This window comes from Malaclemys terrapin, chromosome 13 (genome assembly GCF_027887155.1).
Source record: "Malaclemys terrapin pileata isolate rMalTer1 chromosome 13, rMalTer1.hap1, whole genome shotgun sequence".
In the NCBI taxonomy this organism is placed as follows: domain Eukaryota; kingdom Metazoa; phylum Chordata; order Testudines; family Emydidae; genus Malaclemys; species Malaclemys terrapin.
Genome location: NC_071517.1, coordinates 40,354,689 through 40,496,553, shown reverse-complemented (window position 1 = coordinate 40,496,553; position 141,865 = coordinate 40,354,689). Strand labels below are relative to the sequence as shown.

Below are 141,865 nucleotides of genomic sequence, written 5' to 3'. Positions count from 1 at the left end.
GGGATGGAGTTGGGGTGCAGGAGGGTTGCAGGCTATGGGGAGTTTGAGTGAGGGGTGCAGGCTCTGACCTGGGGCAGGGGATTGGGATACAGGAGGGGGTGCGGATATAGACTCATAGACTCTAAGATCAGAAGGGACCATTATGATCATCTAGTCTGACCTCCCGCATGATGCAGGCCACAAAACCTGACCCACCCACTCCTGGAAGAATTCTCTCCCTTCACTTAGCTGTTGAACTCCCCAAATCATTATTTAAAGACTTCAAGTCACTCAGAATCCTCCAGCAAGTGACCCCTGCCCCATGCTGCGGAGGAAGGCGAAAAACCTCCAGGGCCTCTGCCAATCTACCCTGGAGGAAAATTCCTTCCCAAACCCAAATATGACTATCAGCTGAACCCCGAGCATACGGGCAAGATTCTCTAGCCAGACCTTCTGGAAAAGTTCTCTGTAGTAACTTTTAATATCCCATCATTGACCATTGTTATCGACCTATTCACTAAAATCACTGTATCCCATCAAACCATCCCCTCCATAAACTTATCAAGCTTGATCTTAAAGCCAGAAAGGTCTTTCGCCCCCACTGTTTCCCTCGGAAGGGTGTTCCAAAACTTCACCTCTCTGATGGTTAGAAACCTTCGTCTAATTTCAAGCCTAAACTTCCCGACGGCCAGTTTATATCCATTCGTTCTAGTGTCCACATTAATACTGAGCTGAAATAATTCCTCTCCCTCCCTGATACTTATCCCTCAGATATATTTAAAGAGAGCAATCCTATCCCCCCTCAGCCTTTTTTTGGTTAAGGTAAACAAACCGAGCTCCTCGAGTCTTCTTTCATACGACAGATTTTCCATTCCTCGGATCATCCTAGTGGCCCTTCTCTGTATCCAGTTTGATTTCATCCTTTTAAACATGGGAGACCAGAACTGCACACAGTACTCCAAATGAGGTCTCACCAGTGCCTTGTATAACGGAACCAGCACCTCCCTATCCCTACTAGAAATGCCTCGCCTAATGCATCCCAAGACCGCATTAGCTTTTTTCACGGCCACGTCACATTGCCAACTCATAGTCATCCTGCGATCAACCAGGACTCCGAGGGCCTTCTCCTCTTCCGTTACTTCCAACCGATGAGTCCCCAGCTTATAACTAAAATTCTTGTTAGTTATCCCTAAATGCATAACCTTACACTTCTCACTATTAAATTTCATCTTATTACTATTACTCCAGTTTACAAGGTCATCAAAATCTCTCTGCAGGATATCCCGATCCCTCTCCGAATTAGCAATACCTCCCAACTTTGTGTCATCCACAAACTTTATCAGCCCACTCCTACATTCGGTTCTGAGGTCAGTAATGAATAGATTAAATAAAATCGGACCCAAAACTGAACCTTGAGGAACTCTACTGGTAACCTCCCTCCAACCTGACAGTTCACCTTTTAGTACGACCCGCTGCAGTCTCCCCTTTAACCAGTTCCTTATCCACCTCTGGATTTTCATATCAATCCCCATCTTTTCCAATTTAACCAATAATTCCTCATGCGGTACCGTATCAAACGCTTTGCTGAAATCGAGGTATATTAGATCCACCGCATTTCCTTTATCTAAAAAATCTGTTACTTTGTCAAAGAAGAAGATCAGGTTGGTTTGGCACGATCTACCTTTCATAAAACCGTGTTGTAATTTGTCCCAATTGGCATTGACCTCAAGGTCCTTAACTACTTTCTCCTTCAAAATTTTTTCCAAGACCTTGCATATTACAGATGTTAGATTAACAGGCCTGTAGTTACCCAGGTCACTTTTTTTCCCCTTCTTGAAAATAGGAACCACATTAGCTATTCTCCAGTCAAACGGTACCATCCCCGAGTTTACGGATTCATTAAAAATTATCGCTAACGGGCTTGCGATTTCCCACGCCAGTTCTTTTAATATTCTTGGATGAAGATCATCCGGTCTGCCTGATTTAGTCCCATTAAGCTGTTTGAGTTTGGCTTCTACCTCTGATTTGGTAATGTCAATCTCCACTCCTTTATTCCCATCCGTCTCGCTTCTACTATTCCTCGGCCTTTCATTAGCCTCATTCAATACCGATGCAAAATATTCATTTAGATATTGTGCCATATGTAGATTATCCTTAATCTCCACTCCATCTACAGTCTTAAGTGGTCCCACTTCTTCTTTCTTTGTTTTCTTCCTATTTATATGGCTATAAAAGCTCTTACTATTGGTTTTAATTCTCCTCGCAAGGTCCAACTCTACTTGGCTTTTGGCTTTTCTCACTCCATCTCTACATGCTCTGACCTCAATAAGGTAGGTTTCTTTGCTGATCCCCCCCTCTTCCACTCCCTGTACGCTTTCTGTTTTTTCTTAATGACCCCTCTGAGATGCTTGATATGTCGGCTCTGGGAGGGAGTTAGCAACTCAGCATGTTATATAAGAGAAATGAGCCGCAGTGAGTGATTTCATACAGACATAGAAACTGATAGAAGACACTTTTACATATTCAAAATGTGAGAGGCAGAGTTTGAGGGAGGGAGGGGGTGTCTGTACAATATTTCACCGCATTCAGTCTCCTGGCTGGAGCAGTAATGTAGCCCTGCGCAGGACTGCCCAGAGGATTCAGCGTCCAGGAGTGATCTCGGACAGCGTTGGAGCCACGGCTGTGTAGCGCACCAGGGCCGCTCCTGGACACGGCATGCTGAGACACAGGGGCTTGGGGGAAGACGGTGGCGGGGGCAGCCTCCGATATTCTCGTGGGGGCCCCTGTGGAAAACTGCCCCTCTTGCCCCCCCGGGCAGCCCTGGCCCTGGCCCTGCAACACTTGTATAGGATAGAGAGGAGCTGCGATGATGAAGCTTTGACAGGCTAGGAATTGGAGACCTGTGCCTTTAAGACCCCAGTCCCAGGAACTCACCCTCTGCTCCGGGGCTGACATGCAGCCTCCTGTGAGCAGAAAGAAAACCTCCTCTGCACCCCCGACACCCCTAGATTAGCGAGCACAGTTGGTGCCTCATCCCACGGGGTCACTGTTCCCCTCCCCTCCCCTCCCCTCCCCATCCCACCCCACCCCACCCTAAACAGGGGTTTTGTCCCTGCACGGGGTCTGGCAGCATCTCCCCCCGGGCTTAACCCCCGGCTCCCACGAGTTTTCCCCTTCAGCCCTTCTTCTGCCACTAGCTACAGTAGCTTGAGCCCCCCCGGCCAATAAATTTCTGCCCCCTGCTCAGACCCTGACAACCCCACCCCCGCTGCGATTTGCCCCCTTAATCCTTTTAAACCCCTCCAAAGAGGAGGCAGCAAATCGTAAGCAGAAGTAAGGGCAGAGAGAGGGCAGCGGCTACAGCGAAGGGTACTGGGCATGCTCAGTTCGGTGCGCATGCTCAGTACAGCCAAAATAGGGAAACAGGAGCAGGGTCGGTTTGCGTCGCTGGGAGCCCGGAGCCCGGGCTGCAGCCGGGAGAGGGGAATCTCCAGCAGGGCCCTTCCCGCTGCTCCCCAGGAGCCTCTCCCAGGGCAGAGCCCCCAGCCCGGCCAGGCCCCTTCCCGGCCCGGCCCCTGCCCCAGGGGGCCCCGCTCGGAGGGAAGGTGAGAGAGACCCGCCCCCCCCCCGTCACCCCCGGGCTGCAGGGGGAGGAGGATAAAGAGGGGCAGGGGGTGAGGGCAGGCGGGGGGAGCGGGGTGGGGGCAGGAGGCGGGTGCTGGGGATGCGGGGGGCAGGCTGGGATGGGGGCGGGGATGCACTGAAGGGAAGATGGGGCGATGCGGGGGGATTGTGGGGCTGAGGGGAGCGAGGCTGGAATTGGGGAAGATGTGAGTGGGGGGCACTGCGAGGAAAGGGGTGGTGTGGGGAGACTGGCGGGGGACAGAGGCAAAAACCCAGCCCCCCACACCCTGCTCCCAGTGTGTTACTGTCAGACACACCCGTGCTGGTGGGGTCTGTGTCTCATGAGTTTTGGGGTCGCCCAGGGCCCTGGTCTGATTTCTGGGCAGGATTCACATCTCAGCCACACCGGAGTCACTGCTGCTTTGGGAGGCAGGGAGTGTGGATGGGCCAATGGGATCAGCCTCTGCCTGCCTGTCCCTGGGGGCTGCTGGGGGAGTCCAGGGCGGCTCATTCTTTTTAGGTGATGCCATCAGAGGGCTCCTGCTGTTCCTAAGGGAGAGGGGTTTAAACGGCAGTGTGGAGAAATCCACCAAAGTGGCCCCTTTAGTTCTGCTTTTTTCCCAGGGAAGGGTAGAAGAGTTGTCCTGGAGGCCAAATTTAGGCTGCTAGGGAAGAGACTGAAATCCAGAACCTCTATGGTGGCATTCTCAGAAATGCTCTCAGTTCCACGCGCAGGGCCAGGTAGGCAGGAAGTCAAATCCTAGTGAGGCAAATAGAAAGGAGCATAAACGCTGCCAAATTAAGTGTAAGAATGTAATAAGAAAAGCCAAAGAGGAGTTTGAAGAATGGCTAGCCAAAAACTCCAAAGGTAATAACAAAATGTTTTTTAAATACATCAGAAGCAGGAAGCCTGCTAAACAACCAGTGGGGCCCCTTGATGATCGAGGTACAAAAGGAGCGCTTAAAGATGATAAAGTCATTGCGGAGAAACTAAATGGATTCTTTGCTTCAGTCTTCACGGCTGAGGATGTTAGGGAGATTCCCAAACCTGAGCCGGCTTTTGTAGGTGACAAATCTGAGGAACTGTCACGGATTGAAGTGTCATGAGAGGAGGTTTTGGAATTAATTGATAAACTTAACATTAACAAGTCACCGGGACCAGATGGCATTTACCCAAGAGTTCTGAAAGAACTCAAATGTGAAGTTGCGGAACTGTTAACGAAGGTTTGTAACCTGTCCTTTAAATCGGCTTCTGTACCCAATGACTGGAAGTTAGCTAATGTAACGCCAATATTTAAAAAGGGCTCTAGAGGTGATCCCAGGAATTACAGACTGGTAAGTCTAATGTCTGTACCGGGCAAATTAGTCAAAACAATAGTTAAGAATAAAATTGTCTGACACATAGAAAAACATAAACTGTTGAGCAATAGTCAACATGCTTTCTGTAAAGGGAAATCGTGTCTTACTAATCTATTAGAATTCTTTGAAGGGGTCAACAAACATGTGGACAAGGGGGATCCAGTGGACATAGTGTACTTAGATTTCCAGGAAGCCTTTGACAAGGTCCCTCACCAAAGGCTCTTATGTAAATTAAGCTGCCATGGGAGAAAAGGGAAGGTCCTTTCGTGGATTGAGAACTGGTTAAAAGACAGGGAACAAAGGGAAGGAATTAATGGTAAATTCTCAGAATGGAGAGGGGTAACTAGTGGTGTTCCCCAAGGGTCAGTCCTCGGACCGATCCTATTCAACTTATTCATAAATGATCTGGAGAAAGGGGTAAACAGTGAGGTGGCAGTTTGCAGATGATACTAAACTGCTAAAGATAGTTAAGTCCAAAGCAGACTGTTAAGAACTTGAAAAAGATCTCACAAAACTAAGTGATTGGGCAACAAAATGGCAAATAAAATTTAATATGGATAAATGTAAAGTAATGCACATTGGAAAAAATAACCCCAGCTATACATACAATACGATGGGGGCTAATTTAGCTACAACAAGTCAGGAAAAAGATCTTAGAGTCATCGTGGATAGTTCTCTGAAAATGTCCACATAGTGTGGAGAGGTGGTCAAAAAAGCAAACAGGATGTTAGGAATCCTTAAAAAGGGGATAGAGAATAAGACTGAGAATATATTATTGCCCTTATATAAATCGATGGTACGCCCACATCTCAAATACTGCGTACAGATGTGGTCTCCTTATCTCAAAAAAGATATATTAGCACTAGAAAAGGTTCAGAAAAGGGCAACTAAAATGATTAAGGGTTTGGACCGGTCCCATATGAGGAGAGATTAAAGAGGCTAGGACTCTTCAGCTTGGAAAAGAGGAGACTAAGGGGGGATATGATAGAGGTATATAAAATCATGAATGGTGTGGAGAAAGTGGATAAGGAAAAGTTATTTACTTATTCCCATAATACAAGAACTAGGGGTCATCAAATGAAATTAATAGGCAGCAGGTTTAAAACAAATAAAAGGAAGTTCTTCTTCACGCAGCACACAGTCAACTTGTGGAACTCCTTACCTGAGGAGGTTGTGAAGGCTAGGACTATAACAGAGTTCAAAAGAGAACTGGATAAATTCATGGTGGTTAAGTCCATTAATGGCTATTAACCAGGATGGGTAAGGAATGGGGTCCCTAGCCACTGACTGTCAGAGGGTGGAGAAGGATGGCAGGAGAGAGATCACTTGATCATTGCCTGTTAGGTTCACTCCCTCTTGGGCACCTGGTATTGGCCACTGTCGGGAGACAGGATACTGGGCTAGATGGACCTTTGGTCTGACCCTGTACTGCTGTTCTTATGTTCTAGCATTTGGATCAGAGATACTGTTACTGGGAGGGTCTGAAGAGTCTGGGGGGCAATCGGGGTGTGACATGGACTGAAGCCCCTTCTGTAACGTTCCCAATCACCCCGACAGGCTGAAGAATCACATCCACATTTTGTTCCAGATAGGCCCGTCTTCCAGGAGACAGGGAAGGGAAATGTCTGTGATGGAGCCAGCTCAGGTAGGGGATTTTCAGGGAGCTCCTGGGCAGGGGCAGGGAGGAGACAGGGTGTGATAAACCTGCCGATTTTCGGTGTGGGGCCATTGGTGACGGGGAGGGGAGACGGGACATTCCCCCATTTCTCAAACAGGATATAACACCATTGCACAGGTCTGGGAACATTTTCAAGGCTCTCAGTGCTGGAGTGACACCCCACTAGCCTGAGGCTGCTGTGAAATATGAAGGGCAGTGTTGGGATTCCTGTCCGTGTCCCCGGCTCAGAGCTCTGCTTACCGTCTTAGCCTGTGACTGGCAGGTGTGTGGGAAATGAGAAGACCATGCCCTGCTCCGTCTGCTGGGGGGACAAGGAGCTCTCACTTTCTCCCCACCTCCTGAAGCCTCCTGGCTCCTCTGAGCAGGGTGGGGGTGGGATTCTGCTACTCTAGCGCTCCCAGAGCTTCCATTTCTCTATCCTTCTTCCTGTGTGACAAGTGGGATTATGGCTGGAGCAGAAGGTAATGAATGGGGGCTTTTGGTGTTCCAGATGCCGGTGACCTTCGAGGAAGTGGCTGTGTATTTCACCCAGAGGCAGGGGGCTCTGCTGGACCCCGCTCAGAGAGCCTTCTACAGGGATGTCATGCAGGAGAACTATGAGATGGTGACCTCGTTGGGTAAGGGATTCCCATACCCTCAGATACTAGAAGCCGTGGGGTCTGCGTGTCTGAATCTGGACAGGTTCTTCCCAAGTCAGTTAGATCAGAGGCGAGTGAATTCCATAATGTGCAGCTGCCATGTGAGAGAGATTTGCATTTCTGTGCCGTCTCCAGTGTCACATGTGTGTGAAAACCCAATGGACAAGCTCAACCATCCCCACCCCTCCAGCTTTCAAAGGGGCGTAAATCCAGCATTGTCCTGTCTGTGTTGTTTCTTGCTGCACACACAATCCCTGTTAACCTTCCTCCTTGCTAATAGCTCCAGCCATGGAGAGGTCTCTGGCCTTTGCAGGTTTAGAAAGAGGCATGGGTTTAAGTCCAGAGCTGTGTGTGAGTCAGCAAGGCCCCCAGAGTGCACAGATCTTGGGAACGCCTAGTGAGGGTGTAATAATAATTCAACTCACCTCCCCAAACAAGTTCCTTTGCGCAAGCAGGCTCAGTGACCATTTTCCCATCCTCTTGGATTCCACGTTCCTCCACCAGAGCACAGGGACAGGTTCCACTCACGGCATGTCCTTTCTGACAAATACTCCACCAATGCTCCATGCACCCTGATCTTGTCTGATTTCACCCTCTGCACAGGATTCCCCCTTCCCAAACCTGAGCTGATCACCCAGCTGGAACGAGGGGAAGAGCCATGGGTGCCCGATCTCCAACCCTGCAAAGAAAGGCTTCCAAGATGCACCCTTACAGGTGAGGACTGACACAGAAACCATCTAGGGAATGAAGGAAGAAGTTGAGAATCCCAAAATATGGTGTGAGTAAGCACCCTCAGTTCTTCCTAATCTCAGCCAGGACAGGGCTGCAGTAATCAGATATAGCTCACGCCATTCTACCCAGCCTCTTCCCTGCAGGATCACAGGTATCAGAGTAGCAGCCATGTTAGTCTGTATCCGCAAAATAACAGGACTACTTGTGGCACTTTAGAGACTAACAAATTTTTGAGAGCATAAGCATTCATGGGCTACAGCCCACATCTTAGGATGCATAGAACATTTCATTCTATATGTTCCATTCTATATGCATCCAGAGAAGTGGGCTGTAGCCCACGAAAGCTTATGCTCTAATAAATTGGTTAGTCTCTAAGGTGCCACAAGTACTCCTGTTCTTTTCTCTGCAGGAGTTTGCTTCCCAGCTTTCCTTCCCTGTGAGTGTTTGGGTGGGATGTGGAGGCGGAGTCCAATTGCTCAGTCTTTCTGTTGGGTTTTCCCTTTGTGCTATTCCTCTTTCTCCCCAGCACAATGACTCCTGTCCGGATTCTGTCTCTCCCAGCAGGTGCTGAGCGAGGGAGTGAGAATGAGGAGGGGAATCATCATGAGGAAGTTCCCGGGGAAGTGGAACCACAGGGGACCATCATGGGAAGAGCTGAAGGGAATTTCTCCCAGTGCTTGGAGCAGGCAGAAACCTGTGGAAGTTCACACACATCAGACAGGCTTCTGGGAAACCACCGAGGGAAGAAAGTGGATGAATCTATTAATGGTGAGGGAAGAGAGGAGTATCCCAGAGCACGGCAGACAAATCCCAAGGAAGAGACACTCTGGCACTACCCACAATGTGGGAAAGGATTCAATATGAGCTCACAGCTTGTGACACATCAGACAATCTGTACTGGAGAGAAACCCCTTCAATGCTTGGATGAAGGGGAAAGCTTCAATAAGCTTTCAGATCTTAATAACCATGGGAGCAGCCACACTGGAGAGGGAACCTGTCAATCCCTCGAGTGTGGGAAATGTTTCATTTCGAAGACACAAATAATTAGACATCAGTTAAGCCACACAACGGAGAGACCCCATAGGTGCTTGGACTGTGGGAAAAGTTTCATACAAAGGTCACACCTTGTTCAACATCAGGCATTCCACACAGGAGAGAGACCCCACAAGTGCTTGGACTGTGGAAAAAGTTTCATACAAAGGTCAGACCTTGTTAGACATCAGGCCATCCACACAGGAAAGAAACCCCACGAGTGCTTGGACTGTGGGAAAAGTTTCACAGACAGGTCAACCCTTGTTAAACATCAGGCAATCCACACAGGAGAGAGACTCCACAAGTGCTTTGACTGTGGGAAAAGTTTCATAAGAAGGTCAGATCTTGTTAGACATGAGGCAATCCACATAGGAAAGAAACCCCACGAGTGCTTGGACTGTGGGAAATGTTTCACGGACAGGTCAGACCTTGTTAAACATCAGACAATCCACACAGGAGAAAGACCCCACAAGTTGTTGTACTCTGGGAAAAGGTTCATACAGAGGTCACACCTAGTTAGTCATCAGGCAATCCACCCAGGAGAGAGACACCACAAGTGCTTGGACTGTGTGAAAAGTTTCATAACAAAGTCAAACCTTGTTAAACATCAAGCAATCCACACAGGAGAGAGACCCCACAAGTGCTTGGACTGTGGGAAAAGTTTCATACAGAAGTCACACCTAGTTCGTCATCAGGCAATCCACACAGGAGAGAGACCCCACATGTGCTTGGACTGTGGGAAAAGTTTCATAAGAAGGTCACACCTTGTTAAACATCAGGCAATCCACACTGGAGAGAGACCCCACAAGTGCTTGGACTGTGGGAAAAGTTTCATACAGAGGTCACACCTTGTTAAACATCAGGCAATCCACACAGGAGAGAGACCCCACAAGTGCTTGGACTGTGGGAAAAATTTCATACAGAGGTCACACCTAGTTCGTCATCAGGCAATCCACACAGGAGAGAGACCCCACAAGTGCTTAGACTGTGGGAAAAGTTTCATAAGAAGATCACACCTTGTTCAACATCAGGCAATCCACACAGGAGAGACTCCAGAGGTGCTTGGACTGCTGGAAAAGTTTCATATGGAGGTCTGACCTCATTAAACATGGAACAATCCCCACAGGATCTAAATTTCTGTAACACGTGGCATGAAAGGGTTAAGCAACTTGCATGTAATTGACTCAGATTCAACTTTTAGAGAGAGATATAACAGTGTCCCCACCTTAGATAAAGTAGAGTTTGAAATGTAAATGTGTATTTTTAAAGACTTAGAAGAAGAGGGCAAGTCACGTCTGCGTAACCTAATTGCCTTCTATGAGAAGATAACTGGCTCTGTGGATGAGGGAAAAGCAGTGGATGTGTTATGCCTTGATTTTTAGCAAAGCTTTTGATATGATCTCCTACAGTATTCTTGCCAGCAAGTTTAAGACGTATGGGCTGGATGAATGGACCATAAAGTGGATAGAAAGCTGGCTAGATCATCGGGCTCAATGCGTAGTGATCAATGGCTCCATGTCTAGTTGGCACCCGCTATCAAGTGGAGTGCCCCAGGGGTCGGTCCTGGGGCCGGTTTTGTTCAGTATCTTCATTAATGATCTGGAGAATGAAGTGGACTGCACCCTCAGCAAGTTTGCAGATGACACTAAACTGGGAGGAGTGGTAGAGACGCTGGAGTGCAGTGATAGGATACAGAGGGACCTAGACAAATTAGAGGATTGGGTGAAAATAAATCTGATGAGGTTCAGCAAGAATAAGTGCAGAGTCCTGAATTTAGGATGAAAGAATCCCATTCACTGCTACAGACTAGGGACGGAATGGCTAGGCAGTAGTTCTGCAGAAAAGGACCTGGGGTTACAGTGGATGAGAAGCTGGATATAAGTCAACAGTGTGCCCTTGTTGCCAAGAAGGCTAACGGCATTTTGGGCTGTACAAGTAGGGGCATTGCCAGCAGATCGAGGGACGTGATCGTTCCCCTCTATTCAACATTGGTGAGCCCTCATCTGGAGTATTGTGTCCAGTTTTGGGCCCCACACTACAAGAAGGAAGTGGAAAAATTGGAAAGAGTCCAGGAGAGGGCAACAAAAATTACTAGGGGGCTGGAGCACATAATTTATGAGGAGAGGCTGAGAGAACGGGGATTGTTTAGTCTACAGAAGAGAAGAATGATGGGGGATTTGGTAGCTACTTTCAACTACCTGAAAGGGGGTTCAAAGAGGATGGATCTAGACTGTTCTCAGTGGTACCAGATGACAGAACAAGGAGTAATGGTCTCCAGTTGCAGTGGGGAAAGTTTAGGTTGGATATCAGGAAAAACTTTTTCACTAGGAGGGTGGTGAAGCACTGGAATGGGTTTCCTAGGGAGGTGGTGGAATCTCCTTCTTTAGAGGTTTTTAAGGTCAGGCTTGACAAATAGCTGGCTGGGATGATTTAGTTGGGGATTAGTCCTGCTTTTAGCAGGGGGTTCGACTAGATGACCTCCTGTGGTCCCTTCCAACCCTGATATTCTATGATCCTAAGAGGGGTAACTCTAGTAATCTATGTTTAGCTAACCAAAGGGTTCTTGTATTCTCTTAAAATGGGATCAATAATTCAGCGATTATACCTGTCGCCCATGTCACCTGCCCAATTCCAGCTCAGTCTCATTGAATTCGCTGGGGGTGGGGGCTGAAGGATGGAGGGAATGTTTATAGCTGAAATCACCAAAATGTGTTTTGCAAGGTTAGTGTTAATCGGAGCTCTTCTGCTCTGCTGCTCGGTCATTTTCTCTGGGGATCCCTGAGATGGAAAGGAGCAGGTGTTACCATCTTGGCTACCAATCCCCACGGTGACTCTCTACACTAGCAATTCTCAAAGTGTGCCCAGAGCTTCCCAAAGGGGCACAGGAATGTGTCAAGGGAGGCATGATTCATAGATTATAGGACTGGAAGGGACCTCGAGAGGTCATCGAGTCCAGTCCCCTGCCCGCATGGCAGGACCAAATACTGTCTAGACCATCCCTGATAGACATTTATCTAACCTACTCTTAAATATCTCCAGAGACGGAGATTCCACAACCTCCCTAGGCAATTTGTTCCAGTGTTTAACCACCCTGACAGTTAGGAACTTTTTCCTAATGTCCAACCTAGACCTCCCTTGCTGCAGTTTAAACCCATTGTTTCTGGTTCTATCCTTAGAGGCTAAGGTGAACAAGTTCTCTCCCTCCTCCTTATGACACCCTTTTAGATACCTGAAAACTGCTATCATGTCCCCTCTCAGTCGTCTCTTTTCCAAACTAAACAAACCCAGTTCTTTCAGCCTTCCTTCATAGGTCATGTTCTCAAGACCTTTAATCATTCTTGTTGCTCTTCTTTGGACCCTTTCCAATTTCTCGACATCTTTTTTAAAATGCGGCGCCCAGAACTGGACACAATACTCCAGCTGAGGCCTAACCAGAGCAGAGTAGAGCGGAAGAATGACTTCTCGTGTCTTGCTCACAACACACCTGTTAATGCATCCCAGAATCATGTTTGCTTTTTTTGCAACAGCATCACACTGTTGACTCATATTTAGCTTGTGGTCCACTATAACCCCTAGATTCCTTTCTGCCATACTCCTTCCTAGACAGTCTTTTCCCATTCTCTATGTGTGAAATTGATTTTTCCTTCCTAAGTGGAGCACTTTGCATTTGTCTTTGTTAAACTTCATCCTGTTTACCTCAGACCATTTCTCCAATTTGTCCAGATCATTTTGAATTATGACGCTGTCCTCCAAAGTAGTTGCAATCCCTCCCAGTTTGGTATCATCCGCAAACTTAATAAGCGTACTTTCTATGCCAATATCTAAGTCGTTGATGAAGATATTGAACAGAGCCGGTCCCAAAACAGACCCCTGCGGAACCCCACTCGTTACGCCTTCCCAGCAGGATTGGGAACCATTAATAACAACTCTCTGAGTACGGTTATCCAGCCAGTTATGCACCCACCTTATAGTAGCCCCATCTAATTTGTATTTGCCTAGTTTATCGATAAGAATATCATGCGAGACCGTATCAAATGCCTTACTAAAGTCTAGGTATACCACATCCACCGCTTCACCCTTATCCACAAGGCTCGTTATCCTATCAAAGAAAGCTATCAGATTGGTTTGACATGATTTGTTCTTCACAAATCCATGCTGGCTGTTCCCTATCACCTTACCACCTTCCAAGTGTTTGCAGATGATTTCCTTAATTACTTGCTCCATTATCTTCCCTGGCACAGAAGTTAAACTAACTGGTCTGTAGTTACCTGGGTTGTTTTTATTTCCCTTTTTATAGATGGGCACTATATTTGCCCTTTTCCAGTCTTCTGGAATCTCTCCCGTCTCCCATGACTTTCCAAAGATAATAGCTAGAGGCTCAGATACCTCCTCTATTAGCTCCTTGAGTATTCTAGGATGCATTTCATCAGGCCCGGGTGACTTGCAGGCATCTAACTTTTCTAAGTGATTTTTAACTTGTTCTTTTTTTATTTTATCCGCTAAACCTACCCCCTTCCCATTAGCATTCACTATGTTAGGCATTCCTTCAGACTTCTCGGTGAAGACCGAAACAAAGAAGTCATTAAGCATCTCTGCCATTTCCAAGTTTCCTGTTACTGTTTCTCCCTCTTCACTAAGGTGTGGACCTACCCTGTCTTTGGTCTTCCTCTTGCTTCTAATGTATTGATAAAAAGTCTTCTTGTTTCCTTTTATTCCCGTAGCTAGTTTGAGCTCATTTTGTGCCTTTGCCTTTCTAATCTTGCCCCTGCATTCCTGTGTTGTTTGCCTATATTCATCCTTTGTAATCTGTCCTAGTTTCCATTTTTTATATGACTCCTTTTTATTTTTTAGATCGTGCAAGATCTCGTGGTTAAGCCAAGGTGGTCTTTTGCCACTTTTTCTATCTTTCCTAACCAGCGGAATAGCTTGCTTTTGGGCCCTTAATAGTGTCCCTTTGAAAAACTGCCAACTCTCCTCAGTTGTTTTTCCCCTCAGTCTTGATTCCCATGGGACTTTATCCATCAGCTCTCTGAGCTTCCCAAAATCTGCCTTCCTGAAATCCATTGTCTCTATTTTGCTGTTCTCCCTTCTACCCTTCCTTAGAATTGCAAACTCTATGATTTCATGATCACTTTCACCCAGGCTGCCTTCTACTTTCACATTCTCAACGAGTTCCTCCCTATTTGTTAAAATCAAGTCTAGAACAGCTTCCCCCCTAGTAGCTTTTTCAACCTTCTGAAATAAAAAGTTGTCCCCAATGCAGTCCAAGAATTTGTTGGATAGTCTGTGCCCCGCTGTGTTATTCTCCCAACATATATCCGGATAGTTGAAGTCCCCCATCACCACCAAATCTTGGGCTTTGGATGATTTTGTTAGTTGCTTGAAAAAAGCCTCATCCACTTCTTCCACCTGGTTAGGTGGCCTGTAGTAGACTCCTAGCAGGACATCTCCCTTGTTTTTTGCCCCTTTTAAGCCTAACCCAGAGACTCTCAACACTTCCGTCTCCTATGTCCATCTCTACCTCAGTCCAAGTGTGTACATTTTTAATAAATAAGGCAACACCTCCTCCCTTTTTCCCCTGTCTATCCTTCCTGAGCAAGCTGTACCCATCCACACCAACATTCCAATCATGTGTATTATCCCACCAAGTTTCAGTGATGCCAACAATGTCATAGTTGTATTTATTTTTTAGCACTTCCAGTTCTTCTTGCTTATTCCCTATACTTCTCGCATTTGTATATACGCATCTAAGATACTGGTTTGATCTTTCCTCCCGGTTTTGTCCTGACTCTCCTTTCTCTCTGCCAATATAGCCCACACTCCCTCTCGTTTCCGACCCATCTCCCCGGTCTCCATGTTCCCCACTTACCTGTGGGCTTTGCTCACCTGTCCCCGTCGAACCTAGTTTAAAGCCCTCCTCAGTAGGTTAGCCAGTCTGTGTCCGAATAGGGTCTTTCCTCTCCTCGAAAGGTGAACGCCATCTCTGCCTAGCAGTCCTTCCTCGAATAGCATCCCGTGGTCTAGGAAGCCAAAGCCCTCCTGGCGACACCATCTTCGCAGCCAGGCATTCACCTCCATGATGCATCTGTCTCTGCCCGGGCCCCTACCTTTGACAGGAAGAATTGAAGAGAATACCACCTGCGCTCCAAACTCCTTCACCCGTACTCCCAGAGCCCTGTAGTCACTCTTGATCCGCTCAGTGTCACACCGCGCAGTATCATTTGTGCCCACATGGATGAGTAGCATGGGGTAGTAGTCAGAGGGCTGGATAATCCTCGACAATGCCTCCGTAACGTCTCGGATACGAGCCCCCGGCAGGCAGCATATCTCCCGAGATGAGATGTCAGGGCGACAGATGGGCGCCTCCGTCCCCCTCAGCAGAGAGTCTCCGACCACCACTACCCTACGTTTCCTATTTGCAGTGGTGGCAGCAGACTTTCCAGCCTTAGGGGTACGAGGCTTCTCCTCCTTTACTGTAGGGAGTGATTCCTTCTTTCCTGTGTCAAGAAGAGCATAACGGTTACCTATAACCACGGCAGGAGGGTTCGGAGCAAGGGTGGAGCACTGCCTGCTGCCAGAAGTAACCAGCTGCCAGTGTCCACCCTGAGCCATCTCCTCCTCCACCAGTGGTGTATCAGCAGTCCTGTGTACTGGGACAGCTACCTCAGCTGTCTCCACATGGACACTGTCGAGGAATTGCTCATGGATACGGATGCTCCTCAACCTAGCCACCTCCTCCTGTAGCTCTCCCACCTGCTGCCTGAGAGATTCCACCAGCAGGCACCTCTCACATTGGACGGTCCCCCCAGCCTGGATATCAGTAAGTGGAAATTGCAAGTTACAGTCTTTGCAAAACCACACCAGGATCTGGGTAGAGGCATCCATGCTTAGGCACTCTGTCTGGCTATGATCAGTGTGGGTTGTTTGTTTGTTATTTAAAGAGCACTGGCTGTTGGCCCCAGCTGGCTGGGGCTCATGAAGAAGGAAAAGGCCTAGCTGCGATGTGGGGATAAATGCTCAGGCTCTCATACCCAGGTGGAGCAGCAGCACAGAAGTAGGGGAGGCAATGGGGTGATAAGTCTGCTGTGAACAGTGATATTGAGGAATATCACTTTTCACGTGGCCACCCTAACTTTGGTGCTGCTATTTGAGGCCTTCAGAGCTGGTCACATCGCCAGCGACTACTCTGCCTTTAGAGCTGGGTGGTGATATATGTGCTTTTGAGGGTGAGGGCGTAAATGACCACAGACACCAAGAACCGGGGGGCAATGAAACACATATGAGAACCACTGGTCTACACTCCTATAGGCACTACGTTTACAAAGTGATAAAACTTCCCCAAAGTATGTCTTGTGAGCTATCATAGGAAAAGTCATCACCTGCTGAATATTAGTGTCCCATTAAAATGTGTCTATCAGCACTGTCCATGGAGCTCTGAGAGTTTGCTGTATGTTTGTTACATGCTGTAAAGCTGGAAAACGCCCACAGATGAACTCCTTAGAGACAATGGCACCTGCACACCAGCTAGGTGCCTAGTGGTCAGTAATTGCTTAGCCGGCCATTCACCAGCTGTGAACCTGTGAACAAAAGAGTTACAATTCACCAGGAGGATGGCTGGACACTCACTTAGTGCACAGACTGATTGTCGCCTGCCCCTGGCAGCAGGATGAACCTCAAAGAGGAGAGTGGTATAAAAGCACAAGGGAGAATTGTCTCCATTTTTATTTCTCCTCTCCCATCTTTACAGAAGGCAACAAGATCTCTTGAAAGGCAACAGGGCCCCTGGACTGGGCAGGACGGACCAAGGCTGGAAGGAAATCCTGCCTGGGTACTAAGAACTGTGAACTGCCTGCAACAGCAGGTGGGGTGCGAAAACCTGCTTGCTTCGCATTTTCCTTAGACTGGTATAATTTAGCATTTAAAATGCTTGTTTTAATGTTATCGTTTTAACCCATTCTGACCTTATACATCTTTCTCCCTTGTAATACCTGAAAACCCCTTTGCTCTATTTAATAAACTGGTTTTAGTGTTTTGTCTGGACCTGTGTGTTTTCATTGAAGTGTTTGGGGGATTTGACTGGAGAGAACAAGGCTGTGGCCTAATCTGGCCCTTTTGTGGGGGCGACCCACTAATTATTGAGTTTGTCCATCACAGTGAACAGACTGAGCAGTCCAAAAAAAGAAGAACAGGAGTACTTGTGGCACCTTAGAGACTAACAAATTTATTAGAGCAGAAACTTTCGTGGACTACAGCCCACTTCTTCGGACGCATATAGAATGGAACATATATTGAGGAGCTATAGTCCAAGATGCACATTCCCGGGGTGCAAGGCTGGGAGCAGAAAACTGGTTGATGTTGCTGTGTTGTTTGGTAAGTTCCTGAGTGTCTGGCTAGTCACATCCAGGAAAGTGTAGCCAGGAGTGACTTTGAAGGCTGGTGGCTGTGTGGGAGCACAGCGTGGAGGGGTTTGTTGTTCACACAGGGAAGCAGCAGGGTGGATTTCATTTAAATCACTAGTCAGGAAGACTCAATTTAATCATGGTTTTCTACATAAAAATGTATTCTTGTTAGTTTTTATAACCTTTAATACATATTCTTCACAACTCAGAGATAGATGTAGGTTTCGTTTTTAGAAGGTCCACACTATACATTTTTAAACAGTGTGACAAAGTTCCTCCTCTATCTTGGTGGGTCCTGTGCTTTTTGGCGGATTTTCTTGCCTCAGAGATTCCCCAGGTGGGTTGTAGAACAGCCCAGAGACCTTCCCCTCTGGAAGAACTCACCGTCCAGGTCAATTGGGAGGTTTGGGGGGAACCCGAGCCCGCCATCTACTCCGGGTTCCAGCATAGGGCCCTGTGGACTGCAGCTGTCTATAGTGCCTCCTGTAACAGCTGCATGACAGCTACAACTCCCTGGGCTACTTTCCCATGGACTCCTCCAAACACCTTCCTTATTCTCACCACAGGACCTTCCTCCTGGTGTCTGATAATGCTTGTGCTCCTCAGTCCTCCAGCAGCACACCCTCTCACTCTCAGCTCCTTGCGCCTCTTGCTCCCAGCTCCTCACACTTGCACCACAAACTGAAGTCAGCTCCTTTTAAAACCCAGGTGCCCTGATTAGCCTGCCTTAATTGATTCTAGCAGCTTCTTCTTAATTGGCTCCAAGTGTCCTAATTATCCTGCCTGCCTTAACGGGATCTAGCAGGTTCCTGATTACTCTAGTGCAGCCCCTGCTCTGGTCACTCAGGGAACAGAAAACTACTCATCCAGTGACCAGTATATTTGCCCTCTACCAGACTCATGTACCCCACTGGTCTGGGTCTGTCACAACAGTGATTTATTTTGAAAACTTTTCAGATGAGTTTCACAGCTATATCAGACAATGAATGTTTGTTTGGTTATTTCATTACCAAAGGTAATTGAAGCAGATATTTATGAAGTCATTAGGAGGTGAACTATCTCCAATTCAACAGGTTAATCATTAACAGTTGGAGGATTTTCTTGCCATGCTGTATTAGGAGGAAATCATCACCACACAGACATTTAAATTGTTTTATTTAACTAAAACAACAACGTTCAGTATTCTGGATTTTTTTCTTCAACAGTAAACATACAATATTTTAACAGAAAAGCGCATTTCCCTCTCTTCTCACATTTGTCTCCAGACTTCTCCTTGTCCAGATCTATTCCGCCTTCAACGGTCTTGTATTCATTCAACTTTTTGAAACTTTGCACTTTTGGAGAGCGGTAAGGGATTGACTCTTTGTACCCAAATGTGCAGAGGGAGAATAGAGGTGAGGTCTGTTATTTCTCACCTCTATATATTAAAACAGTTTTGCTGTTAACAAGCATGTTACCTTTGGAGACACAAAGCCACAGTTTGAGAACTGGCAAACTAAGCATCTCTAATGGTATCTTCTAGACTGAGCACTGAGTCCCATTAGGTAGATAGAAAGATTAACCTAAGTAATCTATACAGAAGCCTGTGGAACCCAATACGACTGGGTCCTTAATGCATGAACTATAGGAACTCATTTACAAAACAGTATTTAAACATCACATGACTATATTGTCTCATACTATAGAATTGGAATTTATAATTCCTATTCCATGATGAGAGATCTTTGATCTATAATGTATCTTAATTAAAACTATCTTTAGATAAAATGGTTTTTGAGGGAAAAAATTATCAAAAAAATCCAATTTAAATAACAAAAATCTGACTTTCTTGTTTTTTCTTTTTTTTTTTCTTTTTAAATCATGGATTTTTATTCACCCTGGGAAACATTGTAGAACATGCCCTGGGATGGAGAATTAAGCAGTTCAACAGTCCAGATTGTACCCTGGGGTACGTCTCACACCCACTGTCTCCTGGGACCCAGCATGGCATCATTGGGCTTTCATCATCCTGATCCTGAAAGGCAAGCTAAGCAGGGCAAACCAGAGAAGAGGAACCAGCCAACTCAACTCCACTGACTTTGATTTTGGCTAAATCCTGAACTCCCCCTGGCATGGGAGACTTGAGGTTCTGCTGCCAGCCTTCCCCTCATGCATCTGTTTCCTTCCCAATGGTCAGGGGTGAAAGTAACTTAAAGGACTTAGCACAGGGGTGAGAAAAGTTTTTGGCCCGAGGGCCACATCGGGGTGTAAAATTGTATGGAGGGCCAGATAGGGGAGGCTGTGCCTCTCCAAACAGCCTGTCCCTGCTCCCTATCTCTTCCCTTCCACTTCCCACTCCCTGACTGCCCCCCTCAGAATCCCCAGGAGCCTCTCCCAGGGCAGAGCCCCCAGCCTGGCCAGGGCCCCTTCCCAGCCCTGCCCAAGGGGGGGCTTACTCGGAGGGAAGGTAAGAGAGACCCCCCCATGCCCTGTCACACCTGGGCTGCAGCGGGAGGAGGATAAAGAGGTGTAGGGGGTCAGGGCAGGTGGGGGGCAGAAGGCGGGTGCTGGGGATGCGGGGGCAGACTGGGATGTGGGCGGGGGTGCACTGAAGGGAAGATGGGGCAATGCAGGGGGATCGCGGGGATTGTGGGACTGAGGGGAGTGAGTCTGGAATGGGAGAAGATGTGAATTTGGACCACTGCAATGGAAGGGGGGATGTGGGGAGTCTGTCGGGGGAAGGGGGAGAGATGTGATATAAAATTATTCTACTTAACTGCTAGGGGGCAAATTTGTCACGTACACACAGGGTCAGCTATAGGTTGTCTTAACTCAGGAAGTTCCTTTGAGAGGAAATGTAGCCAAACTCCAAACCTACAGACAGTGGAACTCCCTGTACCTGTGTCCTGTTGATAACTAACTGCTTGTTTTTCAAAATAAGCAAGGAGGAAGGGGCAAGTAGATTAACAATAAGGGGTCACAAGAGGGGCAGATATATGTAACTTGCTAATTATGTATGGTGATGATAGGAAATTTTGGCCAATCATAGAGCGATGGATTATCATAGTCAACTGCATATAATGCTTTGGTGTAAGTCTTTTCTTTGTTCTTGCTGACTTATGAGCTCGAAACCAATTGCAATTGAAATAAATGGATCACCCCTCCCGGGGCTCCTTGCTTGGCTAGCTGTGTCCGTCTCTCCTTATTCCTCAGCTGGAATGGACAGAGATTTCTACCACAGTTTTGGTGACTTCGGCGGGACTTCTCCAGCTTGGAACCGCTCCGGGGCCCCTCCCTTGAGAAGGACCAGCGCGTGCCGAGGTGAGTTTACCTTGGGTTGTATTGTCTTGGGAGTTGGCCCCCGGCGGGGACGATAAGGAGGACTCTGAGAGACGGACCACAAGCAACAAGACAGATCGCATTGGAAGAACGTAAGGCCTCTGCAGGAGATGGGTAAATTGTCTCTGTTTTATGTTATGTGTACATGGGGGTCTTAGATCCGACGGTTTCCTTGGGACAGCCTCAGTGAAATTACTGGGACATCTGTCTGGCAGTTAAACAGTCTTAGAGTGCCAGCCCGGTATAAAAACAATTTTTGGATGACAGGAGATTACCCAGGCAGGAACAGAGGCTGACTGGATAGGCTGGGTGGTCTCCCCGGGACATAAAGGAAACAGTCACTGACTCCAGGGCTTTGTTCTCGGTAACACTGAGGATGGTGGAGAAACGAAGCAGGGAATTTAGGAGTCAGTCAGACCTGACATGGGAAATAGTCAGGGGAAATTCGATGCCAGCACACTTCTGGGATGTGTTCTCAGGAATTGGTGAAGGCTCGGCGGCACCGCTGGCTTGTCAAATCGGTGACTTAAAACCCTTTATATAACCGCTTGGACCTCTCACACTTTTAATCAGCCTCCAGAGAATCAGTGGCCAGAAAATGGCTCATTTAATGAGGTTCACCTCAAAACCTTGAGAACCATCCTGGAAGATTTAAGACCAGAACAAATGAATTATTTGTATTTGTTTTATAGCGCTGCTCCAATTTGCAAAGATAAAGAGTGCACTCTCATGTTACAACAAACTAAACCTCCTCCCTACCCGCAGTGTAGAGTAGAGGAAGATGATTACAGGACTGTTCCCCCACTAGCTGTGTCCCCTCAATCCCTTCCCGTTCAGGTAAATCAGGTGGTCCCAGGGACCGCCTCTGCACCGGTGCAGGATCTGCCTCCAACCCCATCCCGACCCCGAGCCACATTGTATCCTGATCTGCCAGTGGCCTATAATACCCAAAGCCACGTTCACAGGTGAAGTCTGCCCGACTCCTAGACCGGCTCATGGGGTTAGTCTCCCGAGTGTGTTCCTGGAGATGTCAATTTCAAGCTCATTAAACAAAAAGGACAGGACTCTCTGGTAATCCAATTGCCCTTAAGACAGTACCTTGTTCATATCGGAGAGGGTCAGGTTGTTGACCGCTATGTCCACACTCCCTTCTCTATCAGTGACCTATTGAATTGGAAGAATACCACCCAAAGGTCAGGGACGACCCAGAATCTGTACAGAGGACATTTGTAACTATTTTTGCCACTCATAACCCTACGTGGCAAGATATCCAAGTTCTTTTAAAAACCCAACTTTCCGAGAAAGAAAGGAAACAAGTGCTCAGTCGAGTTCAGGATTCTATAGGTGATTTACCCCCTCCGCCACCAGGACGGAATGCCCTGACAGCAGGAGATGTAACCGGGGGTGATCCTAACTGAGATTACAACAATGCTGGAGATCAATGTAAATTAACCTCTTTCAAGACTGTAATTTTAGACGGAATCAAGAAGGCTGGGCAAAGAACTACTAATTGGAGGAAAGTAACTTCTGTCCATCAAGGCCCAGATGAACACCCCTCAGATTATTATGAAAGACTAATGAAAACTGCTAGGTTGTTTGGGGGTTTAGATCCTGAGGCAGAAGCAAACGTGCCAGTGATAAGGGGATTGTTTAAAGACCAGGCTGTGGAAGATATAAGGAGGAGATTAAATGATGTGGAAGGATTTGCAGGGATGCCTCTCTCTCAGATAGTGACTATTGCCACCAGAGTAGGGTGACCAGATGTCCCGATTTTATAGGGACAGTCCTGATATTTGGGAATTTTTCTTATATAGGTACCTATTACCCCCCACCCCCATCCCGATTTTTCACACTTTCTATCTGGTCACCCTACACCAGAGTGTTTAATGGGCGAGAAGCCCGAGGAAAGGCTGAGAGGGTGAAGGAAGAAAAGGGGAATATAAGAATGTTCGTGTCTGTATTGAAGAGAGCAGAGCCTGGCGTCGGCAGAGGCTGAGGAAGAGGACAAGGGTTCATTGGTAGAGCGGACCCAGTAAAGGGGGGTCCAGAGGACTTTTAATTTGTTTTTACTGTCATGAAGAAGGGCACATGAAGAGAGATTGTAGACTGAGAGACCAGGAACAACCTAAACCTCCTCAAGATGTCAATATGGGCCAAAGTCCAGCTTCGACACCGCCCAATCAAGCCTTCCAGGGCGTGATGCAGGATGGGAGACTTTATGACTGACTGGATGAAGGGGGTTCCACTTGTTCTGTTGCCCAGTGCTTTCCTTATCCCACAATAATCCCCTAATTCCTTTGATGATTGGAGGAAAACAGTATGATTGCTTATTAGATACAGGAGCCACCCTCTCCACCCTTACTGATTTGGATCTTCCGAAGAGTGACAAAATCGAACGTGTTATGGGACTCGAAGGATAGAACAGGGCATTTTACTTCCCTGCCACGTGCCCTGTAACAAGCCCATCTTCCCAGTAAAAAAAGCTTAAACCTGATGCCCAAAGGAACACTGTTTGGAGATTTATACAGGACCTCAAAGCTATAAACAATTACATAATCCCTAGACATCCTGTAGTTCCTAATCCCCTGCTATATTTTCAGCTGCCTTGCATAAAGATTTGTAAGATATAATTCTCCCAGGACAGTCCATGTTGCCTTTGTACGTGGATGATCTTTTATTATGCTCAGAAACACAAGAGCCTAATAAGCAGGACTCGATAGAGATTTATGTGCCTTAGCAATGAAAGGACACAAGGTGTCACCCTCAAAGACTCAATATTGCTCAGAGGAGGTGAAATATTTAGGGCACATGCTAAACCAGGAAAGAGAAGCCTTGCTCAGGAAAGTATAAGTGCCATTTTAAATGTACCCCAGCCCAAGACAAAGAGACAGTTAAGAGGGTTCCTCGGCATGGCAGGATTCTGTAGGTCCTGGATTCCTGGGTATGGGGAAATGTCAAAACCACTAGTGCAGATAACAACCAAGGATAAACCTCACCCAGTGAAATGGACTAAAGATACTACCAAATCCTTTGAGAGCATCAAGACAGCCCTTCCATCGGCACCTGCCATGGGACTCCTGGATTATAGGAAATCTTTTACCTTATTCGTTCATGAAAGGGCGGGGGTGGCCTCTGGTGTTCTTACACAAGCTTTAGGATCACAGCAACGGCCTGTGGCCTATTTTTTAGCACTACTGGATCCCTTTGCAAGAGAAGCAGTAGAAGGTCTTAAAGCTCTAGCTGCTGCAGCTTTGTTAGTTGAGAAAGCTCAAGAGTGGGTACAAAGAAACCACCTAGTGGGAAAAGTTCCACGTGCTGTTACTGTCCTTTTAAATCAACCAAATACCCAACATTTCACTAATGAAAGATTGACTAGAGGATTAGTGGATGGTGCAGACCTTGCCTGGACTGAAACTTACATTCACTCGGAAGGGACCCCTAGATAAGGTCCCCAACGAGGGAGTGACGCTTGTTGGCCGACCGGCAAGGCCAACCCGAAGTAGATGACTACGGGGCAGCCAAGGCCCTAAACAACTGATATCAGAGTTTTCAACGGATATAGAAGATTGGACTGTATTATTTGGATTAGAATTTATTGCTTTTTTTTTCTTTTATTTGTTGGTATTTTAACCTATTGTGAAAATGTTTCCTCTGTTAATTTTGTTGTTTTCCCTTCCCTTTCTTATGAGCATAATAATTTCATTAGATTTAGCCATGTAGTGAGGAATAGAATCCCAGGGTATGTCTACACTACGAAATTAGTTCGAATTTATAGAAGCAGGTTTTATTGAAATCGGTTGTATACAGCCGATTGTGTGTGTCCACACATAAAATGCTCTAGGTGCTCTAGTCGGCGGACCGCGTCCACAGTACGAGGCTAGCGTCGACTTCCGGAGCATTGCACTATGGGTAGATATCCCACAGCTATCCCACAGTTCCCGCAGTCTCTGCCGCCTCTTGGGATTCTGGGTTGAGATCCCAATGCCTGGATGATGCAAAACAGTGTCGCGGGCGGTTCTGGGTACATGTCGTCAGGCCCCTCCCCCCTCGTCACAGCAACGGCAGGCAATAGATTCGCGCCTTTTTACCTGGGTTACCTGTGCAGACAACATACCACGGCAAGCATGGAGCCCGCTCAGCTCAGCTGAGCTCACCGTCACCATATGTCCTCTGGGTGCCGGCAGACGTGGGACTGCATTGCTACACAGCAGCAGCTGCTAACTGCCTTTTGGCGGTAGACAGTGCAGTAGACTGGTAGCCTTCATCGGCGATCTGGGTGCTGGCAGCCGTGGGGCTGCATTGCACCAGCCCCTTGCCTTTTGGCAGTAGATGGTGTATTACGACTGTTAACCGTCCTATTACAAGTCGGGTCATCGCACATTAGCAGAGTCTTCCCCGAGCAGCCGATCGTGCAATAGGCCTGAAGACCATCGTCATACACCGCCCCGTATTTGCTGCCAAGCACCCAGAAAGATGCCGAGGGCTATCAGTCACGCTGCACCGTCGTCTAAAGATGTAAAAAATAGATTTGCTCTGTATTCATTTGCTTCCCCCTCCCTCCATCAAATCAACGGCCTGCTAAACCCAGGGTTTTCAGTTTAATCTTTGGGGGGACCATTTTGTGTGACAGTTGTTTGTGTTTCTCCCTGATGCACAGCCACCGTTCTTGATTTTAATTCCCTGTACCTGTACGCCATGTCGTCACTCGGCCCGCCCTCCCTCCTTCCCCTAGTCCGTCAGATACTACTTTCGCGCCTTTTCTTTGAATTCTGGGTTGAGATCCCAATGCCCGGATGATGCAAAACAGTGTCGTGGGCGGTTCTGGGTACATGTCGTCAGGCCCCTCCCCCCTCGTCACAGCAACGGCAGGCAATAGATTCGCGCCTTTTTACCTGGGTTACCTGTGCAGACAACATACCATGGCAAGCATGGAGCCCGCTCAGCTCAGCTGAGCTCACCGTCACCATATGTCCTCTGGGTGCCGGCAGACGTGGGACTGCATTGCTACACAGCAGCAGCTGCTAACTGCCTTTTGGCGGTAGACGGTGTATCATGAGTGATAGTCGTGGGGCTGGCAGCCGTAGGGCTGCATTGCACCAGCCCCTTGCCCTTTGGTAGGCGATGGTATATTATGATTGGTACCCATCGTCATCGTACTGGAGTGGCTGTCAATCATGGCCACCTGGGCAGACATGTTTCGATGATGATGGCTACCAATCGTAATATACTATTTTCTGCCAATTGCCCAGTATTGTCTGCTAAGCACCCAGAAGAGGCCGAGGGCGATGCTGGGTGCTGGCGGACGTGGGGCTGGCAGACGTGGGGCTGCATTGCTACACAGCAGCAGCCCCTTGCCTTTTGGCAGACGATGGTATATTATGACTGGTATCCATCATCGTCATACTGGAGAGGCTATCACTCCTGCTGCACCGTCGGCTGCCAGCTTAAGATGTAAAAAATAGATTTGTTCTGTATTCATTTGCTTCCCCTTCCTCCGTGAAATCAATGGCCTGCTAAGCCCAGGGTTTTCAGTTTAATCTTTGGGGGGACCATTCTGTGTGACAGTTGTTTGTGTTTCTCCCTGTTCCTGTACCTGTACGCCATGTCGTCACTCGGCCCTCCCTCCCTCCCGTCCTCCCTCCTTCTCCTGGTCCATCAGATACTACTTTCGCGCCTTTTTTCTGACCAGGCGCCATAGCTAGCACTGGGATCATGGAGCCCGCTCAGATCACCGCGGCAATTATGAGCACTATGAACACCACGCGCATTGTCCTGGAGTATATGCAGAGCCAGGACATGCCAAGGCGAAACCCGGACCAGCCGAGGAGGCGATTGCAGCGCGGTGATGAGAGTGATGAGGAAATTGACATGGACATAGACCTCTCACAAGGCACAGGCCCCAGCAATGTGGAAATCATGGTGTCACTGGGGCAGGTTCATGCCGTGGAACGCCGATTCTGGGCCCGGGAAACAAGCACAGACTGGTGGGACCGCATCGTGCTGCAGGTATGGGACGATTCCTAGTGGCTGCGAAACTTTCACATGTGTAAGGGCACTTTCATGGAACTTTGTGACTTGCTTTCCCCTGCCCTGAAACGCCAGGATACCAAGATGAGAGCAGCCCTCACAGTTGAGAAGCGAGTGGCAATAGCCCTGTGGAAGCTTGCAACGCCAGCCAGCCACCGGTCAGTCGGGAATCAATTTGGAGTGGGCAAATCTACGGTGGGGGCTGCTGTGATCCAATTTGCCAGGGCAATGAAAGACCTGGTGATAGCAAGGGTAGTGACTCTGGGCAACGTGCAGTCAATAGTGGATGGTTTTGCTGAAATGGGATTCCCAAACTGTGGCGGGGCCATAGACGGAACCCATATCCCTATCTTGTCACCGGAGCACCAAGCCACCGACTACGTAAACCGCAAGGGGTACTTTTCAATGCTGCTGCAAGCCCTGGTGGATCACAAGGGACGTTTCACCAACATCAACGTGGGATGGCCGGGAAAGGTACATGATGCTTGCGTCTTCAGGAACTCTGCTCTGTTTCGAAAGCTGGAGGAAGGGACTTTCTTCCCGGACCAGAAAGTGACCATTGGGGATGTTGAAATGCCTATTGTGATCCTTGGGGACCCAGCCTACCCCTTAATGCCATGGCTCATGAAGCCGTACACAGGCAGCCTGGACAGGAGTCAGGACCTGTTCAACTACAGGCTGAGCAAGTGCCGAATGGTGGTGGAATGTGCATTTGGACGTTTAAAAGCGCGCTGGCGCAGCTTACTGACTCGCTCAGACCTCAGCGAAAAGAATATCCCCATTGTTATTGCTGCTTGCTGTGCGCTCCACAATATCTGTGAGAGTAAGGGGGAAACCTTTATGGCGGGGTGGGAGGTTGAGGCAACTCGCCTGGCCACTGATTACGCGCAGCCAGACACCAGGGCAGTTAGAGGAGCACAGCAGGGTGCGGTGCGCATCAGAGAAGCTTTGAAAATGAGTTTTGTGACTGGCCAGGCTACTGTGTGAAACTTCTGTTTGTTTCTCCTTGATGAACCCTCCAAACCAACCCCCCCCCGACCCGGTTCACTCTACTTCCCTGTAAACCAACCACCCCACCCCACCCTCCCCTCCCGCTTGCAGAGGCAATAAAGTCATTGTTTTTTCACATTCATGCATTCTTTATTAGTTCCTCACAGAAGTAGGGGGATAATTGCCAAGGTAGCCTGGGATGGGTGGGGGAGGAGGGATGGAAAAGGACACACTGCATTTTAAAACTTTAACTCTTATTGAAGGCCAGCCTTCTGATGCTTGGACAATCATCTGGGGTGGAGTGACTGGTTGGACGGAGGCCCCCCCACCGTGTTCTTGGGCGTCTTGGTGAGGAGGCTATGGAACTTGGGGAGGAGGGCTGTTGGTTACACAGGGGCTTTAGCGGCGGTCTCTGCTCCTGCTGCCTTTCCTGCAACTCAACCATACGCGTGAGCATATCAGTTTGATGCTCCAGCAGACGGAGCATTGCCTCTTGCCTTTTGTCTGCAAGCTGACGCCACCTATCGTCTTCAGCCCGCCACTTGCTCTGTTCATCCCGCGATTCAGCCCGCCACCTCTCCTCTCGTTCATATTGGGCTTTTCTCATCTCCGACATTGACTGCCTCCACGCATTCTGCTGTGCTCTATCAGCGTGGGAGGACATCTGCAGCTCTGTGAACATATCGTCCCTCGTCCTACGTTTTCTCTTTCTAATGTTCACTAGCCTCTGCGAAGGAGAAACATTTGCAGCTGGTGGAGGAGAAGGGAGAGGTGGTTAAAAAAGACACATTTTAGAGAACAATGGGTACACTCTTTCATTACAAGGTCGCATATTTCGGCTTGCAGGCAGCCATGGTAGGCCACAGTGTTTTGGCTTTTTTAACCTTCTTAACATGCGGGAAAGGTTGCAAACAGCAGCGCATTTTCCATATCAAGGATGAATTGGGTTGTCCATTTAAAATGGGTTTTCAATGTAAAAGGAGGGGCTGCGGTTTCCCGGTTAACATGCGGCACAAACACAAGTAAACCCCCCCCCCCCACACACACACGATTCTCTGGGATGATCACTTCACCCCTCCCCTCCACCGCGTGGTTAACAGCGGGGAACATTTCTGTTCAGAAGAGCAGGAACGGGCGCCTCTGAATGTCCCCTTAATAAAATCACCCCATTTCAACTAGGAGAGCTTTCTGGAGATGTCCCTGGAGGATTTCCACTCCATCCCCATACTTTTCCAGTAGATGTACTGGCCGCGATTGCCAGGGCAAATTAATCATTAAACACGCTTGCTTTTTTTTTGGTAATGTTTACAAATATTTACAAAGTTACACTCACCAGAGGTCTCCTGTGTGCCCTGCGGGTCTTGGGTGAGTTCGGGGGTTACTGGTTCCAGGTCCAGGGTCACAAACATATCCTGGCTGTTGGGGAAACCGGTTTCTCCGCTTCCTTGCTGCTGTGAGCTACCTAATGTACCTCCATCCTCATCTTCCTCATTCCCCGAACCATCTTCCCTGTGTGTTTCTCCAGTGAGAGAGTCATAGCACACGGTTGGGGTAGTGGTGGCTGCACCCCCTAGGATCGCATGCAGCTCCGCGTAGTAGTGGCAAGTTTGCGGCTCTGCCCCGGACCTTCCGTTTGCTTCTCTGGCTTTGTGGTAAGCTTGCCGTAGCTCCTTAATTTTCACGCGGCACTGCTGTGTGTCCCTGTTATGGCCTCGGTCCTTCATGGCCTTGGAGATCTTTTCTAATACTTTTCCATTTCTTTTACTGCTCCGGAGTTCAGCTATCACTGCTTCATCTCCCCATATGGCGAGCAGATCTCGTACCTCCCGTTCGGTCCATGCTGGAGCTCTTTTGCGATCCTGGGACTCCATCACGGTTACCTGTGCTGATGAGCTCTGCGTGGTCACCTGTGCTCTCCACGCTGAGCAAACAGGAAATGAAATTCAAACATTCGCGGGTCTTTTCCTGTCTACCTGGTCAGTGCATCTGAGTTGAGAGTGCTGTCCGGAGCGGTCACAATGAAGCACTGTGGGATAGCTCCCGGAGGCCAATAACGTTGAATTCCGTCCACACTACCCCAATTCCGACCCGCAAAGGCCGGTTTTATCGCTAATCCCCTCGTCGGAGGTGGTGTAAAGAAACCGGTTTAAAGGACCCTTTAAGTCGAAAGAAAGGGCTTCGTTGTGTGGACTTGTCCAGGCTTAATTCGGTTTAACGCTGCTAAAGTCGACCTAAACCCGTAGTGTAGACCAGGCCCCAGAATGGAGGAATAACTCATGTTGGGTGTGCACCTTGGTGCCTCCTGATGCGGAACGAGGACTTTCTTTCCTTCCTATCCCTTTGACGGCTGCAAATATTACTCGTTCAAAGGTGTATGTTACTCCCCATCGGGCTACGACTCATACTTGGCAACAAGAAGGTATAAGCCCTAATTCCGGGTATTTGTTAATCTTCAAGGTGCAGGGTGAGTGGTGTCTCCTGGGGAATGGGCCAGGCCTGTTTTTAGGAAACAGTACTTGCAAATACTATGTGGGCCCGGGTGGTGATGGAGAGGGGTCGCTCCCCTCATTTATTGTTTTGACACCACTGATGACGTTAACCGTAAGAGTGTCTGCGCCAATAGTGTCTGCTATGAAAGCTGCACCATGGTATGGGAAAACGCCGATGGAAAAATGTCTGTCTGCAGACAGAAATATAGAGACAGAGACCTCTACTCAGCGCACGGGCCTACTGGGTTTACGGGATGTTATACTTCCCTCTTACAAAAGCGTTGGGAGTGACACGGGATGCTCCTCCCGGCCCTGTTCCCGCAGGGTTCGGTTCTCACTGGGTGTGTGGGAATAAAGCCTATCATACCCGTCCAGTACACTTCTCAGGTTCTTGTTATCTTGCCTGGTTGTTACCCCCACTCGTATTGTAAAACAGTTACATAAAGGCAAGATTAGAAATGTAAGGGATACTAGCAAACCTCAAGCTGAAGAGGATGCAGCCCTTGAACCAATGACGTGGGCAACATTCCCTAGTAATCGCAGACTTAGGAGAGGGGTTATAAGACTCCAGGGTATTTTAGAAATTATGGCTAATGAAACTGCTACCAGAGTTGCAAATCAAGCCACTGAGCTTAAGCAACTTAGACAGTTACCTTTACGAAATCGTATAGCTTTAGATATTATTTTGGCAGCTCAAGGAGGAACTTGTGCCCTCATAGGTCAAGAGTTTTGTGTATTTGTGAATGACACCTACAAAGACACCTTTGACAGAGCAGCCCACTTAAGAGACATCGCCCGAGACAGGTCTGATGAAGGTAGCTGGACACAGGCTGGTTAAAGGGACTCCTGAAAGGAGGTGTTATGATTTTACTGATGATTGTGTTTATTTTGTTTTTCTTGTTTAAACTGTTCATGTGCATAATATCTAAATGTGCTAGGGCAACTAGCAAATCGAAGGGAATATTTCTCTCTGTACAAGGAAGATGGGTTTTGGCAAAGGCAGGAACCACACCAGATGCCAATATTCTGACCCCTACGTATTTGCTGTAACGCTCCTACTGCTGTGAAAAATATGATCATGAGCCCATTATATGGGTCATGATAAAAGGGGAGAAATTGACATAAAATCATTCTACTTAACTGCCAGGGGGCAAATTTGTCATGTACACACAGGGTCAGCTATAGGTTGTTTTAACTCAGGAAGTTCCTTTGAGAGAAAATGTAGCCAAACTCCAAACCTACAGATAGTGGAACTCCCTGTGCCTGTGTCCTGTAGATAACTAACTGCTTGGTTTGCAAAATAAGCAAGGAGGAAGGGGCAAGTAGATGAACAATAAGGGGTCACAAGAGGGGCAGATATATTCATTGATTCTAGGACTGGAAGGGACTTTGAGAGGTCATTGAGTCCAGTCTCCTGCCCACATGGCAGGACCAAATACTGTCTAGACCATCCCTGATAGACATTTATCTAACCTACTCTTAAATATCTCCAGAGATGGAGATTCCACAACCTCCCTAGGCAATTTATTCCAGTGTTTAACCACCCTGACAGTTAGGAACTTTTTCCTAATGTCCAACCTAGACCTCCCTTGCTGCAGTTTAACCCCATTGCTTCTTGTTCTATCCTTAGAGGCTAAGGTGAACAAGTTTTCTCCCTCCTCCTTATGACACCCTTTTAAATACGTGAAAACTGCTATCATGTCCGCTCTCAGTCTTCTCTTTTCCAAACTAAACAAACCCAGTTCTTTCAGCTTTCCTTCATAGGTCATGTTCTCAAGACCTTTAATCATTCTTGTTGCTCTTCTCTGGACCCTTTCCAATTTCTCCACATCTTTTTTAAAATGTGGTGCCCAGAAGTGGACACAATACTCCAGCTGAGGCCTAACCAGAGCAGAGTAGAGCGGAAGAATGACTTCTCGTGTCTTGCTCACAACACACCTGTTAATACATCCCAGAATCATGTTTGCTTTTTTTGCAACAGCATCACATTATTGACTCATATTTAGCTTGTGGTCCACTATAACCCCTAGATCCCTTTCTGCCGTACTCCTTCCTAGACAGTCTCTTCCCATTCTGTATGTGTGAAACTAATTTTTTCTTCCTAAGTGGAGCACTTTGGATTTGTTTTTGTTAAACTTCATCCTGTTTAACTCAGACCATTTCTCCAATTTGTCCAGATCATTTTGAATTATGACCCTCTCCTCCAAAGCAGTTGCAATCCCTCCCAGTTTGATATCATCTGCAAACTTAATAAGTGTACTTTCTATGCCAATATCTAAGTCGTTGATGAAGATATTGAACAGAGCCGGTCCCAAAACAGACCCCTGCGGAACCCCACTCGTTATGCCTTTCCAGCAGGATTGGGAACCATTAATAACAACTCTCTGAGTACGGTTATCCAGCCAGTTATGCACCCACCTTATAGTAGCCCCATCTAAATTGTATTTGCCTAGTTTATCGATAAGAATATCATGCGAGACCATATCAAATGCCTTACTAAAGTCTAGGTATACCACATCCACAGCTTCACCCTTATCCACAAGGCTCGTTATCCTATCAAAGAAAGCTATCAGATTGGTTTGACATGATTTGTTCTTCACAAATCCATGCTGGCTGTTCCCTATCACCTTACCACCTTCCAAGTGTTTGCAGATGATTTCCTTAATTACTTGCTCCATTATCTTCCCTGGCACAGAAGTTAAACTAACCGGTCTGTAGTATCCTGGGTTGTTTTTATTTCCCTTTTTATAGATGGGCACTATATTTGCCCTCTTCCAGTCTTCTGCAATCTCTCCTGTCTCCCATGATTTTCCAAAGATAATAGCTAGAGGCTCAGATACCTCCTCTATTAGCTCCTTGAGTATTCTAGGATGCATTTCATCAGGCCCTGGTGACTTGCAGGCATCTAACTTTTCTAAGTGATTTTTAACTTGTTCTTTTTTTATTTTATCTGCTAAACCTACCCCCTTCCCATTAGCATTCACTACGTTAGGCATTCCTTCAGACTTCTTGGTGAAGACCGAAACAAAGAAGTCATTAAGCATCTCTGCCATTTCTAAGTTTCCTGATACTGTTTCTCCCTCTTCACTAAGCAGTGGGCCTACCCTATCTTTGGTCTTCCTCTTGCTTCTAATGTATTGATAAAAAGTCTTCTTGTTTCCCTTTATTCCTGTAGCTAGTTTGAGCTCATTTTGTGCCTTTGCCTTTCTAATCTTGCCCCTGCATTCCTGTGTTGTTTGCCTATATTCATCCTTTGTAATCTGTCATAGTTTCCATTTTTTATATGACTCCTTTTTATTTTTTAGATCATGCAAGATCTCGTGGTTAAGCCAAGGTGGTCTTTTGCCACATTTTCTTTCTTTCCTAACCAGCAGAATAGCTTGCTTTTGGGCCCTTAATAGTGTCCCTTTGAAAAACTGCCAACTCTCCTCAGTTGTTTCTCCCCTCAGTCTTGATTCCCATGGGACCTTACCTATCAGCTCTCTGAGCTTACCAAAATCCACCTTCCTGAAATCCATTGTCTCTATTTTGCTGTTCTCCCTTCTACCTTTCCTTAGAATTGCAAACTCTATGATTTCATGATCACTTTCACCCAGGCTGCCTTCTACTTTCAAATTCTCAACGAGTTCCTTCCTATTTGTTAAAATCAAGTCTAGAACAGCTTCCCCCCAGTAGCTTTTTCAACCTTCTGAAATAAAAAGTTGTCTGCAATGCTGTCCAAGAATTTGTTGGATAGTTTGTGCCCCGCTGTGTTATTTTCCCAACATATATCCGGATAGTTGAAGTCCCCCATCACCACCAAATCTTGGGCTTTGGGTGATTTTGTTAGTTGTTTAAAAAAAGCCTCATCCACCTCTTCCACCTGGTTAGGTGGCCTGTAGTAGACTCCTAGCATGACATCTCCCTTGTTTTTTACCCCTTTTAGCCTAACCCAGAGACTCTCAACACTTCCGTCTCCTATGTTCATCTCCACCTCAGTCCAAGTGTGTACATTTTTAATATATAAGGCAACATCTCCTCCCTTTTTCCCCTGTCTATCCTTTCTGAGCAAGCTCTACCCATCCACACCAACATTCCAATCATGTGTATTATCCCACCAAGTTTCAGTGATGCCAACAATGTCATAGTTGTATTTATTTATTAGCACTTCCAGTTCTTCCTGCTTATTCCCCATACTTCTCGCATTTGTATATAGGCATCTAAGATACTGGTTTGATCTTTCCTCCCAGTTTTGTCCTGACCCTCCTTTCTCTCTGCCAATATAGCCCACACTCCCTCTCGTTTCCGACCCATCTCCCAGGTCTCCATGTTCCCCACTTACCTGTGGGCTTTGCTCACCTGTCCCCGTCGAACCTAGTTTAAAGCCCTCCTCACTAGGTTAGCCAGTAACTTTCTAATTATGTATGGTGATGATAGGAAATTTTGGCTAATCATAGAGTGATGGATTATCATAGTCAACTGCATATAATGCTTTGGTGTAAGTTTTTTCTTTGTTCTTGCTGACTTATGAGCTCGAACCCAATTGCAACTGAAGTAAAAGGATCGCCCTTCCCGGGGCTCCTTGCTTGGTTAGCTGTGTCCATCTCTCCTTATTCCTCAGCTGGAACGGACAGAGATTTCTACCACAGATGCAAAGGTAGCTTCTCCGCCCCATGGTACACGATGGGGGAGCGGCGGAGAGAAGCTCTTCTCCTCTTGGAACTGGTCAAACCATCTTTGGGAGTGATCAGGGGACAAACCCATCAGGACACAGGCTAAAAGGCAACCCCGCCCCCCAGACACACACATACACATATCCCAGTGTGTTATGGTCAGACACACCTGTGCTGGTGGGGTCTGTGTCTCATGAGTTTTCGGGTCTGCCCGGGACCCTGATCTGATTTCAATGCAAGATAAAGACCTCAGCCAAAACAGAATAAGACCAGAGTAACTGCTGGGTCGGGGAGGCAGGAGGGCGGGGGAAGGATGAGTGCGGATGGACCAATGGGATCAGCCTCTGGCTGCCTGTCCCTGGGGGCTGCCGGGGGAGTCCAGTGCAGCTCATTCTTCAGGTGTTGCCACCAGAGGTCTCTGGCTGTTGCTAAGGGAGAGGGGTTTACACTGCAAAGGGGGGCAATCCCCCAAAATGGCCCCTTTGGTTTTTCTCTTTTTCTAGTGTTTGGCTCAGAGTTGCTGTTACTGGAAGGGTCTGAAGAGCCTGGGGGGAATGTGGAAGTGTGAAAACGGAAAAGGGGATTTGCAGGAGCCATCTTAGTGTTGTTAAGAGACAGAGCAGAAGACAGGCTAACCTAAACCCTAACATCTCGCGATTTGTAGAAGCTGGGATTGTGCGAGGCGATTGGGAAACTATGTGGGAACCTGTTTTCTAACCTTGCTTTAAGATGAGAATGGACTGCTGACTAAGATAATGGGGAGGAAAATGTATAAACAAGATTCAGCTGTATCCAATGACATATGTGACCTGCCTAAGGAAGGGGACCCCCCATCCGTAGGCTCCCCCTGCAATTGCTTGAAATAAACTGCCTCTGACTTGCTACTAACAAACACGAAGAGTGAAGACTCTGTTTCTTCCACAGGAATCTGGGGGTGAAATGGACTGAAGCCCCTTCTGTAACCTTCCCTCTCCCCCTGACAGGCTGAGTAATCATGTCCACATTTTGTTCCAGATTGTCCCGTCTTCCAGGAGACGGGGAAAGGGAATGGCTGTGATTCAGCCAGATCAGGTAGGGGATTTTCAAGGAGCTGCTGGGCAGAGGGAGGGAGAAGAAGGGCAGAGACAAGGTGTGATAAACCTGCTGATTTTCTGAGTAGGCCCATTGGTGGCGGGGGAGGCAAGAGGGGACATACCCCCATTTGTCAAACAGGATATATCCCCCCTCAGCAGATTAGAATGTCAGAGTTGTTTCTGAGGCTGTGGATGGCGTTGCATTCTATACGGCTGAGGTTATGGGGCAAGTGATGCTGTATGTTCACAATCTCAGCCTGTGCACATCTGTGGAAGCACTCTGTGTAGAAGTCCAGTCTGTCATTTTGACCGTCAGAAGGAGTCCACACAGAATTCTTCTTCTTGTAGTGTTGATACGAGGGTTCCTTTGGGTCAGTGCGCTGTTCAGTGGTGTGTTGTAAATATACCTTGAGTCACAGATTACAAAAGTAGGCTTCCAGATAACCACAGAATTGTATCATATGCAGGCGGGTGGTGGGGCAGAAAGAGAGTCCCTGAGCTAGGACAAAGCAACAGAGGGTCCTGTGGCACCTTTGAGACTAACAGAAGTACTGGGAGCATAAGCTTTCGTGGGTAAGAACCTCACTTCTTCAGATGCAAGTAATGGAAATCTCCAGAGGCAGGTATATATCAGTGTGGAGTTATCGAGGTTAGTTCAATCAGGGAGGGTGAGGAGCTCTGCTAGCAGTTGAGGTGTGAACACCAAGGGAGGAGAAACTGTTTCTGTAGTTGGATAGCCATTCACAGTCTTTGTTTAATCCTGATCTGATGGTGTCAAATTTGCAAATGAACTGGAGCTCAGCAGTTTCTCTTTGGAGTCTGGTTCTGAAGTTTTTTTGCTGTAAGATGGCTACCTTAACATCTGCTATTGTGTGGCCAGGGAGGTTGAAGTGTTCTCCTACAGGTTTTTGTATATTGCCATTCCTGATATCTGACTTGTGTCCATTTATCCTCTTGCGTAGTGACTGTCCAGTTTGGCCAATGTACATAGCAGAGGGGCATTGCTGGCATATGATGGCATATATAACATTGGTGGACGTGCAGGTGAATGAGCCGGTGATGTTGTAGCTGATCTGGTTAGGTCCAGTGATGGTGTTGCTGGTGTAGATATGTGGGCAGAGTTGGCATCGAGGTTTGTTGCATGGGTTGGTTCCTCGTTAGAGTTGTTATGGTGCGGTGCGTGGTTGCTGGTGAGAATATGCTTAAGGTTGGCAGGTTGTCTGTGGGCGAGGACTGGCCTGCCTCCCAAGGTCTGTGAAAGTGAGGGATCATTGTCCAGGATGGGTTGTAGATCACTGATGATGCGTTGGAGAGGTTTAAGCTGAGGACTGTAGGTGATGGCCAGTGGAGTTCTGTTGGTTTCTCTTCTGGGCCTGTCTTGTAGCAGGAGGCTTCTGGGTACACGTCTGGCTCTGTTGATTTGTTTCTTTATTTCCTTGTGTGGGTATCGTAGTTTTGAGAATGCTTGGTGAAGATCTTGTAGGTGTTGGTCTCTGTCTGAGGGGTTGGAGCAGATGCGATTGTACCTCAGTGCTTGGCTGTAGACGATGGATTGTGTGGTGTGACCGGGGTGGAAGCTGGAGGCATGAAGGTAGGCGTAGCGGTCGGTGGGTTTTCGGTATAGGGTGGTGTTAATGTGGCCATCGCTTATTTGTACGGTGGTGTCCAGGAAGTGGACCTTCCGTGTAGATTGGTCCAGGCTGAGGTTGATGGTGGGGTGGAAGCTGTTGAAAGCATGGTGGAATTCTTCCAGGGTCTCCTGCCCATGGGTCCAGATGATGAAGATGTCATCAATATAGCGTAGGTAGAGAAGGGGCATGAGTGGACGAGAGCTGAGGAAGCGTTGTTCCAGGTCAGCCATAAAAATGTTGGCATATTGTGGGGCTATGCGGGTGCCCATAGCAGTGCCACTGGTCTGGAGGTATATATTGTCACCAAATTTGAAATAATTGTGCGTGAGGATAAAGTCACAGAGCTCAGCAATAAGTTGTGCTGTGTCATCATCAGGGATACTGTTCCTGACAGCTTGTATTCCATCTGTATGTGGGATGTTTGTGTAGAGAGCCTCTACATCCATGGTGGCTAGGATGGTGTTTTCTGGGAGGTCACCAATGCATTGTAGTTTTCTCAGGAAATCTGTGGTGTCACGGAGATAGCTGGGAGTGCTGGTGGCGTAGGGTCTGAGTAGGGAGTCCACATATCCAGACAGTCCTTCAGTGAGAGTGCCAATGCCCGAGATGATGGGGCGTCCAGGATTTCCAGGTTTGTGGATCTTAGGTAGTAGATAGAATAACCCCGGTCGGGGCTCTAAGGGTATGTAGATTTGTTCCTGTGTTAGTGTAGGGAGTGTCCTGAGTAGATGGTGTAGTTTCTTAGTGTATTCCTCAGTGGGATCTGAGGAAAGCGGCCTGTAGAATTTGGTATTGGAGAGTTGTCTGGCAGCCTCCTTCTGGTAGTCAGACCTGTTCATGATGACAACAGCACCTCCTTTATCAGCCTCTTTGATGATAATGTCAGGGTGGTTTCTGAGGCTGTGGATGGCATTGCGTTCTGCACGACTTAGGTTATGAGGCAAGCGATGTTGTTTTTCCACAATTTCTGCCTGTGCATGTCGGCGGAAGCATTCTATGTATAGGTCCAGACTGTCATTTCGACCCTCAGGAGGAGTCCATGTGGAGTTCTTCTTCCTGTGTTGTTGGTGGGAGGGTATCTGTGTATCAGTGCGCTGTTCAGTGTTATCATGAAAGTATTCTTTGAGTCGGAGATGGCGAAAGTAGGCTTCCAGATCACCACAGAACTGCATCATGTTCGTGGGGGTGCTGGGGCAAAAGGAGAGTCCCCGAGATAGGACAGACTCTTCTGCTGGGTTGAGTGTGTAGCTGGATAAATTGACGATATTGCTGGGTGAGTTAGGGGTACCCCTGTTGTGGCCCCATGTGGCAGGTAGGATTTTAGACAGCTTACGGTCCTTTTTCCTTTGTAGAGAGGTGAAGTGTGTAATGTAGATCTCCTGTCTTATTTTAGTAAAGTCCATTTGTGTGGAGGGTTGGTTATTTATGGAAGTCTCCAGGTTGGAGAGCTCTTTCTTGATGTTTTTCTGTTTGCTGTATAGGATGCTGATCAGGTGGTTCCTCAGTTTCTTTGATAATGTATGGCATAATCTCTCACTGTGGTCTGTGCAGTATGTAGATAGCAATGGATTTTTCACCTTCAGTCCATTTGGTATGATGTCCATCCATAATTCCTCCTCTCCCCAAATCCCCCAGGGTGCTGGGCTCTGGGGGAATCAAATGTTAAGGGACCAGGACTTTGGGTTTTGTGGATGTCTCTGGGGATTGAATGGTTGGGGCTGGTGGAGCTTGATATCAGGGTGAACTGGTGCTGGAGTATCGAGTGTTTGGGGATCATGGGATAAGCGCATTGAGACAGCGCCAATGCGAGGGACTGATTCCCACAGGACCTTTTGTCAGAGGCCTGGAGATCCCACCTCTGCCTCCGTAGCATCAGCCTCTGAAGTTCTGGCTACGCGAGGAGGTTTGGTCGGGATTAGCCAGCAGATCTCTGTGACCCTCCAGCACATTTCCTAGTGTAAACACATTCTGAGCATCTTATATATTCTGACCAATGTTCCCTCACTTTTTACATCCATGTGTGGAATGAATTTGGTACTATGCACCTGTATGTGACACATCATCTCCATACTGGTGCACAGAACTTAATTCATGTGGTTGGGTTGGGGCCAAGGGGTTTGGAGTGTGGGAAGGTGCTCAGGGCTGGGACAGAGGGATGGGGTACAGAGGAGTGAGGGCTCTGGCTAGGTGTGTGGGCTGTGGGGTGGGACTGGGTGTGAGGGCTTTGCGGTGAAGATTGTGGTGGGGAGAGGACTGCCCCCAGCCCTCTCTCACCACAGCAGCTTTTGACTGGGTGAGAGGCAACTCTCTCCAGCCATGGCAGCTCCTCTGGTCCTGGGCAGGGGTGAGGGAGGAGTTCCTCTCCCCAGCAGCGCCAGTGGACCTGGGCCAATCATGCGGAGGGGCTCCTCTCCCTGCCTACCTTCACAGCCCTTGATAGCCAGCAGGTCACACCCTCCCCATGTCCCGCCATGTCCTGTGTTTGGATGACAGAGAGTTTCTTTGCCCAAATGACTACACACTGCATCCCTCTTGTGATAACCTCGGCACCGCATGTTCACGACTTGTGTATGGTTATGATATTTTTTGTTCAAAGTGTGCCTGGTGAGGGATCATTGGAAAACTCATGATCTGCTGAATATTGTGGATTGAAATGCGTGTGACACCTGTGCATGTAGAATGGTGAGATTTTAATGTATTTTTTTTACTAGGCTGACCATATTCCATGCCCCAAAAGAGGACATTACTGGGGGGTGGGAGCTGATGGGGAGAGTTAGGGGTGCTGGAGGGGGTGAGGTGGGGGTACTCATGAAGTGAGGGTGGTGTTGGCCACTGTCACAGTGGCAGGGTGCTGGGAACAGATATAAGTCCTCGCCAACCTGTGGGACATCGCCCCCAGGGCTGGGAGTCTGGACCTGCAAGGGTGGGAGCTGGCAGCAATCAATCAGCTATGGATGCAGGGCAATTGGCTAGTTGGGAAGATGACTAATCAGGGATGTGTCTGAGCTTCAGCCCTTGTGTTCTGCAAACACCCCCAGACATTTGCTGTTATGGCAAAACCCGTTCAGCAGGCTCAAAGACGAGGATCTGTCCAAAAAAACCCAGACATATGTCAAAGTTTTTGTTACTGAAATATGTGATAGTTCTGGGGATTGTCCCACTCAAACTCCTCAGAGATGACCAAGGACTGACTATGGGTGTTAGAAAACTCCTATCTGGCTGTCCATCACCAACAGGAAGAAAGGGGTAAACAAAGAAATTTATAATTCATCTGCAGGATGCTTTGGAGCTCACACACTCCATGAAGTTGCCTGACCCCATGACTGTTGGCCCCCTACTGAAACTTAGTGGGGCGGTTTGGTTGGCTTCTCCCAGTACCAAAACACAGGAAGGGCCAATGAGAAATGAAAACCCTGAGACTAGTTCCCAGGGCGAATGGAGAGAGGCAAAGGCAGTAGGTCAACCTCATTGACAGGGCAGGCAGGCCAATGAGGGAGTCAGGTGCCCGTTCTCTGGGTGAGCTGGAGCTGCCTGCCAGAGAAGGGCAGAGCTAAGGGCAGAGGAGGAGACAGAGCTGGGTTGGAGGAAGAGGAGTAGAAGCACTGATGCAGAGGGAAGCTGGGTCTGGAGCAGTCTGGAGCTGGGTGTGGTGAGCAGCTGGGGAGAGTAATGGGGGGACCCTGGGCAGCGTGGGATGACATCATGTTTTCCTTTCCCCTTTCCCATTTTTTCCTTACTTTTTTTTATTACTTGCTGTTTAATAAGTTGTATTTCTGAACTCAATGCAATTCTGAAGGCGACATCAGGGATGCGTCCGGAGTGAAGAGAGGACCCCAGAGTGGGGATATGACACCCTAACCTCTGTCCTGAGTGATCGCAACAAAATTGGGGCTGCAGACCCCGCAGGAATCTTGGGGCCAGCCTTGTCAGGGTTTCAGACACCGGAGTGGGAGGGGAGTCCTGGAGGTCAGGCAATTCTTCAGATAAAGGGAGAGGGAGTGAGGACTCATCTCCTTTTGCTATTCGATTCTATCAGGATGGTGTATAAGCCAGAAGAGTTCCCCACAATACTAAGACCGTTTCCCCCGCTTACCTCTGTGCATATTTATTGGTTTCTCGTAAAGTTAGTTAGGATTACAGGGGAAAGTGTCAGAGCAGCCACCAGTGAGAGTTGCTGGCCACACTCTGAGGCCACCAAATTTGGTCGTGAGAATCCCTGGGCTAGATGTTCATGATGGGTCCTTCTGATCATAGAGCCTGTGAGTGGAACAGGAGCCGGACACAGAGATGCTGCAGCGCGATGGGTTGATCTCTAGGACCCAGGAGCAGCTGGGAGGCGGCTCTGGGGGGAGCGATCGCTGGGCTCAGGCCCGGCAGCAGGAAGTGACTCGCAGCCGCTGCGGGGACTCTGGCTCCAGGCTCCTGGCGAGATCCCCGAGCCCCGGCGGCTGGTGCTGGGAGCCCGGAGCCCGGGCTGCAGCCGGGAGAGGGGAATCTCCAGCAGGGCCCTTCCCGCTGCTCCCCAGGAGCCTCTCCCAGGGCAGAGCCCCCAGCCCGGCCAGGGCCCTTCCCGGCCCGGCCCCTGCCCCAGGGGGCCCCGCTCGGAGGGAAGGTGAGAGAAACCCGCCACCCGAACACACCCGGGCTGCATGGGGAGGAGGCGGGTGCTGGGGATGCGGGGGGCAGGCTGGGATGAGGGCCGGAGTGCACTGAAGGGAAGATGGAGAGATCGGGGGGGGGTGCGACTGAGGGGAGCGAGGCTGGAATGGGGGAAAGATGTGAGTGGGGGGCACTGCGAGGGAAGGGTGTTTGTGGTTAGACTGGAGGGGGACAGAGGCAAAAACCCAGCCCCCACACCCTGCTGTTCGGGTGTTATTGTAAGACACACCCGGGTTGGTTGAGTCAGTGCAGGGCCGGCTCTAGGTTTTTGCCACCACAAGCAAAAAAAAAATGTGGCTGCCTCCACCCCAGCCCTGGATTCTCCCCCCTGCCGTCCACCTGCACCCTCCTTCCGCCCCAGCCTTGTGTCACTGGTAACTTGCTCCCAGGGCGGGTCATTCAGCAGGAATTTTGGATGTGCACAGAACACAGACAGGATTGGTTCCCATATGGTTACAGAACTGCAGTAAAGTGGGACCATTTTCAGCTTGTGTGATTGGAGGATATCTGGATGCATATTATAAGCCTGTCCTCCATCAATGAGGAAAAGTTGAGGTGCCTTTATTATTCTTTTGTTCCATTCTTTGTTTCTATGGGGAATTTACCAATGCAAAATATCGCTGTCTTCCTTTCAAACAAATGAAACTAAAAAGTAAAAAAAGGCAATGGCTGTTGAAAATAGCAATTCCAGTCCTAATAACCACTGGGAAGCATTTCTTGCTCAATTTTATCCTACTTTTTCTACAGCAAGTTACAGTGGATCAGTATATTTGATTTGGGAGAATTGAAGTAACAGCTGCCCAAATTGAGCTTGAGCACTCCTGAATTTTGAGGTGTTCAAATCTGGAAGGCAGGTGCTAGATTCCCTTTCTGAATATTAGCTAAATCCGGAAAGGAAAAGTCAGTTTCTGCTTCCATGGCTCAGAAGTGTAAATCCTCCTAAGTGCCTGATACTGTATCTAAAGCTGCCCAGGTCCTCTAGCAGAGCCTCCCCTCCCTTACTTTTCATTTTAAATTCTAGTGGGATCCACATACCTCCCTTGCTAGGCTTCAGATAGACAGGGGCACTGTCCATTTAGGCCACCCAATTCCTTCTTTGGGGGCTGCAAGGTGAGGTCACACCAGTATCCCTAATCCAGTCTGGGGAAGTCTTCTGAAGGGAATATCTGGGCCAAAGCCTTCTACTCCCTGGGCATACTTGTTCCCCATTCACAGTGCTACCATGCTCTAGCAATGAGCTCTCCCTTCATCACAAGCTGCAGCATGAGGTTTCAGCTACCATGCTCCCACCCCGTCCCTTTCCTGTTAAGAGCGGCCAAGGGAATGCTGGGAAATGTAGTTCTTTCCGTGCTCCAGGGCTGGCTCTATAGGCAGGGAGCTAAACAAGAAACTACAGCTCCCAGGGCCCCCTGTTGGTTCTCAGCTCCCAGGCTGGATCCCTGCCTGCTGCTGTCCCTGCAAATGGGCTGCCCCAAGCAGGTGATTGCTTTGCTGGTGCCTAGAGCCGCCCCTGGGTCTGTGTCTCATGAGTTTTGGGGTCGCCCAGGGCCCTAGTTTAGGGTTACCATTCGTCCGGATTTACCCGGACATGTCCTCCTTTTTGTGCTAAAAATAGCGTCCGGGGGGAATTTGTAAAGCACTCACAATGTCCGGGATTTCCCCCCGGCAGAGCAGAGCGAGTGGCTGGGAGGGCTGCAGGGAAGTCCCGGTCTGGACTCAGGAGCAGCTGTAGAGGAGCCGGATCCGCCCTGCATTCTGAGCCGGCAGCTCCCTTGCAGCCCAGTCCGGCAGCACTGTGCAGGGCCAGGGACCGGGTTTTGTTGTGCTGGGGAGCGCAGCCACGTGTCCGGCTCGGCTCGCACAGAGCCCAACACCCTGTTCTGAGCAGCAGGGTAAGGAGGTCAGGGGGCAGGAAGGTTCTGGAGGTGGCAGTCAAGAAACGGGGGGGGGGCTTTTTGGGGGGAGTGGAGAAAGTTTTGGGCAGTCAGGGTACAGGTAGGGGGTAGGGTCCTGGGGGGCAGTTGGGGGGGGTCTTAGGAGGGGGCAGTTAGGGGACAAGGAACAGGGAGTCTTAGGTAGGGGGTGGGGTTCTGGAGGGCAGTTAGGAGCAGGGGTCCCAGGAGGGGCAGTCAGGGGACAAGGAGCAGGGGGGGGTGTTTGGGAGTTCTGGGGGGGGCTGTCAGGTGCCAGGGGTGGGGAGATGGATCGGAGCAGTCAGGGGACAGGGAGCAGAGGGGTTTAGATGGGTTGGGAGTTCTGGGGGGGGGCTGTCAGGGGGTGGGGAGTGGTTGGATGGGGCGTGGGAGTCCCAGGGGTCTGTCTGGGGGTGGGGGTGTGGATAAGGGTTGGGGTAGTCAGGGGACAAGAGGCAGGGAGGCTTAGATAGGGAGTGGAGTCCTGGGGGGCAGTTAGGGGCACGGGTCCCAGGAGGGGGCAGTCAGGGGACAAGGAACGGGGGGAGGGTTGGGGGTTCTGGGGGGGCAGGAAGTGGGAGGGGCAGGGGCGGGGCTAGGGCGGGGCTCCTCCCGTCCTCTTTTTTTCTTGCTGAAATATGGTAACCCTACCCTAGTTTGATTTCTGGGCAGGATTCACATATCAGCCACACCGGAGTCACTGCTGCTTTGGGAGGCAGGGAGTGTGGATGGGCCAATGAAATCAGCCTCTCCCTGCCTGTCCCTGGGGGCTGCTGCAGGAGTCCAGGGCAGCTCATTCTTTAGGTGATGCCACCAGAGAGCTCCTGCTGCTCCTAAGGGAGAGGAGTTTACACGGCAGTGTGGGGAAATCCCCTAAAGTGGCCCCTTTAGTTCTGCTTTTTTTCTAGCATTTGGCTCAGAGATACTGTTACTGGGAGGGTCTGAAGAACCTGGGGGGGAACCGGGGTGTGACATGGACTGAAGCCCCTTCTCTAACCTCCCCCATTGCCCCTCTCGTCCCAACAGGCTGAGGAATCACGTCAACCTTTTGCTTCAGATGGGCCCGTCTTCCAGGAGACAGGGAAGGGAAATATCTGTGATGGAGCCAGCTCAGGTAGGGGATTTACAGGAGGCTCCTGGGCAGGGGCAGGGAGGAGACAGGGTGTGATAAACCTGCTGATTTTCTGAGTGGGCCCATTGGTGACAGGGGAGGGGAGACAGGACATTTCCCCATTTCTCAAAAAGGATATAACCCCCTTGCACAGGCTGGGAATATTTTCCAGGCTCCCAGTGCTGGAGTGAGACCCCACTAACCTGAGGCTGCTGTGAAATATGAAGGGAAGCTGTTTGGATTCCTGTCCCTGTCTCAGAGCTCTGCTTCCCGTATCAGCCTGTGGCTGGCAGGTGTGTGGGAAACGAGAAGACCCTGCCCTGCTCCGTGTGCTGGGGAGGACAAGGAGCTCTCACCTTCTCCCCACCCCCTGAAGCCTCCTGGCTGCTCTAAGCAGGATGTGGGTGAGATTCTGCTACTCTGGCCCTCCCAGAGCTTCCATTTCTTTATCCTTCCTCCCGTGTGACTATTGGGATTGTGGCTGGGGAAGCAGGCGCTGAGTGGGGGACTTTTTTTTTCAGATGCCAGTAACCTTCGAGGAGGTGGCTGTGTATTTCACCCAGGGGCAGGGGGCTCTGCTGGACCCCGCTCAGAGAGCCCTCTACAGGGACGTCATGCAGGAGAACTACCAGATGGTGACCTCGCTGGGTAAGGGATTCCTGTCCCCTCAGATACTAGAAGTAGGGTGACCAGATGACAGAGGTGAAATATCAGGATGCGGGGGGGGGGGGGAGGGGGGGCGGGGTAGTAAAAAAACAAAAAACAAGCCGGCGGTGGAGCAAAACAAATAAAACCACCAGAGCACAGGAAAAATTGGTGGGAGCTGAGAACCCACTGGGAGCTCCACAACCCACCCCCCCGCACCAGCTTGTATCCATTCCGTCTCTACCTCCCCCATCAGGGAGTGAGGGGGCAGTAAGAAGCCAGAGGGAGCCGCCAGGTGGCCAGGTGGGTCCCAGCGGTGCTAGCCTTACCTGGAGTGGCTCCCAGTAAGCATCCAGCAGGCAGGCCACATCCCTCTGGCTCCTAAGGTCGCGCGGGTTGTGTTGAGCGGGGCAGGTGCGGGTGGGCTCTCTGCCCGCTGCTGGCGCTTATAAGCCCCGCCACTGCAGCACTCAGCGGAGACCTCCTCACCACCTCTGTGTGTGCCTGGGGAGTGGGGCTGCAGCACTCTGCAGGCTCCTGCCGGCCAGCGGGCAAGCACCGGGAGTTCAGCGGCATTGCCCCAGGGCCCGGGAAGAAGAGGTGAGTGCGGCCGGCTTGCGTGCTCCACCAGACGGTCCCCCGAGATCGGGAGAAAGTGCTTCCTGACTGACTTAAGGTCGGGGCATGGGACAAGTCCCCTAAAATTGGGACTGTCCCGATAATATCGGGATGTCTTTTCACCCTAAATAGAAGCCGTGGGGTCTGCGTGTCTGAATCTGATCAGGTTCTTCCCTGGTCAGTGAGATCAGAGGCGAGTGGTTCCATAATGCACAGCTGCCGTGTGAGAGAGATTTGCATCTCCGTGCCCTCTCCAGTGGGACATGGGTGCCAAAACCCAATGGACAAGCTAAACCATCCCCACCCCTCCAGCTTTCAAAGGGGCATAAAACCATCTTTGTCCTGTCCGTGTTGTTTCTCGGCTGCACAAACAATGCATGTTCACCTCCCTCCTTGGGACTAGCTGCAGCCCTGGGGAGGGCTCTGGGCTCTGCAGGTTTAGAAAGAGGCAGGGGTTTATGTTCAGAGCTCTGTGTGAGTCAGCAAGGGCCCCAGAGTTCACAGATCCTGGGAGCGCCTAGTGAAGGTGTAGTAATAATTGAACTCACCTCCCCAGACAACATCCTCTGCATAAGGGGGCTCAGTGACTGTTTCCCCATCCTCTTGGATTCCACGTTCCTCCAGCAGAGCACAGACACAGGTTGCACGCACGGAATGTCCTTTCTGACAAATATTCCACCAATGCTCCATGCACCCTGATCTTGTCTGATTCCAACCTCTGCACAGGATTCCCCCTTCCCAAACCTGAGCTGATTGCCCGGCTGGAACGAGGGGAAGAGCCGTGGGTGCCTGATCTCTGGGACTCCAAGGAAAGAAGTCTTCCGAGATTCACCCGTACAGGTGAGGAATGACACAGAAACAATCTAGGGAATGAAGGAAGAAGTTGAGAATCTCAAAATATGGTGTGAGTAAGCGCCCTCAGTTCTTCCTCATCTCAGTCAGGACAGGGCTGCAGTCATCAGATATAGCTCACGCCATTCCACCCAGCTTCTTCTCTGCAGGAGTTTGCTTCCCCGCTTTCCTTCCCTGTGAGTGGGATGTGGAGGTGGAGGCCAATTGTTCAGTCTTCGTGTTGGGTTTTCCCTCGGTGCTATTCCTCTTTCTCCCCAGCACAATGACTCTTGTCTGGATTGTGTCTCTCCCAGCAGGTGCTGAGCGAGGGAGTGAGAATGAGGAGGGGAATCATCATGAGGAAGTTCCCGGGGAAGTGGAACTGCAGGGGTCCTTTGTTGGAAGAGGTGAAGGGAATTTTTCCCAGTGCTTGGAGGAGGAAGAGGCCTGGGGAAACTGGCACAGGTCAGAAAGGCTTCTGGAAAACCATCCAGGGAAGAGAATGGATGAATCTATTAATGGCGGGAAAGGAGACAAGGATCCCAGAGCACAGCAGACAAATTCAAAGGAAAAGACACCCGGGCACTACCCTCAATGTGGGAAACGATTCATTGTGAGATCACAGCTTGTGACCCATCAGACAATCCATACTGGAGAGAAACTCCTTCAATGCTTGGAAGATGGGGAAAGCTTCAATAATCTCTCAGATCTTAATAACCATGGGAGCAGCCACACTGGAGAGGGAACCTGTCAATCCCTCGAATGGGGGAAATGTATCATTTTGAAGACACAAATAATTAGACATCAGGCAATCCACACAGGAGAGAGACCCCACAAGTGCTTGGACTGTGGGAAAAGTTTCAAAAGAAGGTCACACCTAGTTCGTCATCAGGCAATCCACACAGGAGAAAGACCCCACAAGTGCTTGGACTGTGGGAAAAGTTTCATAAGAAGGTCACACCTTGTTAAACATCATGCATTACACACAGGGGTGAGACCACATAAGTGCTTGGATTGTGGGAAAAGTTTCATACAAGGGTCAGACCTTGTTCAACATCAGGAAATCCACACAGGAGAAAGACCCCACAAGTGCATGGACTGTGGGAAAAGTTTTATAAGAAAGTCAAACCTTGCTAATCATCAGGCACTCCACACAGGAGAGAGACCCCATATGTGCTTGGACTGTGGGAAAAGTTTCATACAAAGGTCAGACCTTGTTCAACATCAGGCTATCCACACAGGAGAAAGACCCCACAAGTGCTTGGACTGTGGGAAAAGTTTCGTACAGAGGTCACACCTAGTTCGCCATCAGGCATTACACACGGGAGAGCGACCCCACAGTTGCTTGGACTGTGGGAAAAGTTTCATAAGGAGGTCGAACCTTGTTCAACATCAGGCAGTCCACACAGGAGAGAGACCCCACAAGTGCTTGGACTGTGGGAAAAGTTTCATACAAAGGTCACACCTTGTTCAACATCAGGTAATCCACACAGGAGTGAGACCCCACAAGTGCTTGGACTGTGGGAAATGTTTCAAAGTGAGGTCACACCTAGTTCGCCATCACGCTTTACACACAGGAGAGCGACCCCACAGGTGCTTGGACTGTGGGAAAAGTTTCATTAGAAGATCGAACCTTGTTCAACATCAGGCAATCCACACAGGAGCAAGACCCCACAAGTGCTTGGACTGTGGGAAAAGTTTCATATGGAGGTCTGACCTCATTAAACATGGAAGAAACCACACAGGATCTAAACTTCTGTGACACATGGCAAGAAAGGGTTAAGCAACTTGCATGTAATTGACTCAGGGTCAACATTTAGAGAGAGATTTTAGAAGTGTGTCCACTTTAGATAAGCTAGAGTTTGAAATGTAAATGTGTATTTTTGAAAACTTGGAAGAAGACGGCAAGTCACGTATCAGTAACCTAATTGCCTTCTATGATGAGATAACTGGCTCTGTGGATGAGGGAAAAGCAGTGGATGTGTTATTCCTTGATTTTAGCAAAGCTTTTGATATGATCTCCTACAGTATTCTTGCCAGCAAGTTAAAGAAATATAGTCTGGATGAATGGACCATAAAGTGGATAGAAAGCTGGCTAGATCGTCAGGCTCAACGCATAGTGATCAATGGCTCCATGTCTAGTTGGCACCCGGTATCAAGTGGAGTGCCCCAGGGGTCGGTCCTGGGGCCGGTTTTGTTAAGTGTCTTCATTAATGATGTAGAGGATGACGTGGACTGCTCCCTCATCAAGTTTGCAGATGACACTAAACTGGGAGGAGTGGTAGATAAGCTGGAGGGTAGGGATAGGATACAGAGGTACCTAGACAAATTAGAGGATTAAGCAAAAATAAATCTGATGAGGTTCAACAAGGATAAGTGCAGAGTCCTGCACTTAGGATGAAAGAATCCCATTCACTGCACAGACTAGGGACCGAATGGCTAGGTAGTAATTCTGCAGAAAAGGACTTGGGGTTACAGTGGATGAGTAGCTGGATATAAGTCAATAGTGTGCGCTTGTTGCGAATAAGGCTAACGGCATTTTGGGCTGTACAAGTAGGGGCATTGCCAGCAGATCGAGGTACGTGATCATTCCCCTCTATTCAACATTGGTGAGGCTTCATCTGTAATATAGTGTTCAGTTTTGGGCCCCACACTACAAGAAGGATGTGGAAAAATTGGAAAGAGTCCAGCAGAGGGCAACAAAAATGATTAGGGACCTAGAGCTCATGGCTTATGAGGAGAGGCTGAGAGAATTGTTTAGTCTACAGAAGAGAAGAATGATGGGGTATTTGGTAGCTGCGTTAAAGTACCTGAAAGGGGGTTCCAAAGAGGGTGGATCTAGACTGTTCTCAATGGTACCAGATGACAGAACAAGGGGGAATGGTCTGAAGTTGCAGTGGGGAAAGTTTAGGTTGGATATTAGGAAAAACGCTTTCACTAGGAGGTTGGTGAAGCACTGGAATGGGTTACCTAGGGAGGTGGTGGAATCTCCTTCCTTAGAGGTGTTTAAGGTCAGGCTTGACAAAGTCCTGTCTGGGATGATTTAGTTGGGGATTGGTCCTGCTTTAAGCAGGGGGTTGGACTAGATGACCTCTTGAGGTCTCTTCCAACCCTGATATTCTATGATTCTAAGAGGGGTAACTGTAGTAGTCTATATTTAGCTATCCAAAGGGGTCCTGTATTCTGTTAATTCAGGGATCAATAATTCAGTGATTATACCCATCACCCATGCCACCTGCCCAATTTCAGATCAGTCTCATTGAATTCGCTGGGGGTGGGGGCTGAAGGATGGAGGGAATGTTTATAACTGAAATCACCAAAATGTGTTTTGTAAGGTTAATGTTAATCGGATCTGTTCTGCTCTCCTTCTCAGATATTTTCTCTGAGAATCCCGGAGAAAGAAAGGAGCAGGTGTTACCATCTTGGCTACCAATCCCCATGGTAACTCTATGCACTAGCAATTTTCAAAGTGTGGACAGAGCCTCACAATGGAGGCACAGGAATGTGTCAAGGGAGGCATGATCATTCTGGGTTGTTTGGTTTGTTTTAAAGAGCACTTGCTGTCGGCCCCAGTTGGCTGGGGCTCATGAAGAAGGAACAGGCCTAGCTGGGAGTTGTGGATCAATGCTTAGGCTGTCAAACCCAGGTGGAGCAGCAACACAGAAGTAGGCGTGGCAATACGGTGATAAGTGTGCTGTGAACAACGATATTGATCAATATCACTTTTCATGTGGCCACCCTAAATTCTGTGCTGCTATTGGAGACCTTCAGAGCTGTGCACATTGCCAGCAACTACTCTGCCTTGAGAGCTAGGTGGTGATATATGTGCTTTTAAGGGTGGGGGCCTATATAACCACAGACACAAAAACCGGTTTATTTACTCCACCTCTGACGAGGGGAGTAGCGCCGAAATCGATATTGCCATTTTGAATTAGGGTTAGTGTGGATGGAATTCGACGGTATTGGCCTCCGGGAGCTATCCCAGAGTGCTTCATTTTGACCGGTTTAGAGGGTCTTTTAAGTAAAAAAAAAAAAAGGGGGCTTTGTCGTGTGGACGTGTGCAGGCTTAATTCAATTTAACGCTGCTAAATTTGACCTAAATTCGTAGTGTAGACCAGGGCTAAGTATTGGAATATCCAACAGCCAGAATATGTTTATCACCCTGGACCTGGAACCAGTAACCCCTGAACTCATCCATGCGTGCTCCCAGATCCTGAGTGTACACAAGGGACCTCTGGTGAGTGTACCTTTGTAAATATTACACATGGTTTAAAAGCAAGTGTGTTTAATGATTAATTTGTAGGACACTTTACCACGCCAGGCCACTGGCACGTAGTCTGGAATCATTGCATAACAAAGCATGGCAGCGTATGGTCCCCGTGTTTGCTGGCATGTAGACAACATCCATTCCTTATCTCTCTTTGTTATCCTCAGGAGAGTGATATCATTCACAGTCACCTGATTGAAATGGGGTGATTTTAGTAAGGGGACATTCAGAGGTGCCCATTCCTGCTCGGCTGCACAGAAATATTCCCCGCCGTTAGCCACGCAGTCAGGGGTGGGGGGTGGAAGATGAAGTGATCATCCCAGAGAATTGGGTGTGGGGGGGAAGGGGGCTTAGTTGGGTTTGTGCTACATGTTAACCTGGAAACCGTAGCCCCTTCTTTTTACATTGCAAACCCATTTTAAATGGCCAACCCATAAGGGTGCTTGTTATGGGAAATGAAGGTGCTACTGCTTGAAACCATTCCCACATGTTATGAAGGTTAAAAAGCCAAAAGACTGTGGCTTACCATGGCTGCCTGCAAGCCGAATTCTGTTGCCTTGCACTGCGTGAGTGATCTCTCACACCAAACCGGCAGGCCCTCAATATAAGAGGAAAAATGCGACCTTGTAACGAAAGCACATGTGCTGTGTAATGTGATCAGCAAAATTTAACATGAAAGAGTGTACCCATTGTTCTCTAAAATGTCTTTTTAACCACCTCTCGCTTTTCCTCCACCAGCTGCAAATGTATCTCCTTCGCAGAGGCTAGTGAAGATTAGAAGGAGAAAGCGGCGGACTCGGAATGAGATGTTCTCGGAGCTCCAGATGTCCTCCCACGCTGACAGAGCACAGCAGAATGCATGGAGTCAGTCAATGTCAGAGTGCAAAAAAGCACAATATGAACAAGAGGGGAGGTGGCAGGGTGAATCGCGGGCCGAAGAGAGCAAGTGTCGGGCTGAAGAGGATAGGTGGTGTCAGATTGCTGACAGAAGGGACGAGTCGATGCTCCAGCTGCTGGAGCATCAAACTGAAATGCTCCAGCATATGGTTGAGCTGCAAGAAAGGCAGCAGGAGCAGAGACCGCCGCTACAGCCCCTGTGTAACCAACAGCCCTCCTCCCCAAGTTCCATAGCCTCCTCACCCAGACGCCCAAGAACACGGTGGGGGGCCTCCAGCCACTCAGCCACTCCACCCCAGATGATTACCCAAGCATCAGAAGGCTGGCCTTCAATAAGTGATAAAGTTCTAAAGTTTTAAACTGCAGTGTGTCCTTGTCATTCCCTCCTCCCCCACCCCACCGGGCGCTTTCTTCCTCCCCCACCCCTCCCGGGCTACCTTGGCAGTTATCCCGCTAGTTGTGTGATGAATTAATAAAGAATGCATGAATGTGAAGTAACAATGACTTTATTGCCTCTGCAAGCGGTGCTCGAAGGGGGGAGGGGAAGGTGGTTAGCTTACAGGGAAGTACAGTGAAACGGGTGGGAGGGGTTCATCAAGGAGAAACAAACAGAAGTTTCACACCATAGTCTGGACAGTCACAAAACTGGGATTCAAAGCTTCTCTGATGTGCACCGCACCCTGCTGTACTCTTCTAACCGCCCTGGTGTCTGGCTGTGCGTAATCAGCGGCCAGGCGATTTGCCTCAATCTCCCACCCCGCCATAAATGTCTCCCTCTTACACTCACAGATATTGTGGAGCGCACAGCAAGCAGCAATAACAATCGGAATATTGGTTTTGCTGAGGTCTAACTGAGTCAGTAAACTGTGCCAGCGCGCTTTGAAACATCCAAATGCACATTCTACCACCATTCTGCACTTGCTCAGCCTATAGTTGAACAGGTCCTGACTACTGTCCAGGCTGCCTGTGTGCGGCTTCATGAGCCATGGCATTAAGGGGTAGGCTGGGTCCCCAAGGATAACTATAGGCATTTCAACATCCTCAACGGTTATTTTCTGGTCCATGAAGAAATTCCCTTCCTCCAGTTTTTGAAACAGACCAGAGTTCCTGAAGACACGGGCATCATTTACCTTTCCCGGCCACCCCACATTGATGTTAGTGAAACGTCCCTTGTGATCCACCAGGGCTTCCAGCACCATGGAAAAGTACCCTTTGCAGTTTATGTACTCGGTGGCTTGGTGCTCCGGTGACAAGATAGGGATATGGGTTCCATCTATCGCCCCACCACAGTTGGGAAGCCCATTGCAGCAAAGCCATCCACTATGACCTGCACGTTTCCCAGAGTCACTACCCTTGATAGCAGCAGGTCTTTGATTGTATTGGCTACTTGGATCACAGCAGCCCCCACAGTAGATTTGCCCACTCCAAATTGATTCTCGACTGACCGGTAGCTGTCTGGCATTGCAAGCTTCCACAGGGCTATCGCCACTCGCTTCTCAACTGTGAGGGCTGTGCTCATCCTGGTATTCTGGTGCTTCAGGGCAGGGGAAAGCAAGTCACAAAGTTCCATGAAAGTGCCACTGGGAATCGTCCCACACCTGCAACATTATGCGGTCCCACCAGTCTGTGCTTGTTTCCCAGGCCCAGAATCAGCATTCCACGACATCAACCAGCCCCAGTAACACCATGTTTTGCACATTGCTGGGGAGGTCTATGTCCATGTCAATTTCTTTATCACTCTCATCGTCGCGCTGCAATCGCCTCCTCGCCTGGTTTTGCTTTGGAATGTTCTGGCTCTGCATATACTCCAGGTCAATGCACGTGGTTTTCATAGTGCTCATAATTGCCGCGGTGATCTGAGCGGGCTCCATGATCCCAGTGCTATGGTGTCTGGGCTTGAAAAACGGCGCGAAACTATTGTCTGACGGAAGGAGAGAGGGAGGGGTGAGTGAGGATGTGGCTTACAGGTAATTAAAATCAACAAGGGTGGCCGTGGATCAGGAAGAAACACTAACAACTGTCACAGAGAATGCCCCCCCCCCAACGATTGAACTCAAAACCCTGGGTTTAGCAGGCCGTAGATTTCAGGGAGGGAGGGGGAAGCAAATGAATACAGACCAAGCTGGTTCATTTACTGTTTGCATCCACTCCATCTATCTTTTACATCTTAGGCTGGCAGCAGACGGTGCAGCATGACTGATAGCCGTCGGCATCGTCTGGGTGCTTGGCAGAAGATGCTGTACTACGACTAGCAGCCATGATCGTCAAGACGGTGCAATAGGACTGCCGGCAGGACTTAGTCTCGAGGAGACAAAACATGTCTGCCCAGGCACCTCTGACCGAACTCACTGAGGAGTATGATGACGATGGATATCAGTCGTAATACACCATCAGCTGCCAAAAGGCAAGGAGCTGCTGCTGTATAGCAATGCAGCCCCACGTCTATCAGCACGAAGATAGCTGATGACAGCTACCAGTCATACTGCACCGTCTACTGCCAAAAGGCAGTTAGCTGCTGCTGTGTAGCAATGCAGTACCACGTCTGCCGGCACCCAGATGACATATGGTGATGGTGAGCTGAGCTGAGCGGGCTCCATGCTTGCCGTGGTACGTCATCTTCACAGGTAACCCAGGTAAAAAGGCATGAATTGATTGTCTGCCATTGCTCTGACGGAGGGGGAGGTGCCTGACGACATGTACCCAGAACCCCCGCGATACTGTTTTTGCATCATCAGGCACTGGGATCTCAAACCATAATTCCAATGGGTGGTGGAGACTGCGGGAACAGCAAGCACAAGACTACCCACAGTGCAACGCACCAGAAGTCGACACTAGCCTCGGTACTGTGGACGCGGTCCGCTGACTTAATGCACTTAGAGCATTTTAGGTGGGGACACACACAATCGACTGTATAAAAACGAATTCTATAAAACTGGCTTCTATAAATTTGATCTAATTTCGTAGTGTAGACATACCCTTAAAGGGAGGGTACTTCTGTATTCCTTCCCAGCAAGGGGATTAGCGCTAAAATTGACCTTGCTGGGTCGAATTTGTGGTAGTGTAGACGCAATTTGATGGTATTGGCCTCCAGGAGCTATCTCACAGTGCTCCATTGTGACCACTCTGGGCAGCACTTTCAACTCAGATGCACTAGCCAGGTACACAGGAAAAGTCCCGTGAACTTTTGATTTCATTTCCTGTTTTGTCAGCATGGCGAGCTCACCAGCACAGGTGACCATTCAGTCCTAGAATCGCAAAACAGCTCCATCATGGACTGAATGGGAGACAGTGGATTTGATTACTGTAAGGGGAGAAGAATCTGTGCAGGCAGAACTGCATTCAAAAAGATCAAATGCTGATATATATGCCAAAATCACTCAGGGAATGGTGGACAGTGGCTACACCAGGGACACACAGCAGTGCGACGTGAAAATTGAGGAGCTCCTAAAAAAAAAGGAGGCAAATGGTTGCTCCAGTTCAGAGCCCCATACATGCCGCTACTTTGATCAGCTGCATGAAATTCTAGGGGGGGGGGACATAGGCAGCAATATTCAGAGTCGGGCTGAGCTTCACCAAAATTTGGGGCTGGGGCGCCCTCCCCTCCACCCCCCCGTGGCCCAGCTGCACTGATGCCACTATAGGACTTCGAAGGGGACACTACATAGACCAATGAGAGGGATCTCCCAACGGCAGAGGTAATCCACCTCCCCAGGAGTCAGGAGCTAAGTCGACGGGAGAAGCCCTCCTGTTGCCATAGTTCTGTCTGTACCAGAAGTTAGGTTGGTACAGCTGCGTCCCTTGCTGTGGGTGGAGTTTCACAACTGACATAGGTTGCGAGTGCAGACCAAGCCTCAGCGTCAGGAGGAGGAGAAGGTGGGAGGCGAGGAGAACAGAGCTGGGAAATGGCAGGGTTTGCTCTTCGGAGCCAGACGCCTGAGCCAGAGCACGACTAGACTTGGCCTGCGTCGTGTAAAGCTGGACCTGAAATCGAAAGGGCCACGAATGACACCTCAAAAATGATAGGGGGAGGGGACAGTGGCTCCTTAATTGCTGAGATGCTGAGGTTGGGCTCAGGCAAGAAGGGAGCTGGGGATGTCAAAAGACCTGGAGAGCTTTGGAACCAGGCCGACCCCCATCACTGAGGCCAGAGGGAAATGAGGAGCTCTAGAGCCCTGCCGGTCACCCCCTCCCCATCTACTGCAGTGTCCTGTGTGGGGACAATAGCGACTGTCTCTGTCTCACTCACCCCACACCGCATCCCTCAAACCTGAGCTCTTTGGATTTCCTGCGCTCGGGGTGTTTCCTTTTGTGACGGGGTCCATAGGCGGTGATTCCATGGGTGCTCAGGGGATGGAGCGCCGATGGGGAAAAATTGATGGGTGCTCTGCACGCACTGGCAGCTCCCCACCTCCCAGCCCAGCGCACCTCTGTTCCGCCTCCTCCCTGGAGTGCGCTGCGTGCCTACTTTTTCCTCCTAGCTCCCAGTGCTTGCATTGCAAAAAAGCTGTTTCACGCGACTGGGATGAGGGGTGATACCAGACACCTTTGTGTTCTTGGGGAACCAGGGTGCAGTATCCAGCCTGATTCATGAAAGACATCCCCCACCCCAGCCTCTGCTTAAACCAAAACCCGTCAGAGGAAAAAACTTGCAGAGAGCAGTGAAGGGCCTTGGGAGACACACCTAGACCCCTCCTGACAAGGGTGACAAGATTAAGACATCTCCATTAGCATACAGAATGGAGAGGAGAGACAAATCCCCTAGGGTGACCAGACAGCAAGTGTGAAAAATCAGGATGGGGTTGGGGGGGTAATAGGAGCCTATATAAGAAAAAGCCCCAAATATCAGGACTGTTCCTATAAAATCGGGATATCTGGTCACCTTAAGCTCCCCTAGCCTCATCTGCATGAAAGATGGGACAGGAAGACATCGCAATTTACATACAGAATGGAGAACAGAGAACCACACTGAATTCTGGGACCAGAAAAAGCAGGGAAGCACTGCATCCTGGGAATCTCTGCTCCAGATGCTAATGAACCTATGTCTGCACACACCCAGCTCAGCAGTTATGAGACCAAATCTAGTAATGAATCCTTAATTGATATCCAAATACTGAAGCAGCCTAGTTGCATTGTGAGCTCCCTGGAAGAAAACATCACCCATAGCCAAGAGTGATCAGCTCCTATTGTCTAGTCTAAAGAAAACCCTTGAGTCATCAGTTTACCTATAAACAGATCTAGTGTTCTCCCTTGAACCATTGTATTTTCTCTACAAAAATCCCTACTCATCCTCCAGTCAGGGTTCTGATGCTTAGATCCAAACTAGGCATCAGTTCCACTGGAACTCCATCTCCTGACTGATCGTGCTGGGGGGTCTGCCTGTCTCCAGCATTCAGGACCCTCTGCTACCACCATCATCTGGGAACCCCGACCAGTTCAAGCCTCATGGAGTGGGTAAGATCTCCCCTCTTTCTCTCTCTCTGTTTTCCTTTCTACCTTAGGTATTAACCTTTAATTATGTTATGTTGGTTTAGTCCTCCTTGTGTAGTTATTACTATTATTCAATAAATAACTTTTATAGTTAACTTGGTTGCTTCTCTCTCTCTTGCTAAACTTTACTGTTTCGTGTTTTTAGCTTCCCCCATTCACTCTACAGCAACACTTCTTTTACCTAAGCTAAAGATCCCTGCAGCGCCCAAAATACTGTGGGGTTTGCTCAACAAGTAGGTTACTGACAGTACAATTGTGTTGGGGGAGTGGGGATAGGGACGTGCTGAATCTGGGATACATAAGGGTAACAGCTTGAAAGTGCTGCTTGACCCAGTCCATGGAGCCCAGGGGCATATAAGGAGAGACAGCTTGAAAGTGCTGCTTCCTCCAGCCTAGTGAGTCCAGAGACATATATGGGGTCAGCTTGACAGTGCTGATTGACCCGGTCCGCTCAGACTTGCTCTGTTAATGTATGTGTGGGTGGGTGGGTGTTCATCCAGTTCTGGGGCTGGAGCAACCCAGCCCTAGGGAACCTAGGTCCTGCAGGATAGCTCCATTGGGAGGGGACTTGCAGAAGAAAGAAGTGACACAAGCAGTATATTGATAGGATTACAGAATCCCCTTCCCCAGAAGAGTAACCCGAATAAATGAGCATACCCCAAAGTAATGGGCATATCTGGTAACAGGGGAAACACGGCACGCTCAGGGGAGGAAGCAGGGACGGGGATTTGGGGAAGGGGCCCAATAGGTGCAGGGAGAGGGTGGAGTTGGGGTGAGGAGTTTGGGGAAGGGGTTGGAATGGGGGCGGGGAAGGGGTCGAGTTGGGGCGCGGGGGGGCACGAGCTCCCACCGGCACCAGGGAAAGTTGATGCCTATGACGGGGTCCCAGCGCCTCTCATGAGTACGGAGTACACAGAATCTTAAGACTCAAAATATAGAGAACAAATTTACCCATTTCCTTATGAACACACCAAACCTGCTTTCCTCAGCACTGCTGTATTACTTGGCTGTGTTACTGACAAAAGTTTTAGCATCATTGTAATAAAAGAAGAAAGATAAAAAGTAGGACTGTTGATTAATTACCATTAACTGACACGATTAACTCAAACAAATTAATCATGACAAAAAATTGTGATTAATTTTAAGCACACTGTTTACAATAGAATATCTATTGACATTTATTAAATATTTTTTGATATTTTTCTACATTTCCAACCAAATATATCGATTTCAATTACAAAGCAAAATATAAAGTATACAGTGTTCACTTTATATTATTATTTTTATTACAAATATTTCCACTGGAAAAATGATAAAAGAGATAGTATTTTTCAGTTCATCTCATACAAGGACCACAGTGCAATCTCTTTATCATGAAAGTGCAACTTACAAATGTAGATTTTTTGTTATTACATAACTGCGCTGAAAAATAAAACAATGTACAACTTTAGAGCTGACAAGTCCACTCAGTCCTACTTCTTGTTCAGGCAATCACTTGGAGAAACAAGTTTGTTTACATTTATGGGAAATAATGTTGCTTACTTTTTATTTACAATGTCACCTGAAAGTGAAAACAGATGTTTACAACAGGGTGAGCTGCGGGAGATCCCCCATCTCCAGAGGACTGGGGAGCTCTGGGGGATGTCTTCCCCTAGGCTGGGGAGCTGTGGGGGTTACCCTGCTGCCTACAAGTGTTAGGGAGCACCAGGGATTCCCCCACATCCAGGGGGACTGGAGAGCTCTGGGGCTCCCCCACACTGGCAGTGACTGGGGAGCTGTGAGGGATCCCCCATCTGCTGGAGCTGGGGATCTGCGGGAATGCCCCCCAGGCTGGGGAGCTGCAGCGCTTACCCTGCCACCTATAGTGCCTAGCAAGCTCCATACCTCACCCTCATCCATGGACCCACCCTGGAGAGCTCCGGGAGATCCCATGCAGACTGGGGAGCTGCAGAATGCCCCTGCCGGTGATGGCTGGGGAGCCACGGGATATTCCCCCATGGCCAGAGCTCCAGCAGTCCCCCACACTTACAGGCACTGGGCAGTCAGGTGGATTCCCCAGCACCTGGGGACTGGGGAACTCTGGGGGATTCCTCCCCAGGCTGGGAGCTGCGGTGGTTGCCCAGGTGCCTGCAGTGGCCAGGGAGCTCCCAGGGTCCCTCTGAATTGTGGGGACTGCAGAGCTGCAGGGTATTCCATCCCCCCACTTGCTGAGATTGGAGAGTGCAGAGCCGCCTGGAGATCCCCTCTGCCCGCGGAGATTGGATTCCCCCACACAAAAGAAAGGATAATTTTTGCAGCGTCTCAACAGCACACAGTCATTGGATGAACAATAGGCTTTTGAAGTAACCTTCTATTTCCTAAACATCACTGGTAACATGGATTAACATGAGGTGATTCTGTATGAAGCAGTTCATAGACAGTTTACCACAAACTTTCAGGAGACAAACAATGACATTATTACAACCAAGTTTTGTCTAAATGTTAATATTCCCTTTTGGGGAATTCACAGAATAGAGCCCTAGACAGGAACCATTTATTTCCATTGTTAACCTGTAACAAGATATAGCTAAACAAAGTCTACTACAGTTACCATCTTCTTCCATGTCTTAACAATACACGTTTACCTTTCAAAGCTCTAGTTTATCTAACGAGTACACACTTTTCTAACATGTCTCTAAAGCTTGATTCTAGGTCAATTACTTAACACCTTCTGTCCCTGCATCAGAGAAGTTTAGAAGTGAAATTTCCACATAGTCTAAACACTTGTGAGGTCTCTATCCTGCGTGGATTCTCTGATGTTTAAGAAGGCGTGACCTCCATGTGAAACCTTTTCCACAGAATAAACACTTGTGTGGTCCCTCTCCTGTGTGTAATGCCTGATGTTTAAAAAGAACTGACCTCCATTTGAAACTTTTCCCACAGTCCAAGCATTTGTGAGGTCTCTCTCCTGTGTGGATTCTCTGATGTTGATTAAGATCTGATCTCTGTATGAAACTTTTTCCCACAGTCCAAGCACTTATGTGGTCTCTCTCCTGTGTGGCTTAGCTGATGTCTAATTAGTTCTGACTTCCAAATGAAACATTTCCCACATTCAAGGCATTGATAGGGTTTCTCTCCTGTGTGGCTTCTCCCATGGTTATTCAGGTTTGAGCGATTATTGAAGCTTTGTCCACGGTCCAAGCATTGAAGGGGTTTCTCTCTAGTATTAGGGTTACCATATTCAAACATTTAAAAAAGAGGACACTCCGCGGGGCCCTGGCCCCACCCCCGGCCCCACCCCAACTCCACCCCTTCCCCGCCCCGTCCCCGTCCCTTCTCCATCCCCATTCCAACCCCTTCCCCAAAGTCCCTACCCCAACTCTGCCCCCTCCTCTGAGCACCCCGCATTCCTCCTCCTCCCTCCCGCTCTGATCTTGGTTGGTGGTTGCTAAATGCTTCCCTGCTCCCCACTCGCCCTGCAGCCCCTGCACCTCCCCACCCCTGCAGTCTCTATACCCCCTGCACCACCCTGGCCCTGCAGCCTCTATGCCCCTGCCTGCCCTACTCCTCTTCGCCCTGCAGCCCCTGCACCCCCTCACCCCTGTAGTCTCTGCGCCCCCTGCCTGTCCTGCCCCTGCAGCCTCTATGCTCCTGCCTGTCCTGCTCCTCCTCGCCCTGCAGCCCCTGCACCCCCCCGCCCCTGCAGCCTCTGTGCCCCCAATCCCCACTCGCCCTGCAGCCCCTGCACCCCCTCACCCCTGTAGTCTCTGCGCCCCCTGCCTGTCCTGCCCCTGCAGCCTCTATGCTCCTGCCTGTCCTGCTCCTCCTCGCCCTGCAGCCCCTGCACCCCCCCGCCCCTGCAGCCTCTGTGCCCCTGATCCCCACTCGCCCTGCAGCCCCTGCACCCAGCTGCCCATGCAGCCTCTGCACCCCAATCTGCCCTGCCTCTGCAGCCTCTATGACCCTGCCTACCCTGCTCCTCCTCGCTCTGCAGCCCGTGCACCCCCCTGCCCCTGCAGCCTCTGTGCCCCCTGCTCCCCACTCACCCTGCAGCCCCTGCCCCTGCAGCCTTTATGCCCCTGCCTGCCCTGCTCCTCCTCGCCCTGCAGCCCCCGCACCCCCCTGCCCCTGCAGCCTCTGTGCCCCCTGCTCCCCACTCGCCCTGCAGCCCCTGGGAAGAAACCTCTTGTGGCCAACAGGCTTGGTAGAAGCCGTGAGTGATATCTGCTGACTACTGTACTATGCTGGGTGAGATGAGGAAGAACCGAGGGTGCTTACTCATACCATATATTTGGGATTCTCAACTTTTTCCTTCATTCCCCATTTCTGTGTCAGTCCTCACCTGTGTGGTCACCTCTCAGGCTCTCTCTTTCCTTGCAGACCTGGAGATGCGGGACCCATGGCTCTTCCCCACGTTCCAGGCTGGAGATCAGCTCAGGTTTGGGAATGGAGAATCCTATGCAGGGAGGGAAATCAGACCAGATCAGGGTGCATGGAGGACTGAGAGCGCGTCTGTCACAAAGGACATTCTGTGAGCAGAAGCTGTCCCTGTGCTCTGCTGGGGAACGTGGAACCCAAGAGGATGGGAACGTGGTCGCTGAGCCCTCTTGGGAGAGGCAGACATCTGGGGAGGTGAGGGGAATTTTTACACCCTCACTAGGAGTTCCCAGGATCTGCCTAGTCTAGGGGCCTTGCTGACTCACGCACATCTCTGGCTTTAAACCCCTGCCTATTCCTAAACCTTCCCAACAGCTGGAGCTATTCTCAAGAAGGGCAGTAAATAAGGATTGTGTGTGTGAATGGGAATCAATACAGAAAGGACAATGTATTAATTCTGCCCCTTGACACATTCCTGTGCCTCCCTTAGGAAGCCCTGCCCCATAGTTTGAGAATTGCTAGTGTAGAGAGTCACCATGGTGATTGGTAGCCAAGATGGTAACACCCGCTCCTTTCCGTCTCCGGGATCCCCAGAGAAAATGTCTGAGCAGGAGAGCAGAACAGATCCCATTGACATTAACGTTCCAAAACACATTTTGGTCATTTCAGCTATAAACATTCCCTCCATCCTTGAGCCCCTCCCCCCAGTAATTTCAATGAGACTGAGCTAGAATTGGGCAGGTCGCAGGGGTGACGGGTATAATCTCTGAATTATTGATCCTTGAATTAACAGAATACAGGAACCCTTGGGATAAATTGTTAACCTCTAACAAGATATAGCTAAACATAGACCACTACAGTTACCCCCTTCTTCCAAGTCTTTAACAATACACGTTTACATTTCAAACTCTAGCTTATCTAAGGTGGATGCACCTCTCTCTAAAGGTTGAATCGGAGTCAATTACATGCGACTTGCTTAACCCTTTCTTGCCATGTGTCGCACAAGTATGTGTGGATTCTCCCATGTTTAATGAGGTCTGACCTCCATCTGAAACTTTTCCCCCAGTCCAAGCACTTGTGGGGTCTCTCTCCTGTGTGGATTGCGTGATGATTAACAAGGTCTGTCTTCCTCTTGAATCATTTCCCAAAATCAAAGCACCTGTGGGGTCTCTCTTCTATGTGGATTGCCCGATGTTTAACAAGGGATGACCTCTCTATGAAACTTTTCCCACAGTCCAAGAACTTGTGGAGTCTCTCTCCTGTGTGGGTTGCCTGATGTTGAACAAGGTTGGATCTTTGTTGGAAATTTTTCCCACAATCCAAGCACTTGTGGAGTCCCTCTCCTTTGTGGATTACCTGATGTTGAACAAGGTTTGACTTTTGTATGAAATTTTTCCCACAGCCCAAACACTTATGGGGTCCCTCTCCACTGTGGGGAAATAGAACTGGGGGCTTCCTTTTAATAACCTGAGTAACACCGAAGGCCTAAATTCAGACCCTCTGACAGAGGCTCGGTACAGGACTAAGCAGTACAATTCCCTGCCAAACTTGGTCAAGGGTCATGACCAGAGGAGGGAGGGGGAAGGAAGTAACAGTGGTAAAGGCCTTGGGAACCTAATAACCGCATGTTTATGAAATATAATAACCGCTTGTGTGAAGCAATAAGTAACTTTAGCTAAATGCAAACTGACTAAATGCAACTCTTCCTGTTGTTCCAGCTATCTGCAAAATCAGCCAATCATATACCTTCTTTGAGCGTCCTATGTTAACCCCCTTGTGCCCATAACCGTAAAGCCCCGGAAAATAATATGTACCCTGATGAGAAATACCCCTAAATTGGTGCCAAGTAACACCCATAACGGAAAAAAAACAAGTGACCCCTTACCTAATAGGCACCCAATTCTCGTAAAATAATAAGGAAGGTGCCGGAAATAGGGGGGCAGGCCCCAACTTTAATTTTTCCACGAGGTATGATTTTTCCACTGTGCTTGCAGTTTGATGGAATAAAGTAGCCTGCGAGCTGCTGCTAGGAGTGTCAGTCTTCAGACTGCACCCCAGTGCACTAGTATGTATGTCAATAAACTGGCCTCAGGCTTGAGTCTGTAAACTAAAATCAATGCATGGGTGTCTTTGACCACGACAATTTGGGGGCTCGTCCGGGATCACTCGATGTCCCACCGGTCCGGAGGACCGTGGACCTCTTCCACACCGATCCCAGGCACCAGGTAAGAGACCCTTGTCTCTATTTGGGCTTCGGTGGGGATCTGCCCATAGGCTCTGGGTTCAGGTAAGGGTGCGCTGTGATCCGAACCTTTTAAGGCTAGACTCATTTGCCTGACGCCTGTTCATTTTGTGTGTGTCCGTTCTGTAACTTGTCTGTTTAATTTCTTGCATCATGCTGCATTATCTCTATCATTGTTTACTTAGTCTATAAGCTGGGGGGGGGGGCTCAGGGGACTGTCTGTTTAGTGGTGTGTACACGAGGGTCTTAGACCCAATGGTTTCTTTGGAACAGCCTCGGTGAAATTACTGGGATATCCGTCTGGCAGTTAAACATGTTTAGAGTGCAAGCCCAGTATAAAAACAAGTTTTGGATGACAGGAGATTATTCAGGCAGGAACAGAGGCTAAATAGACTGTGTGATCTCTCCGGAACATAAAGGAAACCGTTACTAACTACGAGGACAAGAAGTACGCCAAGCTCCTATGCTTTGCTTTTATAGATTCCTACCTTGTGTTAGTCAGCTTTGTGGCTCTCACCCTTTGGGGAGCGGTTCCCCCAGAAGGTGAAGGACAGGCTGCTGAGGAACCCTGGGAAAGTGGACCCCATAGTGAGTAAGGGGGTGGAATCCACTCCCTGGAACCCACTGCGGGTGGGGCAAGGGACTGGAAATACCGGAGACCCCACTCCGTGAGTGGGGCTAAGCACAGGGCACCCTGGAACCTACTGCGGGTGGAGCAAGGGACTGGGAATACCAGAAACCCCCATTGCACAAGTAGGGCAAGGTACAGGGAATCCTGAAGCAGCCAAGGAGGGTTGGCAGGGCTCCTGCCAGCAATCGGCTGGCAGTGTGACAGAATGCCATAATGAAGTCCCGAATTAGGTGTGCTGTGTGATTGTGGGTCGTAAGGGGATCCCCATCCTTTTCTGGCCATTAAATGACGATGGCGTCCCTCCTTGCTCAGAGAGCAAAGAGGCCCCAGGAAACTGCCCACATACTCCTGGACAGTAGAGTTACCCATCCCATTCTCTTGAAGGCGGGCTGGTGCTCTCTGCCAGAGGAGGGGTGTGAGGGGACCGCGCCTTTCCCAACTTTCTGTGTGACTGACCTGTGACCGAAACCTTTCCCCAAATCTTCCTCTTGGAGCCTGGACTCGCGTATGGGTGAGCTCCCTTCCCTTACTCGGAGAGAGGGGGAGTCCCTGGAAATCGCCCGCCGTACCGGAGGCAATAGAGTATCCTACCCCGTTCCTTTAAAAGACAGGTTGGTGCCCTTTGCCGGAAGGGGTGTGTGAGAGGACCTCCCTTATAAATCCTCCCCAGTGGCATGAATGTTGAGGAGTTGGCCTCACCTGGGTAAAGAGGCTAGGAAAATTGCTCTCACCTGGAAAGGAGACCAAGGCTTACTGCAGTATTCTAGTGTTGTTGTGTTGTTTAACCGCTCTTTATGTATAATAGCAATTGCTTTGTTAAATAATTAATCCTCTCCTACAAGGGGGGTTAGCCAAAAAGCCCACCCTCCTTGCTGAATTGGTAGTAAAACAATGCCTGTGCCCATGAAGAAAAAAAAAGTGAACCAGCAAAAAAAAAAAAGAAGGATTGGGCCCAAACGGGCAGGCAACCGCAGTTTAAGGAAGTTAAAAGAAAGAAAGTAAAAAGTTAAGTCTGTAATTACTGGTGGGAATTAAGCAGTGAAACTATCAATAAATGTTAAAAGAAAAATTCTTGGTTTCTTTGCAGCCATTCCTTTGGGAGTGTCTGTAAATAATCCAGGCAGGGAGGTTATATAGGTAAATTATTTAACTATAAAAGAGATAGTTGAATTTGTTAAAAAATGCTCCTGGTGTGTATAATTTTTGTTTTATAAGTTTAAAATAAATTAATGTTGTTTTGGGGTTATAGAAAAAAAAATACTTTTGCCAAACAAAGTAAACTAGTGTTCTTTAGTTTTGGTATTTAGCATTTAATCTTTAAAATAACTTAATGCTTTACAAAATTTAAATTGTTATAAATAAAACCAAAGTTGTGGCTGCAGCAGGGTAGTCAAAGCCAGGAGAATGGAAAATTTTAAATCTGTTTTGGTAACAAATAGCAAATAAAAGCTAATATCAACTAAAAAGCCACAAATTGTTCTTGAAGTGTTGCTGGGAACACCTTATACCCTGATCACCTTTGGCGCTCCCTGGACGGTTGTGCCTCAGGTGCTCTGGCCCTATTTGCTCGCGTGCATCACCGGATGACCGTGCACCATTGATTGCTGCAGTTAAATAAGACTTTTCCTCTGTGGCCCAGCACTACTGCCAGCAACATAATGATTAGGCAGGCAGCACTTTTTCCTCTTTGGGAACTTTTTCTAAATATTTGGATTAATTTTATTCAAATGTTTAAATGTTATAATTGTAAGTATGTGCAGTTTGCCAAAAACAAGGTAACTTATCTTGGTCATGTACTCACCCCTGAGTATCGAGCGTTATCTAGTACCCGTATTCAGTCAATTCTTAACATTCCCCGACCAAAAACAAAACGCGAAATGCGGGGATTTTTAGGCCTTGCAAAATTCTGCCGTTCCTGGATTCCAGGCTTTGGGAAAATGGCAAAACCCCTCTTTGAACAGATCACCCATAATGCTAAGAAGCCCCTTCACTGGGACTCTGGGACCGTCAAAGCCTTCCAGGGAATTAAAACAGCCTTGGCCTCAGCCCCAGCCCATGGACTCCCCGATTATCGCAAACCCTTTGTTCTCTATGTACATGAGCGACTTGGGGTGGCCTCTGGTGTCCTTACTCAGGCTTTTGGACCCAAAAAACGACCTGTGGCCTATTTCTCCCAAAAATTGGAGGCTGTGGCACAGGGCTTTCCTGGCTGTCTCTGAGCAGTGGTTGCTGCTGGTCTCCTGGTACCCCAAGTGGAAAAATTTACCTTGGGCCATCCACTGACCCTACGGACCCCTCATGCAGCTCAACAACTGTTAGTCCAAAAGGGCACGCAATATTTGACCTTTCAAACATTAACGCATTTGGAAGTTTCTTTATTATCCAGGACCAATTTAAAAATTAAACAGTGCCATACCTTGAATCCTGCAACCCTTTTACCGTTCCCGGACTATAATCACGAGCCCTCACATGATGGTCTTCAAATAATGCAACATCAAAAAAAACCTCGAGTAGAACTTTCAGATGTGCCCATTCCAAATGCTGAACTGGAACTGTACACTGATGGTTCAGCACGGGTCATGGAGGGCCAGCGGGTATCTGGGTTTGCAGTAACTACTCAGTTTAATGTATTACAGTCTGCTCCCCTGGGACCTTCCACCTCAGCCCAGGCAGCAGAATTGATAGCCCTCACCTGAGCATGTGAGTTGGCAGCCACGTCAGTTGGTGAACATATATACTGACTCGAAATATGCCTTTGGTGTTTGCCATGCCACAGGCCAACTGTGGGCAGAGCGTGGCTTTATTACCTCCAGTGGCACTAAGGTGGCCCATGGGCCCCTGATCCTGAAATTATTGAAAGCCATACATCTGCCATCTGAAATTGCCATCGTCCATGTTCGGGCCCATCAGAAGGGAAACGATCCCACCATTTGTGGGAATCGGTTAGCTAATTCAGCTTCAAAAGCAGCCTCCCTACAGCCATATGTTACCAAGCAAATGGTACTCACATCCTCCACCCCGCCAACTCCAGTCCCAGCCCCTTTTATCCCTAAGCCATGAAAGGTCAAGCGTTAAAAAAGCATGGGGGCCACCAAGACCCAAGGGGGAAAGTGGCAACTGCCAAATAAAAAAAGAGCATTGCCCCAATCTTCTCTACGGCCTGCCCTATTTAAACTACACCAGGAAACCCATGGTGGCGCAGAGGCCATGGCAGCTACTGTAAATAAACTTTGGTATGCTCCTGAAGTATTCCAGGAAGCTAAACAACTCCTTGCCACTTGTGACATCTGTGTAAAATTCAATCCAAGGGGGGAACTTAAAGCCCCCCCCCCCCCCCCCCCCGGAGCCAGGTTATGGGCATACACACCCTTCAAGCGACTTCAAATTGACTACTCAAAAATGTCTAAGTGCCAGGGCTACAAGTACCTCCTTGTAATCGTGTGCCAACTGACTGGTTAAACTGAAGCATTCCCGACTAAACAAGCAACTGCCTTAACAGTAAAAAAAACCTTATTAAACCATGTCATTCCTAGGTTTGACCACCCTAGGTCTATTAACTCTGATCAAGGGACTCATTTTATTGCCCAGATTATTCAAAACATTGCAAAAGCCCTAGGTATTGTCTGGCTTCTACACACCCCTTGGAGACCACCATCTTCAAAACAAGTAAAAAAAAATAAACCAAACTTTAAAACTTAAACTCTCTAAGCTATGTGCTCAAACTGGGTTAAAATGGCTTCAAGTTCTGCCTTTGGCCCTCTTGGCAGTTCAAACTGCCCCTAGAGGCCGGCTCTGTCTCTCACCCTTTAAACGTTTATTTAGCAGGCCAGACACCGGATTTGCTAACCCAAAATTTGTAACTAATTTAGCCACTTAAGGTAACAAGGAGCTAACCAAATATGTTGTTTCCCTTCAAACCACTCTCAAATCTCTCCAATTTCAGTCCCTACCCGCTGATGTTCCTGCCCGCCGAATCGCTCCAAAAAACTGGGTCTATGTAAAAAAGTAAAAACACAAGCCTCTCCAACCCCGGTGGGCGGGCCCTTTCCAAGTCCTTCTTACCTCTCACACTGCCATTCAAGTAAAAAAGCGAGACACTTGGATACACCACACCCGAGTCAAGCTAGCCCCTAGGACGGGGCCAAAAGCAGACAACTTCGAACCTCAAGGAAGCACTGCCAGCTCTTCCCACCGCGACCCGGAAAAGCCAGAAGCAGACGATACCTGGAAAGCTGAACCTCTTAAGGGACTAAAGCGTCTGTTCCAGCAAACAAAATCCTAAATCTTTATAACTATGGGTTCTCAGACGGTGCTACAGTGGCTGTTGCTTTTGGGTTTGCCCCTTGTACAAGCGAACCCACACCCAGCCGCTAAACCTCTTCAGCGAATAGCCACATTGGGACACTTATCTGATTGTTGGCTATGTCACAAAACCCGCTCTAAAAAAAAAAATTATAAGCTGTACCTGCAAATCTTTCGGTGTGGTGTGGCCCGGGTGTTACCAAATGTCCAAGTAAACAACACATTAAATGCCAGCCAAATCCTCAACCTGGGCAGCTATGTCCATAAGTTTTTCACCCCCCCTTATAAAAACTCAAGCAAAACTCGCCAACAATCCCCTAGTAGTCAGGCAAACGGGGTTTCACTCCTTTGTTCGTGCGCTCATTCCTGGGTTAAAAATAGCCAAGCTAAAAAAAGCAGTAATAAATATTTCTGCAAAACTAAAAAAAATAACCAGTGCGTCAATAAACACTTTCCAAAAATTAAAACAAAAAATCAATAAAATAGCAAAAATAACTTTGCAAAATAAACATATATTTAAATGCTATAACTGCTAAATTAGGGGGGGCTTGTGCTCGCATAAAAAAGTGTTATTTCTATGTTAATCATTCCGGCTTAAGTAAGCAACATTTACAAGCCATTAAAAATGCTGATGCTGCTGTTGTTTTCCGTGCTGTATCTCTTAATCACGCCTTTAGTTTTAAAAACCTCCTTCCAAACCTTAAGTCATGGTTTACGGGGCTCTTTCAAACAATTATTAAATAAATTATTTTCTTTCTATATATTATCTAAATAATAATACAATGTGCCAAATGCCTATATAATGCTATAATCAAAAGCTCTGCTATCCATAAAAAAACCCAGTATCTGTCCCTCCAGCTTAATCGCAAATTGTGTAATGGGCCTGACAATTTTTGAATTTGTCAGGCCCCCCAAAAAAACTCTATAAAAATTACTAGTAACCCCCCTTAACACAGCAGCCTTTATGTCAACCAGCAGCCATTAAAAAATAGCAAACACTTCAAATACACAGTAGCCTAAAGTTTTCAACTGTTTTCCCTTCAAGGCCTTAAGGTAATTAAAGCTGGTCCCAAGCCGGTTTTCATTAACCAAATAGCAAGAGCACAGGTCTAACTACCACCAATCAAATGTTAACACTGCAAAAACCTTTATCTAAATATATATAAAAAATCTGTAAAATATGTATAAAATGAAGTTTTTATACCAAGGTGCAAAGCTCTCCTTTCTTCTGCAAAATAAAGCAACTCTTCCTTATCCCTGTCTGGCTGTTATTGGCTCTCAACTAGGTGGACCCAATATTTCAATAACACCCCCCCCCACTGGAAAAGCACCAGGTTAAAGATGGATTCCAGTTCAGGTGACATGATCACATGTCACTGCAAGACTTCATTACTCACTTGCCAGCACATACATATACAGGACTTAAGTAGTAACTTAACAATATTGCTAAGTTTTATTACTCATTTTTAAAAAATGCCTTCTAAAACAGGAACAAAGTATAATTCATTGTTACACAGATTAAAACTACCCTCACTTTTTCTTAGTGCCGACTTCATGCTTGTCACTGGTAAATACAGCCATCTGCAGACAATGGGAGTCATCAAGATTCCAAACCATCCTTAATGGCCCACACTTTCCATAATTACAATAGGCCCTCAGAGTTATGTTTTATATTTCTAGTTTTAGATACAAGAGTGGTACATTTCTACAAATAGGATGATCACACTCAGTAGATTATGAGCTTTGTAATGATACCTTACAAGAGACCTTTTGCATGAAGCATATCCCAGTTACGTTATGTTCACTTTTTACCATATTTTTCTAAAACTATCCCAGTTACATTATATTCACTTATTATCATGTTTTTATAAAACCATATAGACTGCACCATGTCACAGGTGTGAGCTGAAATTATTTTCTTTCAGGGGAAGGCTGGCAGTGCTCCCGTTTTGCTGGAGAATGCCTGGCTGGAGATCTGTAGCCAATCAGTCACACACCTTCATTCTGCTGCTGTTTCAGGTAGCTTGCCACTGCAGCCAGGACTCTATTGCGGCAGAGTGGATTTGAGATCAGATTCAATAGGGAATCTGGGGAATGGCCTTCTGGAGCCAGAAAAGGACCTGCAACGGCAATGGGAAAGCCATGCTGGGCAGAGATGCTGCTGTGGAAGCAGCTCGTAACTTCACGAGCAACCAGATACACTATTGTAACACACCTTTACTCATACTGGGATGAGATATACTGTTCCCCGTGTTGTGGAAAATTGACCACACGGTTGATTTTGGATCAGACAGCCTGAGACTCCTTTATTGATCAATCAAACATGCATACATGGGGGAGTCAGCCAAGGCAGCCGAACCCCCCCGACAGATAAAATACGGGTTTCAGAGTAGCAGCCGTGTTAGTCTGTATCCGCAAAAAGAAGAACAGGAGTACTTGTGGCATCTTAGAGACTAACAGATTTATTAGAGCATAAGCTTTCGTGGACTACAGCCCACTTCTTCGGATGCATCCGAAAGCTTATGCTCTAATAAATTTGTTAGTCTCTAAGGTGCCACAAGTACTCCTGTTCTTCTTTTTGCAGATAAAATACGGGAGCTTATATAGGATAAAACCACAATTAGTAATACATACTTTCTTATCCACATTATTGCCATATTTGGAATACAATATCCATAAAAGGGAATATAGCATAGCAAGCTTTCCTGTTATTCTTAGTTTACCCTTTGCGGTTTCTTGCTCTGTCACCTGACATCTATCAATCATAGTCTGTTACAAAGGTTAATTCTACTTTTATAATTTCTACAGTTAGTTCTGCTTTTATGATTTCTGTCTACCCTTCTCCTTTTACCTCCCCCTTCCCTCCAGCTCACACATACAGTTCACCTGACCCTACATACAATTCACTTGACCAAAGTTTAGGCCTTAGACCATTTTCCCTCCACACCCGTGTGTAAGGCAAACTGGTTACATAGTTGAAAACTTCCTTCTGACAGTCTTGCTGCTTCTTGGCAGCCAGCTGCTGGCAGCTGTGGTGGATGGGTTCAAGCAGAGGATCTCATTGTTGCTGGGTTTTTTTTGCTGGTGAACGATATGCCTGAGAATACGAAATATGCCTGAGAATTGTAGTAATTAGTCAAACACACAACATGCAGTTATTTTTGGCCAACAGAAGTGGTCTCCAGGAGCTATGAGGAGGAGGCTGGAGAGATCTCCAACAACCAGGACAAATAACATGGCCTGGAGTAAAGTGAAACAAGCCAGAAGCATTGAGTACAAATAATCTATTGAGTGCTGTTTGTGTTTGCAGGCACCTCCAAGCCTTATGACTGACCATGACCTTCTATTCCCAGCCCTAAAAGGCAATCTAGTATTTGACACCATTGCAGCCAATTTTGCTAAGAAGTTAACAGAGAAGGTGCCCAAGGTTGCTCAAGTCAAAATGGGGACTACATCCAGGGTATCTAATATGGAAGCTCCAGGGCTTAACTATCCAGCCCCAGTGCCTTAGCTGAAAGTATCAGATCTCTGTTTATTGGTTCTGTTGTTGCTAATCGTGACTGACACCACACCAGAGCCAGCAATAGGAGCCCAGAGTCATGGTCACAAATGTTCTACTGATGACAGAAAAATACTTGGGTAACCCACTGTCATAGCCTGTGTCATGTCACTTCTAGCGGCTGCTCCACACACAGCACAGCAATTATTCCCAGAGCTGAAGTGGTGGGGTGGTTGTTGGGGAACTGAAGAGACGTGACTCAAATCCTGCGGCAGAGCCAGGCAGGGGAACTTGGTAGTTCAGTGTGCTTTCTATTTGGGTTTAATTAAATGAAATTAATTATCTATGTTGTTGTTTTTCAAGGTTTGCTGCCTTCACACCATTTATATCTGTAGGTTATGGAGTGATGTGCAACCAGACATAGCTATTCCACATTTCAGCCATTCAGCACATTACATTTATTGCTAGTGTCTGCATGCAAAAATCCCAGCTGGGGAATGAAAGGGAAACAGACAAGAAGAATGTTTGATATGTTTCATTTACCTTAAGTAAATGTCAGGCTTAAAAGGAGCTGAGAGGGAACTTTCAGAACCAGACCACATGGTAAAAACATCCACAAATTGGGAGAAGTGTCATTCTGAAAGGTACCAGAGTGGAAATACTGTCCATGAACTAGGGTGTGTGCGTTAATGCTACAGTCTCTTGTTCTGAAACATTTTATAGATCTCCCTCTCTTGGTCTCTTTCCTTCTCACACTCCTTTGATTTTATCCACTTTTATACATCATTTTCTCTAGCACTCACTCTCCACCTGTTTAATTCTCTGAGTCTCTCTAACTCTTCTCTAATCCAAAAAACAACAAGAAGTCTGGTGGCACCTTAAAGACTAACAGATTTATTTCGGCATAAGCTTCTCTGATCCGTGTCACAGATCATTCCAACTCAGGCATCCCGTACTCTCTGCTGAATGTATCCCCTCCCCTCTCAACGCCCCCTGAGCTTTTCCCTTCTCAGGATTGTTTTGCCTTCACTCTTCTCATTTCAGCTTCTCCCCCACTTTCCCCAGGCTTCTCTCCTTACTCCTGTTTTTCTTTATCTTCACCTTTTCCCATTTCATTTCTTCTCTCCCTTCTGGTGAAACCTGCCCTGTCCTTGACTCTCCCCTCCCCACAGCCATCTCTTCTTCATCAAGCTGACATCTCCCTACCCCCAACTCCTTCCTACCACAGCATCCCTTCCCCTTCCCTGATGGCCTGGACGTCACACTCCTCAGTCCCTGGGTCTCCCTCTCCCAGGTTCCCAGCTGGTGTGAAGCCTCCAGCTTTTCCCCAAATCCTAATTAATTAATTATCTTCCCCTGGCACCCCCACATCTGCCTTTCCCCAGCCCAGCTGTTAATTCTGCCTCACAACCCCCACATCACTTCTGCCCCAGCCCCTCCCTCAGTTCTGACCCTGCAGCCCCCCCGCATCTGCCCCCAGGCCCCTCTGCTCCTCCTACACCCCAGGGGTTCTTCCCCCTCCCCCAGTGCCAGGTTTACAATGGCTCCAGTGGGTCCATGGAGCTGGGCCCATGCTCAGAAGGGGCCCTGGCCTGCTCCACTTGCACTGAGCCCCAAGACACCACTGGTTCCCCCCACCCACCACTTGCTACTCTTGGCCTGTCCACCTGCTGCCTCCTCGTCCCCACTCCCTGCTCCTCTCTGCCCCCTGGCCAGACCCCAGTGCACCTCCGGCTCCGGGCAGTCTCTGCTTCCCACCACTTGTGGGATCCCACCTGTCTCCTCAGAGCTGAGCCGCCTGGGACTGGTGCAGAAGCCTGGCCACTCTCAGCCAGGGTCAGGGGGGGTAGGGTGGGGGAAGGTGACAGTGCAGGGAGCTTGGCTGGGCCCCTTCAGGGGAAGTGCATCTTGAGGGAGCCAGCCCTGGCCTGGCTGATCACACCATGCCCGAGGGACCGGAGTGACTCCCCGCTGTGGGACTAGCTCTGGCTGTGCTGCCAGCTCAGCCTGGCAGACTCAGTTGCCTCCCAGCAGGGCCAGTGAGTGTGGTCGGGAGGCAGGGCCTGGGGGAGGTAGGGGGGTGCTGGGCTGTGAGGGGGCAGGGAAGATGTGTATGTTGGGGCACTAGGGAGTGGGGGTTCTGTGGGGGGTGCTGGGCAGTTGTGATGGGGCTGTGGGCAGGGGTGCTGGGCAGGGATGGTGTTGTGCAGGGTGCTATGCATTTCTGTGGAGGGGGTTGAGGGGGTGTTGTCCATAGGGAGTCAGGACGATGTTGGGTGGGGGGGGGGGGCTGTGTGCCACAACATGGGACCACCCCCCGAGGGGAAGGGGCATGTTGGCAGCACAGGGCTGGGCAGGCCACTGTGTGTCTGGCAACTGCTGGTTTGTAAATAATGCCCTTCCACTGGGCTGGGCAGAGTGGGGCTGCCCCTGCCATGCCTCATTGCCCCTGGCTGGCCCCTCACTCTGGGGACCGACCTCCACACACCATGCTCCATTGCCTCCATGGGAGCCCACAAATAAGATTGGTGCAGGGCCCACAAAAGGTTAATCTTGCCCTGCCCTCCCCTTCCCATCACTGGTGCTACAGGGAATGGGGGGGGAGTTTCCAGAGATCATAGAGATGAGGTATCAGGGGTTGGGTAGACAGTGGTCCTCCAGGAGCATAGAAATGAGCCAGGACAGTAGGTAGTTGCAGGGGCGGCTCCAGGGACCAGTGCACCGAGCGTGTGCCTGGGGCATCAAGCCGCGGGGGGAGGCCTGCCGGTCGCCGTGAGGGCGGCAGTCAGGCTGCCTTCGGTGGCATGCCTGCGGAAGGTCTGCCAGTCCTGAGGTTTTGGCAGCAATTCAGCGGCGGGTAAGCCAAAGGCATGGGACTGGCAGACCTCCCACAGGCATGACCTCCCACAGGCATGACGTCGAATCCACGTTACCAGCGGACCTCCTGCAGTCATGCCGCTGAAAGCCACTTGACTGCCATGCTTGGGGTCGCAAAATACATAGAGCCACCCTTGGGTAGATGGGACTCCTCCTGGTCATTGGGGCTACGATGACTGTGGCTAGAGAAGCCCATTTTTCCATTCCCATTTGGTTGTTTCCTCCCCCCCATGTTTCAGGGACACTGGGCTTGTCTACACTGGCAAGTTTTGTCACCAAAAACTGTCATTTGGCCACAAAACAGCAAGAGCCTACACACTACAATGGAACTTTTGTTGTGAAAAATGCACAGTTTTGGCGACAAAAAACTTCCACTCCGACGAGAGACTTTTGTCTTTTCCCCTCCCTTTATTATCGACAGAGAGGCAGTGTAGACACTGCTGATTGTTTTGTGGACGGAACTGGCTTTTATCAGCAGAGGCAGCCATAAACTGGGAAGTGTATGGTCACATCCTCACATTCCAAACTAGTCACATTGAAATAAGGTTCTGTTGGGCTGTTAGGAATACAATACTGTCCTGATATTCCTATCACCTCCAGAGAAAGAGAAGAGCCTAGAAGATGTAAAAGGAAACTTAGTTTGATAGCATCCTGTCTGGCAAGAACTCACTCATCAATAGCTGGGATGTGAAATCCTCATTTTTGTATTGTTCTATCACTGTAGTCTCCACTTCCCTATTGTTTGTCTGTATAATCTCTGTCTGGTTCTGTGATTGTTTCTGTCTGCTGTATAATTAATTTTGTTGGATGTAAACCAATTAAGGTGGTGGGATATGATTGGTTAAATAAATAACCATGTTACAATATGTTAGGATTGGTTAGTTAGATTTCAGTAAAATGTTTGGTTAAGGTATAGCTAAGCAGAACTCAAGTTTTACTATATAGTCTGCAGTCAATCAGGAAGTAAGGGGGGAATGGGAACAGGGAATGAGGGTGGGGGAATTGGAATCATGTTTCGCTAAGGGGAGGTGGAAAATGGGAACAGGGACACAGGCAAGGCTCCGTGGTGTCAGAGCTGGGAAGGGGGACGCTGAGGAAGGAAACTGGAATCATGCTTGCTGGAAGTTCACGCCAATAAACATTGACTTGTTTGCATCTTCGGACTTCGGATATTGTTGCTCTCTGTTCATGCGAGAAGGACCAGGGAAGTGAGAGGGTGAAGGAATAAGCTCCCTAACACCCCCAGTCAGAGCCCAGACAAACCTGGATACTGCTGGGGACCTGGCACCAGGGCAGGAGGGTATCAAGGGAGTGAGATCCTGGAACTGACCCCTTTATCCCCCATAGCCCAGATCCCCCCTCAGGGCTATGGCTGATCCCTCCCTTCCTCCTCACAGACTCTCTGGCCTCCCCTATAGCCCAGTATGCATCATCCCCCATCTCCACCTCCCGGCAATGTCTCCCCGAGGTGAATCCCTCACAGCCCAACACACACAGCGCAGTGTCAAATCTCTCAGGTTGTTGAATAATCGCCGTGTGGCTCCCCATCTCAAACATTTCTGATCCTCAGACAGGATGAACCATGTTTGGATCCAGAGTAACATTCACTGGAGAGAGAGAGAATCAGAGCGTTAGGGGTAGAGCTCAGCCCTGGGCGAGGCTGGGACCATTTTTCACACTCCCCAACAGCCCTGGTCTGGCTGGGACAGGCCTGAATCCTGGGGAGCTGCCTCTGTCCTGGCCACCTGAGAGGAAGCAGAGATGTCACTGCAGTTACTGACTATTTCTCATTTGTTTGCAGAAGCTTCAGCTCCCTGCTCCCCCTGCTGGGGCTGCTCCATTCCCAGCAGCAGACGCAGCCAGGATGGTTTCAGAAGCTTTTATTGAGGAAGGAACAGAGGAGACATGTGCCATCTTAAAAAACCCAGAGGGAAACTCCAACCCCTAATGCAGCCTCCACTCCCAGGCCAGGGAACAGAGAGGAAGTTGCAGCATTGGGGAAGAGCTGTTCAAGACCACAGAGTAGGAAGTGAATTGGGCGGAGTAGTCCCATCCCGAGCCTATAGAGAAGGGAGGAGATCCTACTGAATATGTCCAGAGCTCTCCCAGTCAATTTTGCAACCAAAGTAGTCATCTTCTGATCCTCAAGAATCAAATTGAGTATGCACAATCTCTGAAGGAGATGAAATAGTCAGCAATATCACTGGATTCATCATATGGTGGACACACCCAATCCCATTTGTGGATTTTTGGAGAAGTGGAGACAGCTGATGTAGGATTATGTCTCTTCCACTCCATTAGCTCCAGTTCATGCTTTCTCTCCCTTTCCTTCTCCTCCAGGTCATGCTTTCTCTCTTTCCTTCTCCCCCAGAGCTTGCTTCTGAGCTTCCATGACTCTCTCATGAGCTGCTTTCTCCCTGGCCTCCTACTTTTCCAATAATTCCATATGTCTTTTATGCTCATTCTCCTTCTCATCCATTTGAAGCCTGTGCAGTTCTATCTTCTTTTGAACCTCACTCTCACTCATTATGCTGATTTTCTACCTCTATTTCTCTTTCCTGAAATAAGCAAACAGAAATTTAAAAAAATCAAACTTTTTGTCTGTTCTCCAGACACCACACTTAAAACTAACTTAAAATCACTACCAGTGTCTCAAAGCAATCAGCTCTGCACATACCTTGATCAACTACGCCACTGTGACATATTCCTTTGTCAGAACCACCTTGGGACTGTCACTCGATGTGCTGAGATATCACTGAGCCTTTCTGCCATCTTGGGCACCCCTTGCCTCTGTCTTGCTGAGTCAGATCCCCCAGGCCTCCTCCAGCACAGACACAGAGACTGAGTCACACCCCTCTGCAGAGATTAGCTCAGCTCTGGGAAGTCTCAATTAAAAGGAACTTTTCTCAGCAACCAACTGCACAGCACCAATGAGACCTGAACCCCAGAAAAGTTTTATACAGTATAAGTTCATATTGTTTGCCCTCTTTCTCGAAGTAAAGAGAGACTGTTTGCCCCCCCAACAATTACTTACACTGGGTTTATTAATAAGCAAAAGTGATTTTATTAACTATAAATGGTAGGATTTAAGTGATCATAAGATATAACAGACAGAAGAAAGTAAGTTCCTAAGCAAAATAAAACAAAAACATGAGGCTAAGCTTAATACACTAAGAAACTGGTTACATGTAATATAGGGTTACCATATCTCATAAATAAAAAAAGAGGACCCTCCACGAGCCCTGGCCCTGATTTCCCCACCCCCTAGCCCCGCCCCAACTCTGCCCCTTCCCCACCCTAACTCCGCCCCTCCTCCCTCCCACTCCCAGCCAGGGGGAAAGGGCTGCCCCAGTGCTACCAGCTTCAGGGTTTGCCGGGCAGCCCCCAGACCCTGCGCCCCCAGCCGGCGCTTCCCCAGCGCAGCTGGAGCCCGGGAGGGGAAGAGCCCAGCCGGGGGCGCAGGGTCTGGAGGCTGCCCAGCAAACCGTGAAGCCGGTAGCGCTCAGGCTTTGGGCAGTCCCTATGCCTCCGGATCCTGCACCCCCAGCCGGGCACTTCCCTTCCCGGGCTCCGGCGGCGCAGGGTCCGGAGGTATGGGGGCTGCCCGAAGCCGGTAGCGCTCGGGCAGCCTGGCTCTTAAACAGAGCTGAAGAGGAGCAGAGCCTCCAGCCGCGGAGGCTCTGCTCCTCCCCGATTCTTCGGCTTTGTTTAAGAGCCGGCTTCGGGCAGCCCCCGTGCCTCCAGACCCTGCGCCCCCAGCCAGGAACTTCCCCTCCCGGGCTCTGGCGGTGCAGGATCTGGAGGCACGGGGCTGCCCGAAGCCGGTAGCGCTCGGGCAGCCCGGCTCTTAAACAGAGCCGAAGAGTCGGGGAGGAGCAGAGCCGCCATTTTCCCGGACATGTTCGGCTTTTTGGCAATTCCCCCCGGACAGGGGTTTGACTGCCGAAAAGCCGGACATGTCCAGGAAAAAGAGGACGTATGGCAACCCTAAACTTTCAGCATGCATGAAATTTACCAACCAGTGGCTAAACTTCCTATCTTCTTCCATACTGGCTGATTGCTCGAATCCGTTTGAAACAGAGCGCATAGAGACAGCTGTCATTAGAGAAAGCAACGTCTTGGAGGTGATATGGAGGCAATGTGCCATTTTAGTTTGTATCCAGTTCAAAGGTTGCTCAGCATGTGTTGCACATGCACACACACACATATATACTGCAAATATCTATATATGAACTTTCAGAAGTATAGTTATTGCAGCAACCTCCTGTGAGGAGGTAGTGAAGTAGGCAGTTTAGATCAGCTTGTGAAAACCCTGACATTAATCGCCTTTATAGAAACCCCCCAGGCGATCCTCCATCTATTCCCCAAACTCCCATTCAACTCAACAAGACTCTGGAATGCAGGATCGGGTCCTGTATTAAGCAGATTCATGTCTTCCTGCACAAGACCAAACGTTGCACAGGGTTAGTTTTCCCCATTTCTTGTTCCAGATACGTTTTAAATGGAACTAATCCTGTCTGTCAGTAAATGCCTTCTTCATTTTTTAACAAGATATCAGCATATTACTCTTTGGCTGCAAAGCTATCATTGATTAAGGCACAATGAACAGATGATATATTTAGGTCCCCCAGGATAAAAAATGAGGTTGCAATTGTACATTTCTGTGATCCAATCACTTCAAATTAGAGTCTGTTCTAACAACAGGAAACAAATGTATTTCTATCCAAATGAACTACAGATTTACCCAGGCACAATTAAAATGAAATAAACCATACAAAGAACAAGCAAGCAGGAACAAAGATAATCTAAATGTATCCAGATCTATCTCTCTATAGCTATCCATAACTAACATCCACATCTGCATTTATCTATACCTAAATATATCTAGATTTTTAGATTAAATTCATGAAGGACTCTGAACAATCTAAACTCTGGGTTTTTTTCTGGAGGAAGATCTATTCCTGAAAGGTACAACTAAATGCGTTGCAGAGGGGGTGTGTTTTATTATACACCTAAACACTTGTTTTAGGAAGGGGTTACCCCGCACACGTTTGCTTCCTACTTCATAATTTGGGGAAGATTTCCCAAAGCACCCAAGGAATGTAGGAATTCTTTTTATGTATAAGCCCTTTCTGGACAATTTCACTTCCAGGATCTCCCGCACCAGCAATGTTCGCGTTGCAAACGGTGGGCCTGATCCTGCCCCACCAAACAGCCCCCGGTTCCCCTTGATGTCGAAGACACCCTGCTGTGCTGAGATTATTACCCTCCCCTGGGAAGGGAGAGATAGTTCAGGAGTTTGTGCATTGGCCTGCTAAACCCAGGGTTGGGAGTTCAATCCTTGAGGGAGCCATTTAGGAAACTGGGATAAAAATCTATCTGGGGATGGGTCCTGTTTTGAGCAGGGGGGGTTGGACTAGATGACCTTCTGAGGTCCCTTCCAACCCTGATATTCTGTGAAGAGGGGCTAAGCTTTTGAAGCAATGATAGGTGAATCCTGATTTTGGACAAAGGTGTAAATGTCTCATTTGATGGCCAGGGGTAGTCAAGGAGTGGCGCCAGTCAAATTCTGCACTGGAGTTAGTTTCCATGGGTAAATGTTCTCTAATTACGGGAACAATCGCATAGCAAAAAATATTTCTTTTCACCTCCTATCAACTCACCAAACGGCAATGTTACCAGAACACCTTTGGGTATATGCGTAACTGCACAGGCTGCATGGTGCTTTTCCTTTCGGCCAGCTAAAAGCTCTTCTCTTAATGACTTACTGAGTTAAAATTGGACAGCAGGCTTCATTAAAGAGTAGAGGCAATGTGTTTACCGCATCTAATTGAACTCATTAGGGCTATGCCTTTTTGCTTTTTAAGCAGCCGCCGCCTTCTGCGTGTCACATAATCTCTGGGAGCTGTTTATTAGGAAAGGGAAAAGATATTGTAAATCAATTCTTCAGATGAAAAATGTGACTTTGGGGGGAAATAAAACACTGAATGATTTCTCTGCTGTTTCCTAGGCGGGGAGGAGGGATGAACTGCGCTCCACATTGCAAGCGGTGCTTGATAGACGCGGAGGAGGCTGGAAAGTTTGGGGAGACTTTTGAGTTGTGTTCTTGCCACGAGAAATGTGATGGGAGAGACATCAAGGGGGGAGAAGTATTCTTAGCAAGGAGTTGAGGTTGTGGCTCCAATACCACTGCAGTTTAGGCAACCCTGGGCTCTTCTGAGAGTTATTAATGGAGGTGGGTGGGGTGGGGATGCTTGTTTTAAAGAAAAACATATTTCAAGTCTAGCCCCCACGGAGGGATTGTTTGTAGGGTGATTGCTGCAAAGGGGTCTGCCAGCCTGCTGAGACTCCTAGCCCCCCTTAGAATTGCTTATGTGGTGGAGAATCCGATTGTGCAATTAACTTTTCTATTCACTTAAACTAGGGAGAGGGGAGGCATGGGGAGCGGGGTCAGGAAATTAGGAAGAGGACAGGGCTAGGGTGCGGGGAGGTGGAAGGGAGTTTGGGGGCTGAGGGAGGGAAAGGATAGGGATATGGGGTGGGTGGGGTGAAGTGGGGAGGGGAAATATATGGAGATATACCTATCTCATAGAACTGGAAGGGACCCCAAGAGGTCATCGAGTCCAGCCCCCTGCCTTCACTAGCAGGACCAAATACTGATTTTGCCCCAGATCCCTAAGTTGCATCCTGAAGGATTGAGGTCACAACCCTCGGTTTACCAAACCAATGCACAAACCACTGAGCTAGTACTAATAATTCAACTCAGCTCCCCAGACAACTTCCTCTGCGCAAGCGGACTCAGTGACCATTTTTCACATTCTCTTGGATTCCACATTCCTCCAGCAGAGCGCAGGGACAGGTTCCAGTCACGGAATGTCCTTTCTGACAAATACTCCACCAATGCTCCATGCATCCTGATCTGGTCTGATTTCACCCTGTGAACAGGATTCCCCCTTCCCAAACCTCAGCTGAGTGCACAAATTTCCATCCATACTGATAGCTGGAGGAAACGGGCCCAACCTTATCGGGGTTTCAGTGACCGGAGTGGAAGGGGAGTCCTCGAGGTCAGGCAGGCCTACGGGGAAAGGGAGTGGGAGCAAGGATTCAGCACATTTTGCTATTTGATTCCATCTGGGTGGTGAATGAGCCAGAAAACTTCCCCACACTAGTAGGAGCATTCCCCCACCCGCTGAACTATGTGCATATTTATCGGTTTCTCGTAAAGTTAGTTAGGATTATGGGGGAAAGTGTCAGAGTGGGCACCAGCAAGAGTTGCTGGCCACACTGTGATGCCACCAAATTTGGTCGTGTCGTGAGAACCCCTGGGCTAGATGCTCATGATCGACCCTTCTGACTTGAGAGCCTGTGAGTGGAACAGGAGCCGGACACAGAGATGCTGCAGCGCGCTGGGTTGATCGCTAGGACCCAGGAGCGGCTGGGAGGCGGCTCTGGGGGGAGCGATCGCTGGGCTCAGGCCCGGCAGCAGGAAGTGACTCGCAGCCGCTGCGGTGACTCTGGCTCCAGGCTCCTGGCGAGATCCCCGAGCCCCGGCGGCTGGTGCTGGGAGCCCGGAGCCCGGGCTGCAGCCGGGAGAGGGGAATCTCCAGCAGGGCCCTTCCCGCTGCTCCCCAGGAGCCTCTCCCAGGGCAGAGCCCCCAGCCCGGCCAGGCCCCTGCCCCAGGGGGCCCCGCTCGGAGGGAAGGTGAGAGAGACCCGCCCCCCCGTCACTCCCGGGCTGCAGAGGGAGGAGGGAGCAGGAGGCGGGCGCTGGCGATGCGGGGACAGGCTGGGTTGGGGGCCGGGGCGCACTGAAGGGAAGATGGGGCGATGCGGTGGGATTGACGGAATTGGGTGGGAGAGGGAAGCGAGGAGAGAATGGGGGAAGATGTGAGTCGGGGGCACTGCGAGGGAAGGGGGGTGTGGGGAGACTGGGACAGAGGCAAAAACCCATCCCCCCACACTCACTCCCTGCTCCCAGCGTGTTATTGTCAGACACACCCGTGCTGGTGGGGTCTGTGTCTCATGAGTTTTGCGGTCGCCCAGGGCCCTGGTCTGATTTCTGGGCAGGATTCACATCTCAGCCACACCGGAGTCACTGCTGCTTTGGGCAGGCTGGGAGTGTGGATGGGCCAATGGGATCAGCCTCTGCCTGCCTGTCCCTGGGGGCTGCTGGGGGAGTCCAGGGCAGCTCATTCTTTAGGTGATGCCATCAGAGGGCTCCTGCTGCTCCTAAGGGAGAGGGGTTTACACAGCAGTGTGGAGAAATCCCCCAAAGTGGCCCCTTTAGTTCTGCTTTTTACCTAGCATTTGGATCAGTTACTGGGAGTGTCTGAAGAGTCTGGGGTGGAATCGGTGGGTGACATGGACTGAAGCCCCTTCTGTAACCTTCCCAATCACCCCGACAGGCTGAAGAATCACGTCCACGTTTTGCTCCAGATGGGCCCGTCTTCCAGGAGACAGGGAAGGGAAATGTCTGTGATGGAACCAGCTCAGGTAGGGGATTATCAGGGAGCTCCTGGGCAGGGGCAGGGAGGAGACAGGGTGTGATAAACCTGCTGATTTTCTGAGTGGGCCCATTGGTAATGTGGGAGGGTAGACAGGACATTCCCCCATTTCTCAAACAGGATATAACCCCCTTGCACAGGGCTGGGAACATTTTCAAGGCTCCCAGTGCTGGAGTGAGACCCCACTAGCCTGAGGATGCTGTGAAATATGAAGGGAAGTGTTGGGATTCCTGTCCCTGTCCCCGGCTCAGAGCTCTGCTTCCCATATCAGCCTGTGGCTGGCAGGTGTGTGTGAAATGAGAAGACCATGCCCTGCTCCGTCTGCTGGGGAAACAAGGAGCTCTGACCTTTTCCCACCCCCTGAAGCCTCCTGGCTCCTCTGAGCAGGGTGGGGGTAGGATTCTGCTACTCTGGCCCTCCCAGAGCTTCCATTTCTTTATCCTTCTTCCCGTGTGACTAGCGGGATTGTGGCTGAAGCAGCAGGTAATGAATGGGGGCTTTTGGTGTTCCAGATACCGGTGACCTTCGAGGAGGTGGCTGTGTATTTCACCCAGAGGCAGGGGGCTCTGCTTCACCCCGCTCAGAGAGCCCTCTACAGGGATGTCATGCAGGAGAACTACAAGATGGTGACCTCGTTGGGTAAGGGATTCCCATACCCTCAGATACTAGAAGCCGTGGGATCTGCGTGTCTGAATCTGGTCAGGTTCTTCCCAAGTCAGTTAGATCAGAGGCGAGTTAGTTCCATAATGCACAGCTGCCGTGTGAGAGAGATTTGCATTTCTCTGCTATCTCTAGTGCCACATGTGTGTCAAAACCCAATGAACAAGCTAAACCATCCCCACCCCTCCATCTTTCAAAGGGGCATAAATCCAGCATTGTCCTGTCTGTGTTGTTTCTCCCTGCACACACAATCCCTGTTCACCTTCCTCCTTGGGAATAGCTCCAGCCATGAGGAGGGCTCTGGGCTCTGCAGGTTTAGAAAGAGGCAGGGGTTTAAGTCCAGAGCTGTGTGTGAGTCAGCAAGGCCACCAGAGTGCACAGATCTTGGGAACACCTAGTGAGGGTGTAATAATAATTCAACTCACCTCCCCAGCCAAATTCCTTTGCGCAAGTGGGCTCAGTGACCATTTTCCCATCCTCTTGGATTCCACGTTACTCCAGCAGAGCACAGGGACAGATTCCACTCATGGCATGTCCTTTCTGACAAATACTCCACCAATGCTCCATGCACCCTGATCTGGTCTGATTTCACCCTGTGAACAGGATTCCCCCTTCCCAAACCTCAGCTGAGTGCACAAATTTCCATCCATACTGATAGCTGGAGGAAACGGGCCCAACCTTATCGGGGTTTCAGTGACCGGAGTGGAAGGGGAGTCCTCGAGGTCAGGCAGGCCTACGGGGAAAGGGAGTGGGAGCAAGGATTCAGCACATTTTGCTATTTGATTCCATCTGGGTGGTGATTTCACCCTCTGCACAGGATTTCCCTTTCCCAAACCTGAGCTGATCGCCCAGCTGGAACGAGGGGAAGAGCCATGGGTGCCCGATCTCTGGGACTGCAATGAAAGAAGGCTTCCGATATACACCCTTACAGGTGAGGACTGACACAGAAACAATCTAGGGAATGAAGGAAGAAGTTGAGAATCCCAAAATATGGTGTGAGTAAGCGCCCTCAGTTCTTCCTCATCTCAGCCAGGACAGGGCTGCAGTCAAGAGATATAGCTCACACTATTCCACCCAACCTCTTAGCTGCAGGAGTTTGCTTCCCAACTTTCCTTCCCTGTGATTGTTTGTGTGGGATGTGGAGGCGGAGTCCAATTGTTCAGTCTTCGTGTTGGGTTTTCGCTTGGTGCTCTTCTTCTTTCTCCCCAGCACAATGACTCCTGTCTGGATTGTGTCTCTCCCAGCAGGTGCTGAGCGAGGGAGTGAGAATGAGGAGGGGAATCATCATGAGGAAGTTCCCGGGGAAGTGGAACTGCAGGGAACCTTTGTGGGAAGAGCTGAAGGGAATTTTTCCCAGTGCTTGGAGCAGGAAAAGGCCAGGGGAAACTGGCACAGGTCAGAGAGGCTTCTGGGAAACCACCCAGGGAAGAGAGTGGATGAATCTATTACCGGGGGGGCAGGAGACAAGGATCCGAGAGCACAGCAAACAAATCCCAAGGAAGAGACACCCGGGCACTACCCTCAGTGTGGGAAAGAATACATTGTGAGATCACAGCTTGTGACACATTGGACAACCTGTACTGGAGAGAAACCCTTTCAATGCTTGGATGATGGGGAAATCTTCAATAAGCTCTCAGATCTTAATAACCATGGGAGCAGCCACACTGGAGAGAGAATCTGTCAATCCCTCGAGTGGGGGAAATGTTTCATTTCGAAGACACAAATAATTAGACATCAGGCAATCCACACAGGAGAGAGACCCCACAAGTGCTTTGACTGTGGGAAAGTTTCATAAGAAGGTCACACCTAGTTCGTCATCAGGCAATCCACACAGGAGAGAGACCCCACAAGTGCTTGGACTGTGGGAAAAGTTTCATAACAAGGTCACACCTTGTTTATCATCAGACAATCCACACAGGAGTGAGACCCCATAAGTGCTTGGACTGTGGGAAAAGTTTCATACAAAGGTCAGACCTTGTTCAACATCAGGCAATCCACACAGGAGAAAGACCCCACAAGTGCTTGGACTGTGGGAAAAGTTTCATACTGAGGTCACACCTAGTTCGCCATCAGGCATTACACACAGGAGAGAGACCCCACAGGTGCTTGGACTGTGGGAAAATTTTCATAGAGAGGTCGAACCTTGTTCAACATCAGGCAGTCCACACAGAAGTGAGACCCCACAAGTGCTTGGACTGTGGGAAATGTTTCAAAGTGAGATCAAACCTTGTTCACCATCAGGCAATCCACAGAGGAGCGAGACCCCACAAGTGCTTGGACTGTGGGAAAAGTTTCATATGGAGGTCTGACCTCATTAAACATGGAGGAATCCATACAGGATCTAAACTTCTGTGACACATGGCAAGAAAAGTTTAAGCAACTTGCATGTAATTGACTCAGGGTCAACATTTAGAGAGCGATTTTAAAAGTGTGTCCACTTTAGATAAGCTGGAGTTTGAAATGTAAAGTTGTGTGATGACTTAATAAAGAATACATGAATGTGAAGTAACAATTCTGTGGGAGTTTTCCAGCTTCACAGCATGTAACAAACATACAGCAACCTCTCAGTGCTCCATGGACAGTGCTGATAGACATATTGTAATGGGACAGTAATATTCAGCAGGTGATGACTTTTCCTATGAATCCTCACAACACATACTTTGGAGAAGATTTATCATTTTGTAAACATGGTGCCCATAAGAGGGTAGACCAGTGGTTCTCCTACGTGGTTCATTTCCCCCCACTTCTGTGTGTCTGTGGTTATATAGGTCCCCACCCTTAAAAGCACATATATCACCACGCAGCTCTAAAGGCAGAGTAGTTGCTGGCGATGTGCACAGCGCTGAAGATCTCCAATAGCATCACAGAACTTAGGGTGGCCATGTGAAAAGTGATATTCGTCAATATTGTTGTTCACAGCAGACTTATGACCCCATTGCCGCCCCTACTTCTGTGCTGCTGCTCCACCTGGGTTTGACAACTTAAGCATTGATCCCCAACTCCCAGCAAGGCATGTTCCTTCTTCTTGAGCCCCAGCCAACTGGGGCCAACAGCAGTGCTCTTTAAAAAAAAACCAAACAACCCACACTGATCACGACTCCCTTGACGCATTCCTATGCCTCCATTGGGAGGCTCTCCCCACACTTTGAGAATTGCTAGTGCATAGAGTCACCATGGGGATTAGTAGCCAAGATGGTAACACCTGCTCCTTTCCGTCTCCGGGATTCCCAGAGAAAATGTCTGAGAAGGAGAGCAGAACAGATCTGATTAACATTAACCTTCCAAAACACATTTTGGTGATTTCAGTTATAAACATTCTCTCCATCCTTCAGCCCCTACCGCCAATGAATTCAATGAGACTGAGCTGGAATTGGGCAGGTGGCATGGGGACGGGTATAATCGCTGAATTATTGATCCCTGAATTAATAGAATACAGGAACCCTTTGGGTAGCTAAATATAGACTATTACAGTTACCCCTCTTAGAATCATATAATATCAGGTTTGGAAGAGACATCAGGAGGTCATCTAGTCCAACCCCCTACTTATTGCAGGGCCAATCCCCAAATACATCATCCCAGCCAGGGCTTAGTCAAGCCTTACCTTAAAAAGCTCTAAGGAACGAGATTCCACCCTTCCCTAGGTAACCCATTCCAGTGCATCACCACCCTCCTAGTGAAAAAGTTTTTCCTAATATGCAACCTAAACTTTCTCCACTTCAACTGGAGACCATTACTCCTTGTTCTGTCGTCTGGTATCACTGAGAACAGTCTAGATCCATCCTCTTTGGAACCCCCTTTCAGGTAGTTGAAAGACGCTACCAAATACCCCATCATTCTTCTCTTCTGTAGACTAAACAATCCCCGTTCTCTCAGCCTCTCCTCATAAGTCATGTGCTCCAGCCCCCTAATCCTTTTTGTTGCCTTCCGCTGGACTCTTTCCAATTTTTCCACAGCCTTCTTTTAGTGTGGGGTCCAAAACTGGACACAATATTCCAGATGAGGCCTCACCAATGTTGAATAGAGGGGAACGATCATGTCCCTCAATCTGCTGGCAATGCCCCTACTTGTGCAGACCAAAATGCCATTAACCTTCTTGGCAACAAGGGCACACTGTTGACTTATATCCAGCTTCTCATCCACTGTAACCCCAGGTCCTTTTCTGCAGAACTGCTGCCTAGCCATTCGGTCCCTAGTCTGTAGCAGTGAATGGGATTCTTTCATCCTAAGTGCAGGACTCTGCACTTACCCTTGTTGGACCTCATCAGATTTATTTTGGCCCAATCCTCTAATTTGTTTAGGTCCCTCTGTATCCTATCCCTACCCTCTAGAGTATCTACCACTCCTCCCAGTTTAGTGTCATCTGCAAACTTCCTGAGGGTGCAGTCCACATCATCCTCCAGATCATTAATGAAGATAGTGAACAAAACTGACCCCTGGGGCACTCTGCTTGATATCGGCTGCCAACTAGGCATGAAGACTTTAATCACTACCCCTTTGAGCCCGTCGATCTAGCCAGCATTCTACCCACCTTATAGTCCATTCATCCAGCCCATACTTCTTTAACTTGCTGGCAAGAATACTGTAGGAGATCATATCAAAAGCTTTGCTAAAATCAAGTAATAACACATCCACTGCTTTTCCCTCATTGACAGAGCCAGTTATCTCGTCATAGAAGGCAATTAGGTTACTCAGATATGACTTGCCCTCTTCTTCCAAGTCTTTAAAAATACACATTTACATTTCAAACTCTAGCTTATCTACAGTGGACACACTTTTAAAATCTCACTCTAATTGTTGACCCTGAGTCAATTACATGTAAGGTAGGTGATCTTGGGGGACAACTACTGCACTGGTGGGGTGCAAAATAAACTTTATTCAAAAATACAAAAACAGGGGAAATTCAATAGTGAGGGGTATGGGGTTTGTTAAGGTAGACAATTGGGGAGGGGTTTCTTTTAGTAAATAGGATAGGGGGTTTCAATAGTGGGGTACAATACAGTGGGGTACAATACAGTTGATAACCAATTAACACTGAAGTATAAATGTAACAGATAGCTAACAATTTCTATGTAAAGAGTATGTCACAGCCGCATATAACCAACTAACAGTATGGGTAAAATGTGTTAAATAACCAATAACTTTAGGTAAAAATGTGTCACAGTGTTGTAAATGTAAAATGTGAGGTGTGTTAGAGAGAAAAGGTGTAACCAGTGGGGTTTCATGCTAGACTTCAGTAATACAATTGAGGTTTGGTAACAGTAGGAGCAGGGTGAGCACGCGGTGGAGGGAGATTTAAACTCAGGGAGACACAGAGAACAGACAGGCTGCAAGTTTAAACAGCAGAGAGAAAGAGAGAGAGAGAGAGAGAGACAATTATACAGAACACAGCAAAATCTTATCTATGATTTAACTTAACCAAGACTACACAAATTAGCAAGTAACAAAACACAATGCAACAATTCTTTAAGACTAATTTACAGAGTACAGTGCAAGCAATTTCCTAAACCTAACTTAACCACAACTATGCAAAATGAAATTACAATTTATCTAGACTAAAGGCTAAATCTAACCTAATGGGTGCACCTTATACTAGGGGTAGTTCCAGAGGGCAGAGTGGTGTGTGCCCGGGATACAGCTCCAAGGGGTGTGTGTGTTTAACTAGTGGTGGCTCAAGCAGGGGGCTGGCTGCAAGCTGGCAGCCCAGGATACAGTCCAGGAAGGCACAGGCTTATTTCTAGCAGTAAAGGCACTGCGGAGCAAGAAACAGATTACAGATACATACCAAGGAGTTAGCTTGGGTCTGCCTGCTGGGGCAAAGAAAGCCAGCAGCTAAAACAAGGGGAGTCTGCAAGAAGTTTTTCCTTACCAATCCCCAAAGCAGCAGCAGGAACAGCAGTTTCAACATCAGAGTGTCGGAGAATAACAGAGTTCTCACTTTTTGTTTGGGTACAGCAAGTCAGATACTTTATTTTCTCTCACAATTGCGTAGAGGGAGAGAGCTAAGCAGGTCTCTCTACAGGTAAACAATTACAGCAAACCTTTATACCTTTCATTACAGACAATAACAAGCAACAGCTGCATTTTGTTTATACATAGGCCATCTTGATATCTTATTTTTCTCACTTGTTTTGACTCTAGCCTACATACAATATTTTCTACACATTATCTACACAAGGTCGCAACAACTTCTCACACAGTTCTTTCCCACTCGCCTCACACAATCCTCGCTTCTACAAATCTCGCATTATTAGGGTTATAGTTAGCCTGACTCTTGCTAACCAACTGTCATGTATTGCAATCCCCTTCCTGTCAGTTCTTTCTCTGCTTCCACAAGAGGACACAGAGAGGACTCGATTCACTTACAATAATCAGGAGATCTCCAGGCACAAATTTGTTGTTCGTGGGAGGGGAGTTTAAAAATGGGGGTACGCTCAAAAACAAACGAGAGCGGGGAGAGGGCCCCCCCCAAAGACCCCTAGCTGATCAGACCAGTTGGCAAAGCAAGGACCTTCTCCGGGGGTCTGATCAGAAAATTTCTGTTTTTAAGGGCAAACTCAGGCAGTTTCCCGCCAGTAACTTTGATTGGTTCCCCTTAATCCAGGGGAGGAGAGAAGCAGGGAAACTGCAGGTAGGCACAGGACATGCCTGGGCAAGTTCTGAGTCACGGGTATGACTCATATGCTCAGCTATGTGGCCACTTTAGGTCTTGCATATCTGGGCAGAGCACCCTACACTGAGCCGGGTCCGGACAAAGAAGCTAGACAAAGGAGCGAAAAGCCCTCCCCTCCCTGAGCAGAGCAATGGCTCCAGTCAGTCTGCACAAGCCATTTCCATGAGCAGGGCCAGGCTGTGACTTTGGTTAGTTCCATGGCGGCGGGGAGGGGGGGGCGGCCACACAGCACAAACAGAACAGCAGGAGGACAGCTGTAACAGACATGCCCCCGTGGCCGACCTCACGGGCTGTGAGGGGGTTGCCCCGTTCAAAGACCAAGGCCAGAGGGGTTACAGATCCTCACTATCTGAGTAATTTAGGGGTGTGGAAGCAGAGAAAGAACTGACAGGAAGGGGATTGCAATACATGACAGTTCGTTAGCAAGAGTCAGGCTAACTGTAACCCTGATAACGCGAGATTTGTAGAAGCGAGGATTGTGTGAGGCGGGTGAGAAAGAACTGTGTAAGAAGTCATTATGACCTGGTATAGATAAGGTGTAGAAGACCTTGTGTAGATAAGGTATAGAAAATATTGTATGTTGGCAAGAGTCAAAACAAGTGAGGAAATGAGATATCAAGATGGCCTATGTATAAACAAAATGCAACTGTTGCTCATTATTGTCTGTAACAAAAGGTATAAATGCTTGCTGTAATTGTTTACCTGTTGAGAGACCTGCTTAGCTCTCTCCCTCTGCGCAATTGTGAGAGTTAATAAAGCATCTGACTTGCTGTACCTAAACAAATAGTGAGAACTCTGTTTTTCTCCAACAGGGGTGTTGGTTCGCTGATGTTAAGGGGAATGGAGGAGTACCTCACCTGCAAGGACAGGGCAGACACAACCCTGTGAATTAGCTGCTTGACCACTGCTATCCCCAACAGAAAGGCTACAAGAATAATAGCCACAGTAATAAGCCACTGCTTGATGGACTGGGCCCAGGATCCCAGCCCCCAACTGGACCACTGGGCTTGCCACCAATCCCACTGCTCATGCTCCTTACGAATCTGAACGGTGAAGGAGGACAGTTGGTTAGCCACGGCTGAGATGTTGTTCCACCCGGGCTGAAGGCGCAGGCAACATTGTCCCTTAAAGAGAGGATCAAGGTCCTCCAAGGCAACACAAAAGTCCTTCTGTAGGATGGTCTGGATTAGAAGACGGTTCTGCTCGGCGTGAAGCAGCGAGTACCGGAAAGACCTCCGCTGCTGCCACGTCCCTTGCCCCTTCCGATTCGGGGGGAGCCCCCCCCAGCTAGCAGGAAAGGTCAGGGAAGAAGAAGGGTAAGGGCCCCACTAAAAAAACCTGGCCCTCCATGGCAGGGGCTACCCCCACTGCCGCAGCCCCGCTACCGGCCGCAGCATCCCTCCCTGCTGCTCCCTCCACCAGCTCTGTGGGTGCCCCTCCCTCGGCCCCCAGGGCATATGCCCCCCTGCCTGCCGCTACTCCTTCGACCACCGCCTCCACTACCATCTATAGCGGCCGGGGCCCCTTCCCCACCTTAACCAGAAAGCATGGCGTCCGTTGCCTCCTGGTGCCCTCCTCGCCCCACATGGAGATCTACGTGCAGGCATTGACGAGAGTGGTGGGGCCCACGGCCATCGTAGCGGCCTCCAAAATGTACGGAAGGGTAGTCTTCTTTCTAGCATCGGAGGCCGCCACCCGGGAGGCGGTAGAGACAGGCCTGGCAGTGGGGGGCGTGTTCGTGCCCCTGGAACCGCTGGAAAACCTGGGGGTCCGGTTAATTCTGACCTCCGTCCCTCCTTACTACCCAATGCCGCCCTGCTGGCTGCCCTTTCTGCCCTCGGATGACCTATCTCTGTCATCAGCTCTCTTCCGTTGGGCTGCAAAGACCTCGCCCTCCGTCGCATCCTCTCGTTCCGCTGGCAAGTGCAGCTTCAACTGCTGCCGGCTGCGTGTGGCGAACAGGTGCTCGAGGGATCCTTCCTCCTTCCCTACCAGGGAGCCCATTACTGGGTGCATTACTCCACAGGGGAGGCCCGGTGCTACCTCTGCCGGGTGATGGGGCACGTCCGGAGGGACTGCCCCTTGGCCTGGCACGGAGGAGCATCCAGGACCCCCAAGCCCCGGCAAGACACCGGCCCTGTCATCGCCGGCGCCCCTGGCTGCCCGGCGCCCGGAGCTGTCCCTCCTCCTTTCCAGTCCACCACTGCTCCTGCTCGGGTCCAAGGGGTATTCCCCCCAGCGTGCCCAGACGAGCGGGAGAGCCCCGCCTCCGCTGTCTGTGATCCGGCGGAGCCTGTGGAGGAGGGTGCGGCAGAGATACCACCGGTCATTGGTGAGGGCCCGCCCCAGGGGGAATCCTTCCTCTACATGCTGCCCCACCATTGCCTCCCCGAGTCCCTGAGCCATCGCCCTTGCTCCCCGACTCGACCCCTGTTAGCCAGCCTACAGATGATGCCATGGAGGGCTGGTCCTTAGGGCAGGGGAAGCGGGGCAAGTGGAAGGCTGGGGCTCCGATCCATTCTTCGGATTCGGATGCCCCCCGGAAGAGCAGGAAGGGGGGCACCAATGCTGAGCCTTCCACTTTGCCCCCTGACAACTCCCATTCAATGGTGCTGGCTGGGGACAACATGACAGCACCGGAAGGTAACATCGACCCTCCTCCGGAGTCCCTTCCTGTGGAAGCCTCCGATGGAGCCCCTCTCGCCCCCTTACCATCTGAAGCCCCTGTGAGCACCAAGGCGAGCGTCAGTTTGGGTTCTGGCGGGGAGAGCTCTGGGGTGGTGGAAGGTGATCTCCCCTCCATTTATGAGGAGATCAAGGCCCTGGGTCTGACTCCGGTCACCCAGGGGGAGGACAACCCTCTGCCAGCGGGCCTCGATCTAAGTGACCTCACCCCAATTCACCTTTCCCTATGTTCCCTTCCCCTAACTGCTGCTTCTACTCTCACCTCTGAGGGTCCCCTGGATTCTTCCATCTGCCCGGCCGCGGGTGGCACCCCGCTGACAGCCGCCGAGCCTACTGAGGTGACTGCTGGTGCCACGCTGCTGGGACATGATTCCCATGGAGTGTCCCTTTTAGATGTGGGGCAACCAACCTACTTCCTGGGCTGGGACCCCATTAAAGACCGTCCATCTCCAGATGCAGTGACTGCCACACCAGCCACAGTGGCTGAGCCCGGCATCATTGAGGGTCCCCTTCCCACCCCCCAGATTCCTGAGCCGGACCAAGGGGGACCACCATCCAGCGGCCCAACTACTAGGGCTCGGGATCCTGCCTTTGTCCCCCTCCCTGATTCTATTCCTGATCCCTGCCCTGACCCTACTCCAGACCCCAGCCCTGTCCCTGATGCCAGCCCCGTCCTTATCCCCTCTACCTCCTGTGATGCCATTGCCGCCCCTGGGGTCAAATCTGTCCATATCCCTGAGGATGACCCCCAGGGAGCGGCCTTTGTTTTTCCCTGTCCCGACCCACGAGGGGCTCCTGTTTTCTCTCCGCCGCCCCCTGTTGAACCAGGAAACAGGGCAGACCTCATGGCATCAGGCCATCGGACACCATGTTAACGGTCTGCCCCCTGCTTGCCTGTCTCGGTGGGCCATGGGGCTGTGACGGGCCCCACTGGGGGAAAGTCATAGATTGGTAACCCCGCCCCCCCATACGCTGAGAGAGGAGCTGCAGGAATTCCTTGAGGACGTCCGTGGCTCCCGTCACAAGGTACAGCTTGCACTCCAGCGATGGGGGGATTTCCATCAGATCCTCCAGGCTGCGAGGGCCCTCATGGGGGAGGGTAAGAGGACTGGGAGGCAGGCCGCCGCGGCCTACCAGCGGGTCCTCCTCTTCCGTGACTTCCTACTCACCTACTGGGTAGGTCATGGTTTGCTGCGTGGCCCAACGGAGGCTGTGGGTGTCTCTGCCTGTGAGGATCCCCCCCCACCCCTCCTCATGGCACAGATCATCCTTGCAACATTGAACACCCGGGGCTGTAGGATGGGTCTCTGCAGGAGCTAGGTGCTCTCCTTCCTTCGGGAGTGGGGGTACTCTGTGGTTTTCCTGCAGGAGACCCATACGGATCCGGCCACTGAAGCTAGCTGACGGCTGGAGTGGCGGGACAGGGTCTACTTTAGCCACCTCACAGTTCGTACGGCTGGAGTGGCAACCCTGTTCTCCCCCGACCTACGGCCCGAGGTGCTAGGGGTCATCGAGGCTGTGCCAGGCCGCCTGCTGCACCTCCGGGTCCGCATGGAGGGGCTTGTGGTCAATCTCATCAACGTCTACGCCCCAACATCGGGCCTGGAGAGGTTGCATTTTTATCAGCAGGCGTCCACCTTCCTCGTCTCCTTGGATCCTCACGAGTGCCTGGTCCTGGGCGGGGACTTTAACACCACCCTCGAGGAACGGGACAGCTCGGGGACTGAGCAGTGCCCAGCCACTGCGGACGTCCTCTGGGAGATCGTCGAACATCCCTCCTTGGTGGACGTCTGGCGCGACCACCACCCGGACAACGTCTCAACGTTCACCTTTGTCTAGATGGAGGCCCATCAGTCCCGCCACTCCCGGCTGAACCGCATCTATTTGTGATGTTTCCACCTTTCACGGGCCCACTCCTCCAGCATTTGGCCGGCCCCTTTTTCAGATCGCCACCGTGACGGCCTCTCTCTGTGCGGAGAGGCCGTGGCTGGCCTTTTGGCACTTTAATAACAGTTTGCTGGAGGATGTGGGCTTCATAACGTCCTTCCGGGAGTTCTGGCTGGCCTGGCGAGGGCAGAGGTGCGCCTTTCCCTTTGCGCGGCGGTGGTGAGACCTGCGGAAGGTACGCGCCCGGCTCTTCTGACGTGACTACACCCGGCGCCAGCCGACGGAGGGATGCGGCGATAGAGCAGTTGGAACGGGAGGTCTTAGTGCTGGACAGGCATCTGGCCTCCAGCCCCAGGGATCCATCCCTCTGCGGAGCGTGCCGGGAGAAGCGGGAGGCTCTCCAGGTCCTCGAAGACCATCGAGCCCAGGGTGCCTTTGTTCATTCCCACATCCGCTTCCTTCGGGAGATGGATTGCGGCTCCTGCTTCTTCTATGCCCTGGAGAAAAAGAGGGGGTGCCAAGAAGCACATCACCTGCCTCCTGGCAGAGGACGGCACCCCCATCACGGATCCGGCAAGGAGATGTGCGGGAAGATCAGGGCATTCTACGCAAATCTTTTCTCCCCGGATCCGACCGATCCTAACGCTTGCAGAGTTCTCTGGGACGGACTCCCGACGGTGAGCGCGGGTGACCGTGACTGGCTAGAGTTGTCTCTCGCTCTGGCCGAGTTCTCGGAAGCCCTCTGTCGCATGCCCACCAATAAATCTCCGGACATGGCCGGGCTGACCGTGGAGTTCTACTGCGTGTTCTGGGACGTCCTCGTCCCAGAATTAGTCACCGTCTGGGCCAAGTCTTTGCAGAGCGGGGTCCTCCCTCTTTCGTGCAGGTGAGCCATGCTCGCCTTATTGCCGAAGAAGGGGGACCTCCGCAACTTACGGAATTGGGATCCCATCTCGCTCCTCAGCACGGACTACAAAATCGTGGCAAAGGCCATCTCGATGCGGCTAGGGTCCGTGCTGGCGGAGGTGGTCCACCCAAACCAGACCTACACCGTCCCGGGCTGCACAATATTTAATAACCTGTATCTGGTCCGGGACCTCCTGGAACTAGGGTGTAGGGATGGTCTGTCATTCTCCCTCTTGTCCCTGGATCAGGAGAAGGCGTTCGACAGGGTGGACCATGGGTATCTCCTGAGCACTCTGCGAGCATTTGGCTTCGGACCCCAGTTTGTGGGTTTTCTCCAGGTGCTGTACACTTCCACAGAGTGTCTGGTCAGGCTCAACTGGACCCTGACCGAGCCAGTCAGCGAGATCCCTCCCACCGGCGCTTCAGGCCATCTGGTGGACCGCGGGTCCGCTGCTTTATCTCGGCGTTTACCTTTCTGCCACTCATCCATCTCTGCTGGAGAACTGGCACGGCTTAGAGGGCAGGGTGACGGAGCAGCTCCGGAAATGGACAGGACTACTCTGGTGCCTCTCCCTCCAATTAAGGGCATTGGTGCTCAATCAACTAGTCCTGTCCATGCTCTGGTACCAGCTCAACACCCTGGTCCCAGCCCCGGGTTTCCTGGCCAACCTCCGGACGGTGATTCTGGAGTTCTTTTGGCTAGGAGTGCACTGGGTCTCTGCAGGGGTCCTCCATTTGCCCCTGGAGGAGTGGGGGCAGGGCCTGAACTGCCTACGCACTCAGGTCCATGTCTTCCACCTCCAGGCCCTGCAGAGGCTCCTGTACGGTGCAGGTAGTCTGGCATGGAGAGTACTGGCACACGCCTTCCTGTGCCACTTCTGAGGGCTCTGATACAACCGGCAGCCCCTTTATCTCCATCCGAGAGGTCTTCCACGAGACCTCTCCGGGCTGCCGGTCTTCTACCAAGACCTCCTCCGGATCTGGAAGCTGTTTTCAATGACCAGGTCTGTGGCGGCCACCGTGGGGGCTGATCTCCTCGTGGAGCCCCTGCTACACAACCCCCAGCTTCGTGCGCAGGTGGCGGAGTCCTCCGCGGTGCTCCAGAAGGCCCCCGCGGTGCTTGGCAGAAGTCACCAGGGTCGGAGACCTCCTGGACTACGACCAGGGAGACTGGCTGGATCCCCTGATGCTCGCTCAGCGCATGGGGCTCTCCAGACCTTGCACTCCCCAGCGCGTACTTCAGAAGGTGAAGGCCGCTTTACTGCCCGCTGCTCGGGCCTACCTCAACCAGGTCCTGCGAGAGGGCACGCCCTGCCCACCCTCCACCCCAGGCCCTGTGGACCTTTTCATTGGGCCCCTGTCCCCGTGGACCCAACTGGCCCCCCCGCCCTTTCACTGTGAGCTCGCTGCACGATCTGCAGCCGGTTCTGTTCCAGACCGCAGCAAAGAAGCATCTGTACACACTTGTACTCCACATCCTTCACTTCCTCACCCTCGCGTCCCGCCCCAACACAAAGTGGCGGGACCTCCTACCACCTCTCAAGGGTGAGAAGCCCCGGTGGGTCAGCCTATACTCCACCCTGGTTCCAAGGCCCACTGGAGAAATCAGTTGGCAGCTCTTTCCTGGGGCCGTGACCACGGGTGTGTACTTGACGCTGTTTATCCCATCCCAAACACCTGCTCCTTTTGCGGCATGAAGGAAATGCTGGCGCACATTTATCTAGAGTGCACCAGATTGCAGCCCCTATTCCGGCTCCTCTTAGATATATTATTATGTTTTCGGTTGCACTTTCCCCCTCACCTGTTCATCTATGCACTCCCCATCTGTGGCCCCACAAAGTTGCGGGACCTCCTTATCAACCTTCTCTTAGCCCTGGCCAAACTAGCCATCTACAAAACCAGGGAGAAGAGGTTGGCCGACGGGATGTCCTGCGACTGTGGGGCCTATTTCCACTCCTCCGTCCATTCACCCATCCAGGCAGAGTTCTTCTGGGCGGCGTCTGCTGGCTCCCTTGAGGTCACACCTTGTTAAACATCAGGCATTACACACAGGAGAAAGACCACACAAGTGCTTGGACTGTGGGAAAAGTTTCATACAGAGGTCACACCTAGTTCGTCATCAGGCAATCCACACAATAGAGAGACCCCACAAGTGCTTGGACTGTGGTAAAAGTTTCATAAGAAGGTCACACCTTGTTAAACATCAGGCATTACACACAGGCTCGAGACCCCATAAGTGCTTGGACTGTGGGAAAAGTTTCATACAGAGGTCCGACCTTCTTAAACATCAGGCAATCCACACAGGAGATAGACCCCATAAGTGTTTCAACCGTGGGAAAAGTTTCATACAGAGATCAGATCTTTTTAATCATCAGGCAATCCACACAGGAGAGAGACCCCATAAGTGCTGGACTGTGGGAAAAGGTTCATTCAAAGGTCAGATCTTATTCAACATCAGAGAATCCACACAGGAGAGAGACCTCACAAGTGCCTGAACTGTGGAAAAAGTTTTGTATGGAGGTCAGACCTTGTTAAACATCAGGTATTCCACACAGGAGAGAGACCCCATAAATGTTTAGATTGTGGAAAAAGATTCATACGGAGGTCAGACTTTGTTAAACATCAGTCAGTCCACACAGGAGAGAGACCACACAGGTGTTTATTCTGTGGAAAAGGTTTCAGATGGAGATCACGCCTTCTTAAACACCAGAGAATCCACACAGGAGAGAGACCTCACAAGTGTTTAGATTGTGTGGAAATTTCACTTCTAAACTTCTCTGATGCAGGGACAGAAGGTGTTAAGGAAATTGCATGTAATTGACCTAGAATCAAGCTTTAGAGACATGTTAGAAAAGTGTGTACTCGTTAGATCAGGGGTAGGCAACCTATGGCATGTGTGCTGAAGGCGGTATGCGAGCTGATTTTCAGTGGCACTCTCACTGCCCGGGTCCTGGCCACAGGTCCGGGGAGCTCTGCATTTTAATTTAATTTGAAATTAAGTTTCTTAAACATTTTAAAAACCGTATTTACTTTACATACAAAAATAGTTTAGTTATATATTATAGACTTAGAGAAAGAGACCTTCTAAACATGTTAAAATGTATCACTGGCACACGAAACCTTAAATTAGAGTGAATAAATGAAGACTCGGCACATCAATTCTGAAAGGTTGCTGATCCCTGCGTTAGAAAAACTAGAGCTTTGAAAGGTAAACGTTTATTGTTAAAGACATGGAAGAAGATGGTAACTGTAGTAGTCTTTGTTTAGCTATATCTTGTTACAGGTTAATAATGGAAGTAAATGGTTCCTGTCTAGGGCTCTATTCTGTGAATTCAGAGATCAAAAGGAATATTAACATTTAGACAAAACTTGGTTGTAATAATGTCATTGTTTGTCTCCTGAAAGTTTGTGGTAAACTGTCTATGAACTGCTTTATAGAGAATCACATGTTAATCCATGTTACCAGTAATGTTTAGGAAATAGAAGGTTACTTCAAAAGCCTATTGTTCATCCAATGACTGTGTGCTGTCGAGACGCTGCAAAAATTATCCTTTCTTTTGTGTGGGTGAATCCAATCTCTGCGGGCAGAGGGGATCTCCCGGCGGGTCTGCACTCCCCAATCGCAGCAAGTGGGGGGCGGGGATACCCTGCAGCTCTGCAGTCCCCACAATTCAGCTCCCTGGCCGCTGCCGGGACCTGGGCAACCGCCGCAGCTCCCAGCCTGGGGAGGAATCCCTCAGAGTTCCCCAGTCCCCAAGTGGTGAGGAAGCCCCCTGACTGCCCAGTGCCTGTAAGTGTGGGGGACTGCTGGAGCTCTGGGCATGGGGGAATGTCCCGTGGCTCCCCAGCCATCACTGGCAGGGGCATTCTGCAGCTCCCCATTCTGCACGGGATCTCCCGGAGCTCTCCAGGGTGGGTCCACGGATGAGGGGGATGTATGGAGCTCGCTAGGCACCACAGGTGGCAGGGTAACCGCTGCAGTTCCCCAGCCTGGGGGGCATTCCCGCAGATCTCCAGCCCCAGCAATTGGGGATCCCTCACAGCTCCCCAGTCACTGCCAGTGTGGGGGAGCCCCAGAGCTCTCCAGTCCCCCTGGATGTGGGGGAATCCCTGGTGCTCCCTAACACTTGTAGGCAGCAGGGTAACCCCCACAGCTCCCCAGCCTAGGGGAAGACATCCCCCAGAGCTCCCCAGTCCTCTGGAGGTGGGGGAATCTCCTGCAGCTCACCCTGTTGTAAACATCTGTTCTCACTTTCAGGTGACATTGTAAATAAAAAGTAGGCAGCATTATGTCCCATAAATGTAAACAAACTTGTTTCTCCAAGTGATTGCCTGAACAAGAAGTAGGACTGAGTGGACTTGTCAGCTCTAAAGTTGTACATTGTTTTATTTTTCAGCGGAGTTATGTAATAACAAAAAATCTACATTTGTAAGTTGCACTTTTGTGATAAAGAGATCGCACTATAGTCCTTGTATGAGATGAATTGAAAAATACTATTTCTTTTATAATTTTTCCAGTGGAAATATTTGTATTAAAAATAATATAAAGTGAACACTGTATACTTTATATTTGCTTTGTAATTGAAATCGATATATTTGGTTGGAAATGTAGAAAAATATCCAAAAATATTTAATAAATGTCAATAGATATTCTATTGTAAACAGTGTGCTTAAAATTAATCACAATTTTTTGTCATGATTAATTTGTTTGAGTTAATCGTGTCAGTTAACGGTAACACTGCTCTACAGCCAAAATGCTTCTGAAATAAATGTAGTCAAACGTTACTAATTCTGGGTCACTGAGAATGAAAATGATGCTTAAAATTGTTGATTGGCTCTAGCTTTCAAGTTATGCTATTGGGTCAGTATATAGATTCATAGATTCATAGATTCTAGGACTGGAAGGGACCTCGAGAGGTCATCGAGTCCAGTCCCCTGCCCACACGGCAGGACCAAATACTGTCTAGATGACCCTTGACTTGGGAATGGCGGAGGATAAGTGAGTTCTAAAGGGAAGGGATCTCAATTTAAACCAGAAATGACTAAAATGCATCTTTGACTGGATCTATGAATAAATCTATGACTGGGTTTGGACACTACTTGCTTTTTAGGCAAAACAATGAATGATGCAATCTGAAGCTGGTATTGCGTCATACATGATATGAATTGCATCATGTTATTCCTAGAAGTCATGGATGATGCAATCATAATGAAGCTTACATCACTCTGTGAACAAATTGCCCTATATCAGCTCTAGAAATCATACAGTGTCATGCTCTTTTATTTGTCAGTGTTTGATTTTGCAAAGGGACACATTTCTGTTTAGCCAAAGTGAGCAGAGATGCCTGGTACTTGTGTGAACAGTGCAGATAACTTCTGCTATGTTTGTGGTGAAGTGACTTTTGCATCACAAAAGCGCAGTATAACCACTATGGTTAAGAAAGCCTATCACTTTTATTTTGGCTGCAAAATTGGAGATCAGGACAAGAGGTGGGCCCCACACATATGCTGCAACACTTGTGCAACAAATCTTCGCCAGTGGTTGAACAGGAAAAGGAAATCTCTGCCTTTTGCAGTGCCAATGATTTGGAGAGAGCCAACAGATCATACCAGCAATTGTTACTTCTGCATGGTGCCTCCAGTTTGGAAAGGTGTGTCAAAGAAGAAAAAGTGAACTGTGCATTATCCAAACATTCCATCAGCTATACGACCAGTACCCCACGGGGAAGGACTGCCGGTTCCTGATGCACCAGAATCATTCTCACTTGAGTCAGACGAGGAAGAGGAAGAGTATGAAACTTCTGGTCCTGAACCATCAATGTCACAGGACCCACATTTTCTCCCATCCTCCTCCTCTGAACCACACCTCATAACACAAGGTGAACTGAATGACTTTGTCAGGGATTTGGAACTACCCAAGAATAAGGCAGAGGTGTTGGGCTCCAGACTACAGCAGTGGAATCTCCTGGCAGGTGATGTTAGGGTTTCAATGTTCCGTGACCGTCAAAAGGATCTTGTCCCATTCTTCTTCATGGAAGGTGATCTTGTAACCTGCAACAACATCGATGGTGTGATGGCAGCCCTCAACATCGTTCACGATCCAGATGAGTGGAGACTGTTCATTGATTCATCGAAGACAAGTCTTAAAGCTGTTTTACTGCATAATGGCAATGTTTTGCCATTAATTCCAGTTGGTCATGCAGTCCATATGAAGGAAACCTATGACAACATGAAACAACTTTTGAGGTGCATAAACTATGACCAACATCAGTGGCAGCTCTGTGGTGATTTGAAGGTTGTTGCTCTCTTGTTTGGTCTGCAGAATGGATACCCAAAGTACTGCTGTTTTCTCTGCGAATGGGATAGTCGTGCAAGAGATTCCCACTACATCAAGAAAGATTGGCCACTCCGACAGTCATTGGAGCCTGGGAGGAAAAGTGTTCCGCATCCACCACTTGTTGAATCAAGGAAGATTTTGTTACCACCCTTACACATCAAGCTGGGTCTGATGAAGAACTTTGTCAAGGCCATTGACAAAACACAAGCAGCTTTCAAGTACCTCCGTGGAAAATTTCCAAGGTTAAGTGAAGCTAAGATAAAGGAAGGTGTCTTTGTTGGTCCTCAGATTCGTGAACTTCTTCCAGATGATGCATTTGACCATGCACTGCGTGGCAAGGAAAAGACGGCATGGAAAGCCTTCCAGTTAGTGGCAATAAATTTTATCGGAAACAACAAGGCAGACAACTACAGGTTGTTGGTGGATAACCTCCTCAAGGCATACCAAAGCCTTGGTTGCAACATGTCACTAAAGACACATTTTTTGCAGGCTCATCTAGATTTTTTTGCACCGAACTGTGGAGCAGTGAGCGACGAGCACGGCGAGCGATTTCACCAGGACATTGCAACAATGGAGAAACGCTATCAGGGCAAATGGAGCCCATCAATGCTTGCAGACTATTGCTGGACAGTGACAAGGGATGCTCCATTTAATGAATATAAGAGACAAGCCAAGATGCGCCGAGTAGACACTGAATAGGACTAAACTATGTACATAATAGTTTTTTGCCTTTTGTTTCATAATTACATTTTATTTATATAACCCTTTTGCTGATTTTTAAAGTGTTACATAAACAGGACAGGTGAAATATTATCATGTAAAGCAACCATAAACACATGAAAAGACCTAGGTTTACAATTTATGATTAAAACTCTCCTATCTACACAATATACATAGACATAAAATGTAAAAACTTAAATATCTTAGAAACAGTAGCCAATCAGTTGTTTTAATTGTTATATTTGAATTCAGCACATCAAAATACATAATAAATAAGACATTTTATCTCTGAAGCAGACAACTTCTCAAAAATTGTAGACCAGTGTAATTAATCAACAGTACTACTTTTTATCTTTCTTCTTTTATTACAATGATGCTAAAACTTTTGTCAGTAACACAGCCAATTAATACAGCGGTGCTGAGTAAAGCAGGTTTGGCGTGTTCATAAGGAAATGGGTAAATTTGTTCTCTATATTTTGAGTCTTAAGATTCTCTGTACTCTGTACTCGTGAGAGGCGCTGGGACCCCGTCATAGGCATTAACTTTCCCCGGTGCCGGTCGGAGCTCGCGCCCCCCCACGCACCCCGACCGCTTCCCCAAACTCCTCACCCCAACTCCACCCTCTCCCTGCACCTATTGGGCCCCTTCCCCAAATCCCCGCCCCGGCCCTGCCTCCTCCCCTGAGCGTTCCGTGTTTCCCCTGTTACCAGATATGCCCATTACTTTGGGGTATGCTCATTTATTCGGGTTACTCTTCTGGGGAAGGGGATTCTGTAATCCTATCAATGTACTGCTTGTGTCACTTGTGTTTTCATATGGAGCTCTACTTCTCCCTTCTGCAAGTCCCCTCCCAATGGAGCTATCCTGCAGGACCTAGGTTCCCTAGGGCTGGGTTGCTCCAGCCCCAGAACCGGATGAACACACCCACACATACATTAACAAAGCAAGTATGAGTGGACCAGGTCAATCAGCGCTGTCAAGCTGACCCCTTAAATGTCTCTGGACTCACTGGGCGGGAGGAAGCAGCACTTTCAAGATGCCTCTCCTTATATGCCCCTGGAGTCCATGGACTGGGTCAAGCAGCACTTTCAAGCTGTTACCCTTATGCATCCCAAATTCAGCATGTCCCTATCCCCACTCCCCCAACACAATTGTACTGGCAGTAACCTACTCGATGAACAAACCCCACAGTATTTTGGGTGCTGCAGGGATCTTTAGCTTAGGTAAAAGAAGCGTTGCTGTAGAGTGAATGGGGGCAGCTAAAAACACAAAAGTGTAAAGTTTAGCAACAGAGAGAGAAGCAACCAACTTAACCATAAAAGTTATTTATTGAATAATAGTAATAACTACACAAGGAGGACTAAACCAACATAACATACATGATTAAAGGTTAATACCTAAGGTAGAAAGGAAAACAGAGAGAGAGAAAGAGGGGGGATCTCACCCACTCCATGAGGCTTGAACTGGTCGGGGTTCCCAGATGATGGTGGTAGCGGAGGGTCCTGAATGCTGGAGACAGGCAGAGCCCCCAGGACGATCAGTAAGAAGATGGAGTTCCAGTGGAACTGATGCATAGTTTGGATCTAAGCATCAGAACCCTGACTAGAGGGTGAGTAGGGATTTTTGTAGAGAAATTACAATGGTTTAAGGGAGAACACTAGATTTGTTTATAGGTAAGCTGATGACTCAAGGGTTTTCTTTAGACTAGACAATAGGAGCTGATCACTCCTGGCTATGGGGGGTGTTTTCTTTCAGGGAGCTCACAATGCAACTAGGCTGCTTCAGTATTTGGATATCAATTAAGGATTCATTACTAGAATTGGTCTGATAACTGCTGAGCTGAGTCTGTGCAGATATAGGCCTTGGCTACACTTGCGGATTCACAGCGCTGCCGCGGCAGCGCGGTGAATCGAGAGTGTAGTCGCACCGCCAGCTCTGCGAGAGCTCTCTCACAGCACTGCAAGTACTCCACCTCTCCGAGGGGAATAGCTTGCAGTGCTGCGAGTGAGCGTGCAGCGCTGCATGTGCTGATTACACTGGCGCTTTAAAGCGCTGCACTCACTGCGCTCGGGGGGGGGGGGGGGTTTCACGCCCCTGAGCGCAGCAAGTGCAGCGCTGTGAATTGCCAGTGTAGCCAAGGCCATAGGTTCATTAGCATCTGGAGCAGAGATTCCCAGGATGCAGTGCTTCTCTGCTTTTTCTGGTCCCAGAATTCAGTGTGGTTCTCTGTTCTCCATTCTGTATGTAAATTGAGATGTCTTCCTGTCCCATCTTTCAAGCAGATGAGGCTAGGGGAGTTGTCTCTGCTCTCCATTCTGTATGCTAATGGAGATGTCTTAATCTTGTCACCCTTGTCAGGAGGGGTCTAGGTGTGTCTCCCAATGCTCTTCACTACTGTCTGCAAGTTTTTTCCTCTGATGGGCTTTGGTTTAAGCAGAGGCTGGGGGGGGGGAGTGTCTTTCATGAATCAGGCTGGATACTGCACCCTGGTTCCCCAAGAACAGAGAGGTGTCTGGTATCACCCCACATCCCAGTCCCGCGAAACAGCTGTTTCGCGGTGCAAGCACTGGGAGCTAGGGGGAAAAAACGGGCACGCAGTGCACTCCGGGGAGGAGGCCGAGGTGGAGCGGAGGTGAGCTGGGCTGGGAGGTGGGGAGCTGCCAGTGGGTGCAGAGCACCCACCAATTTTTCCCCATGGGTGCTCCATCCCCTGAGCACCCACGCAATCACCGCCTATGGACCCCGTCACAAAAGGAAACTCCCCGAAAGCAGGGAATCCAAAGAGCTCAGGTTTGAGGGATGCGGTGTGGGGTGAGTGGACAGAGACAGTCGCTATCGTCCCCACACAGGACACTGCAGTAGATGGGGAGGGGGTGACCGGCAGGGCTCTAGGGCTCCTCATTTCCCTCTGGCCTCAGTGATGGGGGTCGGCCTGGTTCCAAAGCTGCCCAGGTCTTTTGACATCCCCTGCTCCCTTCTCGCCTGAGCCCAACCTCGGCATCTCAGCAATTAAGGAGCCACTGTCCCCTCCCCCTATCATTTTTGAGGTGTCATTCGTGGCCCTTTCGATTTCAGGTCCAGCTTTACACTCACAGGCCAAGTCTCGTCGCGCTCTGGCTCAGGCGTCTGGCTCCGAAGAGCAAACCCTGCCATTTCCCAGCTCTGTTCTCCTCGCCTCCCACCTTCTCCTCCTCCTGACGCTGAGGCTTGGTCTGCACTCGCAACCTATGTCAGTTGTGAAACTCCACCCACAGCCAGGGACGCAGCTGTACCAACCTAACTTCTGGTACAGACAGAACTATGGCAACAGGAGGGCTTCTCCCGTCGACGTAGCCCCTGCCTCTTGGGGAGGTGGATTACCTACACCGGTGGGAGAACCCTTCTCATTGGTCTATGTAGTGTCCCCTTCGAAGCGCTATAGTGGCATCAGTGCAGCTGGGCCACAGGCTGGGGGGAGGGCACCCCAGCCCCAAATTTTGGTGCAGCTCGGCCCCTGGCTCTGAATATGGCTGGTGCCCGAGCAACACGTGGATACGGAACTCGCCACCTATGTCCCCCTAGAATTTCATGCAGCTGATGAAAGTAGCCGCATGTATGGGGCTCTGACCTGGAGCGACCATTTGCCTCCTTTGTTTTTTAGGAGATCCTTAATTTTCACACGGCACTGCTGTGTGTCCCTGGTGTAGCCGCTGTCCACCATTCCCTGTGCGATTTGGCATACATATCAGCAATTCGTCTTTTTGAATGGAGTTCTGCCTGCACAGATTCTTCTCCCCTTACATTAATCAGATCCATTATCTCCCATTCAGTCCATGATGGAGCTCTTTTGCAATTCTAGGACTGAATGGTCACCTGTGCTGCTGAGCTCGCCACGCTGACAAAACAGGAAATGAAATCAAAAGTTCACAGGACTTTTCCTGTGTACCTGGCTAGTGCATCTGAGTTGCAAGTGCTGTCCAGAGCGGTCACAATGGAGGACTCTGGGATAGCTCCTGGAGGCCAATACCATCAAATTGCGTCTACACTACCACAAATTCGACCCAGCAAGGTCAATTTTAGCGCTAATCCCCTTGCTGGGAAGGAGTACAGAAGTCGATCTTAAGACCCTTCAAGGGTATGTCTACACTACGAAATTAGATCGAATTTATAGAAGCCGGTTCTATAGAAATCGTTTTTATACAGTCAATTGTGTGTGTCCCCACACAAAATGCACTAAGTGCATTAAGTCAGCAGACCGCGTCCACAGTAGCGAGGCTACCGACGCTAACATCGACTTCCGGTGCGTTGCATTGTGGGTAGCTAGCCCACAGTTCCCGCAGTCTCCGCCGCCCATTGGAATACTGGGTTGAGATCCCAGTGTCTGATGATGCAAAAACAGTGTTGCGGGGGGTTCTGGGTACATGTCTTCAGGCCCCCCCCGCCATCAGAGCAATGGCAGACAATCAATTCCTGTCTTTTTACCTGGGTTACCTGGATTACCTGTGCAGACGACGTACCACGGCAAGCATGGAGCCCGCTCAGCTCAGCTCACCGTCACCATATGTCATCTGGGTGCCGGCAGACGTGGTACTGCATTGCTACACAGCAGCAGCTAATTGCCTTTTGGCAGTAGAGAGTGCAGTATGACTGGTAGCTATCATCGAGTATCTGGGTGCTGGCAGACGTGGGGCTCCATTGCTATACAGCAGCAGCTCCTTGCCTTTTGGCAGCTGATGGTGTATTATGACTGATATCCATCGTCGTCATACTCCTCAGTGAGTTCGGTCCGAAGTGCCTGGGCAGACATGTTTTGTCTCCTCGAGACTAAGTCCTGCCGGCAGTCCTATTGCACCGTCCTGACGATCATGGTTGACAGTCGTAGTACAGCATCTTCTGCCAAGCACCCAGAAGTTGCCGACGACTATCAGTTCCAGGACCAGGGTGATAAACATATTCTGGCTGTTGGATATTCCAATACTTAGCCCTAGTCTACACTATGGGATTAGGTCAAATTTAGCAGGGTTAGGTCGATTTAATGCTCCATCTGTCCTCATGACGAACCTTGTTTTGTCAACTTAGCCCTGGTCTACACTACGAATTTATGTAGAATTTAGCAGCATTAAATCGAATTAAGCCTGGACACGTCCACATGATGAAGCCCTTTTTTTCGACTTAAAAGGCCCTCTAAATCGGTTTATTTACTCCACCTCTGACGAGGGGAGTAGCACCGAAATCGATATTGCCATTTCTAATTAGGGTTAGTGTGGACGGAATTTGACAGTATTGGCCTTCGGGAGCTATCCCAGAGTGCTTCATTGTGACCTCTCTGGACAGCACTCTCAACTCGGATGCACTGACCAGGTAGACAGGAAAAGCCCGGCAAACTTTTGAATTTCATTTCCTGTTTGCCCAGCGTGGAGAGCACAGGTGACCACGCAGAGCTCATCAGCAAGGTAATCATGATGGAATCCCAGGATCGCAAAAGAGCTCCAGCATGGACAGAACAGGAGGTTCAGGATCTGCTCACCCTATGGGGAGATGAATCAGTGCTAGCTGAACTCGGTTGCAGTAAACGAAATGGCAAAATATTAAAAAAAGTCTCAAAGGCCATGAAGGACAGAGGCCATAACAGGGACGCACAGCAATGCCGCGTGAAAATTAAGGAGCTAAGGCAAGACTACCACAAAGCCAGAGAGGCAAACGGAAGGTCCAGGTAAGAGCCGCAGACATGCCGCTTCTACGCAGAGCTGCATGCCATGCTAGGGGGTGCAGCCACCACTACCCGAACCCTGTGCTTTGACTCCATCAATGGAGAATCACACAACAGGGAAGCGGGTTTGGGGGCGAGGAAGATAGCTCCCAGCAAGGAAGCGGAGAGACCGGTTTCCCCAACAGCCAGGATATGTTTATCACCCTGGACCTGGAACCAGTAACCCCTGAACTAACCCAAGGCGTGCTCCCATGGTTTAAAAGCAAGCGTGCTTAATGATTAATGATTAATTTGTAGGACACTTTACCACACCAGGCCAGTAGCATATAGTCTGGAATCATTGCATAACAAAGCATGGCAGCGTATGGTCCCAGTGTTTGCTGGCATGCAGACAGCATCCATTCCTTATCGCTCTTTGTTATCCTCAGAAAAGTGGTATCATTCACGGTCACCTGGTTGAAATGGGGTGATTTTAGTAAGGGGACATTCGGAGGTGCCCATTCCTGCTAGGCTGCACAGAAATATTCCCCGCTGTTAGCCACACGGTGGGGGGAGGTGGTGGAAGGGTGAAGTGATCATCCCAGAGAATTGGGTGTGGGGGGGAGGGGGCTTAGTTGGGTTTGTGCTGCACGTTAACCCGGAAACCGCAGCCCCTTCTTTTTACACTGCAAACCCATTTTAAATGGCCAACCCAAAGGGTGCTTGGTATGGGAAATGAGGGCACTGCTGTTTGAAACCATTCCCACATGTTATGAAGGTTAAAAAAACCAAAAGACTGTGGCTTACCATGGCTGCCTGCAAGCCGAATTCTGTTGCCTGGCACTGCGTGAGTGATCTCTCACACCAAACCGGCAGGCCCTCAATATAAGAGGAAAAATGCGACCTTCTAACGAAAGCACATTGCTGTGTAATGTGAACAGCAAAATTTAACGTGAAAGAGTGTACCCATTGTTCTCTAAAATGTGTCTTTTTAACCACCTCTCCCTTTTCCTCCACCAGCTGCAAATGTATCTCCTTCACAGAAGCTAGTGAAGATTAGAAGGAGAAAGCGGCGGACTCGGGATGATATGTTCTCAGAGCTCCAGATGTCCTCCCACGCTAACAGAGTACAGCAGAATGCGTGGAGGCAGTCAATGTCAGAGTGCAAAAAAGCACAATATGAACGAGAGGAGAGGTGGCGCGCTGAATCGCGGGCTGAAGAGAGCAAGTGGCGGGCTGAAGAGGATAGGTGGCATCAGATTGCTGATAGAAGGCAAGATGATATGCTCCAGCGTATGGTTGAGCTGCAAGAAAGGCAGCAGGAGCACAGATCACCGCTACAGCCCCTGTGTAACCAACAGCCCTCCTCTCCAAGTTCCATAGCCTCCTCACCCAGAAGCCCTAGAACGCGGTGGGGGGGCCTCCGGCCACCCAGTCACTCCACCCCAGATGATTACCCAAGCATCAGAAGGCTGGCCTTCAATAAGTGATAAAGTTTTAAATTGCAGTGTGTCCTTGTCCTTCCCTCCTCCCCCACCCCACCGGGTGCTTCCCTCCTCCCCCACGCCTCCTGGACTACCTTGGCAGTTATCCCCCTAGTTGTGTGATGACTTAATAAAGAATGCATGAATGTGAAGTAACAATGACTTTATTGCCTCTGCAAGCGGTGCTCGAAGGGGGGAGGGGAGGGTTGTTAGCTTACAGGGAAGTAGAGTGAAACGGGTGGCGGGGGGGTTCATCAAGGAGAAACAAATGGAAGTTTCACACAGTAGCCTGGCCAGTAACAAAACTGGTTTTCAAAGCTTCTCTGATGCGCACCACACCCTGCTGTACTCTTCTAACCGCCCTGGTGTCTGGCTGCACGTAATCAGTGGCCAGGTGATTTGCCTCAACCTCCCACCCCGCCATAAGTGTCTCCCCCTTACTCTCAAAGATATTGTGGTGCGCACAGGAAGCAGCAATAACAATTGGAATATTGGTTTTGCTGAGGTCTGAGTCAGTAAGCTGCGCCAGCGCGCTTTTAAACATCCAAATACTCATTCTACCACCATTGTGCACTTGCTTAGCCTATAATTGAACAGGTCCTGACTACTGTCCAGGCTGCCTGTGTACGGCTTCATGAGCCATGGCATTAAGGGGTAGGCTGGGTTCCCAAGGATAACTATAGGCATTTCAACATCCCCAACGGTTATTTTCTGGTCCGGGAAGAAAGTCCCTTCCTCCAGCTTTTGAAACAGACCAGAGTTCCTGAATACACGTGCATCATGTACCTTTCCCGGCCGCTCCACGTTGATGTTAGTGAATCGTCCCTTGTGATCCTCCATGGCTTGCCACACCTGGAAAAGTACCCCTTGCAGTTTATGTACTCGGTGGCTTGGTGCTCCGGTGCCAAGATAGGTATATGGGTTCCGTCTATCACCCCACCACAGTTTGGGAAGCCCATTGCAGCAAAGCCATCCACTATGACCTGCACGTTTCCCAGTGTCACTACCCTTGATATCAGCAGGTTTATGATTGCATTGGCTACTTGGATCACAGCAGCCACCACAGTAGATTTGCTCACTCCAAATTGATTCCCGACTGACCGGTAGCTGTCTGGCGTTGCAAGCTTCCACAGGGCTATCGCCACTCGCTTCTCAACTGTGAGCGCTGCTCTCATCCTGGTATTATGGTGGTTCAGGGCAAGGGAAAGCAAGTCACAAAGTTCCATGGAAGTGCCCTTACGCATGTGAAAGTTTCGCAGCCACTGGGAATCGTCCCACACCTGCAACACTTTGCGGTTCCACCAGTCTGTGCTTGTTTCCCGAGCCCAGAATCGGCGTTCCACAACATCAACCTGGCCCAGTAACACCATGATTTACACATTGCTGGGGAGGTCTATGTCCATGTCAATTTCTTCATCATTCTCGTTGCCGCGCTGCAATCGCCTTTTCACCTGGTTTTGCTTTGGCATGTTCTGGCTCTGCATATACTACAAGACAATGCACGTGGTGTTCATAGTGCTCATAATTGCCACGGTGATCTGAGCGGGCTCCATGATCCCAGTGCTATGGTGTCTGGGCTTGAAAAAAGGCGCAAAACTATTGTCTGATGGAGGGAAGGAGGAAGGGAGGGGCAAGTGAGGACGTGGCTTACAGGTAATTAAAATCAACAAGGGTGGCTGTGCATCAGGAAGAAACAATAACAACTGTCACACAGAATGCCCCCCCCCCCAGATTGAACTCAAAACCCTGGGTTTAGCAGACCGTGGATTTCATGGAGGGAGGGGGAAGCAAATGAATACAGAACAAATCTGGTCCATTTACTGTTTGCATCCACTCCATCTATCTTTTACATCTTAGGCTGGCAGCAGATGGTGCAGCATGACTGATAGCTGCTGGCATCGTCTGGGTGCTTGGCAGAAGATGCTGTACTACGACTGGCAGCCATGATCGTCAGGACGGTGCAATAGGACTGCCGGCAGGACTGAGTCTCCAGGAGACAAAACATGTCTGCCCAGGCACCTCTGACCGAACTCACTGAGGAGTATGACGACGATGAATATCAGTTGTAATACACCATCAGCTGCCAAAAGGCAAGGAGCTGCTGCTGTATAGCAATGCAGCCCCACGTCTATCAGCACTCAGATAGCCGATGACAGCTACCAGTCATACTGCACCGTCTACTGCCAAAAGGCAATTAGCTGCTGCTGTGCAGCAATGCAGTACCACGTCTGCCAGCACCCAGATGACACATGGTGATGGTGAGCTGAGCTGAGCAGGCTCCACGCTGCCGTGGTAAGTCGTCTTCACAGGTAATCCAGGTAAAAAGGAGCAAATTGATAGTCTGCTGTTGCTCTGACGGAGGGGGAGGTGCCTGACCACATGTACCCGAACCCCCCCGCGACACTGTTTTTCCATCATCAGGCACTGGGATCTCAACCCAGAATTCCAATGCGAGGCAGAGACTGCGGGAACTGTGGGATAGCTACCCACAGTGCAATCCGCCAGAAGTCGACGCAAGACTCGGTAGTCTCGGTACTGTGGATGTGGTCCGCCGACTTAATGCACTTAGAGCATTTTATGTAGGGACACACACAATCGACTGTATGAAAATGATTTCTATAAAACCGCCTTCTATAAATTCGACCTAATTTCATAGTGTAGACATACCCTAAGCAAATACTGGCCAGTTAGCATTTAGCTGGTGTGCAGGTGCCATTGTCTCTGTGGAGCTCATCTGTGGCCGTTTTCCTGCTTTACAGCATCTAACAAACACACAGCAAACTCTCAGAGCTCCATGGACAGTGCTGATAGACATATATTAATGGGACACTAATATTCAGCAGGCGATGACTTTTCCTATGATACGTCACAAAACATACTTTGGAAAAGATTTATCATTTTGTAAACGTGGTTGTCACGGAGTATTGGGGGACTCAGGGCCCTGCACCCCCGGCTTCCTGCGATTCACCATGACTCTCAGCCAGCCAGTAAAGCAGAAGGTTTATTTGGATGACAGGAATACAGTCCAAGACAGGTCTTGCAGGCACAGACAACAGGGCCCCCCTCAGTTAGGTCCAGCTTAGGGTCCCAGGGCATCCCAGCCCACCCCCCTTTGGGGGGTCAGAGCCATCTCTGCCTCCCAGCCATCTCTCCAGCCCGCTTCCAGCACTCTGCCTTCAGCGACCCCTCCCACAGCCTTTGTTCAGTTTCCCGGGCCAAGGTGTCACCTGGCCTCCAACCCCTTCCTGGGTTCTAATGTTACACGCTCAGGTATTCCCTCCGGGCAGTCTACCATCCCCCAATGCAGACTATCTTAGCCACACTCCCCTGTCAGCATTCACAGACCACAGTAAGAACAGTCCCAGTTCGACACAGTGGTGCCCATAAGAGTGTAGACCAGTGGTTCTCAGATGTGTTTCATTTCCCTTCCCTTCTTTGTGTCTGTGGTTATATAGGCCCCCACCCTTAAAAGAACATATCTCACCACCCAGCTCTAAAGGCAGAGTAGTCGCTGGCGATGTGCACAGCTCTGAAGGTCTCCAATAGCAGCACAGAAGTTAGGGTGGCCACGTGAAAAGTGATATTCGTCAATATCGCTGTTCACAGCAGACTTATCACCCCATTGCCACCCCGACTTCTGTGCTGCTGCTCCACCTGGGTTTGAGAGCCTGAGCATTGATCCACAACTCCCAGCTAGGCCTGTTCCTTCTTCATGAGCCGCAGCCAACTGGGGCTGACAGCCAGTGCTCTTTAAAAAAACCCCAAACAACCCACACTGATCACGCCTCCCTTGACACATTCCTGTGCCTACTTTGGGAGCTCTACCCACACTTGGAGAATTACTAGTGCATAGAGTCACCGTGGGGATTGGTAGCCAAGATGGTAACACCTGCTCCTTTCTGCCTCCGGGATCCCCAGAGAAAATGTCCGAGAAGGAGAGCAGAACAGATCCGATTAACATTAGCCTTTCAAAACACATTTTGATAATTTCAGCTATAAACATTCCCTCCATCCTTCAGCCCCTACCCCGAGCGAATTCAATGAGATTGAGCTGGAATTGGGCAGGTGGCATGGGCGACAGGTATAATCACTGAATTATTAATCCATGAATTAACAGAATACAGGAACACTTTGGATAGCTAAATAGAGACTACTACACTTACCCCTCTTAGAATCATAGAATATCAGGGTTGGAAGAGACCTCAGGAGGTCATCTAGTCCAACCCCCTGCTTAAAGAATGACCAATCCCCAAATAAATCATCCCAGACAGGGCTTTGTCAAGCCTGACCTTAAAAACCTCTAAGAAAGGAGATTCCACCACCTCCCTAGGTAACCCATTACAGTGCATCACCACCCTCCTAGTGAAAAAGTTTTTCCTAATATCCAACCTAAACTTTCCCAACTGCAACTGGAGACCATTACTCCTTGTTCTGTCATCTGGTACCACTGAGAACAGTCTAGGTCCATGCTCTTTGGAACCCCCTTTCAGGTAGTTGAAAGCAGCTACCAAATACCCCATCATTCTTCTCTTCTATAGTCTAAACAAACCCCGTTCTCTCAGCCTCTCCTCCTAAGTCATGTGCTCCAGCCCCCTAATCATTTTTGTTGCCCTCCACTGGACTTTTTCCAATTTTTCCACATCCTTCTTATAGTGTGGGGCCACAAACTGAACACAATGTTACAGATGAGGCCTCACCAATTTTGAATAGAGTGGAATGATTATGTCCCTCGATCTGCTGGCAATGCCCCTACTTGTACAGCCCAAAATGACGTTAGCTTTCTTGGCAACAAGGGGACACTGTTGACTTATATCCACTTCTCATCCACTGTAACCCCAGGTCCTTTTTTGCAGAACAGCTGCTGGGTGCTTCAGTCCCTAGTCTGTAGCAGTGAATGAGATTCTTTCATCCTAAGAGCATGAATCTGCACTTATCCTTGTTGAACCTCTACAGATTTATTTTGGCCCAATCCTCTAATTTGTCTTCGTCCCTCTGTATCCTATCCCTACCCTCCAGCGTATCTACCACTCCTCCCAGTTTAGTGTCATCTGCAAACTTGCTGAGGGTGCAGTCCACCTCATCCTCCAAATCATTAATGAAGATACTGAACAAAACCGGACTCAGGACTGACCCCTGGGGCACTCTGCTTGATACCAGCTGCCAACTAGACATGGAGCCATTCATCACTACCCCTTGAGCCAGTCATCTAGCCAGCATTCCACCCACCTTATAGTCCATTCATCCAGCCTATACTTCTTTAACATGCTGGCAAGTATATTGTAGGAGATCATATCAAAAGCTTTGCTAAAATTCAGGAATAACACATCCACTACTTTTCCTTTTCGACAGAGCCAGTTATCTCATCATAGACGGCAATTAGGTTACTCATACGTGACTTGCCCTCTTCTTCCAAGTCTTTAAAAATACACATTTACATTTCAAACTCTAGCTTATCTAAAGTGGACACACTTTTAAAATCTCTCTATAATTTTGACCCTGAATCAATTACATGTAAGTTGCTTAACCCTTCTTTGCCATGTGTCAAAGAAGTCTAGATCGATGTGGATTCTTCCATGCTTAATGAGGACAGAGGTCCATATGAAACTTTTCCCACAGCCCAACCACTTGTGAGGTCTTTCTCCTGTGTGTAATGCCTGATGATTAACAAGGTCTGACCTTTGTATGAAACTTTTCCCACAGTCAAAGCACTTGTGGGGGTCTCTCTCCTGTGTGGATTGCCTGATGTTGAACAAGGTCTGACCTTTGTATGAAACTTTTCCCACAGTCCAAGCACATATGGGGTCTCTCTCCTGTGTGGAATGCCTGATGTTTAACAAGGTGTGACCTTCTTATAAAACTTTTCCCACAGTCCAAGCACTTGTGGGGTCTTTCTCCTGTGTGGACTGCCTGATGTTGGACAAGGTTTGACATTTGTATGAAACTTTTCTCACAGTCCAAGCACTTGTGGGGCCTTTCTCCTGTGTGGATTGCCTGATGTTGAGCAAGGTCTGACCTTTCTATGAAACTTTTCTCACAGTCCAAGCACATATGGGGTCTCGATCCTGTGTGTAATGCCTGATGGCGAACTAGGTGTGACCTCTGTATGAAACATTTCCCACAGTCCAAGCACTTGTGGGGCCTTTCTCCTGTGTGGATTGCCTGATGTTGAGCAAGGTCTGACCTTTCTATGAAACTTTTCTCACAGTCCAAGCACTTGTGGGGTCTTTCTCCTGTGTGGATTGCATGATGGTGAACTAGGTGTGACCTCTGTACAAAGCTTTTCCCACAGTTCAAGCACTTGTGGGGTCTTTCTCCTGTGTGGATTGCCTGATGGCGAACTAGGTGTGACCTCTGTACAAAGCTTTTCCCACAGTTCAAGCACTTGTGGGGTCTTTCTCCTGTGTGGATTGCCTGATGTTGAACAAGGTCTGACCTTTGTATGAAACTTTTCCCACAGTCCAAGCACTTATGGGGTCTCACTCCTGTGTGTAATGCCTGATGTTTAACAAGGTGTGACCTTCTTATGAACCTTTTCCCACAATCCAAGCACTTGTGGGGTCTCTCTCCTGTGTGGATTGCCTGATGACGAACTAGGTGTGACCTTCTTATGAAACTTTTCCCACAGTCCAAGCATGTGTGGGGTCTCTCTCCTGTGTGGATTGCCTGATGTCTAACATGGTCTGACCTTTGCATGAAACTTTTCCCACAGTCCAAACACTTGTGGGGTCTCGCTCCTGTGTGGATTGCCTGATGTTGAACAAGGTTCGACCTCTCCATGAAACTTTTCCCACAGTCCAAGCACTTATGGGGTCTCGCTCCTGTGTGGAATGCCTGATGTTTAACAAGGTTTGACTTTCTTATGTAACTTTTACCACAGTCCAAGCACTTGTGGGGCCTTTCTCCTGTGTGGATTGCCTGATGTTGAGCAAGGTCTGACCTTTCTATGAAACTTTTCCCACAGTCCAAGCACTTGTGGGGTCTCGATCCTGTGTGTAATGCCTGATGATGAACTAGGTGTGACCTTCTTATGAAACCTTTCCCACAGTCCAAGCACTTGTGGGGTCTCTCTCCTGTGTGGATTGCCTGATGTCTAATTATTTGTGTCTTCGAAATAAAACATTTCCCACCCTTAAGGGATTGACAGGTTTTCTCTCCAGTGTGGCTGCTGCCATGGTTATTAAGATCTGAGAGCTCATTGAAGCTTTTCCCATCGTCCAAGCATTGAAAGGGTTTCTCTCCAGCACAGATTTTCTGATGTGTCACAAGCTGTGATCTCACATTGAATTCTTTCCCACACTGAGGGTAGTGCCCGGGTGTCTCTTCCTTGGGATTTGTCTGCTGTGCTCTGGGATCCTTGTCTCCTTCCCCGACATTAATAGATTCATCCACTCTCTTCCCTCGGTGGTTTTCCAGAAGCCTCTCTGACCTCTGCCAGTTTCCCCAGGCCTTTTCCTGCTCCAAGCACTGGGAAAAATTCCCTTCAGCTCTTCCCACAAAGGTTCCCTGCAGTTCCACTTCCCCGGGAACTTCCTCATAATGATTCCCCTCCTCATTCTCACTCCCTCGCTCAGCATCTGCTGGGAGAGACACAATCCAGACAGGAGTCATTATGCTTGGGAGAAAGAGGAATAGCAACGAGGGCAAACCCAACACGAAGACAGACCAATTGCATTCTGCCTCCACATCCCACCCAAACACTCACAGGGAAGGAAAGCTGGGAAGCAAACTCCTGCAGCTAAGAGGGTGGGTGGAATGGTGTGAGCTATATCTCATGACTGCAGCCCTGTCCTGACTGAGATGAGGAAGAACTGAGGGCGCTTACTCACACCATATTTTGGGATTTTCAACTTCTTCCTTCATTCCCTAGATTGTTTCTGTGTCAGACCTCACCTGTACGGGTGTATCTCGGAAGCCTTCTTTCCTTGCAGTCCTGGAGATCGGACACCCACGGCTCTTCCCCTCGTTCCAGCCGGGCAATCAGCTCAGGTTTGGGAAAGGGGAATCCTGTGCAGAGGGTGGAATCAGACCAGATCAGGGATCCATGGAGCATTGGTGGAATACTTGTCAGAAAGGACATTCCGTGAGTGGAAACTGTCCCTGTGCTCTTGTGGAGGAACGTGGAATCCAAGAGGATGGGTAAATGGTCACTTCCTCCTTGAGCAGAGGAAGTTGTCTGGGGAGGTAGGTTGAATTATTACTACACCCTCACTAGGCTTTCCCAAGATCTGTGCACTCTGGGGGCTTTGCTGATTCAGACACAGCTCTGGAGTTAAACCCCTGCCTCTTTCTAAACCTGCAGAACCCAGAGCCCTCTCTAGCTGGAGCTAGTCCCAAGGAGGGAGGTGAACAGGGATTGTATGTGCAGCCGAGAAACAACACAGACAGGACAATGCTGGATTTATGCCCCTTTGAAAGCTGGAGGGGTGTGGATGGTTTAGCTTGTCCATTGGGTTTTGACACCCATGTCCCACTGGAGAGGGCACGGAGATGCAAGTCTCTCTCACACGGCAGCTGTGCATTATGGAACCACTCACCTCTGATCTAACTGACCAGGGAAGAACATGACCAGATTCAGACACACAGACCCCACTGCTTCTTCTTAGGGTGACCAGACGTCCCGATATTATCGGGACAGTCCCGATTTTAGGAGATTTGTCCCATGCCCTGAACTTACATCGGTCAGGAAGCACTTTCTCCCGATATCTGGGGACCATCTGGTGGAGGACGCAAGCCGGCGCCACTCACCTCTTCTTCCTGGGCCCTGGGGCAGCACAGCTGAACTCCCAGCACTCACCTGCCGGCCGGCAGGAGCCTGCAGAGTGCTGCAGCACCACTCCCCAGGAATGCACAGAGGCGGCGTGGAGGTCTCCGCTGCGTGCTGCAGGGGCGGGGCTTGTAGGCGCCGGCAGCCGGCAGAGAGCCCATCCGCCCCTGCCCCCCTCAACCCAACCCGAGTGACCTTAGGAGCCAGAGGGACGGGACCTGCCTGCTGGATGCTTCCTAGGAGCAGCTCTAGGTAAGGCTAGCACTGCTGGGACTCACCTGGCCCCCTGGTGGGTCCCTCTGGCTGTGGGAGGGGCTCTGCATGCTGCCCCCTCCCTCCCTGAGAGTGGGAGGTAGAGACAGAATGGAGGAAAGCTGGTGTGGGGGAGGGGGGCAGGGTGTGGAGCTCCAGGTGGGTTCTCCGCCCCCACCAATTTTTCCTGTGCTCTGGCGGTTTTCTTTGTTTTGCTCCACAGCCGGCTTTTTTTTTGTTTGTTTTTTTGCTCCGCCCGCCCCGTGTCCTGATACTTCACCTCTGTCATCTGGTAACCCTACTTCTAGTATCTGAGGGGACAGGAATCCCTTACCCAGCGAGGTCACCGTCTCGTAGTTCTCCTGCATGACATCCCTGTAGAGGGCTCTCTGAGCGGGGTCCAGCAGAGCCCCCTGCCCCTGGGTGAAATACACAGCCACCTCCTCGAAGGTCACCAGCATCTGAAACACCAAAAGTCCCCCACTCAGCACCTGCTGCTCCAGCCACAATCTCGCTAGTCACAAGAGAGGAAGGATGAAGAAATGGAAGCTCTGGGAGGGCCAGAGTAGCAGAATCCCACCCGCATCCTCCTTAGAGCAACCAAGAGGCTTCAGGGGGTGGGGAGAAGGTGAGAGCTCCTTGTCCTACCCAGCACACGGAGCAGGGCAGGGTCTTCTCATTTCCCACACACCTGCCAGCCACAGGCTGATACGGAAAGCAGAGCTCTGAGTCAGGGACAGGGACAGGAATCAAAACAGCTACCGTTTGTATTTCACAGCCGCCTCAGACTAGTGGGGTCTCACTCCAGCACTGGGAGCCTTGTGCAAGGGGGTTATATCGTTTTTGAGAAATTGAGGAATGTCCCGTCTCCCCTCCCCCGTCACCAATGGGCCCACTCAGAAAAACAGCAGGTTTATCACATCTTGTCTCCTCCCTGCCCCTGAAAATCCCCTACCTGAGCTGGCTCCATCACAGACATTTCCGTTCCCTGTCTCATGGAAGAGAGACCCATGTGAGGCAAAAGGTGGATGTGATTCTTCAGCCTGTCGTGGCAAGAGGGGTGATGGGGGAGGTTACAGAAGGGGGTGGAGTCCATGTCACACCCCGGTTTCCCCCCAGGCTCTTCAGACCGTCCCAGTAACAGTATCTCTGAGCCAAATGCTAGAAAAAAAGCAGAACTAAAGGGGCCACTTTAGGGGATTTCCCCACACTGCCATGTAAACTCCCTTAGGAGCAGCAGGAGCCCTCTGATGGCATCACCTAAAGAATGAGCTGCCCTGGACTCCCCCAGCAGCCCCCAGGGACAGGCAGGCAGAGGCTGATCCCATTGGCCCATCCACACTCCCAGCCTGCCCAAAGCAGCAGTGACTCCGGTGTGGCTGAGATGTGAATCCTGCCCAGAAATCAGACCAGGGCCCTGGGCGACCCCAAAACTCATGAGACACAGACCCAGGGGTGCCTCTAGGCACCAGCAAAGCAAGCAGCTGCTTGGGGTAGCCTGGGAGCTGAGAACCAACAGGGGGCCCTGGGAGCTGTAGTTCCTTGGTTAGCTCTCTGCCTATGAGCCAGCCCTGGAAGAGGAAAAAAACTACATTTCCCAGCATTCTCTTGGCCACTATTAGCAGGAAAGGAACGGGGAGGGAGTATGGTAGCTGAAACCTCATGCTGCAGCTTGTTGTGAAGGGAGAGCTCACTGCTTGAGCAGGGTGGCCCTGTGAATGGGGAACAAGTGTGCCCAAGGAGTAGAAGGCTTTGGCCCAGATATTCCCTTCAGAAGACTTCCCCAGACTGGATTAGAGATACTTGCAGCCCCCAAAGAAGGAATTGGGTGGACTAAATGGACAGTGCCCCTCTCTATCTGAAACCTAGCAAGGGAGATACGTGGATCCCACTAGAATTTAAAATGAAAAGTAAGGGAGGGGAGGCTCTGGACCTGGGCAGCTTTAGATACAGCGTCAGGCACTTAGGAGGATTTCCACTTCTGAGCCATGGAAGCAGATTTAGCTAATATTCAGAAAGGGAATCTAGCACCTGCCTTCCAGATTTGAACACCTCAAAATTCAGGAGTGCTCAAGCTCAATTTGGGCAGCTGTCACTTCAATTCTCCCAAATCTAATATACTGATCCACTGTAACTTGCTGTAGAAAAAGTAGCACAAAATTGAGCAAGAAATGCTTCCCCGTGGATTTTAGGACGGGAATTGCTATTTTCAACAGCCATTGCCTTTTCTTTTTTTTTTTTTTAGTTTTATTTGTTTGAAAGGAAGACAGTGATATCGCATTGGCAAATTCCCCACAGAAACAAAGAGTGGAACAAAGGAATAATAAAGGCACCTCAACTTTTCCTCATTTATGTAGGACAGTCTTATAATATGCATCCAGATATCCTCCAATCACACAAGCTGAAAATGGTTCCACTTTACTGCAGTTCTGTAACCATATGGGAACCAATCCTGTCTGTGTTCTGTGCACATCCAAAATTCCTGCTGAATGACCCGCCCTGGGAGCAAGTTACCAGTGACCCAGGGCTGGGGTGGAAGGAGGGTGCAGGTGGAGGCGGGAGAGAGCCCAGGGCCGGGGCGGCAGTGGGGTGCACGTCGGGGGACGCCAAGAGCTGTGGCGGCACGGGGAGCAGGTGGGGGGGAGAACCCAGGGTTGGGGCAGCAGGAGGGTGCGGGGGGGGGGGAGTCCAGGGCTCCGGGGTGGAGGCAACCACATTTTTTCTTGCTTGGGGCAGCAAAAAACATAGAGCCGGACCTGCACAGACCCAACCAGCACGGGTGTGTCTGACAGTAACACATTGGGAGCAGGGTGTGAGTGTGGGTCCTGGGTTTTTGCCTCTGTCCCCCTCCAGTCTTCCCACACACTCCCTTCCCTCGCAGTGCCCCCGACACACATCTTCCCCCCATTCCAGCCTCGCTCCCCTCAGCCCCCCAATCCCACCGCGTCGCCCCATGTTCCCTTCAGTGCGCCCCCGCCCCCATCCCAGCCTGCCCCCCGCAACCCCAACACCCGCCCCCGCACCCCGCCTGCAACTCTTTATCCTCCTCCCCCTGCAGCCCGCGTGTGCTGGGGGAGCGGGTCTCTCTCACCTTCCCTCCGAGCGGGGCCCCCTGGGGCAGGGGCCGGGCCGGGAAGGGGCCTGGCCGGGCTGGGGGCTCTGCCCTGGGAGAGGCTCCTGGGGAGCAGCGGGAAGGGCCCTGCTGGAGATTCCCCTCTCCCGGCTGCAGCCCGGGCTCCGGGCTCCCAGCACCAGCCGCCGGGGCTCGGGGATCTCGCCAGGAGCCTGGAGCCAGAGTCCCCGCAGCGGCTGCGAGTCACTTCCTGCTGCCGGGCCTGAGCCCAGCGATCGCTCCCCCCAGAGCAGCCTCAACCTGGGTCCTAGCGATCAACCCAGCGCGCTGCAGCATCTCTGTGTCCGGCTCCTGTTCCACTCACAGGCTCTATGGTCAGAAGGGCCCATCATGAGCATCTAGCCAAGGGATTCTCACGACCAAATTTGGTGGCCTCAGAGTGTGGCCAGCAACTCTCACTGGTGGCTGCTCTGACACTTTCCTCTAACATCCTAACTAACTTTAGGAGAAACCAAACATATGCACAGAGGTAAGCGGGGGAAACGGTCTTACTATTGTGGGGAACTTTACTGGTTTATACACCACCCTGATAGTATGGAATAGCAAAAGGAGCTGAGTCCTCGCTCCCACTCCCTTTACCTGGAGACCTGCCTGACCTCGAGGACTCCCGTTCCACTATGGTGTCTGAAACCCCGACAAGGCTGGCCCCAAGGTTCCTGCGGGGTCTTTATCCCCAATTTTGTTGCGATCACTCAGGACAGAGGCTAGGGTGTCGTATCTCCACTCTGGGGTGCTCTCTTCACTCCGGACGCATCCCTGATGTCGCCATTCAGCACTGCATTGAGTTCAGAACAAATACGATTTATTAAACAGCAAGTAATACAAAAAATTAAGGAAAAAATGGGAAAGGGGAAATGGAAAACATGATGTCATCCCACGCTGCCCAGGGTCCCCACTCGTTCTCCCCAGTTGCTCACCACCCCCAGCTCCAGACTGCTCCAGACCCAGCCTCCCTCTGCATCAGTGCTTCTGCTGCTCTGCCTCCAACCCAGCTCTGGCTGCTCCTCTCCCCTTAGCTCTGCCCTTCTTTGGCAGGCAGCTCCAGCTCACACAGAGAATTAGCACCTGACTCCCTCATTGGCCTGCCTGCCCAGTCAACGAGGCTGACCTAGTGCCTTTGCCTCTCTTCATTCGCCCTAGGGACTCTCTTCACTCCAGACGCATCCCTGACACTACTGTTCTAATAAGCGATGGTCACATAAATACCACCCTATACCGGAAACCTACTGACCGCTACACTTACCTACATGCCTCCAGCTTCCATCCAGGACACACCACATGATCCATTGTCTACAGCCAAGCTTTAAGATATAACCGCATTTGCTCCAATCCCTCAGATAGAGACAAGCACCTAGAAGACCTCTATCAAGCATTCTTAAAACTACAATACCCACCTGCTGAAGTGAAAAAACAGATTGATAGAGCCAGATGAGTACCCAGAAGTCACCTCCTACAAGACAGGCCCAACAAAGAAAATAACAGAACACCAGTAGCTGTCACCTTCAGCCCCCAACTAAAACCTCTCCAGCGCATCATCAGAGATCTACAACCTATCCTGAAAGATGATCCTTTACTCTCACAGATCTTGGGAGACAGACATGTCCTCGCTTACAGACAACCCCCCAACCTAAAGCAAATACTCACCAGCAACCACACATCACTGAACAAAACCACTGACCCAGGAACCTATCCTTGTAACAAAGCCCGATGCCAACTCTGTCCACATATCTATTCAAGTGACATCATCATAGGACCTAATCACAGCAGCCATACCATCAGGGGCTCGTTCACCTGCACATCTACCAATGTGATATATGCCATCATGTGCCAGCAATGCCCCTCTGCCATGTACATTGGCCAAACCGGACAGTTTCTACGCAAAAGAATTAATGGACGCAAATCTGACATCAGGAATCATAATACTCAAAAACCAGTGAGAGAACACTTTAACCTGTCTGGTCATTCAGTGACAGACCTGCGGGTGGCTATATTACAACAGAAAAACTTCAAAAACACACTCCAATGAGAGACTGCTGAGCCAGAATTGATATGCAAACTAGACACAATCAACTCAGGATTGAATAAAGACTGGGAATGGCTGAGCCATTACAAACATTGAATCTATCTCCCCTTGTAAGTATTCTCACACTTCTTATCAAACTGTCTGTACTGGGCTATCTTGATTATCACTTCAAAAGTTTTTTTTCTTCTCTTACTTAATTGGCCTCTCAGAGTTGGTAAGACAACTCCCACCTGTTTATGCTCTCTGTATGTGTGTATATATATCTCCTCAATATTTATTCCACTCTATATGCATCCGAAGAAGTGGGCTGTAGTCCACGAAAGCTTATGCGCTAATAAACTTGTTAGTCTCTAAGGTGCCACAAGTACTCCTGTTCTTTTTGTGGATACAGACTAACACGGCTGCTGTTCTGAAATCTGATCCCTGATGTGGCCATTCAGCACTGCATAGAGTTCAGAACAAATATGGTTTATTAAACAGCAAGTAATAAAAAAAATTAAGGAAAAAATGGGAAAGGAGAAAGGAAAACATGAACATAAGAACATAAGAAAATAAGAAAGGCCGTACCGGGTCAGACCAAAGGTCCATCTAGCCCAGTATCCTGTCTACTGACAAAAAGCAACAGAGGATCCTGTGGCACCTTTAAGACTAACAGAAGTATTGGGAGTATAAGCTTTCGTGGGTAAGAACCTCACTTCTTCAGATGCAAGTAATGGAAATCTCCAGAGGCAGGTATAAATCAGTATGGAGATAACGAGGTTTGTTCAATCAGGGAGGGTGAGGTTCTCTGCTAGCAGTTGAGGTGTGAACACCAAGGGAGGAGAAACTGCTTCTGTAGTTGGAAAGCTATTCACAGTCTTTGTTTAATCCTGATCTGATGGTGTCAAATTTGCAAATGAACTGGAGCTCAGCAGTTTCTCTTTGGAGTCTGGTCCTGAAGTTTTTTTGCTGCAAGATGGCTATTTTTACATCTGCTATTGTGTGGCCAGGGAGGTTGAAGTGTTCTCCTACAGGTTTTTGTATATTCCTGATATCTGACTTGTGTCCATTTATCCTCTTGTGTAGTGATTGTCCAGTTTGGCAAATGTACATAGCAGAGGGGCATTGCTGGCACATGATGGCATATATAACATTGGTGGACGTGCAGATGAATGAGCCGCTGATGTTGTAGCTGATCTGGTTAGGTCCTGTGATGGTGTTGCTGGTGTAGATATGTGGGCAGAGTTGGCATCGAGGTTTGTTGCATGGGTTGGTTCCTGAGTTAGAGTTGTTATGGTGCGGTGCGTGGTTGCTGGTGAGAATATGCTTAAGGTTGGCGGGTTGTCTGTGGGCGAGGACTGGCCTGCCTCCCAAGGTCTGTGAAAGTGAGGGATCATTGTCCAGGGTGGGTTGTCGATCACTGATGATGCGTTGGAGAGGTTTAAGCTGAGGACTGTAGGTGATGGCCAGTGGAGTTCTGTTGGTTTCTTTTTTGGGCCTGTCTTGTAGTAGGAGGCTTCTGGGTACACGTCTTACTCTGTTGATTTGTTTCTTTATTTCCTTGTGTGGGTATCGTAGTTTTGAGAATGCTTGGTGAAGATCTTGTAGGTGTTGGTCTCTGTCTGAGGGGTTGGAGCAGATGCGATCGTACCTCAGTGCTTGGCTGTAGACGATGGATCGTGTGGTGTGACCAGGGTGGAAGCTGGAGGCATGAAGGTAGGCGTAGCGGTCAGTGGGTTTTCGGTATAGGGTGGTGTTAATGTGGCCATCGCTTATTTGTACGGTGGTGTCTAGGAAGTGGACCTCCTGTGTAGATTGGTCCATGCTGAGGTTGATGGTGGGGTAGAAGCTGTTGAAATCATGGTGGAATTCTTCCAGGGTCTCCTTCCCATAGGTCCAGATGATGAAGATGTCATCAATGTAGCATAGGTAGAGAAGGGGCATGAATGGACGAGAGCTAAGGAAGTGTTGTTCCAGGTCAGCCATAAAAATGTTGGCATATTGTGGGGCCATGCGGGAGCCCATAGCAGTGCCACTGGTCTGGAGGTATATATTGTCACCAAATTTGAAATAATTGTGCGTGAGGATAAAGTCACAGAGCTCAGCAATAAGTTGTGCTGTGTCATCATCAGTGATACTGTTCCTGACAGCTTGTATTCCATCTGTGTGTGGGATGTTTGTGTAGAGAGCCTCGACATCCATGGTGGCTAGGATGGTGTTTTCTGGGAGGTCACCAATGAATTGTAGTTTTCTCAGGAAATCTGTGGTGTCACGGAGATAGCTGGGAGTGCTGGTGGCGTATGGTCTGAGTAGGAGTACACATATCCAGACAGTCCTGGAGGCACTCTCACTGAAGGACTGTCATCTGATGCTGCCCAGGGTCCCCCCTTGCTCTCCCCAGCTGCTCACCACACCCAGACTGCTCCAGACCCAGAAACCCTCTGAATCAGTGCTTCTGCTGATCTGCCTCCAACCCAGCTCTGGCTGCTCCTCTGCCCTTAGCTCTGCCCTTCTCTGGCAGGCAGTTCCAGCTCCCACAGAGAATGGCCCCTGACTCCCTCATTGGCCTGCCTGCCCTTTCAACAAGGTTGACCTAGGTTGACATCCACAGAACCCAAAGTCCTTGTCCCTTAACATTTGATTCCCCCAGAGCCCAGCACCCTGGGGGATTTGGGGAGGGGAGGAATTACCAGCCCCCAGGGACACTTGCCCAAAAGGGAACAGCTCAAGTCAGAGGGGGAACCCAGCTCAGGGGCCGGTGGAAAAGAGGGGATGGGTACAGGTGTCCAGAGTGAAGGTGGGGCCTGGCCCAAGTGTTCTTCTCCTCATCTCCATGGCAGGGGGATCCTGGTTGGGAGGGAAAGGGAGAGGGGGTAACTTCAGCCAGGCAGAGAGAGCTGCTGGAGGAGTTTCTCTCTCTCTCTTCCCCGACCTGTGGCCCATCAGCTCAGCAGCCAGGACTGCAACAGGGAGGAGGGGCTGATCGGATCTTCTCCTCCTTTGTCTGGGGTTTGCTTAGACCAGGCAGAGCCAGTGGGTTACTGACCAGCTGATGCTTGGCTGCTGCTAGACCCTCACCCCAGCGACTGTCAACTGGATGCTTGGGAGCCAAAAGCCCCGTACGTGTGTGGGAACGAGGAAATGGGGTTGTTCCTATGGCCTAGTCAGGGCCCTGAGAGAATTTCCCTGCTGTGTGGGGGAGTCTCGGATGTCCAACATGGTGTTAGCTCCACTTGGAGCATTTTCAGCACTGAGAACATCTCAGCGGTTTCTTACCTGTACGGATTTCTAGATGCTTGATACTCCAGGAGCACCTAATGAAGCATCCTGCACATTCAAGGCCTCTCTACTGTGTGGGTCACTGAGGTGTGAAGTCAAATTGAATCCTGCAGTCAGGCTATTCCTAGAGTCTCTCATACCTCTGTGGATTCTCTGACTTTTAATGAGGGGTGATCGCTGAATGAAGCTTTTCCCACAGTCCAAGCACTGATGAGGTCTCTCACCTGTGTGGATCCTTTGATTTGTTATAAGTGTAAGAAGTGCTGATCTCTCTGTGAATCCTTTCCCACAGTCCAAACACTTATGGGGTCTCTCTCCTGTGTTTATTTTCTGATGCCCTTACCTTTCCCACAGTCCAAACACTTATGGGGTCTCTCTCCTGTGTTTATTTTCTGACACCTATAAAGTAGGGTTACCATATTTCCACAAACAAAAAAGAGGACACTGGGGGGGGGGGGGAAGCCCCACCCTAGCCCCGCCCCATCCACTCCCTCCCACTTCCCACCCCCTGACTGCTCCCCTCAGAACCCCAACCCCCCCTGCTTCTTGTCCCCTGACTGTCCCCTGCTGAGAACCCCCTACCCTAACTGCCCCCCCCCCCAGGACCCTACCTGTCCCCTGACTGCCCTGACCCTTATCCACTCGCATGGGTGGCAGGGTTGTAGAAATTTTGGTGGTGCCCAGAACCCCCCACCCCACCTGCCTAAGGCTCTGGGAGGGGGGTTGGGTGGGGGGAGGAGGTCTGGGGTGCAGGTCCTGGGCTGGGGATTAGGGTGCAGGAGGGGTGCAGGTTCTGGGATAGAGTTTGGGTGCTGGGTGCAGGCTCCGGGCTGGGGCAGGGGGTGGGTGTGCAGGAGGGGGTGAGGGGTGCAGGCTCTGGGATGGAGTTTGGGGGTGAGAGGTGGTGCAAAGGGAGGGGGTGCAGGCTTTAGGAGGAAGTTTGAGGGCAGGAGGGGGTGTGTGGGAAGAGGGAGGGGGATTGGGAGGGAGTTTGGGGATAGGAGGGGATGCAGGGGTGAGGGCTGTGGGTCTGGGGATGAGGGGTTCATGATGCAGGAGGGGGCTCAGGGATGGAGCAGAGGATTAGGGTGTGTGGGGATGAGGGCTGGGGCTGGGGGGTTTGGGGTGTTGGAGAGGCTCAGGGCTAGGGTGGAAGGGCAGGGTAAGGGCAGCCTGTCTTCCCATTAGTGGAAGGGGGCACTAGGACCCGGGGGCAGCAGACAGCAGTTGTCTGCGTGTACTGCCAGAGCCAGCACAGCAGACAAGGGAGAGGCAGACAGGGACGGGGGGACCCACGGAGGGGGGGATGCACGGAGGGGGGGTGGCAGGTGGAGGCTGGGGACCCATCCAACACTCCCCCACTCCCTGACTGCCCACCCCCACTCCCCTTACCATTCTGGCTCCACGTGGGTCGGTTTGTGTGTTACACAGGACTACAGAGAGAGGGAGGGGGGAGCAGGGGAGGGCTCTGGATGCTGGAGGCCAATGGGAGTGGGTCAATCGGCCTAGCCGCCCAATCAGCAGCCACACTCTGCATGGAAGGGAGGGAGAGAGGCGAGGGAGAAAAAAACCCCGGACATTTTAACCTTGTTACCAATTCCTCCCAGTCGGCTATTTAGAGACGCAAAAGCCGGACATGTCCGGGGAAATACGGACGGATGGTAACCCTATATTAAGGGCAGTAAAGGATCTAAACTCCTACCTGCCACAGGGGCTTCAACAAGGGTACCCTTAACTCACCCAACAATACTGTTAATCTATCCAACCACACACTTAACCCAGCAGAAGAGTCTGTCCTATCTCGGGGACTCTCTTTCTGCCCCACCACCCGCCCACATATGATACAATTCTGTGGTGATCTGGAAGCCTACTTTTGTTGTCTCCGACTCAAGGAATATTTTCAACACACCATGGAACAGCACACTGACCCAAAGCAACTCTCCTACCAACACTAGAAGAAGAAGAATTCTGTGTGGACTCCTTCTGATGGTCGAAATGACAGACTGGACTTCTACACAGAGTGCTTCCACAGACGTGCACAGGCTTAAATTGTGAACATACATCATCACTTGCCCCATAACCTCAGCCGTATAGAATGCAACGCCATCCACAGCCTCAGAAATAACTCTGACATTGTAATCTGCCGAGGGGGGTTATATCCTTTTTGAGAAATGGGAGTATGTCCCCTCTCGCCTCCCCCGCCACCAATGGGCCTACTCAGAAAATCAGCAGGTTTATCACACCTTGTCTCTGCCCTTCCTCTCCCTTCCTCTGCCCAGCAGCTCCTTGAAAATCCCCTACCTGATCTGGCTGAATCACAGCCATTCCCTTTCCCCGTCTCTTGGAAGACAGGACAATCTGGAACAAAATGTGGATGTGATTCCTCAGCCTGTTAGGGGGAGAGGGAAGGTTACAGAAGGGGCTTCATTCCATGTCATCCCCAGATTCCTGTGGAAGAAACAGAGTCTTCACTCTTCGTGCTTCTTATCAGCAAGTCAGAGGCAGTTTATTTCAAGCAATTTCAGGGGAAGGCTACGGATGGGGGGGTCTCCTTCCTTAGGCAGGTCACATATGTCATTGGATACAGCTGAATCTTGTTTATACATTGTCCTTCCCATTATCTTAGTCAGCAGTCCATTCTCATCTTAAAGCAAAGTTAGAAAACAGGTTCCCACGTAGTTTCCCATCCGCCTAGCACAATCCCAGCTTCTACAAATCTCGAGATGTTAGGGTTAAGGTTAGCCTTTCTTCTGCTCTGTCTCTTAACAACACTAAGATGGCTCCTGCAAATCCCCTTTTCCATTTTCACACTTCCACATCCCCCCCAGGCTCTTCAGACCCTTCCAGTAACAGCAACTCTGAGCCAAACACTAGAAAAATTGAAGAATCAAAGGGGCCCTTTGGGGGATTGTTCCCCATTGCAGTGTAAACCCCTCTCCCTTAGCAACAGCCGGAGCCCTCTGGTGGCAACACCTGAAGAATGAGCTGCCCTGGACTCCCCCGGCAGCCCCCAGGGACAGGCAGCCAGAGGCTGATCCCATTGGTCCATCTGCACTCATCCTCCCCCCGCCTCCCCGACCCAGCAGTGACTCTGGTCTGATTCCAGTGTGGCTGAGGTCTTTATCTTGCAGTGAAATCAGATCAGGGTCCCGGGCAAACCCCAAAACTCATGAGACACAGACCCCACCAGCACAGGTGTGTCTGACCATAACACACTGGGAGCTGGGTTTGTGTGTGTCTGGGGGTGGGGGGTTTGCCTTGTACCTTCTGTGTCCTGAGGGGTTTGTCCCCTGATCACTCCCAAAGATGGTTTGACTAGTTCCAGGAGGAGAAAAGCTTCTCTCCGCCCATCCCCCATCGTGTCCCATGGGGCGGAGAAGCTGCCTTTGCATCTGTGGTAGAAATCTCTGTCCGTTCTAGCTGAGGAATAAGAAGAGATGGACACAGCTAGCGAAGCAAGAAGCCCCGGGAGGGGTGATCCGTTTATTTCAATTGCATTTGGGTTCGAGCTCATAAGTCAGCAAGAACAAAGAAAAAACTTACACCAAAGCATTATATGCAGTTGACTATGATAATCCATCGCTCTATGATTGGCCAAAATTTCCTATCATCACCATTCATTATTAGCAAGTTACATATATCTGCCCCTCTTGTGACCCCCTTATTGTTCATCTACTTGCCCCTTCCTCCTTGCTTGTTTTGCAAACCAAGCAGTTAGTTATGTACAGGACACAGGTACAGGGAGTTCCACTATCTGTAGGTTTGGAGTTTGGCTACATTTCCTCTCGAAGGAACTTCCTGAGTTAAGACAACCTATAGCTGACCCTGTGTGTATGTGGCAAATTTGCCCCCTGGCAGTTAAGTAGAATAATTTTATATCAATTTCCCCCCTTTGATCATGACCCATATAATAGGCTCATGATCATATTTTTCCCAGCAGTAGGAGCGTTACAGCAAATACGTAGGGGTCAGAATATTGGCATATGGCATAGTTCCTGCCTTTGCCAAAACCCGTCTTCCTTGTACAGAGAGAAATATTCCCTTCAATTTGCTAGTTGCCCTAGCAGATTTATATATTATGCACATGGACAATTTAAACATGAAAAACAAAATAAACACAATCATCAGTAAAATCATAACACCTCCTTTCAGGAGTCCCTTTAGCCAGCCTGTTAGAGAAGGGAACCAGGAAAATAAACCATCAAACCGATCATGTGTCCAGCTACCTTCATCAGACCTGTCTCGGGCGATGTCTCTTAAATGGGCTGCTCTGTCAAAGGTGTCTTTATAGGTGTCATTCACGAATACACAACACTCTTGACCTATGAGGGCACAAGTTCCTCCTTGAGCTGCCAAAATAATATCTAAAGCTATACGGTTTTGTAAAGGTAACTGTCTAAGTTGCTTAAGCTCAGTGGCTTGATTTGCAACTCTGGTAGCAGTTTCATTAGCCATAATTTCTAAAATACCCTGGAGTCTTATAACCCCTCTCCTAAGTCTGCGATTACTAGGGAATGTTGCCCACATCATTGGTTCAATGGCTGCATCCTCTTCAGCTTGAGGTTTGCTAGTGTCCCTTACATTTCTAATCTTGCCTTCATGTAGTTGTTTTACAATATGAGAGGGGGGTAACAACCAGGCAAGATAACAAGAACCTGAGAAGTGTACTGGACGGGTATGATAGGCTTTATTCCCACACACCCAGTGAGAACCGAACCCTGCGGGAACAGGGCCGGGAGGAGCATCCCGTGTCACTCCCATCGCTTTTGTAAGAGGGAAGTATAATGTCCCGTAAACCCAATAGGCCCGTGCGCTGAGGAGATGTCTCCGTCTCTATATTTCTGTCTGCAGACAGACATTTTTCCATCGGCGTTTTCCCATACCATGGTGCAGATTTCATAGCAGACACTATTGGCGCAGACACTCTTACGGTTAACGTCGTCAGTGGTGTCAAAACAATAAACGAGGGGAGCGACCCACTCTCCATCACCACCCGGGCCCACATAGTATTTGCAAGTACTGTTTCCTAAAAACAGGCCTGGCCCATTCCCCAGGAGACACCACTCACCCTGCACCTTGAAGGTTAACAAATACCCGGAATTAGGGCTTATACCTTCTTGTTGCCAAGTATGAGTCGTAGCCCGATGGGGAGTAACATACACCTTTGAACGAGTAATATTTGCAGCCGTCAAAGGGGTAGGAAGGAAAGAAAGTCCTCGTTCCGCATCGGGAGGCACCAAGGTGCACATCCAACATGAGTTATTCCTCCGTTCTGGGATTCTATTCCTCACTACATGGCTAAATCTAATGAAATTATTATGCTCATAAGAAAGGGAAGGAGAAATCAACAAAATTAACAGAGGAAACATTTTCACAATAGGTTAAAATACCAACAAATAAAAGACAAAAAGAGCAATAAATTCTAATCCAAATAATACAGTCCAATCTTCTATATCCGTTGAAAACTCTGATATCAGTTGTTTAGGGCCTTGGCTGCCCCGTAGTCATCTACTTCGGGTTGGGCTTGCCGGTCGGCCAACCATCGTCGCTCCCTCGCTGGGGACCATATCCAGGGGTCCCTTTCGAGTGAATTTAAGTTTCAGTCCAGGCAAGGTCTGCACCATCCACTAATCCTCTAGTCAATCTTTCATTAGTGAAATGTTGGGTATTTCGTTGATTTAAAAGGAGAGTAACAGCACGTGGAACTTTTCCCACTAGGTGGTGTCTTTGTACCCACTCTTGAGCTTTCTCAACTAACAAAGCTGCAGCAGCTAGAGCTTTAAGACCTTCTACTGCTTCTCTTGCAACAGGATCCAGTAGTGCTAAAAAATAGGCCACAGGCCGTTGCTGTGATCCTAAAGCTTGTGTAAGAACACCAGAGGCCACCCCTGCCCTTTATTGAATGAATAAGGTAAAAGGTTTCCTATAATCCAGGAGTCCCATGGCAGGTGCCGATGGAAGGGCTGTCTTGATGCTCTCAAAGGATTTGGTAGCATCTTTAGTCCATTTCACTGGGTCAGGTTTATCCTTGGTGGTTATCTGCACTAGTGGTTTTGACATTTCCCCATACCCAGGAATCCAGGACCTACAGAATCCTGCCGTGCCGAGGAACCCTCTTAACTGTCTCTTTGTCTTGGGCTGGGGTACATTTAAAATGGCACTTATACTTTCCTGAGCAAGGCTTCTCTTTCCTGGTTTTAGTATGTGCCCTAAATATTTCACCTCCTCTGAGCAATATTGAGTCTTTGAGGGTGACACCTTGTGTCCTTTCATTGCTAAGGCACATAAAAGCTCTATCGAGTCCTGCTTATTAGGCTCTTGTGTTTCTGAGCATAATAAAAGATCATCCACGTACAAAAGCAACATGGACTGTCCTGGGAGAATTATATCTTACAAATCTTTATGCAAGGCAGCTGAAAATATAGCAGGGGATTAGGACCTACAGGATGTCTAGGGATTATGTAATTGTTTATAGCTTTGAGGTCCTGTATAACTCTCCAAACACTGTTCCTTTGGGCCTCAGGTTTAAGCTTTTTTTACTGGCAAGATGGGCATGTTACAGGGCGAGTGGCAGGGAAGTAAAATGCCCTGTTCTATCCTTCGAGTCCCATAACACGTTCGATTTTGTCACTCTTAGGAAGAGCCAAATCAGTAAGGGTGGAGAGGGTGGCTCCTGTATCTAATAAGCAATCATACTGTTTTCCTCCAATCATCAAAGGAATTAGGGGATCATTGTGGAATAAGGAAAGTACTGGGCAACATAGCAAGTGGACCCGCTTCATCCAGTCAGTCATAAAGTGCCCCATCCTGCATCACCCCCTGGAAGGGTTGATTGGGCGGTGTCGAAGCTGGACTTTGGTCCATATTGACATCTTGGGGAGGTTTAGGTTGTTCCTGGGCTCTCAGTTTACAATTTCTCTTCATGTGCCCTTCTTGATGACAGTAAAAACAAATTAAAAGTCCTCTGGACCCCCCCTTTACGGGGTCCGCTCTACTAACAAACCCTTGTCCTCTTCCTCAGCCTCTGCCGACGCCAGGCTCTGCTCTCTTCAATACAACCACCAACATTCTTATATTCCCCTTTTCTTCCTTCACACTCTCAGCCTTTTGTCGGGCTTCTCTCCCATTAAACACTCTGGTGGCAATAGCCACTATCTGAGGGTATGTCTACACTACGAAATTAGGTCAAATTTATAGAAGGCGGTTTTATAGAAATCGGTTGTATACAGCCGATTGTGTGTGTCCCCACATAAAATGCTCTAAGTGCTCTAGTCGGCGGACCGCGTCCACAGTACCGAGGCTAGCATCGACTTCCGGAGCATTGCACTATGGGTAGCTATCCCACAGTTCCCGCAGTCTCCGCCGCCCATTGGAATTCTGGGTTGAGATCCCAATGCCCGGATGATGCAAAACAGTGTCGCGGGAGGTTCTGGGTACATGTCGTCAGGCCCCTCCCCCTCCGTCAGAGCAACAGCAGACAATAGATTCGCGCCTTTTTACCTGGGTTACCTGTGCAGACAACATACCACGGCAAGCATGGAGCCCGCTCAGCTCAGCTCACCGTCACCATATGTCATCTGGGTGCCGGCAGACGTGGGACTGTATTGCTACACAGCAACAGCTGCTAACTGCCTTTTGGCGGTGTAGCATGACTAATAGCTGTGGGGCTGGCAGCCGTAAGGCTGCATTGCACCAGCCCCTTGCCTTTTGGTAGAAGATGGTATATTATGATTGGTAACCATCATCGTTGTACTGGAGTGGCTGTCAATCATGGGCACCTGGGCAGACATGCTACTGTCTCGATGATGATGGCTATCAGTCGTAGTATGCTATTTTCTGCCAATTGCCCAATATTGTCTGCTAAGCACCCAGAAGAGGCTGAGGGCGATCTGGGTGCTGGCAGACATGGGGCTGGCAGACATGGGGCTGCATTGCTACACAGCAGCAGCACCTTGCCTTTTGGTAGAAGATGGTATATTACAACTGGTATCCATCGTCATCGTACTGCAGAGGCTATCAGTCATGCTGCACCGTCGACTGCCAGCTTAAGATGTAAAAAATAGATTTGTTCTGTATTCATTTGCTTCCCCTCCTTCCGGGAAATCAACGGCCTGCTAAACCCAGGGTTTTCAGTTTAATCTTTGGGGAGACCATTCTGTGTGACAGTTGTTTGTCCCTGATGCACAGCCACCTTTCTTGATTTTAATTCCCTGTACCTGTACGCCATGTCGTCACTCGGCCCTCCCGCCCTCCCTCCTTCTCTTGGTCCGTCAGATACTAGTTTCGCGCCTTTTATCAGACCAGGCGCCATAGCTAGCACTGGGATCATGGAGCCCGCTCAGATCACCGTGGCATTTATGAGCACTATGAACTCCACACGCATTGTCCTGGAGTATGTGCAGAGCCAGGACATGCCAAGGCGAAACCCGGACCAGCCGAGGAGACGATTCCAGCACGGCGAAGAGAGTGATGAGGAAATTGACATGGACATAGACCTCTCACAAGGCACAGGCCCCAGCAATGTGGAAATCATGGTGTTACTGGGGCAGGTTCATGCTGTGGAACGCCGACTCTGGGCACGGGAAACAAGCACAGACTGGTGGGACCGCATCGTGCTGCAGGTGTGGGACGATTCCCAGTGGCTGCAAAACTTTCGCATGCATAAGGGCACTTTCATGGAACTTTGTGACTTGCTTTCCCCTGCCCTGAAGTGCCAGAATACCAGGATGAGAGCAGCCCTCACAGTTGAGAAGCGAGTGGTGATAGCCCTGTGGAAGCTTGCAAAGCCAGACAGCTACCGGTCAGTCGGGAATCAATTTGGAGTAGGCAAATCTACGGTGGGGGCTGCTGTGATCCAAGTTCCCAGGGCAATGAAAGACCTGATAATATCAAGGGTAGTGATTCTGGGCAATGTGCAGGCAATAGTGGATGGTTTTGCTGCAATGGGATTCCCAAACTGTGGTGGGGCCATAGACGGAACCTATATCCCTATCTTGGCACTGGAGCACCAAGCCACCGAGTACATAAACCGCAAGGGGTACTTTTCAATGCTGCTGCAAGCCCTGGTGGATCACAAGGGACGTTTCACCAACATCAACGTAGGATGGCCAGGAAAGGTACATGATGCTCGCGTCTTCAGGCACTCTGGTCTGTTTCGAAAGCTGGAGGAAGGGACTTTCTTCCCGGACCAGAAAGTAACCGTTGGGGATGTTGAAATGCCTATCGTGATCCTTGGGGACCCAGCCTACCCCTTAATGCCATGGCTCATGAAGCCGTACACAGGCAGCCTGGACAGGAGTCAGGACCTGTTCAACTATAGGCTGAGCAAGTGCCCAATGGTGGTGGAATGTGCATTTGGACGTTTAAAAGCGCGCTGGCGCAGCTTACTGACTCGCTCAGACCTCAGCGAAAAGAATATCCCCATTGTTATTGCTGCTTGCTGTGCACTCCACAATATCTGTGAGAGTAAGGGGGAGACATTTATGGCGGGGTGGGAGGTTGAGGCAACTCGCCTGGCCGCTGATTACGCGCAGCCAGACACCAGGGCGGTTAGAAGAGCACAGCAGGGCGCGGTGCGCATCAGAGAAGCTTTGAAAACGAGTTTTGTGACTGGCCAGGCTACGGTGTGAAACTTCTGTTTGTTTCTCCTTGATGAACCCTCCGCCCCCCCTACCCGGTTCACTCTACTTCCCTGTAAACCAACCACCCCACCCTCCCCTCCCCACTTCGAGCACCGCTTGCAGAGGCAATAAAGTCATTGTTATTTCACATTCATGCATTCTTTATTAATTCCTCACACAAGTACGGGGATAATTGGCCTTCTGATGCTTAGGCAATCGTCTGGGGTGGAGTGACTGGGTGGCCGGAGGCCCCCCCCACCGTGTTCTTGGGTGTCTGGGTGAGGAGGCTATGGAACTTGGGGAGGAGGGCTGTTGGTTACACAGGGGCTGTAGCGGCGGTCTCTGCTCCTGCTGCCTTTCCTGCAGCTCAACCATACGCTGGAGCATATCACTTTGATGCTCCAGCAGACGGAGCATTGACTCTTGCCTTCTGTCTGCAAGCTGACGCCACCTATCATCTTCAGCCCGCCACTTGCTCTCTTCATCCCGCCATTCAGCCAGCCACCTCTCCTCTCGTTCATATTGTGCTTTTCTCATGTCTGACATTGACTGCCTACACGCATTCTGCTGTGCTCTATCAGCGTGGGAGGACATCTGGAGCTCCGTGAACATATCGTCCCGCGTCCTCCGTTTTCTCTTTCTAATGTTCACTAGCCTCTGCGAAGGAGAAACATTTGCAGCTGGTGGAGGAGAAGAGAGAGGTGGTTAAAAAAGACACATTTTAGAGAACAATGGGTACACTCTTTCATTACAAGGTCGCATTTTTCCTCTTATAGTGAGGGTCTACCGGTTTGGTATGAGAGATCACTCACGCAGTGCCAGGCAACAGATTTTGGCTTGCAGACAGCCATGGTAAGCCACAGTCTTTTGGCTTTTTTAACCTTCTTAACATGTGGGAATGGTTTCAAACAGCAGCGCCCTCATTTCCCATATCAAGGATGAATTGGGTTGGCCATTTAAAATGGGTTTTCAATGTAAAAGGAGGGGCTGCGGTTTCTGGGTTAACATGCAGCACAAACCCAAGTAAACCACCCCAACACACACACACCCAATTCTCTGGGATGATCACTTCACCCCTCCCCCCACCGCGTGGTTAACAGCGGGGAACATTTCTGTTCAGAAGAGCAGGAACGGGCACCTCTGAATGTCCCCTTAATAAAATCACCCCATTTCAACCAGGTGACCGTGAATGATATCACTCTCCTGAGGATAACAAAGAGAGATAAGGAATGGATGTTGTCTGCATGCCAGCAAACACCGGGACCATACACTGCCATGCTTTGTTATGCAATGATTCCAGACTACGTGCTACTGGCCTGGCGTGGTAAAGTGTCCTACCATGGCGGACGGGATAAGGCAGCCCTCCCCAGAAACCTTTTGCAAAGGCTTTGGGAGAACATGAAGGAGAGCTTTCTGGAGATGTCCCTGGAGGATTTCCGCTCCATCCCCATACACATTAACAGACTTTTCCAGTAGCTGTACTGTCCGTGATTGCCAGGGCAAATTAATCATTAATCATTAAACACGCTTGCTTTTAAACCATGTGTAATATTTACAAAGGTACACTCACTAGAGGTCTCCTGTGTGCCCTCAGGGTCTTGGGTGAGTTCGGGGTTACTGGTTCCAGGTCCAGGGTGACAAACATATCCTGGCTGTTGGGGAAACCGGTTTCTCTGCTTCCTTGCTGCTGTGAGCTACCTACATTACCTCCATCCTCATCTTCCTTGTTCCCCAAACCCTCTTCCCTGTGTGTTTCTCCATTGACGGAGTCATAGCACACGGTTGGGGTAGTGGTGGCTGCACCCCCTAGAATGGCATGCAGCTCCGCGTAGAAGCGGCAAGTTTGCGGCTCTGCCCCGGACCTTCCATTTGCTTCTCTGGCTTTGTTGTAGGCTTGCCGTAGCTCCTTAATTTTCACACGGCACTGCTGTGTGTCCCTGTTATGGCCTCGGTCCTTCATGGCCTTGGAGACCTTTTCTAATACTTTGCCATTTCTTTTACTGCTACGGAGTTCAGCTAGCACTGATTCATCTCCCCATATGGCGAGCAGATCCCATACCTCCCGTTCGGTCCATGCTGGAGCTCTTTTGTGATCCTGGAACTCCATCTCGGTTACTGTGCTGATGAGCTCTGCATGGTTACCTGTGCTCTCCACGCTGGACAAACAGGAAATGAAAATCAAACATTCGCGGGTCTTTTCCTGTCTACCTGGTCAGTGCATCTGAGTTGAGAGTGCTGTCCAGAGCGGTCACAATGAAGCACTGTGGGATAGCTCCCGGAGGCCAATAACGTCGAATTCCGTCCACACTACCCCAATTCCGACCCGCAAAGGCCGATTTTATCGCTAATCCCCTCGTCGAAGGTGGTGTAAAGAAACCAGTTTAAAGGGCCCTTTAAGTCGAAAGAAAGGGCTTCGTCGTGTGAACGTGTCCAGGCTTAATTCGATTTAACGCTGCTAAAGTCGACCTAAACCCATAGTGTAGACCAGGCCTGAGAGAGAGGCATCCCTGCAAATCCTTCCACATCATTTAATCTCCTCCTTATATCTTCCACAGCCTGGTCTTCAAACAATCCTCTTATCACTGGCACGTTTGCTTCTGCCTCAGGATCTAAACCCCCAAACAACCTAGGAGCTTTCATTAGTCTTTCATAATAATCTGAGGGGTGTTCATCTGGGCCTTGATGGACAGAAGTTACTTTCCTCCAATTAGTAGTTCTTTGCCCAGCCTTCTTGATTCCGTCTAAAATTACAGTCTTGAAAGAGGTTAACTTACATTGATCTCCAGCATTGTTGTAATCTCAGTTAGGATCACCCCCGGTTACATCTCCTGCTTTCAGGGCATTCCGTCCTGGTGGCGGAGGGGGTAAATCACCTATAGAATCCTGAGCTCGACTGAGCACTTGTTTCCTTTCTTTCTCAGAAAGTTGAGTTTTTAAAAGAACTTGGATATCTTGCCACGTAGGGTTATGAGTGGCAAAAATAGTTACAAATGTCCTCTGTACAGATTCTGGGTCGTCCCTGACCTTTGGGTGGTAATCTTCCTGAGTTAAGACAACCTATAGCTGACCCTGTATGTATGTGATAAATTTGCCCCCTTGTCAGTTAAGTAGAATAATTTTATATCACATCTCTCCCTCTTCTCCCGCAAGCCTCCCCACATCCCCCCTTCCACTGCAGTGCCCCACACTCACATCTTCTCCCATTCCAGCCTCACTCCCCTCAGCTCCACAATCCCCGCGATCCCCCTGCATCGCCCCATGTTCCCTTCAGTGCACCCCCGCCCACATCCCAGCCTGCCCCCCACATCCCGAGCACCCGCCTTCTGCCCCCCCACCTG

At 49.5% G+C, this 141,865-nt stretch overlaps 5 protein-coding genes across 6 annotated transcripts; 3 read left to right on the top strand and 2 right to left on the bottom strand.

The window, feature by feature from the left end:
* Positions 1–3,418: 3,418 nt before the first annotated feature.
* LOC128847466 (zinc finger protein 250-like) lies at positions 3,419–10,161 on the top strand. The gene is made up of 5 exons (XM_054046904.1): positions 3,419–3,584; positions 6,520–6,607; positions 7,131–7,257; positions 7,882–7,992; positions 8,572–10,161. The coding sequence occupies exons 2-5, from the start codon at positions 6,584–6,586 to the stop codon at positions 10,137–10,139; spliced, it is 1,830 nt and encodes a 609-aa protein (XP_053902879.1). The 5' UTR covers positions 3,419–3,584; positions 6,520–6,583; the 3' UTR covers positions 10,140–10,161.
* A 35,067-nt stretch (positions 10,162–45,228) lies between these two features.
* On the top strand, positions 45,229–53,056 carry LOC128847469 (zinc finger protein 436-like). 2 transcript variants are annotated; one of them, XM_054046912.1, is made up of 5 exons: positions 45,229–45,307; positions 45,826–45,952; positions 47,294–47,407; positions 47,716–51,635; positions 52,404–53,056. In XM_054046912.1, the coding sequence occupies exons 1-4, from the start codon at positions 45,251–45,253 to the stop codon at positions 49,158–49,160; spliced, it is 1,743 nt and encodes a 580-aa protein (XP_053902887.1). In that variant the 5' UTR covers positions 45,229–45,250; the 3' UTR covers positions 49,161–51,635; positions 52,404–53,056. The 2 variants fall into 2 exon arrangements, with proteins under 2 accessions (XP_053902887.1, XP_053902886.1); XM_054046911.1 differs by having other exon boundaries at positions 47,713–51,635.
* Positions 53,057–83,774: 30,718 nt separating this feature from the next.
* Positions 83,775–112,841, top strand: LOC128847377 (zinc finger protein 354A-like). Its single transcript, XM_054046767.1, has 6 exons — positions 83,775–83,843; positions 84,362–84,449; positions 84,973–85,099; positions 85,938–86,051; positions 111,014–111,286; positions 112,807–112,841. The coding sequence occupies exons 1-6, from the start codon at positions 83,776–83,778 to the stop codon at positions 112,839–112,841; spliced, it is 705 nt and encodes a 234-aa protein (XP_053902742.1). The 5' UTR covers position 83,775.
* On the bottom strand, positions 111,626–123,841 carry LOC128847456 (zinc finger protein 420-like). The gene is made up of 5 exons (XM_054046874.1): positions 123,585–123,841; positions 121,449–121,536; positions 120,828–120,954; positions 119,368–119,481; positions 111,626–119,054 (listed from the first exon to the last, which is right to left on the bottom strand). Exons 2-5 carry the CDS (start codon positions 121,503–121,505, stop codon positions 117,178–117,180), a joined length of 2,175 nt encoding a protein of 724 aa, XP_053902849.1. The 5' UTR covers positions 121,506–121,536; positions 123,585–123,841; the 3' UTR covers positions 111,626–117,177.
* A 14,835-nt stretch (positions 123,842–138,676) lies between these two features.
* LOC128847478 (myb/SANT-like DNA-binding domain-containing protein 2) lies at positions 138,677–141,664 on the bottom strand. Its single transcript, XM_054046928.1, has 2 exons — positions 140,098–141,664; positions 138,677–139,207 (listed from the first exon to the last, which is right to left on the bottom strand). The coding sequence occupies exons 1-2, from the start codon at positions 140,632–140,634 to the stop codon at positions 139,178–139,180; spliced, it is 567 nt and encodes a 188-aa protein (XP_053902903.1). The 5' UTR covers positions 140,635–141,664; the 3' UTR covers positions 138,677–139,177.
* Positions 141,665–141,865: the final 201 nt, after the last annotated feature.

Bases quoted from the DNA above. Each gene is read 5' to 3' on its own strand.
- LOC128847466 (XM_054046904.1), top strand. From the start codon at position 6,584: ATGTCTGTGATGGAGCCAGCTCAG. The intron at 6,608-7,130 runs GTAGGGGATTTT...TTGGTGTTCCAG, and splicing joins CTGTGATGGAGCCAGCTCAG to ATGCCGGTGACCTTCGAGGA. The intron at 7,258-7,881 runs GTAAGGGATTCC...CCCTCTGCACAG, and splicing joins TGAGATGGTGACCTCGTTGG to GATTCCCCCTTCCCAAACCT.
- LOC128847469 (XM_054046911.1), top strand. From the start codon at position 45,251: ATGGGCCCGTCTTCCAGGAGACAGGGAAGGGAAATATCTGTGATGGAG. The intron at 45,308-45,825 runs GTAGGGGATTTA...TTTTTTTTTCAG, and splicing joins CTGTGATGGAGCCAGCTCAG to ATGCCAGTAACCTTCGAGGA. The intron at 47,408-47,712 runs GTGAGGAATGAC...TGTCTCTCCCAG, and splicing joins TCCGAGATTCACCCGTACAG to CAGGTGCTGAGCGAGGGAGT.
- LOC128847377 (XM_054046767.1), top strand. From the start codon at position 83,776: ATGGGGCGATGCGGTGGGATTGACGGAATTGGGTGGGAGAGGGAAGCG. The intron at 83,844-84,361 runs GTGAGTCGGGGG...TCACCCCGACAG, and splicing joins AGGAGAGAATGGGGGAAGAT to GCTGAAGAATCACGTCCACG. The intron at 85,100-85,937 runs GTAAGGGATTCC...CCCTCTGCACAG, and splicing joins CAAGATGGTGACCTCGTTGG to GATTTCCCTTTCCCAAACCT.
- LOC128847456 (XM_054046874.1), bottom strand. From the start codon at position 121,505: ATGGGTCTCTCTTCCATGAGACAGGGAACGGAAATGTCTGTGATGGAG. The intron at 120,955-121,448 runs GTAGGGGATTTT...TTGGTGTTTCAG, and splicing joins CTGTGATGGAGCCAGCTCAG to ATGCTGGTGACCTTCGAGGA. The intron at 119,055-119,367 runs GTGAGGTCTGAC...TGTCTCTCCCAG, and splicing joins TCCGAGATACACCCGTACAG to CAGATGCTGAGCGAGGGAGT.
- LOC128847478 (XM_054046928.1), bottom strand. From the start codon at position 140,634: ATGGAGTTCCAGGATCACAAAAGAGCTCCAGCATGGACCGAACGGGAG. The intron at 139,208-140,097 runs GTGAGTGTACCT...CTCCTCCACCAG, and splicing joins GGGCACACAGGAGACCTCTA to CTGCAAATGTTTCTCCTTCG.